Here is a 144,179-nt window from a genome sequence, read left to right as displayed (position 1 = left end):
GAGGGCAGTGTTTCCTTGGGAGCATCGCAGCTGCAGGGAAATCCAGCTGCAGATAACCCAGAGGTGAGGAGAGGTGGAGGTACTTTATGTTTATGCTAGGAACCATTTGACTTCATTAAAGGTGGCAGCTAATTTAGGAACTGAAAGGAGGCAAAGTGCAATTTTGGTCACAAAAAAAATCATCCCAGTAGTACCCACAGCTGAACAGTTGTGACATGGATGTTATGAACAGAACAGCAGTGGACAACCTCAGCTTCTTGGCTGCCTTTGGACGAGCACTCCAGGGCTGCTATCCTGGCATTTTAACAGAAGAGAGCTTCCCTGTCTTTGAGCCATTCCCAAGCTGCAGTTCCTGTCCGAAACTCAGAGTCTGATCTGAGAGCCTAGCTGGCCACAGAGGGAGAGGTGGGAGAAGACTAAGGACGGGTCCCTTCATTACTGCTTTGCTGCAGCTGGGATAGCTTTGAACTTTTGCCCAAAGGTTTGCCCTCCTGAGGTTTTCAATCTGTTTTTCCAGAAAAAACGAAGTCACTAATTAGCTTTTATCCATGTCCTTTCTCAGAGCATCTCTAACTGTATTTTCCATATCTGCAAGTTCATGGATCGTAGGAGCTGCTTCCTGGCTGCTCCTGTGAGTGTGAGCAGCTCAACTGCTCTAGGAGATCCACGGTATTCCCACTGCCTCCAAACAGACTTCCAGTTGTAGTAACAAACACACACTGCAAGAGTTACTACATTCATCTATCAGGACATGTGAGATGAATGCCTGTGCAATCTTTGCATATCTAATTGCTCTGCAAAGGTCACCTTGGTTGCTGCAGAGAGAGCTTCTCTCCTGTGACAGATCCTTTTTTAATGGGTTGTTTACACACTGGAGTCAGTGACTAATGTGCATTTCTCAAAGAGTTCCTATGCTCTGCCCTGGATGCCCCTTGGCGGGGTGGAGCAGGACATTTAAAAGATGTTTTCTCACACGGGTAAGGCAGGGGGATGTGGATAAACTCTGACTGACTCACCTCAAACTAAGTGAATCCAGGTGCTGTTCTTCATGCCCAGTCTTGGCTGTCTGAGGGAGAAGAGCAGGAAGCACTGGAGGATCTTACCATCTTGTCTCTAACTCCCCTGGAGCTACCAATGGGCTGATGTGCACAGAGGCAAGAGGGCTGAGCCTGCTGCAGTGCACCCAGGTCTCAGAGCTGACAAAATGTGGAAAGATGCCTTGCTAACACTGCTATTGAGAGACCTGCCAAAATTGGGGTGACCTAATTGTGGCCTTCCAGGGGAAGGGAGCCTGCAAGAAAGATGGAGAGACACTAGTTCCAGGTATCAGGAAAATTAATCCACAAACACCAGAGGTTTATGTCCAAAAAGAAGACAGAGGAGTCCTGTTACTTTATTCGCATAAAGGGAGAGGCCATGGGGCATTCCCCTGGGGTCTCTCAAATTGTTAGAGGAGACAGCCTGCTTTTTATCCTAATTTCCCGGCTGCATTTCCCTCTCTCTTTCTCCATTGGCTGAGGTACTTGAGAAGTACAGGCTTCCCAAATTGCCTAAAACAGACCCCCTTCTAATGTAAACCCCTCTTTTTTCTTTTCCTATGGAATTTATGGTTCTTCCCGTTGCTTCTTTCATCTCTCAGGATCTCTCTATACCTATCAGCAGACCCACAGTTAGTTTGTAAAGACAAATCTATCTCTTTCCTTTCACAGGGTCTGGAGTGACAGGACAAGGGGAATGGTTTCAAAATGTCAGAGTAGGTTTAGATTGGATATTAAGAGGAAATTCTTCCTTGTGAGGGTGATGAGTCACCAGAACATGTTGCTCAGAAAAGTTGTGGATATCCCATCCCTGGAAGTGTTCAAGGCCAGGTTAGATGGGGGTCTAAGCAACCTGGACTAGTGGAAGGTATCCCTGCCTATAGCAGGGGGTTGAAACAAGATGATCTTATATGTCACTTCCAACCCAACCCATTCTATGATTCTGTGATCCTGTGATATACCACAGACCATAGTACCAATGGGTTTTTGATTTGAGGTAGAAGATATAAAGAGATACTCTTCATCTTCTATAAAGAGAAAGCCCACAAGCCATGAGAAGCCCATGCTTGGGAGTCTGGGTTTCCACCTGTGCAAATCTTGAGTCAGTCCTCATGGCTGATATTGTGGTGCTCTACATCTTATCATGGGAATGTCAAAAGTCAGAAACTAGAAATAAGAAAACTCCAACCGATCTATTGCTTCTTCCTCCCACACAGACTCCAAACTACTTCTTCTGATTTTATAAATTGCCCTGTTCCCAAGTCCAGATCCAGAAGACTGTGAGAGCTTTGCAGATGCTTTTGGTTCACTTCTGTCTACCATAGCTACTGACAAGTTTCTTCACATTTGCAAAGCTAAAAGTATTATCCATTTCCAAAACCTTCTTTCAACAGATGGACCCAGAGACTACACCTATATGAATAAATTATGCCCAGTGATTCCCTTGAGTCAGTCTTGCCCACATCCATAATTCATATAAACTTTGGTCCAAAACAAGAGCCCAGCACAGAAAGTGCTTTTGGGAATGGTTCCTGGATTATCCTAGCTTCTAAACTGGAAAACATTTGGGAGATCCCTAGCTGGCAAAGACATGAGAATCATGCTGACAACTTCCCCGTATAAGTAGTTGTGTTTCTGTGCCTGGGAGCCAGCCCAGGCACTGAGGAGTTTAGTGGAAGGGATGCAGCCATAAAGTCCCTGGCAGTTACAAGTCGTGGATCATAACTCATCCTCACTTCTCCAGCATGGGAATCCACAGAGGACAACCCAAAACACCAGGAGTGTAATACTACACTTAGACCCATCTCCTCCTGCTGAAGTGAATGCTCTTACTGCTACAATCAAGTCATTATCAGACACAAAACAGCCTCACAGGTGATTAGAAAAAAAGCTATGTGCATGGCCCTCTGAGTGCTACACAAACTCCCCCTACCAGTATTCAAATGTCAGCCAGTGTCAATAGCTGTGAATGATGCTTCCATTAAATACTTCCATGGGATTTGCCCTCCTAGACCTGTGTTTGCTGGTTTATTCATCTACTGCAGAACAACAGGAGAGCTCTGCAAGGGATATTTACTTATTTCAGGAAATAAAAAAAAGTCATCTCCAGAGCCAGCTGTATTTTTAGTAATTTTACAAGGTTTAAGAGCCTGTCCAAGAGCAGCTCTGTTCTTAAAAAGTGTAAAGCAGACAACTGCTGAAAACCAGGACCCAGAAATGCCCCAGGCCGAATTTGGGAACTGCCCAGAATTTAGCTAAACTACCACTGGTTGCATTTGAAAATCCAGACCTTAATCTTTTGTTGTCATAACAGAAAGTCAAGATTAGGTATTTAGCATTCAGATGTAGGTACAAAAATGCTGCTAGCGAGGATTTTCTTGTTATTTTCTAAGTCCGTGAGAGATCTTTCTCTCTCACAGAAGAGGTAGCAGGGAATGTAAACAACCAAGCCACCTGCAACCTTGGAAAGTCTTGTTTATGGTATAGTAGAAAAATATTTTGACAATGGATGTTTTAGGATTTTGGCCAACCACCCCCAAGGGGTGGCTGGTCCTTTGTCCAATTAGACTATGAAGAAAAAAGTCTATAAAAGAGTTTGTAAAATAATTAAATAAATCAATCTTGCTGCACAATTCCTGCCTGCTGGATCTTCTCTCCTCCTCCTCCCTATGGCTGCGGGACACGGTGATATACCGTAGGAACCAGGCCTGTGGTAATATTTGGTGCTGCCCAACATGATCTGCACTCTCTGACGTGTCCTGCTGCTGCGAGCCAAGCCGAATTTCTCTAGAGGTACGCTATTCCCCTTCCCCCCCAGGACCGGGAGGTCCAACGTGACTGAGAAATGGCGAGCAGCGGCTCACAAACTGACGCTGTGGTACTGGTCTGGAAAGGTGTGTTTAGCATATTGCGCACCTCCATTTCTGAAAACTCAGTTTGGGAATTATTAGACTGGGCTACTTTAAAAGGGATTTCCATGGACAGAGAAACTGCCCTGGATTTTGCCTTATGGCAGGAACTTGGCTGTGCTGTCCGACACGAGCTCCCGACTGGGGACCCAGCAGCGTTAGAATTATACAAAACCTGGCGTTCGTTATTTATTCTGCTGACAGACCTTGACTGTGATAGCAGAGCTGGATCGCCTATTTTGGTGATGAGTGATGGAGGAATGTCCGGGGGGGTCCCCACTGACTGGGCTTCTGGGGCAAATGATGGTGGATTCGGAAAACCCCCCCCGGCTCCACAGGCAGAGCCTGCGCCAGCTCACCCTGCACAATCGCAGGACTCCGCAGCCCCCAGAGACCCCGCGCCGCCAGAGGCAGGGGGGTCAGGGCAGCGGGAGGGCGCACAGCCTGCCTTACCACTCAGCTCGGCGGTGGCCACTGCTTATCCAGGGCCGCAAATTAGCGGCTTAGCCAACTGGACCCCCAGAGCGGCTCCTAGCTCCGTTGCGTATGCACCTGGATCTAACTTCTTAGCCAGCATAGCACTGGGCATGCCTGCCCCGAGACTGCCTGGCTGTGGTCCGCTGCCCTCCTTGGCGCTGGACTGTTCTGCACAGTCACAGAACCGAGCCATCGACCTTTTAATAGAGCATCTGCTTTTGCTGACAGAGTTACCGAACCTATCCCGAAGGATGGAGGACCTGCTCAGCCTGCTAGAGCAGCAGATGCCCGAGGCACCCTGCCGTGCGGGGCGCACCGAGCCTGCGCTGCCCACACTGCCAGCACCACTCGCGCCGGCCGCGGGAGACGCGGCTCCGAGCCAGGAAACGGTGTGGCCAGCAGAGAAATCAGAAGCAGCCCTGCCGTGGGAAAACCCACGGCTGCGGAGACACGGCCAGAGACAGCGGTGCTGGGCACGGCCGGGGAGCGCGAAACGGCCGCGGGGGCAGCAGCGCCGAATGCGGCCGGGGAGAGCAAAACAGCAGCGGAAGCGGTGACCGCGCTGAACGTGGCTGCTGTGCAAGAGACAAGCACGGCGCCGAGCGCAGCCGTAGCCCCAGAGACAGCAGCTGCAGCTCCAGTACCGGTTCGGTCGGGACTGGCCGAGGTGGCCTCCTGTAAAAAAACTGCTGTTCAAACTGCAGCGCAGGCAACTGCAATCTGTGCTGTCTGTTCTGCCTCTAGCGAACTTAGCCAAAGTGCCCCTCTCCGTCCATCTCTGTTCACTCCCAGCGTCTCTGAGTTGCCTTTGCCTGATGACTCGTCATCGGGAAGTGAGGCAGATGAGGTTCTGGCCCCAGGTCGTCAGGCGGCTGTAGCCGCGCGGCAAAGGAAAAGGCTGTGCCGGTCTCGCCCCTGGACCTTTCAGGACTGCACGGTAACAGTGCGTCCGACGCATTACAGTCACTTCTTTGAGTCAGTTAAGATGCGAGCATTGGAGGAGGGTGACTGGAGGTAATTGGAAACCCTTGGAATGCCAAATAGATCTGAGGATTCTGGGGGTAACTGGGGAGCTGTTACACTCCATCCGCAGGCTGTGCCAGAACTTCAGGATGGTAGTGCTTCCCCAAAAGGGGAGATCCAAGCTTTCCCAGTGTATAAGGCTCTCCCAGATTCAGGGGAGCATGACAAGCATGAGGTAATTGCTTGGAAAGTTGCCCAGGACCTCCAATCCAAGGTGGCACAATATGGGCTAGGTTCTGCTGAGGTTATGCAGATAATAAGGGTGATAAATACAGATTTGCTTTCTCCATTTGATATCAGATACTTAGGTCAAATTCTATTTCAACCTGTACAATTTACAGTTTTTGAGAAAACCTGGAGAAAGCTGGCCAAGAAGGCTGCATTAGGGAATATGCAGCTCCCTGCTGCCGATCCTAGACGGACAGCAGGAATGGATGCTTTGATGGGGACTGGTCCCTTCTCTGATCCCAGTCTACAGGGTAACTTGTCCTCTAGCGTCCTGCAGCAAGCTCAACAGGTCAGCATGGCTGCCCTGTTGAAAACCATAGAGTTGTCAGCACCCAGAAAGCGATATACTGAAATAGTTCAAGGGAAATCAGAGTCATTCCTCTCCTTTGTAGAGAAAGTTGCTGCTTCTCTCGAGAAGCAGGTTGAGGATGATGGGTTAAGACAGTTGTTGTTAAGGCAGTTAGTGAGAGATAATGCAAACGAGGAGTGCAGAAAAATCATAGATGCCTTACCAGGGGATCCTGAGGTAACAGACATGGTCGAAGCCTGCGCTAAGGTGGGATCTGGGAGCCAGAAAAGGTCTGCTCTGGCTGCGTTCCTGCAGCCTGTTCACACATCTTCTGGTCGTGAACCAAAGCAACCAAAACAGGTGAAGAAACAGAAGCAGCCTAAGCTGAGACAAAAAGAGAACACACCGATCCCCCAGTGCAAAAGGTGTGGCAGGCCAGGGCATTGCACGGGTTACTGTAGATCCCAGACTCATGCCGATGGTCAGCCGTTGCCGGGAAACTTCCGCCGGGGTGCAAGGAGGGGGAATTGCTCTCCGATGCAGTCGCTCCCCCAGAGAGTGGCACAGGTACAGGCACAGGCCTACCCAGCCACCCTAGAGATGGCACCCAGGGATCAGACGGGTTTGATGTCCACACCGCAGCCGCAGTCATCTTAGACTCTAGCAGTATTTATAAGGTTCCCTTGGATGCAAATGGACCCTTAGCCCAGGGATCCAGTGCAATGCTGGTGGGAAAACCTGACATTACCCATCAAGGAATCTTAGTGCACTCAGGAGTTATTGATGCTGACTTTAAAGGTCACAATTGCGCTATGGTCTCCACGCAAAACCCCCCTGTAACTATTCCTGAAAAGACCTGCCTTGCTAAATTAGTGCCTTTTAAGTCTTGTGTCCCCAGGATAGAGCAAACTCACAAAGATAACGGCAGTGGATCTACGGGACTTCTGCAGGCCTTCTGGACTGCAGACATCTCTGACCAAAGGCCACAGATGACATGTACTCTGGTCCTGCCGAACGCCCGTCCACCCCGGACTCAGCTTTGAGGTTTGATTGATATGGGTGCTGATGTAACTGTTACCTCCTTCTCTGCATGGCCTCCTTCATGGCCTTTACCCCCAGTGGGATTGGCCATCGCAGGATTAGGAGGGACCACACAGAGCTATTTAAGCGAACGGCCTGTGATGGTGAGGGGCACACAGCTACAATTAGGCCTTATGTTGCTACCACTTCCCATAACCTTTGGGGACGGGATGTGTTGGCAGCTTGGGGCGTATGGATTGGGACAAATTTTTAGCAGGGGTCACTGTGCGTAAGGGCGCACAGTATCCTACACTGCCCTTGAGGTGGTTGATTAACACACCAATCCGAGTCAGACTCTGCTCAGTTAGTTGAATTAAGGGCTGTTACCATGGCTTTCAACAATTCTCACAGGAACCTTTGAATTTGGTTACTGACTCTGCTTATGTAGCAATTATCACCCAACGCTTAGATTGTTCACTTCTGAAGGAAGTGCGGCTCTGTTTTCACTGTTGCAAACCTTGTGGTCTGCAATTCAGGCTCGAGTGCATCCATATTACATTCTGCACATTCGAAGCCACACCAATTTACCAGGGTTTCTACCAGAAGGCAATACCAGGGCTGACATGCTGGCCAACCCTGCGTGGGTAGGGCCTCAGCCTGACAAAATTGCACAAGCCAAGGCATCGCACGGTTTCTTCCATCAAAGTGCACATACCCTGCAGAAGCAGTTCCATTTAACGCCAACCAAGGCGTGTGACATTGTCAGCGCTTGCGCTGACTGTCACGGACTCGCTGTGCCTTTGCCAGCGGGTGTAAACCCCAGAGGGCTAAAAGCCTTGCAGATTTGGCAAACGGATGTAACGCACATCCCTGAATTTGGTCGGCTGAAATATGTGCACGTGTCTATTGACACTTTCTTCTCGGCTATGTGGGCTACTGCTCACACTGGAGAGAAGGGCCGTGATGTCATCGCCCATTGGAAATTGGCTTTCTCAGTCCTGGGTGTGCCAGCTTCTGTGAAAACTGATAATGGTCCTGCCTACGCCTCGGAGAAGATGCAGCAGTTTTTACACCTATGGGGTGTAGACCATACCTTTGGTATCCCACATTCTCCTACTGGCCAAGCCATTGTCGAACGCGCTCATGGTACCTTGAAGTGTGTTTTGGACAAACAGAAAAGGGGAATGCATGGAGAAACCCCACAGAGCCAACTAGCAAAAGCTTTGTATACAATTAATCACCTTACAGTACCACAAAATTCAAATAATCCTGTTATTCTGAATCATTTTCTCTCATTGCAGACTGCAGGTGAGACACAACTGCCCCGGGCAAAAGTCTGGGTACGGAATTTACTCACTAACCAGTGGGAAGGCCCGCATGAGCTTATGGTTTGGGGTTGTGGGTATGCTTGCGTTTCCACAGATACTGGGGTACGGTGGATACCTTCAAAATGCGTTCGCCCTGACCTATGGCACCAGAGGCAGAACAGGCAACCTCCAAATGATGACCAGAACGCCAGCCATCCAAATGGCGACCAGAATGTAGATCATCAGCCTAATGACTCTTCTGATGATGACCAGGATGTCAACCATCAGGCAGATGGTCCTTCTACAAGCAGAGACTGGGATGGTCCTTCCACAAGCAGAGACTGAACTTTAAATTTCTTGTCATGGAGTCAGATAGTTAAAGCCTTAAGGACATATTTAGAATTAATAACTGATGTAGATTTTTATTTAGGATTAATAGTAGAGTTGTTATCTTATAAAACAAAAAGGGGGAATTGTAGGTACAAAATGCTGCTAGTGAGGATTTTCTTGTTATTTTCTAAGTCCGTGAGAGATCCTTCTCTCTCACAGAAGAGGTAGCAGGGAATGTAAACAACCAAGCCACCTGCAACCTTGAAAAGTCTTGTTTATGGTATAGTAGAAAATATTTTGACAATGGATGTTTTAGGATTTTGGCCAACCACCCCCAAGGGGTGGCTGGTCCTTTGTCCAATTAGACTATGAAGAAAAAAGTCTATAAAGAGTTTGTAAAATAATTAAATAAATCAATCTTGCTGCACAATTCCTGCCTGCTGGATCTTCTCTCCTCCTCCTCCTCCCTATGGCTGCGGGACACGGTGATATACCGTAGGAACCAGGCCTGTGGTAATATTCAGATTCTCACATCTGAAAAAAAGCAGCTGTCTCCAGAATATCAGTAACTTCCAGCTCTAAACTCTCCTAAGGATTTCTATTTCAGATGTGCTTCTCCAATGCTGCTCAGGTAGCACTTAAGTACAATTTAATCTTTCTCTGGAAGTCTGTCTTTGAATGGGTAAATGTATATTTACCCTTTATGAACAATAATCTGGGTCTGACAGGAGTATTAAAGGCTTGCAGGGATGTTGATAATTCCCAACAATTTTAACAGAAATGTATACTACCAGCAAGATTTTTCAGTATTTATTTCTGGGCAGTTTTAGTTCTGCTTTTCTCAAGTCAGACTGAAATACAGTTTCTAATTCTTTCTCCTTGAGATTTTTAGTGAACTGAGCTTGAACTCATCTTACATTTTTGTTGATCCTGTGTAATCTTTGTAGAAATCCTGCTACTCTTCCCATTAAATTCAGATCATCAGCCCACAAGTTTCTTTAACACAGATTTGAACTTTTCCCCTTACACATCCATCTGAAATCAGAAAAGTCTGGTTCATATTCTGTTTCATTAATTGCATGGCAAAAGGCTTATGAACTGTTGAAAATGGATTAAAACATGAACACATTCCTTGTAATCACATTATATCTTGAGACAGACTTCAACAATCATTTCTTAATGAGAAGCAAAAGGGAAGAGGAAAATATTGTCTGGCAAGTTATGAAACAGTAAACGCCCTGCTCTGTAATCAAGCTGGAAAAAGAAGAACCTACTTCATGTGAGGAACATTTCCACCAACGTAGTTGGTCCTATATTAGTCCATTATTAAGGAAAAATGTATGTGCACATACACATATAGCAGGCCAGTTTGATAATGTATTTTTAAAAAGAGAATAAAAAGAAAACTAAAAGAAGAAAATAAACATAGATCTAAAGATCTTGCCTGAATTGTTTCCATCCTGGCAGAGCACTGCTGATGGGATGTCCACACAAGGCTCGTGCTCTGTGGAATGGACCAGTGACATGAACCTGTCCAAGCAAGCCCCATCACTGGTTGCTCAGTTATTCAACAACTGAAAATAAAATAAGGAATTATTACCTAGTTTGAACTTGAACCAAACACAGAGTATTCTAATCCAGAAAATCAGCCAGCAGAGACAAAAAAAAAATGGATACAAAAGTCAACCAGCTTTAGTTACTGGACTTGCAGAACTCTTTTCTACTTACATCCCCTCTGACTCAATTCCCTGCAGTGCAGATGCCTTCCCAAACTTTACCTACTAATCAGATCAATTCCACTATCAATTTTATGCTGGACCCTGGTGGAAAACAAGCAAAAAAAAAGCCAACAGGATGCTGAGTTGCATCAACAAGGACATGACCAGCAGAGATAAAGAAACCAATGTCCCACTCAGCGCTTGTCAGGCCATGCCTGGAGTACCATGTCCAGTTTTGGTTCCCACTACACAAAAATGATATGGACAGTCTGGAGAGGGTCCAGAGCAGGGCACAAAGATATTCAAAGGGCTGGGAATCTGCTATATGAGGAAAAGCTGAGAGAAATGGATTTCCACAGCCCTGAGAGAAAAATGCTTAGGGGAGACCTTAGGACCATATTCCAGTGCTTAAAGGATGGTTTCAAAGAAGATGGAGGCTCCCTTTTCAGAAGGAGTCGCATGGAAAAGATGAAGGGCAATGAGGACAAGTTGCATGTATGGATATTCTGATTAGACACGAGAGGAAACTTTTACACAGTTAGATCAATCAGCAATTGGAGTTATGTCCCCAGGGAAGTGGTGAATTCATCAACATTGGAGAAGTATAAGATTCACCAGGACAGGGGGCTGGGCCATCTTGTCTTGGCCATGCTTTTACCAAGAAAGGCTGGACCAGATGATCTTTGACACACACCGGTCACAGTCATCGCTTGTGATATCAAACAACAATAATTTTAATGTACAAGGCTTCTTTTTCTGCACAGAGTATTTTAGATCAGCATTCCCACTCTGTTCCATGGGTTTGCATTGCTGTCAGTAAACCCTGAACATGGCCAGCATGTGCCAGATATCTGTGGAAGAGCTTGCATAATATTTGTTTCCATTTTCTAGGTACTTCTGTTCTGAGCTCTGCCTAGTGCCAGCAGGGTTTGCAGAATTAAGCCCAGGGGATCTATGAACACAGAATTGCACATGCTTTTATAAAAATTAAGTTTCATAACAGGCTTAGGCAGTAGGTAACACCAATCTGAATTATGGATGGATACCAGTATTTGTCAGAAGGATGATGCTGGCATCATCTTCAAAAGCACTTTTTCAGCTGTATTGGTTTCTGTACTCTTTTGAACTTTTTTTTTTTGCCAAATATGAATCTCTTCTTTTTACACTGAATAAATAGTTATTTATACCGCTTTTATATTCAGTGCGGTTGCCATGAGCTTTCTAGAGTTCAGATCATCAAAACATGCACTGATGAAAAAGTATTTGCTTCCTCCAGGCTACTTTTATGTAATTTTTCTCTACAGCATCTGTCTCAGTCTGTCAAATGGCTTTAATGTGGAGCAGCAGCTTTAGCAATTCCTGTAGGGATCAGAGTGGGAACAAGTTGGGGGCTTAGAGGATCCCTCAGAGTGGGGGGAGTGGGCAGGGAACACCACACACAGCAGGGCCCTAAAGGGAAGAGAAAGTTTGGGGACTAGAAAAGGAGCAAGAGGTAGGAGATGAAATGAAAGAAAAGAAGAAGAAATGTGAAGTACTCAAAAAATTGGGAAAGGAGAAAGTTCTGAGAGGGCTTGGCCAGAGCAGGTGGGAGCAGGAAGGGATCTGGAAGGCAAAGGGAAACAAGCCCTCACCCACCATGACCCAATCCCACAGAAACATGAAGGGAGATGCTCCAGCCCCCCATTTTCAGCCACCTTCCCACTGTCCCATCAGCCTGTCCCACCAGCTGAAGAGATACGCACCCTTAACACTGCCTAGTTGTCCTCCTCCGTGTCAGTCAGAACATTTGGACTTGGAAAAGCCAACAGGTCCTTGGGCTATTAAGCAGCCCCACTGAAGAAACAGCAGCAGTCACACCATGTAACTTGTTCCGAAGCTGGCAGGGCAATGGGATCAAAGGAAGTACTCATAGTTTGAAGAATCATAGTTTGGGCTGGAAGGGACTTTTAAAGGCCGTCTGGCCCAACCCCAACATCAGATGTAGCATTCCAGATACTGATTCAGTTACTCTGCATGGGAAAATCCCTTGCCTCAGCCTTCTAGCCACACCACATGGTCACTGGCCATGGCAAGTCCACATTGTTGACTTGACACCCAGCTTGCCACCCTCCCAAGCCCTCTTGTCACAAGCACTGTCCCCAAGCCTGTCCTTCACAAAAACATTGCATTTGCCATTTTTGTATCAGACATGAGCTCTGAGGACACCTGATCCCTCTAACTATTATCCATCCCGACAGCTGATAATTCCAAGAGCTAAACCACAACTGCCAGGCCATGTGCAATCTAAACCCAAAGTGTCGCATAATTTAATGGACCTAAGGCCATAGTGCTGTCACTCGTGATTTCCTTTTGTTATCATGTTTTTGTCACACTTTCCCCATCCCCAGACATGTCTGGTGTGTCACCAAAGGTGGTTTCTCTCACTGAGCATTTGTTAGCAGCCAGCTGGTGTCCCAATGACAATGAGTGGTGGATTTGGAGAGCATAAGGAAAGGAAAGCATCTGATCTACCATGGATGGGTTATAACGTTTGTTAAATTGCTTTTCCAAACTGTTGAAGCCTTCAAATGAAATCTTCGTTTTAATAACTTGAGTGAAACAACTTTTGGGAGATCTAGATTCTAAAACGGACTCTGAAAAACATATTAAGTCAAGGTGAAAATGCTCTGTTATGGCACAGGGTTGTTACAAGAGAATGCAACTGAACTATCTTGAACTTTGTCTTCTCACTCACATGCATATTTTCAGTTTCATCTCCTTACTGGAAAATCTTACACTCGCTTGATTTTTAAGTATTTTGTTTTATTTTAGAATACTTCTTTTTAAATTTAAACACCACACAGAGTCTGATGGTAATTCAGCATACACAGTTGTATTTTATTTTTAGTATCATGGCAGATAATTTCTAAAACAGGGATTCTGAAAAGCTTTTCCTCATCATCTATAATGTTTTTTGGTAGTAAGCCTGCATAACACAGTATAAAAACATTCCCTTTTTGGGAAAGTACTCTATGTCTTATGAAATATTTTTGCATAATAACATGGGTACAGATTAATTTCAACAAGTAAAGCTGCAAGTATCACCACTTGTAATTCTAAATAGTGAATACAAAGCTCCAAGAAATTGATGCATAAATCCTGCATGAAAATTATCTAGAATCTTCTTTTATAGTGATATTGCCTTTTCTTTGGCAGTGTATTAGAGGTACTTGATTTTTTTAAACCGTTTTGTAAGATCTATGCATTGCTGGTACTGGTTAAGAAAACCTTGGTTTTTGCTCAGTTATGGGTACATAATAAAGGAAAAATACAAAGTAGATGAACTGACATCAAAATATTGAAAATACTACAGTGATCTTTTTGAGAACTGGATCAAAATTTTTGAGAAAAGGACAGGGTCTAAAGCACATTACAATCTTACCCCTGTTAAATGCCCACAAAATAAAAGGAGTCTGTAGCAGAGTGGACCAGAGCAAATTATTCCACCTCCCAGTATCTTTCAAGATAATTAGATTGGTTCTTCACAAAAGGCCAGATGGCCTTTACAAAAGGGGCCCATGCAGACCTTTTCATGGAAAGTAGTTAAGTCCTTGAGTCCTAACATTCTTTCTTGAAAATACCCAGATATCCAAAGGGGTTGTGTATAAATCTCTCTTTAGTCAGAAGTCTACTTTAGATATCTGAAGCCTTCTCACCAAACCGCAGGATATATATGTATACAGAAATTAAATAGAACAATTAGATTAATGAAAATGCAAAAATGTCGTCGTTTTAAATTTTAATTTCAGTTGCTTGGCCCACCAGACTTGCAGATCTTGAGGTTTTCAGGGAAGAGGCTAAAAGCTGGAGATGAGTATGGCCTGATATGACAACCACTGAAAACAGTGACAAGAGACCTTGCACTTGAGATTCCATGGAATTCTAAGCCTTTTATCTCAAAAAGAAAGAAGTAGGACCAGAAAAGACTGCAGGGAAGAGCAAAGAACAACAGGGATAATAATCACAGCTGCTGGATGGCTTTCATCAAAAGCAGTAAGTAAACAGGGAGTCCTGTCTGGAGGAGAGAAGACTCAAGGCCTTTGTATTGATAGATCGAGGAAAAGCCACACTACGTGATGGGAAGTTTAATCACCAACCTGACTGGACAATAGAGGAGGATATTTTATGAAGTAGCATTTTAATCAAGATGGACATAATGAAGTATCCCATGGTTGTGGCACACTTAAAATATTCTCTAAGCAGATATGGCAACACAAAATGTGACCTGGGACTAGTGTCCAACTGGAGGAACTTCTGGGCAGGGCCGCTTGTTTCTTTCAAGATTCCAATTCTCTCTGCCAAAATTTTTGAAGTACGTTAAGAATATTTTACCTTAATATCTGAGGGACTGCAAAGTTTTGGTCCTTGTCGACAAACAGCAGCAACTTGACATAAAGTGGTTGATCAGTTTGAGGGGGTAAGGAAAAAATCTGCAGCAGAAATCACAAATGAAGGTTTTTGTCCCAAGTCCCAGGTCTTCTGAAAATCTTCTTCTTGAAGTTGTCACTCATGTTACATACAATTTCCGTGGTCATTAGGAAGACAGCATGTGCTGCACATCATCTGCTACCTGATGGAGGCTGAAATCTCGTTTTTGAACAGGCTCAAGCAGAATGTCCCAGCCAGATGATAGATCCCGGTGTGCCTGATGCATCAACTCCACAAAACCTCTCAACAGAGTTAGGCAAAATTGCACCAGATGGGAATATCTCCATTAACTCACTGTCATCAACACCACTGCAGCTCTCTCTGCCAGCTGACCTTTGCATTTAGGAGTGTATTTTCTACCAGACACCCAGATCAAACAATAGAAGATGTGCAACACTTCTGCTAAAATGCCATGAAGGGATGAACTGGAAAAGCACATCAAGGAAATAGATACTTAGAAGCCAAAAAATAACAGCCACACCAGGCTGTCCAAGCTGGGTACCTGATAATGGGCTGGAAATCTGGGTGAAAGAGCCCTTAAAGTGAGATACCAAGAGAATTTTCTGCATTGGATGTGCTTCTCTTGTCCCAGCCATGACCCCCCCAATGACATTCAAGCATCTCCTGTCAAAGCCAGACAGAAGGAGTTCTAAGGCCCTGATACTGACAACATTTTGCCTTTTCACAGAACATTTTCATACAAGGAATGAATATCAGTGTCAAGGTTAAAGGGTTAGGAAGAAGAGGCACGGGACTAAACAAAAATACCTGGGCGATCAGTGTAACTAAGGTAGGATTCCTTTCCAGAAGGAAAAACTGCAAGACATCACTTTCAAGTAGCACTTCACCAGCTCAAAGTGCAAATGTACCTTCAAGGACTTGGACACCTTTCAAGGCAATTTTGCCTTCACAAGGAAGCACCCACAGAGAGAACCTGCACAGAAGTTTCCACCCATGGAGAGCTCCCCTGGCAGAAATTGTCAGAGGCAGGGAGTTCGCATTTTCTGAGCCCCCACTGACATCTAACCCTCCTTGAAACAGGAAGAAATCTAGAGAGTGACCTTGATGGAGATGGTATATTATAAAAACCCTAAGAAATATTAACCAAGAAGAATGAGGAACTCTCATTTAATCACTGTGTAGAAACATGCATTTAGAGAAAGGAAATAAATATGTGAGAGAGACAAGGAAAGTTAAGGCATAATTGAGGATTTCTAGCATAAACATAATCACTGGGATATTATCCTTGATTGGCTTCAGCAATTTATATCTGCCCACACCCGAGTAAACTGGAAGTTAAATGATCTCCCACTCATCTTGAAACACAGTTTTTTGAAAAAGAACCATCATGGATAAAGGAAAGGGAACATCTGTCTTCCCATCTTACCGCAGCAGAGACCACCTTTGCTATGGATAAACCTTCCAATAAAATGAAAAGAGAGATCTTTGCTTTTTTGGTACTTACCAGACTGAGGAACCCTACTCCAACTGTCCCTGCAGTGGCCAGGATCATCTGACCCTTTATCCTCCATTGTTCTTAAAGGGGGCTGGGGTGGGGAGGTTTAAAATGTAAAGAGGAACAGGGAATTACCTTGATTGTTTGGACATACTGGATTAGAGAGCGAGGAACAGAGAAGAAAAAGAAGCCTCACAAATACTCTTTTCATTTCTTAAAACGGTGATATTTATTTGTTAAGATAATTAATTTCAAATAATGAATAACGTAATAGTTAACTTTGAAAAACTCCATCAAAATTAAATTAAACAATGAGCCTGTCCTTTCTGATCATGCTCATTAAGACTCAGCAGCTATGAAAAAAGGCATGGGCTACTATAAAATCATTATTTGTTTCCATCCACTTGCACAAACATTATAAATAAGACTTTCCTTATAAAAATCACATGAGATGGTTGTGGCACATTTTGTAAAATGCAACTAGAAAAAGACAAGATACTATTAATAAATAATACATTCAATAACAAAGCAATTTTTGCTATTGAGAGACATTTAGACATTTTGGGGTACAGTCACCATGAAACCATCTGAAAAAGGGACATTCTTCAAAGAAGCACTGCACAGTACTTGAAAAATGAACAAATTCTACAGACATAATCATAGAAAATACATTATTGCAGGGCAAAGAAAGAGATTCCCTTAGTCCTTGTGTTGGCTGACAGCAAACATTTGCTACATTGGAGAGTGAATTAGATCGAAGCCCTAATCACAAGACTCGGAACAATATCACGCTTTGGGATGTTTAACACACTCCACACAAGTACCTTTGCTCCTGAGCATGCCAAAAAACCAATGATTTGAGATGTTCACCTAAGTGCTCCTGTCATTTGGACGTGATATCCAGCCTGTAAAGCTTACACATATCAGATATGAGACAATAAGTATTACACGCTGGGCACTGGAGGTAAAACAAATCCATGGTATTATGCAATCTCAGAGGCATAATTGTTTGCTTATCTACTTTAAAATCACCTCAAGACATTGAACTACCACATTACCATCACATTTTTTCAATAAACTGGGCAAGAGAAGAAGGAACGCAAATGAAAGTACTAGAATTTACCAGCTAACACTGACATCCCACATCACGCGGCTCCTTTGGGAATATTGTGTGAGTGAGCAAAAATGGCAACTGTGCTCAGTCCCTAAAGAGCCAGGAGAAACCTTGTGTCTGTCCTGCCAGGGCTTTGCATACCAGCATTCCTGTAAACCACAGACTGATCCCAAATCACCTTGTTTTATCCAAACACTGAGCTCCTTCCCAACACCTGTTTAAGTTCTGGTAGCACCACTGATCCAAGCGGCACTTCCTTGAGTACTGCACCAGGAGGCCTTGCCCCTTCTCACAGCCAGGGTCAGCTACAAAGCAGGAGGTCTGAGATGTACAGATGGTAGGTCAGGGAATGTGACAGCTGGGACCTTGCAACTACCGGGCAAAGCAAACAGAAGCTTTCAAGCAGTGCTTCCTGGGCTGATTGCCTTCAGATAACATATTTTGTTCTCAAAGTAAAACACCAGGGAGTTGGGAGAACCCCAGTGATATGCCCTGGTGCCCTGGCTGGGCAGATATTCAGGATGGCTACAACTCCAACAACAAATGTTGGTGCCTTGTGAAATCACTGACTTCTTGTAAATACCTCAGTGAGGTAAATGCAAAATTAACAGTTTTGAAAAACCTTTGCCCAGCCCATTTCTGTTCTGTCAAGCACAAAGCTTCCCCAAGTTGTGGCTGGGCCTACAAGAAATAGAAGGGAATTCACAAAGTTTTAGTTTGCACTTCAGCTTCTAGCCATAAGCTAGAATGTACCAAACCACAGTCATCTCCTGGCACAGGGACAGACATGCAGGATGTGGGCAGGATGCAGGATGTGGGCAGGAAACACGTGGCGTGGCATGACCAGTGAGCCTGACTGATCTCCCAGTCAGTGTAGCCCCACAAGCCCACACCTGGGAACTAATCGGATGTGCTGGAAATGCAAACAGATTGTCCGTTACAGTGCTGGAAAGAAGCAGATTTAACTTTAGGAACAGAGCAGTTTGTTTATTACCATCATAATGGTAAGGGCCACATTACCATGTCCGAATCTGAGAAGGAAAAATAGTTAAAAGGGGATGTGGTTCACTGCAAAACCTGCTAGAAATATCTTCTTTCCATTTCTCTTCCCTTCTCTTTTCAGTATTTTTACACTACAGAGCTCATACTAATAATCCATCTCAGGGACACGACATTCAAATAAAAACACATGCATGTTTTGACATTCATCATCATCCACATGCTACATTTCACAGTTCATTATCAGAGCAATGTACCACTCTAGAAAAACATCACAGCGAGGCACCCTGGTGTCTTTGTTTGTCTGCTTTTCTCTGGAGCTTTCGAAATAGCCAGAGTGTGAAACAGCATTAACACAGGTTAAAGCCAGGTGTCTGGTATGTGTAAGAAACAGAAAAGTTTAGAAGTCCTTGTAACTTCCATGAGGCATAAAATGAAAATAAAAAATACTTGTATTTATGCTGAATGTTTTTATTATTTGAGGTTAGGATTAGGGTTAGCTTTAACTTCCACTTTGCAGAAGCTTCAGAGATTCATCGCATTGCCCAGACTGATAGTACTGGACACATCTGTCCATCCATTCCAGCCTGGAGACTGGCTCTATGTTAAATGGTGGGACAGTTACCCTTGCAAACTAAGTGGAGAGGACCATTCGAAGTCCTGACTACCCTCACTGAAGCCAGAGTTGCTGGCAGGGAACCCTGAATTCACTGTTCCAAAGTTAAGAGACCTCTGCTCCTGAAAAAACTGGAAAACAGAGACTGATACAAATCAGGATGATGTGATTTAAATTGTTCTTTTGTGCCTGTTATATGCACAGTTGGTAACCATGGTTCAGATTTGGTTCCAAAATTTGCATGTGGTTTTAGTTCAAAATGTATCCAAAAGCTCTTCATGAGAACAACTTGTCAGGGTGGTATTGAATATGTGAAAATGAAGTCTGGTATGTTTTGCCTCTAGATAAAGATAGGGCCTGTGACCATGGGGCAGTTATTCCAAACATAATATTTGATCACAGTAAGGATTATTGAACATATTGAAAAGCAAATTTCAGATGCAATTTCAGCCTTACAAGAAGAAGTCAATGATTTGTCTGGTATAGTTTTACAAAACAGAATGCCTCTCAATTTCCTACTAGCTGCAAAATCATTACCACTAGTCATTGTTCTTATGTAGATGAGAGTGAAAGAATTATTAAGGATTTGGTTGAAATTTGAAAGCAAACTCAAATTCTACATCAGGTAGCTTTCAAAAGGCCCACTGAATTTTGAATATATGTTTGACACCATCACCTCATGGTTATCAAACTGGGCCTGGATAAAATGAACTGTTCATACCACTAGTATCTGTAGTTATTATTTAAATAATAGTTGGCTGTATGATAAAGTGGTGTGGTTAAATATGGAGTAGAGACTAGACAAGGTAGAGTCTTGTTAGTCTCTAAAAAGGGGGGGAAATGATGCCAAATTGATTTTTGCCTTTTTCCTTTTATATATATTCTCTCTATTCTTTACACATATATTTGTAGCTCTGCAGCCTATTATTGTATTCTAGCTAGTTTCCCCAGTACTTTTCCCTGCCTTGATAGGCAGAAAGACAAAATAAATTCCAAGGCCCCTATCCTATCTTGGTTCTCCCTAGGAACCAAAGTTGAGACTAGCTCTTCGAGACATATTTTTATAAACAAAGTTTAGTTTCTGTCTGAAGGTGGGGGGGAGGCAGGATTCAGAAAGAGTTGAACCGGGGGAAATCGTCTCACCCCTTATGTCTCTAATTGGTGATTTTTGTCAATTATGCTAACGTGCTAAACTTATAAAACTGTATTCACCCTTGGGGGGGGGGGGGGGGATTTTGTGGACATTTTCCATGTCTGCCCCTAGAGGCCTCCAAGAAAGACCAGCCTTTGTATTACCTCCTACACTAATATTATCTTGAAAGTGTATTGTTTTATTTCTAGGTTTTTTAAGGCATCAATAGCACCACGGCAGCTACAGGCCCTTATTAAGGAGAAAACTTCTTGTTTCTAACTGAAGTTGAAAGCTATTTCAGATAATTAATTTCTATTTTATTGACACCTGATTGACTATGCGTGCACTAAGATATTCCAAAGATTCAAAATGTCACTGTGTTCAATTTAGGATAAAACCCAAAGACACTTTACAGCCAGACTGGGGTTTATGAAAGCCAGAAAATCTTTCTGTTTTTAAAGAGAATGATAATTTGTAGAGATTTCATTGCTGAAAACGTAAGTACAGTTATGAAAAGATAATATTGTGCACAACACAGAAAAAAAAGCGTAAGACCAACTTTTTTAAGAAAACCAGCATTTTACCAAGAAAACCAGAGATTAGAATTATGCCTTAGATAAAAATTGTCATTAAAAAAAAGAGAAGAAAGAAGGATTTCTTCCCTGCAAACACTATCAGAAAAGAAGAATTGCAGTTGATAAGCAGGGGGAAAAGATCATCCCATTCCATCAGTAAAGTCTAACAGAATTATTTGACAATGAGTGGAAACACTTGCAGACATCAGATCCATCAAGAACAATAAATTACTTCAGGATATCTAATTCTCAGTTACAGCCAGTGAATGGTGAAGCTTCCTAGTGTAGAAAAATCCTTTTTTCGTTTTTACTTGGCTCATACAGCACACTTGACAGATCAAGCAGCTCAGGGATCACTTCCATGAAACAAGGATATGACATAGATCATTATTTGATTCCAATCTGACACCTTAGTGTGGCAGAAGTTTGAAATGCAGTGAGGTATTTGCCTTACAAAAGCAAGTAACAGACAGCATAAACTGCTCAAGGTCTATACTTGTGGGGAAAAAAGAATCAGTAGATTACAGAATAGGAACCTTTGACTAAGTATCATAACCTGGCAGTGCTTTAAAATAATTTAAAATTTTCATAGGATGAATTCCCTCAGGTTTGAGAACAATCAACTGGTTAAAATCCAGGCAATTCTATTGATTTGATTGAGTCAGAACAGTGAAAGAGAGCAGACAAATTGGTTTATAAATTGAGGGGTGTGGCAGAGAGGAGAAAACCTTATTTTCTCATAAAAAATGCACAGCTTTTCCCTTTCCTGCAATCCAGGTGCACCCTGAAGGTAATGCTCCTATTGCAGTTCCTAAGAATGGGGGAGGATTTTATCACAAAAGTATAAATTCACTCAGATAAAAAGGGTAGTTCATTTGCTTGCTTTCACTGTTCAAAACAGATAACCTTAATAAAATTTCTGGGGTTTTTTTCACTTTACTTTCCAAGCATGAGTTAATTAATTCTCACAACATCTGAGCTGAAAGTAATCTCCATTCACCTAACAGAGTAATCACCACAGAAAGAAACACTTCAAAACTCTGGGATTAGTAGTAGTGGAAATAGGAGAGCCTTCATCTAATTATGAGTTAATAGAGTAATTACTACTAGGAAGATGTAAAATGCTGCATACAAATACTGATAAACCTTAAGTGGTTTTTGTCTCTCTGTTAACTTTTTATGTTTAGAGCAAGAGGAAAGTTCAATGTAGTGCAGAGAAAATTTTAATCAACTTGTGAACACAGCAAGTTTCACCCCAGTTCAAAAAGAATTGAGGGAAAGAGAAGCAAAAGAATAAAGATTGAACATCTATTAATAACTTCAGGTTCCAAGCATTTAAACCTATGCTTCCATCCCTTTACCTTTACCAGAGATACTGTGTCATTTTGTGCTTTTATCTCCTTTCTAATATCTGTCTACTTCTTTGGCCACCACTACTAAATGGCAGCACATAAATGGTCACAGAGTTCAGAAGAGCTGAACCTCCATCCTGAGCTTGTTTTTTTCTTTTTTTGACTACATTTCGAGTATAACTTTTTTTTTTAGTCTGTGGACACCACATGGGATAATCTAGAATTGAAAATCTTGCAGAAGTATGGACTTGAATGCAAAGCTAGAAGTGCAGAATAATTTGGAAACCTGGGGAAATTCACAGATCTCTTAACATGGTTTCTTTAGTTATTAGTGCATTTTAGGAGAAAAAAAATAGGGGATATTTTTCACATGTAAAATTTTTGAATTGTTTTCCTCTAAATGATTTGAAAGTAATTCTTCAAGATATTAACCAGCATCTAAGCAATAAACTTCAGACTATTTTGTTTATATTTATATAACTGTGTGCTATCTATTTTTAAGGGAGTCTCCAGAGACTTCTGAAAAGACTAAGAGCTCTGATTGACTCTTTGTTCCATTTTCAATGCAAGGTGACATGCATGAACAAGAAAAAAAAAATCTTCTGTTTCTGCCTTTGCATGGAACAATTCTTGGAAATGCTTATGGAGTGGGAGTTTCAAGAGCACTGAGAGCTGACCTAATCCAATATTGCCTCAGTGGGGATTTCATTACTGATAGAAATAAGACCACAGCAGGTTTTTTTAAGTCCTTGCACTCTGCAGCATCAGGCAGTCACCTTCCAGTGACCTCCTCCTGTATGCAAGTCTCAGAGAAGATGGCTTTTGGATACTCAGATAGAATTATTTTTATGCATATGTTTTGTAACAGGCCAAACCATGCAGTGTGACCAAATGATAATACACTAAAGGACATGATTTCCAGGCACTTCCATGCTCCTTGCAGTTTTCAGTACAAAGTCCAGGCCTTTAAAACCAGTCAACACATGATCGATCCGTAGGATCAGAGTCCTTGAAGGGCCCTCACAGAACGAAGAAGTATCACTCAGCAGGCAGAGCTATGGCTAAAATATCTTTTTTTTCCTGTTAGTGCAGCACACTCTGTATCATCTGCCCAAACTCTACAGCTCAAGAGGCAGCAGTCAACTCACATGCTCAAAGGAGTCCTGCCAGACTACTCCAAACAAGCATTTTCCTGAAAACTGGACATCTTCTGGCAGTTTTACTCTGCATATGATGGGTACCCAAAAAGAAAACTTGCATTCCTGAAGAAGGAGTGTTTATTTCCAGGATATGGAGGGCTTATTAAAAAAAAAGAAAAAAAAAAAGCCAAGCATTTCCTATAAAAACCCATGCACAGAAGAAAAAAAAGTTGTAATTATGGCACTTTTGCAGAACACCAAAATATCTGTTGGAGACACCTGAGTAGACGCTTGAATTGGGGTCTCAGTACTCCAGATTATGCAGTTTTAATCAAAATTGCTTTTCCTCCATGCATTTATTTTCAGTGAAAAATTTTCATTTACTACCGAGATAATCACACAATAACAAAGCTTCTGCAGAAGGAAGATTCCTTAAGCTGTTGGTAAGAATTTAGCTTGAAATGTATTAAGCTTCTGTAATTGTTTCCTTCCAATAAACAGAAAATGATGCAACTCATCTCTGCTATGGGTCCCATCTGAGAGAAACAATTAATTGAATATACAATTAGAAATCAGCAGGAACTGTCCAAAAGGTACTTTAGTGTTTTACTGAACACCATCTTACTCATAAATCCAGAGAACTAGTGGTGCTGCTTTCTTAAACTCACTCTGGAGTCACTCACAGGAGTTAAATCCAGGATAAAAGGGGAAAAAAAAGGGTTTAACTTGGAAGGTGAAGACATCAAGTAATAGTAAATTCCACATGGTCGGAGTGCTAAAGGTTCCCTTGCCTTAGAAGGTCCCAGACAGGATAAATATTCAGCTCAGCAGAAAGCTGATCCCCTCCACAGCAGAGGGAGTACCCAGACAGTAATTTAAGATGCAGCTTTAATAGGCCTTTCTGAGACTTGCCAGGCATTTCAAGTGCTGCTAGAAGCAGGCTGGTGTCCTAAGGGATGAGCGGCCATAATTTCCAGTAAGCCCAGCACTTCTGACTGTGAAGCAGGACAGGGCTTACCATGCCATGGGTAATTATTTGGGATTATGAGCTGGTCATGAAGCTGCATCCCCTGGTCCTGAGCCCAGTCAGGGTGGCATCGGTAGGCACTGGGCAAAGCCACAGCAGTGGCCACAAGGACCAATCAGCCGTTTCCACCAGGGAAAAAGCTCCAGCTCCTGCTCTGTCCTGCACAGCTGGGCCTCACAACCACAGCTGGAGTGTCTTCACAGTCCTGCAGAGAACTCAGAATGGCCAGAAGAAGCCTGAATCTGGCAGTGCCTCTCTTCTGGTTGTACAGAACCTACCCAAGCATTTTCAATTAGCAACATATTTCCACCACCCCCCCACCGCCCCACCCCACACAACAGCTGAAAAGCAGAGCAAGATTCATTCTAAAGCACATGCATTAAGCTGAAGAGGCAGAATACACCAGAGCTCAACCTGCTGCAATAAAAACTGATGAAAATGAATAATTAGAAAGGGATAAGTAGATGTTTAAGTTCTCACTGCTGCCAAAAAAAATGTCAGCCAGGGAGAATACATTAAGCCTCCTGTTGGCTCTTTGCATTCCACTTAGGGAAATGTGTTTGTTTATACTTAACAAAAAGAATTCTGAGTATTTTATTAGTTTTTCTGTTCAGAAACTAGAAAAAAGTCAAACATATGATAGATTCCAAGAGATAAAATATGGGAATTCAAGGAAACAGATATTATTTTACAATTGCCTTGAAAAACACATCCTTCTTCCATCCTCTTTCTCTTCTCCAGTGAGGGAATTACCAACACCTGGTTGAAGTAGTATTTTTTATTTTGAGCTATTTTGAACTCTTGGTGGGTATGTCAACACTTTAAAAGAAAAGCTGGTTCAAATAACAAAATATATTAGCTACCTTATGGCTGGATTTTTAAAAATCACACTTCTATCCCCAAGGGGAGTGGTCATCTGGAAGGATAGGGAAGAGAGATCCTTTAGGATGATGGTTTGGGGCACAAATACAAGTCCACGTTAAGAGGAGGTCACTGCACACCAGGACAGGTACAGTACCCAGAACACCTCTCAAACAGCCATGGAGATGGGGAGTAGGCATTTCTGGACAAAGCCTGATGAATTTTGCTTACTTGGAAGTATCAGCTAATGGAAACCTCACCATATGATTTCCTAAAGGAGGCCATGATTCAAGATAGCAGCTGGTTAGTCTGTTTTATATCTGTGTTTTGAGAGGAATGGCAGGAAAAAACAGCTTGTCCTTCCTATCACCTGGACTTCTTCCAATACTTACTGATCTATTAAGCTGAAGAAGAGTCAGAGAGGCAGCAAAAGGTGAGATTGCTATAATCTCCTTCATTATCCTCACTTCTAGATCAAAAGGTCCCTTACTCCTTAATCACAGGTATGGATGAGCCCGATATTAAGTTAGTATTCATGAAGCTGTTTCCAGGAATGGTTTTCCGTAACTACCACATTTCAGGACACTGAGTTTCAAAAAGCAGGTGCTTTGCTTAGTTTCAGCTCTTAGTTTCAGACGTGGTAACTCAGCTGCCTAGATAGCAACATGATTTTGAGAAAACTAACAAAAAGATGAAAGTTAGTCAAGTTGAAAAAACAGCCAATATTTCTATATTCTGTAAAACTTCAGTTGTAACAGAGGCTTAGACCTTTGATTTTAGTAGCTGCCTCACACCAAACCAGTTATCTTCATTCCAGCAAAAAGATAAAAATACAACATTCATGAGCAAGAGTTCTTAGCACTATAACAAGGTCTGTGACAAAATTAGAGGTATTTTTATTCTCACGAGCACATCTCCCACTCCCTTCTCTAGGATTTTGCTTTGCTGGTTTGTGTTTTGCTTGTCTGATTTAGAAAGAGCTCCAGAGGCTTTCCAATCAACAAGGAGGGAAAGGTTTACATAGTTCTATCACAAGTTCAAAAATTGGTCTTGATTTCCTCAAAAGGATTGTATCAAGAGTGATTTCAATGCATACCTTTCTTGTAAAGGTATTTAATTTATTCTACTTACAAACACGGGACAATGATTCCTATGCAGGCAGGGCAATATTCCAGCACTTCTGTCCCTTGTCAGCTCTATGATAAAATTAATAACTATGAGTATTAACAAATCATTTGGCCAGCCTGAACCAGTTTTTATTGAAGATGAACTGCAGCAGCTTTCAACCTGGCAGATTTGTGCAGTTTTAGCTATACTATCAGGGAAATTCAGGGACTGGCAGTGGAAATAGAGGTGCTACAGGAGAGAATTTCACTAACAAATATTAAGATTTCAAAAGACTTCACTGAAAATAGAGCAACACAAGCAATGACCTCCCTCCTGAAGGTGGATACATTCTCAGGCCCTTCCATGCAATGCCGTATTTCATATCAGTGATCCTACACATGAATTGCCCTCCTCCAAGACATCCAGAAGGGAAGCACCACACTCCACATGGATGGAGTGTCTTCACTCCAACATTTTTGTCAGGTAACAGCCACTCTTACATTCTCAGTTGTTGCGGTGGTTGTGGCCGCCACCAGACCAGCTGGGGAGCCGCAAGGCCCGAGATCAGCTGAGGTTCAATGGTGGGCCAGCTCCGAGGTGTAGCATCTTCCACAAGTGACTATATTTAGTTGGCCCATTGGCCCTCCCCTTTTTCTTTGAATATGTATTTCCCTCCATTAATATGTATGTTATCTAGAAGGTTCTGTGTACCCTGACACCCCATTGGTTCTCTATCCTTTGCCTCTCCCCCCTCCTTCCTCATTGGTCCCTTTATCGTCAGTCTGCACCCTCCCCGCACCCTGGCCCTTACTGGATTGGACTTTGTTGCTTTGTCCACCCCTTGTACCTCCCCTTATATTATAGTGGAACCCTCTGCCTTCAAGGTCTTTCACTTCTGGACCCTCCCTGGAATAAATTGTTGGAATTCTATGCGAGAGACCCCTCCTGCTCCATTATTTCCGATCAGCAGTTCTGAGACTGCTAGTGTGTGTGTGCCTCCACCGCACCGGTGGTTGAGAGTGCTTGCGCGAATGCCCTCGTGGTCTCGCCTGTGTGCCCCTGACAGGGATTGGCGACTCTGGGAGAGCTGGATCCTAATGTGGGACGTTCGGGGAAGATGCAGCGTTCTTGCCAGCGACACCAAAGCGCGACTGCATCGCCCAGCTGCTTGGTTTTGTCTTTTTGACTGCTCTTGCCACAAAAGACTTGCAGTGCTCTCCTGCATCCCTTTTTACCTGCTGGGCAAAAGGCCGATTGCTGGCCAGTGTTTCCATGGACTGACAAGTCAGCCAAAACAGATTTTGCATTTCAAAAGCAGCATTTATTTTTGTTTCTCTCCTTTTCTCAACTGCCAGTCTTCTGGAAGCTATAAAAAATTATTTACCCTTGAAGCCATTACTTCCTCATCAAATGTGGTTTCCTTTGTACAATGCAGTTATACTCACTGTATGGAAATGTGAACAGAGCCAGAACTATAAATTTCTCCAATGTCAGCCACACATCACACACAGCCTGGGTCTCTCCTGCCCCCATAATTCCTGGGAAGCCATCTCCTAGCAAACATCAGGACTGCAGACACCAGAAGGGACTCACGAAGGCCTCAGGTTCAGTCTTACAGAGAGAGGTGGGGAATACAACACCTCCAGATATCCAGGGCACTGATATGAAACACTGGACAGAGTTTTCCTACAAAAATATTTGTTTTCCCCTTGTTCTTCTAATCCAGTTATTTTCCCCACACATGGAACAAATAATTTCCAAGGGGTTGGAGAGCTGTAAGAGAGGTTCAGAAGTTAATCCTAAGTACTGGTAAAAATACCAAAAGATGACCAGCAAACAGGCAGTTCCCCCCTTCTCTCCTTGTTCCCTCTTGCCCTCAAGGCAATGCTGGCATCCTGCTGAAGTGCCATTTTAGCACATCATAGTCCAACTGTTGTTTTCACAGATAATGCAATCTATAAAGCACTAAACAGCGCAAACCTGATGCACCCAATAAAAACCATACCAGCACCTCTTCGTCTCCAAGAAAGGCAGCTCAGTCAAATTCTGCCATAACACGCATCAAGGAAAATATTTTACTTTCAAATCTTTTGCCACTGAGTCCCCACATCATAGGTAACGCACTAATGAAATGGAATGAATTATCAAGTGATGTTCCATCAGTGTGCTGACTGTACTTTTAACAAAAACATGAACAAAGATAACATGGGCTATGAGGTACATTCAGATTTTATCAGAACAGTAACTAGAGCACTCCAAAATCTCCACATTACCCTTTAGCATTGCCCTGTAATCCTATGAAACAGTGTCCACTTTATGCTTGGAATACCCATATTCCAAAGGAAAATTTTTATTATGAAACATAAGTTTAAAAAGAAAAACATGACTATTTTTTCCCCAGTGTCCTACACAGACAGTTGAATTATTCATATTTAAAGAAGAGCCATGGATTTTGCTTCTTAAAAAAATTAATTGTATCTATAGAACTTGCAGCTGGTAGTCTACAAGGAGAGACCTTATCAACACATGAGAAGACACATCCCCGAAAATACTAGAACTTTAGAGCTAGAATAGCGCAGGAAGTTGTTGTGGAAAGCTGATGACAGTTTTGTTGTTCCAACACCTTGACTAGATTTTCAGTAATAAGATAATAAGAAAGAGAACACTGATCTGGATTTTTCAAGTTAATGGCGGTAATACCTTGCAGCTGAAATTGCACCACAGACTGAGCTGGGATTCTCCTCTTGTCCTCCAGTGCTAAACCAAAGCAAGCAAACAAAAAGATTTCTCATTTCCACGGTGAGAGGACCATCTGCTGACCAAGTAATAACCCAAAATAAAACAGTCCTTCAGGCATGTGCACACTGACGGAATTCACCACTGCAAGCAGAGATGCCTTACATAAGGCATGCCCTTCTAATTTTTCCTTTTTCTTGCTGGCTGTGCAGCTTTTCAGTGCTCCCAAAGGCTGTTTTATTTCCCAGACTCTCTTTAAGCAGAGACAATCTCACATGAGAAGTGCAAGTCTTTAAGGCTAACATTACAATCCAAGCAGAAGAGTAAGTCATATGCAGAGAAACCATTTTTGAAGCTTTGACTAATTTTAAATGACACATTCATTTCTGCAACTTTCCTGCTATAAGCACATGAAGAACCTCATTCTGCATGCCACTGAACCCCTCAAATACCCTCAACAATCCATGAACATCTGGAGTCCGAATGAATGCAGAATTAATCCCTAAGGCTGGACAGCAAAACAGGTCAGGAACCATCCCTGCTTTGAAAGTCACTGTGGAAATCTTGCAGCGGGCACTGAAATCAGGCTGCACTTCACTAGTGGTTTTGTAACATGTTTTCTTTTCAGACCAGTTTGCCTTAACCAGCTCTTGCCCACACTACAGCACCGGTATAGCTGTAAGTACAATGACCTGAACTATCCCAATAAAACCTACAACACATAGGTCTATCCATCCCCAGTAGCAAGGCATTCCTATGACATTCTAACCAGATTCTTAGCACCTTCACTCTCCCAAGAGTCTTCAGAGGGGCTGATGGTACTCAGCTCCTTGGGCTTTTAAGCCCTTCCTTTTCCTTCCACTGCTGGGGGCAGGGAGGGGGAGGGGGTGTGGATAAAACAAACCAACAAACAAAAAACGAATAGAAGGAAAAGAAACAAAGAGTCAATGACACACACATGCTGTCCTACACACACACACACACACACACACAAACAGAGGAAAAAAGCAAGGGAAAAGTAAAGTTCTACAGGGTGCTGATCTGGAATGAAATGGAATTTGGAACAGGTAGTCATATTTGGCACTGTCAGCAAAAGCTTGTGAGTGGCCCGGTGATTCTCTGAGCCTTAATGCCCTTTTACACTTGTCACTTAAAAACGTCCCCAGAAAGTTCAGCTGTGCTGCTTCTGACGTGTTTTCCCACTGCTGCTGAATGGACTTGATTGAGAGATACATTTCGTTCCCTCCCAATTCCATTAAGCACTAAACAATAAGGACATATTCCATTTGGCGTTCAAGTAGCATCTTTATGGTCCATGCAGATCCCTTTAAAAACAACCAACATAAAACAGAACTCTCTGTTGGAGAGCACGGAAATTAAAAACTATTGGATCTCCCAAATCAACTCCTATGATCCTCAGGCTGAAGGCTGGATTAGAGGGTCCTCACATGGTTCTAGCTGCATTCTCAGTACACCACTTTTATGAAGAAACCAAAGTTGTAGAAATTCCTCTGGCATGGCATGGAATCCAGAGTCAGGCAGGACATTGTCATAGTAATGATGGCTGATAAACTTCCCATGCAGGTCCACTGAGAACGGCCAGAAGCCGTAAATTGTTACTTCCTCACACAGCCCAAGGGCAGCACTGACCAGGAAAAGTCCTGTGGAAAGGCGTTTGGCATGAATACCTTTGCTCTTCCAGAACTTGCCGATGTCCCGCAGGAAGTTGGGGTTGGCAAAAAGGACTGCCTGCTTGGCACCAAAATCCTCCAGGGTGTAGTAGACGCGGAGGGAGGGTCCTGTCCCTGTTTTCATGGAGAAGGCTGGCATGTAGATGTAGCTGTGGTTATAGACCTTCACACTGTCCACAAAGGCTTTTCGGGACCACAGCAGATTCTGGAACCTGGAAAATCACAAGGAAAAATGAGTTGGTCACACACAGGTTTTCCCAGATGTTTTACAATCCACCTAAGGGCGGCTCTTCATATGCGTATTTACAATTCACTGCACACCTTTTCTGAGCCCAGAGAAAGTCCACACAAACTTCTGGCTCTCTGACACTGCCTCTCTTTTGAAAACAGGCACCTGAATAGACAGTTGAAAACTATCTGGTATCCTGCTAACTCCAAAACTTTTCTGATTTCATCTTTCTAAAAAAACCCAAATCAACACTGACAATATTCCATAACACTCAATCCTTTTTAGCAATATTTTTCATTTGTCCAAAAACCAACTTAGATTTTTCAGGTACGGGAATCTGTAAAAGAAATATTCAAATCTGTGTTCTTAAAGGCAGACTGAAATAAGACCCCAAATTAGATTAAGAGGGCAAGGTATATGTACAGATTATTTCTCTGATATGAAAACAGCATATTACAATTTATTTGTCAATAGTTATTTGCTAATGAATGTTTTATTCCTGATGTTTGACTGACAAACTACTCCATAAGCAGCATCCTGGACTATAAACTTTCCTGGCCATATGTTTCCTCCCCACATTTATCACTTGACAATATCCAAAACCTTCGGAGAGTGCAAAGCTTAGTACCCAAAAAACAACTTCTGCACAAGCCTCACACACTCCTTTCATTGCAGCTGGGCTTCTCCCCTGCATGTGATCCCTAATTTTTTCCTCAGCTCCCAAATGCCCATCTTGCCTTTGTTGCTGCCTCCTGTCCCTTTTTCCTGCAGCCAAGGCAGATGTGTCATGACTAATTCCCTAGTCACACACCAGAAGAGTCAGAAGAAGAAAGTTAAGTCAGCAGCACTGGATTTTTTTTTCCTTTCTCTTGTGCAAGCAGAAATAGGTATAATAATATGTTTTTAAATGGTTATAAAGAGATCCGTTTTATGTATAAACCTCTTTGAAACTAACAAGAATTACACAAACTGGTTTAAATAGAATGCCAGATGACCTCAAGAATCATCAAAGAAAATTTCAGCTGAAATGACTGAAAACAAAAAAATCCGAACAGCTTCAACAGCATTGAAATGTCTCATAATATATGCCATGTCTTTTTGAAGTCTTTGTTTTGGCAAAAAAAAACCCAGAAATATTCTTGATAAATTGAAAGGTTTTGTTGACATTTTTAATATGCAATGTTTGGTCTCCTCATTTGCTGCAAGGTTCTTGCAAAACTTCCTGCACGTGGTATTAGAATGGAGCTGGTTTGAAAACTGAAGTCTGTCTGGGTCTTCATGGCTTCTTTGCTCTGCAGATCTGCTCCTACTGCATGGTGCTATTTGCTAATGGAGACAGAGCCACTGGCTTCCAAACAAGACATCAATTCAACCCCCACCTACAAAACAAAAACCAATTATTTCATAACTTATTGCATTTGGCATTCTTTCCTGTAGAAACAGCCAAGACACAGCTGAATGTAGAAGGCCAGCCAAGACCAAGGAGCCTGGCAGAAATTCATTGTCTGCCTGTATCTCTTCATGTGGGCCTCTCCTTCCATCACTATCAGACCTATGACTGTTCCCCAAAATAAGCTTTACCATCCTCTCTTCTCAAGGAGTAGCAGGACAACCTGCAGATTATCAGATACAGGAGCTGGCTCTATCCTAACAAGCTTATTCTGTTTCCATCAGGACACTGTCACTGAGGGGGTAAAAACAAATTAAAAAGAAATCTCAAGCTTAATACTTTCAATATTCACCTAAGTGCTCAGACCCCCAGTACCCAAACATTGTTCTAATATCCCTAATCACTTTTGAATGGTCCTAAGACCAACAGCAGGCTTTCAGTCCCCATAATTTGGGCCATTCACTGGGCATTGTAGGCTCAAACTTCCTTCCACATTAAAGGGGTGTTGAACAAATGGCTTTATGTTGTAGGGTCTTTGCACCTTGGCTGAGGAAAGGCCAGAGACACATTCACTGTCACTCCTGAGTACTATGTCCTTTCCCACTTAGAACTAGTCCACAAATTTTACTTCAGAGGGCAAATAGTTGTGGTTATTCTCAACCTGCACTTTCCAGCAAATTTACCATTCTTAGAAAAAACCCATGCAGCTCAGGGTGAACACACTAAAATTCCTCAGAGGGCCAGAGACTGTCTCTGAATATTCATTTGCTATCATTGCCACAACATGTTTGCAATTCTTCTGGATAAATCTCCCCAAATAGGCAATAAAGTAACAAGAAGTGAACAGCAGACCCATGAGAGCGGTGCATGGGAGGGACTCCATGCAGGAGGGACAGCTGCATTTGTCACCCTACTGCTAACTGTCCTTCAGGAACATCATCACCTCCTGGAAACCCATGCCTCATTCCACTGATCTGGATGGCAGTGCTGGTAGGCATCCTGCCCAGTTCAGCAGACGGACATTATACACGTGGCCAGGAACCCATGGAGAAACATAAAACATGCTGATTATGGCTGGGCTGATGGTCTAACAGCCAAAAAGCTGCTGCCCATCTTGAGCACCTCATGAGGGGACATATTAGAAACAAATGAAAATTTCTGTTCCCTATTTGTAAAAATGGGAGCACTCTCCAGCATTCTGACACTTTATAGGCTGGATAGAAGCTGAGAAATCTGGGGACAAATGCTGTGCATAAGCAAGTTTCTAGAGATGGTGCTGGAAGCTCAAGTGTGTTTTCCTTTAACTCCCAATCCAGACAGGGAGTCCTGCAGGCTTTGAAGGTACCATATTGTTGGGGCCCTCCCCCCTGCCATGTAGTCCTGGGAGAGGGGCCCTGGGGCGTGAGACACGAGGTTTCCCTGCCCCTGGTTAGCCTCGTTCCCCATTGGTTGTTTTGTGTTCCCCTGCGTGGGCAAGGACCCTCGGGTCCCGTGACTGAGCAGTTCCTTGGCAGACCTCCGGACATGTGGCTGGAGAAATAAACATCTCTCTGAAACATTTATCAAGAATCGGTCCATATATATTTCTTTCCACAGGCCTCGTTGTCTGATACATCGCGTTGCAGTATCTGCACTGTAACACCATACCACACCCATCCCAGCAGGCAGCATGAAGGCTACTCCATGCTTGACAGAGAGACCAGGAAGGCTTTTCCCCTCAAGCTTTGTAGTCCCCACAATGCACGACAATGTTTGTCTCCTGCTTGTCCTGGCATAGATACCGCCAGCCTGGTGCAGCCCTTGCATCCACATGGACACAAATGCTTTCACTTGTGCCAGTTCTCACCCAGGATGAGGAACTGCTGCTTCCTGGTTAGTGCTGGCATCTACTGAGCTTTCAGTCCTTTCAGTGGCACAGCCCAGAAACTATGCAGCTCCACCACACACACAGAGAGCTTCCAAAGAAACGCACCAAATGACCTAGCCCTTTGCACAAGAGTGCATCTCGGGCAATGTTATCTCCCCAACGCAGCTTGGAGCAAGAAACAGCTGAATTGCTTGCAGGGTCCTCCCCTGACCTTCTGCAGCCAAGCTCACACAAATGTGTGGTGGGTTGCTAGCACTGGGATAAAACTGGAGCTGGAATCTTCCAAGCCCTGAGCGGTTGCTGCCTGCACGAAGGGGCTGCCCTCCCCCACCCTTCCCCCCCTCTCTCCCCCCCCCCTCCCCCCCGACACTGGCCAGACAAGTCAGGACCTGTCCCTGCCATGTGCTCTGAATTCCCTTTGTTCTAAGCGCGGGTAAAATTGAAAGTAACTCAGACTCCACCGAAACAGAGTCCAATTGGCTGGTTATCCCGGGTCCACCCCTAGTTCTTCCCTTTCCCTTCCCCCGAATAAAAAACGAGCCGAGCGGGCTCCGCCCCCTCTTGGTTGGCTCTCCTTCGGTTGGCCGCTGCTTCTGTCTCTTTCTCGGGAAGGGAGGAATAAGACGAACAGGACTGAAGCACAAGCTAGAGCTGTATTTCTGCCTCTTTGCTTCTGCTCTTGATAGTAGCTTTGCAGCTATCACTTGCCGCGTTTTGGAGCTACTGAAGTGCCAGATCGCCCGTGCAGTCTCTCTAGGCAGCTCGGGGCTTTCTAAAGCACTGAACTATGAGCCTGGCCGGCTAAGTGTGCTGTGAGAATATCTACACTGAGCACCACCTGGAGACTCCATGAGTAGCTTGGGAATTTGCAGTGATGTGTTCCAGCAGCTCCATGGCAGCTCCACAGCCCAGAGAGGCACGAGTGACTGAACCCTGGTGAAAACAGATCACAGCAGGTCCAGCCCAGACACTTTTATTTCCACTGCACTCATCAGTGGACAGTGAACAACTCAAATTATCAGCAGCACATTTTTCTGTTAGGTTCCTAGGAAAGATCAACTTAAAACCAGCAACTTTCAGCAGCATATGGAGGCAGAGCTGCACAGATACCAGAGAAATAATTTCCTTGCTACCGGCTGGAGAATTCCCTCAAATGCTCTGCTCCACTTTTCCAGAGAGAAAGATTCATCCAAGAGAAAACTGCCATGGCACATTGTCATGACAGAACAAAGACTTAAGAGCATTAAGTGTTTTGGGTTTTGTTTTTAATCTGTTTTTAATGCTCTTATTGATGTTCTTTAGCAGATATTCAGGGACAGGGCTTCTCTCTGGTACTGAGAGACAGTTCTCAGTAACCACAAGGAATTTGCTGCAGTGACATTGAGCTAACCCTCTTGTGGATAATTATGGCAGCATTCTCTTGCATCTTGGTTTCTCTTTGATCTCCCCAGAGAGTCACTATCTCATGCGTGTGACAATATCCCATGCACTGACTCTGTTGGCATCTGCAAAGTCACAAGTTCAGCATTCTGGATTAATTGGGAGTTGACTTACCAGAGAGGAAAAATAAAATAATGAGAGGAACAGCTAAAATGCCAAAGAAATAGTGTATTATTTTAAAATTACGATAGATAGACCTCAAGGGAATAGAGCAGAAGGTGTAAAGACTTATGTTTGTCATGTCCCTATGACAAACAATAAGCTCACAAAAATTATTTAGATAATTTGATGTCAGTATTAGCCAAGAATGATTTAGCAATTTGTTGAAGCTGTTGGACTCTGCTTACAGCTGGGGTCATAACCAGTCAGCTTGCAAACATACATCTGAGCCTCCTCTGCTGTGACAGAGGGGTTGTATTGCGCTCATTTCTCAGAGTGCTTTTCAAACAGCAATGCCCTCCTCAGTGACCTGTGCTCTCACTCATATCAGGCTCTTCTTGATCTGCCCCTCTGGGGCTTATGCAGACAATCTTACTGACACACAGACTGTGTCTCAACAAACTGTTTCCATATGCTCATTCCCCATGTGGGCACTTCTGGCATGCATTAGGTGCAAGGTAAACTTTCTACTTGTCTACACAGGGAGCCAGAATTGAGGACTTATAGCACTATAAATGGACCCCCTTTCTTATTTTATCCCAGCTTTCCCAACTACACAAGCCACTGCTTACTCACCTTATGGACAGCTACCTGACTTAAGAATCAATTATAATCCCATTAAAGTCAGTGGCACAGCCAACTCTGATTCCCAGTGCTCTGTCTAACCTCATTTCAAACACCTTCAGCAGGAGGGATTCTCCCCAGTTCTCACTGTGGATCCCTCGACAGGCACCATGGTCACCCAGCTGAGAGGTCGTGGCATGGGTGAGGTGATGCTATTACAGTATTTTCTTTCTGCTTTGCCCTTCTTCCTTGCTGGCTCTTTATGGACCAGATCCTCGGTCCTCCCAGGGAGTGACTGACTCCCAGACTCACTCCAGCTCATCCCTTCTGTTCATCCTTCAGCCTGCTGACACCCCACACTGCTGCTTCTTAGGGACAGGGGCTTCCAACCTCAAACAGCCTGTTCTTCTCTGTCCTCTCTGATACCAATAATTAAAGACAAATTTGCCTCATTCTCCTTTTTATAAACCTTTTGAATGGTGTTTTCCAATGCAGGGATTCTGGGTACTTCCACCATCATCTCTCAATACCCAAAAGAAGGAAAAAACACTCTTTCCAGTGACTTTCTGGGCCAATCTGTTTCTTAATGACACACTGTCCTTAGCACATGACCTTCAGAATAATTTGATGCATTCAGAAAGTCCAGTTACACATGGGCAGAAAGAAGTTTTAATCCCCATGAAGAGGTAGACTCCTTTTCTGACTGAATTAAGTATTAATTAGAGCTTTTTTGAAACTTCCACCCATTACTGCTCTTACTCTGTGGCCCTGGAAATACTATATATAGTGCGAAGGGAAAGCTGACAGTTTTTCAGTAGAACATAGAGCTATCCTGTACAGCAAAGCAATGAAACATTAAAATCGGTGTTCACTGGTATTTTGGGACTGTGTGTGATCTTTATTCTGCCAACTCAAATTAGAATGTGCTTTTAATAGCTACTCTTTCCAAAACCAGCAGATCTAAACATCAATTCTTTCTGTTATCTGACAGCTTGGATCTTAGCTTTCAGAAGATGAGCTGCTCATCTTAGTTTGACGCTTCGAAAATTGTGGCTGCTGTAGTCACACACAAGTGGAAATAATATTAAAGGATAGGCAGAACAGCATGGATGCAAATTACTTGTATTGTTAAAATGGCTGCCTGGTATTTCTAAGTCTTCTGAATAGTTCCAAACTCTTACAGCTGGAAGTCAGCAGGGTGGGAAAGTAGGAGAAGCAATGAAATCAGCTAGGAAAAACCCAAAACAACACAAAGTCTAATATCTTTGGCATTTGATTTCACTGGACTGCATGGACAGAGAGAGCTGAGAAGAAACATAACCAGAACACACATGTCCTCAGGTTTTAATGGAAAAAGAATCACAGCAAAGCCCGGACAGAGACTTTAGGAGATTTACCTTGGATTAAGATGGTATCCCTAACACTGTCTGCTGTGTCTTTGGGACAGCAACCGAACAGGAACAGAACAGAGAAGCATCTCCTGCACACCTGGATCTTTCACTCAAATACATTCCAGACACAGGTCCCTGTGGATCACTGCCCACAGAAGCACTGCAGAAACACAAGGCTAATAAAATTATGCCTTCCTGATTGTGCTGGCCTCCTGTGCTTTGTAACCCAAGTGTAAAACCTACCAAATGATTGCAGTTATTGAAAGACCTATTCATAGCTGAGAACAGTTTTGCTGAGTCTTGAGTTTTCTCTTTATTGTCATGACATCCTTCACACATTAATAATTTGCAAATATCAGTGAAGGTGACATTCAACTGCATCCTCTCTTCAGCCTCTTAGAGCTCTCTCTCAAAAAAAAACAAACCTGGAAAGAGAGAGGAAAACAGCAATGTTTGAATGTGTATTCTTTTAAAAGGTGCTCTGTGCTACAAAAAATACAGACTGACTGAAATTATTTAAAACAGTAAATGCTTCAACAGGGATTATGGCAAGAACTGTAACTAGGACGGGCTCTCTTTTAAGTATATAAGCACCCTTTTTAAACTTTAGTACATGAATCATTGGTGTTCTCTGAGATCAACACAGCTGCAGCACAGATCCCTATTAAACACTGTCAACTAAAAGCTTGGTAAGAAAATCAGATGTTCAGAGCACATAGGAATATGTGGTGAATATAAAATATTTAAAATCAGGTAAAATAAATTCACATAACTCTAAAATACATAAAAGAAGATCTCTCTATTTTTTTCTGTAAGCTGTTTCCACTGGGCAACCTGACCTGCATTCCTAAGGGAACAAGCACTGCAATTGATCAAGGTACTAGTGGCCACCTGAGTATAAACAGAGGAGGTGACAAATTGCTCTGGATCCAAACATGAGGTTCAAATGATAGAAAAAAGAGAGAAACAAACAGCAGTTCAACAGCCAAGGAAGTTTCTTCCAGTCCTTGGCACATAAAATCTCAGGCCATTAGTAAAATTCCTGGAAATAAGCCAGGAGGATCCGAACAAGCCCAAGGACTGCAGCTGTAGATCTTCAGAACAAAAATACTTTCCTTCCATCTAATATCAATTTACAGCAATCTCAGTCCTGTTCAGTCATGCCTGGAAGCATTAGATGCTCCCTAAGGCTTCCAGCAGGGTCCAAGGTGTGTTGATTGCTGCACACTGGGTCTTTGAAAGTCTTCCTTCCCTTCTGCAACTCACACACAGACCCCTGAGGAAGACTAAGAACAAAACCAGTATATTTTCAACTGCACATCCAGTATTTTCAGCTCAGATTTCCTGATACAGGTGTAGTTTGTCAATGCAGTAACCCCAGTGAATCTTACTTCCAAATATTTGCCTAATCTGTTATCCTCTGCATCCTCCTAACCAATTATTTTACCAATACTTTCCCTCTTACTTCATGATTGCCTCAATCCCTTTGTCAAGAGCCTCTTAAAAATTCAAGCATACTCTGCCTACTGGATATCCACATGCACCTCATCAAAGAACCTCCAAAGTTTTACAAGAGCACATACATTTTCCAGGTGTTCACTAATATTATCTTCTACTAGAGTCTCCACCAAATCAGCTGGAAGAGATGTCAGGCTTACAGATACACTTGAGCTATTTTTAATTTGGACTATTTTTAAACACTGATCCCATTTCTAACACCCTCCAGTCTTCAAGTACCAAGGCAGTTTCAGTGAGGAAGTACACACACTACTCTTCTTTCATGGGTGAGCCCAGTTCTGCCTATAAATTCACATCCATCCTGGATCTATACCATAAATTCACTTATAATTATCTCAGTCTCAGTCTGATGAGCCTCCCCATGGGCACAGGGGATGATCTCAGTGTCTTCCACAGTGAACAAAGATGCAAATAATTCATACAGCCTCCCTTTTATAGCCTGTTTTTTAAGCTGGCCATCAACTAACCACACACACACAGCAGGTGGGGGTGGGTGTTTTCTGCTTCTTTTTGGCTTATGCAGTTGCTGGAAAGAGGTTGTAGCACTACGCTTTCATTCCTCGGATTAGTTGTTCTTGGAAACTTTTTCTACCTGCCACATAGATAAAATATTTAATCAGCCAGAGCTTATTATAGATTCAATTTCCTTTGGAAACAGCTCCAGCTTTTGGTAGGATGTTTCCCTGTTTCCATTAATCTCCTTTTTCTCTGTCCTTTAGTAATGTCAACTTCCTGTTACCTTTTCTTAAGGCTTGACAGATACTCCTGGCACTTTGTCCAGTATAATACCCTTAGGAGAGTCCATTATGTTGGGTAGATCATCCAGATGAATTTTCTAAGATGCTTCTTGGTGTTTAAGGCTGAGAATGCTGCTTGAACTGCTTTTCAACACAGTCAAACTGCCAAGGTTTCCCCTCAATTCTTAGTACTGCCTGTACTCAATTTAAATTGCTATAGCTGCAACACTCTTGACCAAAATAATAGAATAGAATCAAAGTACAGATAGCTGAAATATGCTGGAGCTTTTTCTAATATCTCCAACTATTTTGATATCTGTGCAAGTTCTAGTTCCTACACCTTTTTTCCCCTCACTACCTTCAATTAAAGGAGACACAATGTAAAAGAAGTAAAAAGCAACCTTTTTTTTTTAAGGTAGCAGGAAAGAAGTGCTATCTGCTAGGACAAAGGGATACTTTTGAAAGCCATTGAGTACTTTAGAGCCCTCTATGCACTGGCTGAGGAAAGTGGAGCAGAACATTCAATTTCCTGTTTTGCGTAGTTTCCAAATGCCAGTGAAGATTCAGTGGCAGAGATATTTATATTATTTAGGAGCAACTTGATAATTGTGGTTGGTGGTTTTCCCCTATCACACATCTAAAGATGCTATGGCTCCTTTTTTTATATAATATGCCACAACTCAGATGTGGCCCCCCCCCTTCTCACAATCTGAAATACCATGCCAAATACCTTTCTCCCTTTTGCTCCCTATCTCAGGGAATGGTCAATCCCAATGAATTGTCAGAACTGGATGGAGCTTGACTGCAGAAGACAGCATTGGCACTTCTTTCAGATCCAGGCAGCACAATAATAAGCTCCTTTAATGTTCAGGGTATTCTGAATTACAGTAGAAATTCTATCAAAAAACTTCTGACAATCACATTAGTACTAAATAAGTTCCACATGCTTATGTGATTACAATAAACACCAAAGATACAAACACAGACTAAGCCATTATTTTAAAGTATTACAGAGTAATCAAACAGGAACAAAAGCTACCATTAGTGCCTTGACTCCCCAAAGCATCAGTAACATATTACCTAAAAAAATTTAGATGTGGACCTAAAATCCAGGCTGAGGCTATTTTTGAGGGAGGAGGGAGGTGTGGTCTGGGGTCTACAGCACAACTCATAGGAAAAGAGAATGCTTTAAGGGCATCCATTAGAGAAGGCCAAGGTATTTTTCAGATGAGTCCAAATTGCAGGTTTGAAAGTAGCTATAAATGTCGAGTCCATCAGCAGCTCCAAAGAACCTGAGGCTGGCCATGAATTACTGGAACAGTCACAGCCATAAACACCCCCTTGAGGAATCAGTCACACAACCAGAAGACTTCCAAATACTGGAAGGACCATTCAGGGATGATGCCTGACAGACCTTTACATCCCCAGCAGCTCAGCACACATATTCCTAAAGCAGCAACTCAAACAGCACAAGTGGTGAAATCCAGCTCCATGTTTTTACAGACAGGGGCCAGGATAATTTGTCCGGTGATGTGCAACATTGGGAAGCTCTTGCTGAGGTTTTTATCCACATGCTTTACCCAGATAATGATTTGTAAAACAAATATAGTTTTTAACAAGAGACATATCTTTATCTGAATTTGTCTCAGGGCCAGAATTTCCCTTCCTTAATCTGCTACTCCAGCAAGCCACAAAGCACAGTGCTGCTCTGCTTCACCAAGCTAGGCAGTAACCTTACACACTCCAGTAGATCCAGCACTTTGCTTGGAATACCAAGTCCTTTTTAGACTGGTCTTACTTGTTCTAAAAATCAGACCATTTTTTCTACTTTCCCCCACAACTACATTTTTATGTTAAAAATGACCAACCTAAGAAGTGCTGTCAAATGTGACGAATCCTTTATTTTGAATATACTTTGACACAGAGTAGAAATACGATCATAAAGATCCTGTCTTGAGTCTTTAAATTGACACAGTTCCCCTGGTATCAGTGGATGTACACCAACTTTCATCAAATTAGGATATACCTCAGTCTTGGTGATATCATATGCCAGATACTTAAAGTTTCAGGGACCACCGGCACACTGCATTATTCAAGAAGTATGCTGTGAACATACAACTAAAGACAATGACATCATCTGGATGCATAAGGCTATGGAGATGATTCATTCAGCATAATCATTTGTATTCCTGAACCAGGTTTAATGTACCAGGAAAAATGAGGGATAGCAGCAACTGTGCTGTGCTGGAGCATGAAGTGAGAAAAATAAACGGAGCACTAATGCTCTGACAAAAACAGTTTTGTGTGTTGTGTTCCAGAAGCCATTCCCAGTTCCATTTCCAGCTTAATGGGCCTAGGAGCATGCAGTGAAAAGTGAAACAATTTGCATGAGGGCATGCTAGGGTGCCTAAGGAAAGCCAGTCAGTGGAAGCACTTCAGCCAGTACATGCCATCTCATTCCTAGCTTGTTTTTCCCAACGCCACCTCTGCATTCCCAAGTGCTGGAGCACCAGGTACACTGGAGGCAGATGATGACCTAGCTCAGCTGCATAAACCAACCTCCCCAGGTCCCTTGGGTAAGCCCAGCAGCTGGATCTTTTTCAGCACAATCTAACTCCAATTGTTTGGGAACAGCTCGTTTTCATGTAGCAACACTTAGATTTCCCCAATAGTCAGAGAGCAAAGGATCACCTGGGTTTAGGGTTTCTGCTAGGGCTGGGTTAGGGACAGGTGGATGCCACAAGGGAACCCAAGGAAGAACAGAGAGGATGCAAAAGGCTGCTTGGAAATCCTGCAGTGTCAGCATTGTAAGAGATGCTGACTTCAGAAGGCTCTTTACAACCTTCCAGCAGCCCTGAAATGCTTCGTAACATCCTGTAACTACCTACTACAAAGCCTGGGATAAAGAATCAAATGCTAGACTGTCAGATGCTGAAAAAACAAACATAAAGTGAGCGGAAGAAATTAGGGATATCACCAGTGTCCTCTTGCCTCTAAACTATGATGATATTTGCTATATAAAAAGCTCACAGATGATCTTAAGCAGCCATCTGTGGCTATACTGCAAAATCTATGAGTAGATTCACAATTCACACTCTTGACATGGAGAAAAATTCTTGCTCAGCCCAGATGCAGAGAAAATTTTTCTTTCAAAGTCAGATGTATAGACAACTGAGCACAGCCACACCATCTTCTAAAGGGTCTAAACCTTGTTCTAAAAATTCTTCCTGAGAGAACAGCAAGAATTTGTGCAAGTTCCCATTTTCAGGACAACGGTTTTGTACAGACTTCCTGTATAACAGCTGGGGACACAGTGCTGTGATACTGTTGAGAAACGGATTGTCCCCTTTCCATTCAAAAGGACCTTGAAGCCAGCAGAAGAGCTGGATTCCCAGTTGCTCCAGATACTGCCTGCAGGAAAAAAGCCAGGGTGAGGCCACTGCAGGCTGGAGACAGGGCAGAGCAGGGCTGTATCTAGCTGTCAGCTCAGGGAGGAAGGACCCAAGGAAGGACAGTAACTCAGTGCCTCGCTTTGAAGGATCACAGTAACATATTCCTCACACTCACAGGAGGGGAGGGAGTATTGTATAATACTTTTTACAGCACAATCTGTGCACTGTCCAGAGTTTTTTCACTTTATTTTTACATTTACACTGACTATAGTGCTATAGGCTTTCACATGCTTTCAACTTCCATTATGTGTACAAGCTCCCACTTAAAATATCCTGCTTGTCATCCTTCTGAATTGCATTTCCTTTGGGGAAGCTCCCACAAGATTCAAGTAGCCACCTTCTGATTTACAGTCCTGATTTGGAAAAAAAGCCCTCAACTTTCTTCTGCAACATTCTAACACTTGAGAGCATGTTTAATTTTCAGATATAAATGTGATAAATTAGCAGCCCATTCCCTCCACATAAAAACTTCATTAAAAAAAAAAAAATCATTGCCATGTTTGAAAACAAAATATGATAAAGAATAAAAATCTAGGATCACAACATTCAAACCCACATTTTAAAAAGTTATGTTACCAGTTCAAGATTTCTAAATATACAGCAATATTTTAAATAAAGCTCCCAAATAACTTAAAAACCAATTTGCAAGAAAAAACTCCCTATTTGCATTTCTTTAGCATTATCCCTGAGCATTCACAGCTAAGCCATAACTTAACAAGAAATCCAGTACATAAGAATAGCTTATTACAACCATAATGGAAGAAGTTACTTCCTCATTTTCCTTCCACAAATCCTCATATTTCAGTGCCATAAAACTTCTAAGCATCTGCACTGCTGTTCGTGTGTTTGATGAAGGATTAGTGACTGTCATTAGTGAAGTACACATTAGCTAAAAAATCAATGAAAGCAGAAGAGAGAATTTTGCTAAAGGTTTTTTACCTAGGAAAATTCTACCTGTGACCATGTCTTGGGGTGACTTTATGATGTGTATTCCCTATCGCTGCTCTATGCCCAGAAATTAATTTTGTACCTTTCTGTGCCTTTAAACTGAGCCTGAGAGGGGGGAGAGGAAAAAAAACCGAGCAGACTTCTCAAAGCAGTTGTTCAAGGACACAGAGATACAGACTCCTCTGCTTCTAACAGCAGCAAGAGGGAAGGAAGCACCCTGCTTGCTCTCCAGCCAGTTTTCCAGCTCCTTTTTTCTCCAGAGAGAGACAGAGAGTTGAACTTTGTTTTTTCTGTTTTTTTCCCTTCCTCTTTTTTGGACTGTTTCAACATCAGAATACATCAGGAGAATTTTTTATCAAGGCTGTAGCGGGTTGAGTTTGAAACCAGGCAGAAACACCAATTAAGTGTAGTGGTTTTGGTTCAAAATATTCATTACTTACTTATTTTCCTTCTGTGAGATAAGAATTAGGAGAAAAGCAAAGCAGGCACAAACCTTAAACAGTTGCAGTACAATGAAAGAGCTTTATTAAGTAAAGAGAAAATAACAAAACAAAATTAAAGCAAATCCCCCCCCCCCCCCCCAACAGCACTTCTCTCCTTTTACCCAGCTCACACACGGGATAACAGAACATGGGATGTTAGTCAGTGTTCCAGTTCTTGAAAAGTCTCTCTCTTATGCTTAAGGAAAAAAGGGTTTTCCTTCAGTTGCACGTGGTTCCCAAACTGCTACCAACAGCAGATCCGCCCGGAAACAAACAATCTGCTGTGTGTAGAACATCTCTCCCATGAAAAATCTCACAGTTCCTTCACACTGCAAAACATGGGCCATCACATGGGTTATTAATCTTCTTAAGGAAAAGTTCTTTTGGCCTGCACACAAAGGCTTTTCTTCGCCACAAGTCTCTAACAGCCTCTTACTACTTCTATATAGCCTGGCATAGGTACTCTTCACAATCTTCACAGGCCACACGAGGATTCTCCATCCCCCCATGTTCTTCAAATGGATTAAAGAGACAAACAGTTTGTGATATTACAGTTTCTTACCACGGCATGCAAGCAGGTTTCTTTTAAGCTGCGCGCCAGAATCGCGGCACCGCCCTCTTTTCTCCCGTTGCCATGTTCAGCTTCGTCTCACATGATTCACTTCTCTTTCTCTCTGACTCTGAAGCCACCATGTTGAAGAGTGTTCTTGTTCAGGCTTTACGGTGGGGAAAGCCTCGCTCCCTTTGTGCTGCTGGCTGCATGGTGTCTTCTTCAGTTCAGCACGAAGTGTGCTGGCTGCAGACAGGAGGCTCTGCCAGCTCTCGTTGACTCCACCGGCTCCGCATGGAGAGGAGAGGGACCCACCTGTCCCCAGAAGCCACGCTGGATGGGTTTAGCTGTGGCAGTCCATGGCTGATTTTAGCTGCCTGCGGCTCTGGGACAGTCCCCCCGCAGCGACCCAGGGTCCGTGCCGCGGCGTTGGGAAAGGGGGTAAGGGGCAGTGGCCCCGGCCCAGCCTGGCGGGGCCGGGAGGCTCAGAGCTCCCCCACCTTCTAGCAGGCGAGCTCCGACAAAAAGGGGAAGTCCCGCCTTTCTGTGCGGTTTAAATATGTAAATTCTGAGAAGCGTAATTGGTCTTAAAGACTGTCCATCAACTCAGGGTCAACCCAATACATAGGCTCTGGAGGTGGGCCCACCACGACCCAGCTCCAAGGAGGGGGAGAGAGACTACAGAAGGACTCTGAAATTTTCCCAGGTTTCTCTCCACAGCGACAAGTTTTATTATTTAGCATTATTATCCTTTTCCTGTGTGTTTGTTAAATAAATAGTTTTTATCTCTTTCACTTTCCTCCGAGGAAAATTTCTTTTTTCCTGAAACTGGTGGGGGAGGTATGGTTGTAACCTGCCTTCTGTCAGGGGATATTTTTCCTCTAAATTTGTCCAAACCGGCACAAATAATTAGTGGCACCCGAATGCGGTGGCTCAAAGGAAAGTGAAAAAACCTGTACTAATTACATTTTGGTTTGCATTTAATTACTTTGTGTTGGGGTAAAGTCACCATGTTGGTTGAGTTCATAATGTCTCTCTGGCTTGATGTACTAATACCTTTCTGGGCCCTAGGCCTCTTTGCCTATCCACAACTTGCTCCAATCTTGTCCCTGGTACGTAACTTTTGCCAAGCAGGGGCACAAATCCGGATTTCTATTTTGCTGTGCTCGGTGATAATGATTTATAAGAAGTTAACAGAGGTACAGGCAGTTGTTCAAAGTGTGTATGATATGTGGTTCCTCCATCCTAATCCCAGTCCTAGTTTCAGTAGCCTGTTTTGGGAATTTTTTAGTAATTGCAACCAGTTTGTTAGAGGTAGAGGAGACGGGGTTTCCCAGCCTTTCATTTCCCTCTCCTTTGAGAATGTTCAGTTTCCCCTGGATGTTAAAGAGACCACCCTCCTGGTATTTAATCTGGTAAGCTTCCTCTATGTGGTTTGCAGCTTGTTTAGAATAAGAGCTCAGATTTCCAGGGTGAGCCAGATGTGGAAAATCCTAAATGGTGTGGGGAATGGGAGGATATGGGCCAAACCCTGAGGAAATTCTCTGACGCAATAGCTTGGAATTTCCCCCCTGAACAAATTCAGAACCCATCTGAGGTGGGGAAATATCTGAAAGAGAAATACAATGACAAGTCTAATGAGAAAAAGCTCATTGCAATATGTTGGGCCTTGGCATATGCCTATCACACACTGCTAGGTACTGTAGAGCAGCAGAGGTAGAGCAAAGGTAGAGGGGCAGGAAGATAAATCAGCAGACACCCCAGTCACTCAGGCTGCAGCCAAACCAGATGGAGAGCCTAAGCCATTGACAGTGGCTCCTGTCACAAGGAAAAAGCACACAACCAAAACTGATTGCCCAGTGAAAGATGATGGTGATGCAGGGGAAGGAACCTCAAAGCCATCAACTGACTCAGGCACAGAGACCATTACTGAGTCCGTGTCCATAAGGGACCTTCGTAGCCTAAGAAAGGACTATACCCAATGGTTTGATGAATCCGTAAGTTGGATGGTGTGTATTTGGGATGCTGCAGGTGATGATGTAATGGTGGATGGTGCTGAAGCGAGGCATTTGGGATCCTTGTCACATGATCCAGCTATCGACCAAGCGATAATAAGGAGGGCTGAGTCTGACAGTCTCTGGACACAGGTCTTGAGTGGCCTGAGGGATAGATATCTGTGCAGAGATGATCTCTATATGCAGCAAACCCACTGGAAGAGCATAGAACAAGGGATCCAGTGCCTGAGAGAGCTAGTGGTGGTAGAGGTTGTCTTCACAGATGACCCAGGATTGAGGAGTCCAGACCAGGTCAGAGTTATTCCATATATGTGGCGAAAACTCATACAACTTGGGCCACAAGAATACGCTTCTGCTTTAGCAATGATGAAACTGGATTACGGTGTGAATGAGACCGTGCAGGATGTGGCGACAAAGCTCCAAGCATATGCAGATTCTGTGCATGGCCCAACACATGCAAGAATCGCAGCTGTGGAAAAACGTGTACAGAAATTGGAAGATAAAATGGAGAAGAATCACCAGGAACCTAAGAAGGAGATCAGAGAGGGCCGCCTTCAAATCTTGGCAGTACAGATCAGAAATTCTGCTACCAAATGCAGACGTTCCCCAGAGAAAGAGAGAAGGTACATCCCATGAAAGTGAGTTGTGGTATTTCCTGTATTACAGTGGGGAAAACATGAGGAGGTAGCAGGCACAACCCACTCCTGCTCTGGCAGCATGAGTGCGTGAATTGAAGGAGCGCAAGTCTCAGAAAGGAAGTTCTACCAAAAAGGAAGTAGCTCCAATTGCCCATAGCCAAACTGCCGGAAATGATGGAAAAGACAATGACACTTCTGATCCCCTTGAAGGAACCTCTAAGATGTATCCCCAGGGAAAGAAGCATAACCAGGATTAGAGGGGCCCTGCCTCTAGCCAGGTAGAGGCCAGGGAAAACCGTGTTTTTTGGACTGTGTGGGTTTGTTGGCCTGGTGTAGGTACAAAAATGCTGTTAGTGAGGATCTTCTTGTTATTTTTCTAAGTCCGTGAGAGACTTTTCTCTCTCACAGAAGAGGTAGCAGGGAATGTAAACAACCAAGCCACCTGCAACCTTGGAAAGTCTTGTTTATGGTATAGTAGAAAATATTTTGACAATGGATGTTTTAGGATTTTGGCCAATCACCCCCAAGGGGTGGCTGGTCCTTTGTCCAATTAGACTATGAAGAAAAAAAGTCTATAAAAGAGTTTGTAAAATAATTAAATAAATCAATCTTGCTGCACAATTCCTGCCTGCTGGATCTTCTCTCCTCCTCCTCCCTATGGCTGCGGGACACGGTGATATACCGTAGGAACCAGGCCTGCGGTAATAGCCTGGTACATCAGAACCACAAAAATATGATGCCTTGGTTGACACTGGTGCGCAGTGTACAATAATCCCATCGCAGCATGGGGGGGTAGAATCTGTTTCTATTGCTATTCTATTCATATTGTTATTCTATTTGACCCTGGTGGAAGCTGAGGTGAGCCTGACTGGAACTGAGTGGAAGAAACATCTCATTGTGACTGGTCCAGAGGCCCCGTGCATTTTGGGCATAGACTTCCTCCAAAGCGGGTATTTCAGAGACCCAAAGGGACTCAAGTGGGCTTTTGGAATAGCTGCTGTGGAGACAGAGGGCATTAAGCAATTGAACACCTTGCCTGGACTATCAGAGAATCCATCTGCAGTCGGCCTTCTGAAGGTGGAAGAGCAAAGAGTACCAATTGCTACCTCGACAGTGCATCGCCGACAGTACCGGACAACTCGAGAGCTGTGATTCCTATCCACAAGATGATCCGTGAGCTGGAGAGCCAAGGGGTGATCAGCAAGACCCACTCACCCTTCAACAGCCCCATCTGGCCTGTGTGCAAATCGGAAGGAGAACGGAGATTGACTGTGGGCTATTGTGGCTTGAATGAAGTGACTCCACCATTGAGCGCTGCTGTACCAGACATGTTGGAGCTCCAGTGCGAGCTGGAGTCCAAAGCAGCGAAGTGGTATGCCACTATTGACATTGCCAATGCATTTTTCTCCATTCCTCTGGCAGCAGAGTGCAGGCCTCAGTTTGCCTTCACCTGGAGGGGAGTACAGTACACCTGGAATCGACTGCCCCAGGGGTGGAAGCACAGTCCCACCATTTGCCATGGACTGATCCAGACTGCACTAGAAAAGGGTGAAGCTCCAGAACATCTGCAGTACATTGATGACACCATTGTGTGGGGGAATACCGCAGCAGAAATGTTTGAGAAAGGAGAGAAAATCATCCAGATTCTCCTGGAAGCGATCAAGCAGGCCAAGTGAGCGAAGCCAGGAATTGGCTACAGAAGTAAGTAAAATCTCTCCAATCTATTTTTCCATCTTCATCTATTCTCAAAGTTCCTTGAAACTGTTATTTAATAGCTACTAAAATAAGATGCAGAGATCCAGGTCCTACTTTTTATTCATTCTGGGGCAATTTTTCTGCCATGAGAGCCACATGATTCTCTGCCCTGTTGAATTGCACTGTATATCCTGACAGCTTGGTTTGCCCCATCCTGCTTTATCTTTCAACAGTACCATTTGTTCTTTCTCAGCACAATGATGGCTTTTGGCAGGTTTCTGTTTCCTCTTCCAGAAACAGACCAGCTATTGTGGAAAAAGGATGAAACCAAGATGAAGAATTCCAGTGGATCATCTTTAACCTACTAAATTGCTCCTCGTATCTTGAAAACCACTGTCCTTTCACTGTTTACTCTTTCAAATCAGGAATTTAAAAAGCATCATTGCCAGCAGGAAAAAAAACCAAAAAAAAACAAAAAAGGAGACAGGGAGTAGAAATTAAGTATTAGGGTGGCACGTTTATAATTTATCTAATTAATTCTGTAGAAGTTCTTGCCTTTGATACATTCCAGACTGGATGGCAGAAAACTGCTTAAAAAACTGATTAAAACAAACTTCTTCAAAAAGAGAGTGGCTGAACTTAATAGGAGAGTGGTCTGTGGCATTTGCTATGATACCCAAATAAACCAGCCAGAACCAATTTCAATCATTCAAGTTTTCACCAAAAACTACATCCCAGAGAGGGATCTTATCATGTTCTGCAATAAAAAAAACACTTGCTGACCTGAGATCTGACTGACACACTTTTTTGTGTGTTTATACTTGGACCTATTTTATATTTGCTTCTGGACTTTCAGTTATCACCATTGCAGACCATTTAGAAAAGGTAAAAATCAACTAATTTTTTTAATTGAAAAAAATACTATCCTGAGAAGAACTTGTAAACTGCTTTTGAAAATACGAAAAATGTGAATTTTATTTTTCAATGAATTAATTACTCTTCTGAAAAATGTACCCCAAAACTCAAAACACCTTTAAAGGTAGATTTTGCTGTATTAATACTGTGGCTGGGGGAAATCACATGCACATCTGTGACGATCAGTATATTAACAGGGAATGTTAATGAGCAAACAGTCCTGGTAACCCTTTAACTGCTGAACCCAGATGGAAGCCCACCCATGCTGGCTCTGTGACAGGGCACACACAGCCTCTCAAGTATGTTGTATTTTCAGTGAGACCGAGTGAAAAAACACTGCATAAATCCCATGTCTCATCATCTCAGCTGGAGATCCAAAAAAGCTCTGATGTGAGCAAGGGAAAACAGCCAGAAGCAGCTGTTAAAATGCAAGTAGGAATAAACAGCTCAGAGATGGAAACATGAAAAACTCCAACATATTCTAGAAACAGATGCCATCAAAGAAGAGACTTCTTTCAAACAAAAGGGTCTGATCCCACTTCAACAGAGCCCCAAAAGAAATTCCTGTTGACTTCAGCATACAGGAACACACAGCACAAATCAAATAGGATAAGAATTGTCTGGAAGTCAAGCTGTTATTTGATGAAAGAGGACTTAAAATCCACCTGCATCATTGTCATAGCAAAAAACTCACTGGGATGAAGTTATCTAAATCTAACGAAGATTAATTCAATATCATCCTGATATAGATCCCAGATGCATTTTTGAGATTATATATATCACCTTAGCATGAGAGATTGCATTTATCCTTGTAAATTCAAGGGATGACAGATGGGTCTATCAGGCACCAGCAGTGCACCCTGAACATATTATGACAAGTAATCTGCTTGAGAACAAGGAATAATTCCTTCCCTAATGCCAGGATCTTACACTGAACGTGCTGCTTAGACAATAAAATTATTGATAACAAAGCGAAGTCTGCTTTGTTTCTCCAAGTGCAAACACTGACCACATCCAAATCCTTGTGCTGTGCCTGAAGTGCTGAGGCTGCACTTCCTGTTGAAAAATGGTGGTCATTGGATGTGGTTACACCACCCGATTTGGGACTAGGGAAGTGTGTGGCACAGGAACAATGGATGGAACTCACTGCCTGGGCAACGCTGCTGATGTCATGTCTGACTCCAGTGGAGCCACTCCAGGACTTCCCTCAATTAGGGCACAATTACCCCACAAGCAGCATTTTAAAACATGCACTCTCAGGGGAAGGAGTAAAGGAAAGGAAGAAGGACTTTCTTCAAGCCTTTTGGAGTCAACAACAGTCCACCAGCCTCAGCTAAACGCTGTGCAAGAAACAAGCCACAATCCCTGAAGGGTGACCACTCAAAAAACTTGCTTGGCCTTTAAATGCTGAGGCCCATAAATAAATAAATAATGAAAGGACATGTGTGGAGATGTCTATTATGCAGGAAGCAACTGGATGATGAAAACAATTTCCCCACAGTGCAGGGAAAACACTGCAGCTGCATTTGTGGATAAAAACAAAGTTACATCAGCACAACTTGAAAGTCTGCTTATATAGCACAAGTACAGGTGGCCAAAGACAATGTATAAGTGTCTGACCATTCTTAACTCCCCAAGGCAATGCCTTGCCTAGCACATGGCCCAGCCTTTTGTCTTTTCATAGTTAACACATTTCTTGAGCTGTTTAACTTCCCTTGCTCTGCAAAAGAAAAAAAGGAAAATTGCACTGTGCAAAATCATCTTTACCTTGGAGTACTTTGAGAAAGTTGTGAAACGAGGTGGCTGCATGGACTTACATCAGCCAGTAGATGCCACCTATTTAAACTGCTTATCATGCCTTTGTTGCAAAGCTGGGATTGCAAGAAAATAAGACAAACAAAAGGCAGAGACAAAAAAGATGAAAAGGTTATATAGATCACCCAGGAACAGGCTGAGGCCAAAGCCATGGAAGGATGCTTTGAGAGGTGCAGCCTAAAAACAAGGGAGCAAATTCCCAATAAAACATTTAAAGACAATTATGTGGAAAGAAATGTTTAAAGCTAACAATGTGCAAGCCACAAGCGAGTCACAGATTGAGTTCAGTTTATGAGAGGGTGAGAAAGACAAAGGTGACCTAAGGTGACACAGGTTTATATAGAAATATAAACACCTTTCAAAAATCTCTCCACTGCCTTCTGCAGGCTATGATTCTAGCCTAAAGGAACAGGGTTTTCATGCTTTGCTAACATCTGTTAGCAAAATCTTTTCTCTCTTCTTAATGAACATTAATCTAGACCTCAGAGACCACCATTGTCCCTACCAGCCACCTGCTGACCCAATGTGTCACAGTCAGCTCCATCATCCACCTTCTATTTCCTTACTTCCAGGATGCCAGGGCCACTCAGCTGAAAGCTTCATTAAGAAAAAGATGTGCTGGTGCCTATCTTTCTATAAAATTTTTCATGGTGAATTATGACATTCCTTGTTTTCTAGTTTTATCACTACTACCATGCTCAATAAGAGTATTTGAAATGGTTGGTATGGTATGGCCCCAATACAGGCTCTGCAAGGAAAAGTTTACAGTTTAGGAAGGAAAACAAAGCAAACTGATAAACACTGCTGAGACACCAAATAATATCAAAGAAGCATATCTCACACACTATAACTGAAGCCGCACAGAATATGAGGCTCAGGTATTTTTATGCTTTTTTATGACCCAGCAAAAACAAAAGCCAAGGGAGTGGCTACACTCTAAACCCTCTAAAATACTGCAACTACAGAGACATGTGAAAAACCACATTTTTAGGAGGCTTTGCAAAGAACTTTTCATACCAGAACTTCTCCAACAGGTCAGGTGTGCAGCAGGACAGTTTTAGCCCAGGTGTGGATCTGCTGTGTTTGTGTATGTGCTGTGATAATGTGGTTTAATGATTACAGATGGGGACCTGGCCCAGCCTGTGTTTTTACACATTCTCTACTCCCATTAGTCTCTTGGAAATTGCTGCATGGATGGCCAGAAGAAAAAAGACAGATGAGGAGGAAGGAAATGTATGTCTTGTTATGGGATGTGCTCAGCTCCTCAGAGGAGGGGCCAAAGGAAATTCATGCAGGGAATGAAGCCTCTTGAGGAAAGGTGGCATGTTCAAACACTGCTCGTGGAAAAGATTAACCAGGAAGAGGTCATGAGGGACTGACAGGTCATCACCAAAGACAAGGACAAGGCAACTGGAATGGCAAACAAAAGGAGCAACAGAGCTTGCAGGCTCATTGCATTGTTGTTAAATGATTTAAAGGCCAGAAACATGAAAGAAAAAAAAATCAGTCTGTTTCTTATATGCAATGAGTGGGTGTCTTGGTTTGAAAGACAGGTGTCTGCTAAGGAAGGCAGAAGCCTCCCTTGGAATGGCAGATGCAACCCCCTTCCCTCCGAGTTATTATAATTTTGAAATCAAGGGGGCTTTTAGGCAAAGATGTGGGAAATAGGAATAACAGTTCTTTACTATATATATATATATGTATATAACCAGTCAAACAAAACAACAACAACTATGGCAGTAACAGCACACACAAACCCAGTCCCACCCTTCTCGGCTGTCGGGCCCTTTCCCCTCGGGTGCAGTTCCGCTCACAGCCGGCAGGGGCGCTGGCGGCTCCCGGTGAGCAGGGCAGGTGCGATGGTTCCTCCGCGGCTGCAGGGGGCGCTCCGGAGCGAGCTCGGGGAGCACGCGGCAATGGCGGCCTGGGATCCCGGGAAGGGATGGGACAAAGGCTTCACAAACCCCTGGGCAGCCGATCCCGGTGTCCGGCCGGACCCTCGGGAACAGCAAGCTGGAACAGCAGGGACAAGCACAAATCCCGGATGGCAGACGAGATGTATCCAAAGGGGGAACCCCCAGAGGTCTGGGCAGGCAGGGCGAGCACGGCTACAACGTAGCGAAGGCTCGAAGCATCGGCGGCGCAGGACGGCCACAGCCCGTCTCCGAGCGGGGCAGGGAAAGCAGGCGTGGGATCCCAGTGTTTTCTCCAGCAGAAAGAAAAGCGGCCGTAGAAAAACAGCTTCCTCTCTCTCTGGACGCGGAGACCGAACTGCCCCCACCCCCAGGCAAAACAAAAAGAGCAGCCAGGTCCTTTGTTTTCCTGAAGTATTCACCCATTTGTTTCCCTAGCAACATGTATAGGGGAAAATTCCTTTAACAGAAAAAACCCTAGGACTAAACTAAAACCCCAACAGTGGTACTCACTGCCATTTAAACACACTTTGTCATCCCGCATCCATGCTGTTCTCCACGGAACCACATGGTTCCTACTAAGAGCTGAGTTTAGCAAGGAGTAAAAATGTCCTTTGGAAGAAGACCCTGAAGTCCCTTTGCCACATCAGTGAGAGCAGCTACAGCTGCAAGTGCAGAGTGTCTGACTGACCTGCCTCCCTCATGCTGGAGGGAAATCAAACAAACAAAAACTTGAGAGAATCTCCCATCTGGTCAGTCCTACAGAGCTTTCCTGAACAGTTTTAATGGCACAGTAACAATTTATCATCTCTTTGATCCAGACACTATGTCTCCACACCCCAAAACATCTCAATACCTTCATTGTGACTGCAAGGGTTTCCCCTCATCAAAGGCCAGGCAGGCTCAGGACATCCTCTATCATTAGGCTGATGAGGACAACATCTTTGTAGCTAGGCTGATGAGGACACACTGATTTTTGGTGGTTTGGTAGAGGTTTCAGGTTTTGATGAGTGAACAGCAGTGAATCCACACAGGCTGCTCCCATTTCCCATTTCAAATCTTCTGGATTTATCTGCAGAGGGCTGAAACTCACACCTGCATCCATGCTCAAACAGATGCTGGGGCTTGTGGAGGTTTAAAATTCTGGAACATCTATCACAGAGGAAAGTTCTGGGGAAGAAAAAGCAACCCTAGCCATTACCTCAGATACCTAATTCTGCGAGACTTGGATTTATAAATACATAAATGAATACTCTGATTTAATTTCTCACATTTCATTCCCTGACAAATGGGAGTCGCAACCATGACAGCAAGAGCATTTATTTTGCTTATGAGAACACTAGCAAAGTAACAATTAAACTGAGGCATCTTAGTAATATGCTTCCTTCCCCACAAACCTCTCCAAAGGACCTTTGTCAATTGACTTATAGCATAAAGTAAAACCTCATAATGTTTCCTGATAAATTATTTTGTAGCAAGTTGTGTTGGTTTTTCACAGCCTGGTTTTTGGTAGTGGGATGGGCAACAGAGGTGGCTTCTGTGAGAAGCTTCCACCATGTCTGGCAGAGCCAATCCCTGATAGCTCTGAAGATGGACATGCTGCTGGCCAGAGATGGGCCAGTTAGAGATGGCGGTAACGCCTCTGTGATAAGATATTTAAAGAAAATCAAAACAAAGTGGGCACAGTTTTTACTAGCCAGAGAAGAGGAGGAGGTGAGAACATGTGAGGGAAACAACTGGGGACACCAAAGTCAGTGAAGAAGGAGGGGGAGGAGGTGCTCCAGGCACCAGAGCTGACTTTCCTCTGCAGGCCGTGGTGATGACCATGGTGAAGCAGCTGTGCCCCTGCAGCCCTTGGGGATCCACGGGGGATGCAGAGATCCACCTGCAGCCCTTGGGGGAGGTGCCCATGCCAGAGCTGGTGGATGCCTGGAGGAGGCTGTGATCCAGTGGGAGACCCGGTGGAGAGAGGGGGCCCTGCTCCCAGGCTGGAGCAGCCTGTCCTTGGAGGACAGCACCCCATGAAGAGTGACCCATGCCACAGCGTAAGGAAATAAGCTTTAATCATCTTTGGGATTTCAAATCTGTCTTGGGGTGATTTTATGACAATACCGTATTTCCCTATCGTCTGCTTTATGCCCAAAAATGGGTCCTGCAGCTTTAAGCTGGGTCTGAGGAAAACAGGGTGGGGAGGAAGCCGGGTGAATTCTTCAGCGTGGTTTGTGTTCAAGGACTCACACAGTCCCCCATATTGCTTGGCTCTGCTTGCAGCGGGAGAGAGATTTTTTTCCCTGTTTCTAGACAGCTTGTGGGCTGAGGCAAAAAGTTTTCCCAGGACTACATACTGGTATACCAAAATCCTCCAGTAACTTCTTCTGGAACTATTTGGACTAGCTGTGATCTGAGAACAAGATCATTGGACCCTGTGGACCAGTCAGGAGGCTGCGGGAACACCACATCCCAGCCCCAGACCTTGGGAGCGGCTGAGCCAGCTAGAGAGGGGACTCTAAATCCACCAGCTTTCTCCACAGAGAGGAGGTTTATTATCTGACATTATTCTTCTGGGGTTTTTTTCCTGTGCCCTGCGGGCACTTTGTTTGTTAAATAATTTTTTTTTTTCACTTTCCTCCAAGAAATTCCTTCTGCATCGGTGGAGGAGAGGGAGTGCTGAGACCTACCTTCTGTGGAAGAGATGTCCCTTCCAGGGCATTTCCCCCTAAGCTTGTCTCAACTTGAGACAAAAACACAGCTTTCACTCTCAGATCTCTTGAGCACACATTTATAGAACTTCTTTCATTTAATTTGTACTGAGACCAAGGAGAAGTGAGTGCAGAACAGCATGTAAAGTCCAAGCAGTTCTAATGCTTTCACCTTCATCACTGAAATGTTGCTTTTATGCAGTATTTCTTTCCTGGAGGTAGATTTACGCCAGAAGCAAGGTAGACACACCATCCCTTTCTTTGTGACTCTGCTAAATGTACCAGACTTCTTACTCTGGCCTAGGGTTGGGGGAAGAAAGGGCTGCTTGTAACAGAGAAGGAAATAATCAAAGACCTTGAGCCCTGTTTCAATCCTGGAACACACTGAATCATGTGTTTGCCCCAGCTTATCAGGGCAATAAAAAAAAATTACATTTTCTTTCTTGTGAATGAGAGAAAATTTTTGGTTATCTGGGGAGAAAACTCTTGATATTGAAAACAGCTTTTTCTGATCTGTTTTTATCTGGCATGGCTGTTGTATAATTCAGGGATCAACTTCCCCCTTTTGCTGATTTAAAAAAAGCTTTACTGTAAGCTCTCCCTCTCATTCCATTCCAGGGAACTGTTAGAAAGATCATCTAAACTTTTGCAGTGCTGAGGCAAACAGGCTGATGCCACTTCACTGAAAAACTTATCCTGTCTGTGGAACATTCAAAATTGTGGACTATAATGTTCCCTTCAGATATCACAGCGTGGCCGAATCCATCTGTCCTTCTATCACTCTCTGAACAACTTGAAATTCCCTGCACATGTGCATTTTTTTCCCACAAATCACTGCTGATTTCTCACTTTTAAATGCACTTCAGGGGTGATTCTTTTTAAAATCCACAGGTTATGATATTAAGAGACACTGGTGCTGGCAGATGTGACTGTCAGCTCCACAGAACAATCCTCCCAGGTTTGATGTGTGACTGCAAGGACAAGACAGAAGGATGCCTCTTTGATAGGGGTTGCAATTCACAGTGGAAAGCTAAACAGAGACTGTTGGAGGGATTTTCAGAATTGCTAGAGGCTCTGACTCACATTCATTGTGATGATTTAAAATGTAATGACCTGTTTTCCCAAGTGTTTGTTCTCACCTCCTGCTAGGGGTTACTACCTCCAAGGAAAATCGGGAAAATGAAACTTGTGAAAGCTGGTTCAACCCCAAGCTCTGCAACTTTGCTAAAGCCACTCTTGCAGATGAATTGAGCTATGGAACATGCACCAAACTCCACAAATTCCATCTCAAATCAGTAGCAAACAGCTATGAATGAGGCACTTAAATCCATGTACAGCATTGGGTAAATAAATACACACGTAAGGCATAAGGCCCTTGTGTGTCTATGGAAAGGGGCCAGAAATTCAAAGTTTTCCTGAAGAATAATCATTCTGAGAGATTTTACCAACTGGTGTAAAAATGCTTTTTCTGAGGAAATTATTGATCACCCCTAAATTAGTTGATTATCTTTTAATCAGAATTTTTTTAAACATCAAAAGTTAAAGATGTAAAACTACTCATTAGCTCAATTTTAAATTGTTAGAACAGTAAATAAACAGGAAAAAGTATTTTCTTATTTCAGAGCAGAACTGAATGGAGATTAGGATCTCCTAATGTCCTACAGGGAGGATATAAATTCCTGTTTAACTTCTGCTAGAACAGGGTGAAACAGTAGGTAGGCACTGCTGCCACACGTGAGCTGTCTGACTGTCCAGCTCAGCCATCAGCTCTTGTGCTTCAGATGTTTGCTCTGTCTGAGCCTACGATTGCCAGGTGCTACTTCCAGTTCTCAGTGCTCAGCAAAAAGATTTGTATTTTTACCCTCACATTTTGACCAGGTAAAACTGTTCTCACTAACAGCAAAGCTGTGAAACTGCACCCATGCTGGATATTTACATCCAAGGTAAAGGAGCTTTTCCTCATACTCAAACTGCTCCAAATGTCTCCTGGCAAAAGCAAAATGAAGCAGCAGTAAATTATAAATGGGGTAACAGAGTCTTTTTTTTATAATACGCTGCTGCTGCCAAACACGTTACTGACTGGCTGATTCCTAGAAAAAGGAATGTTAGTGTTTTGGTGGCCAAAAGCTGGTTTATGGGTAGTCAGCATAATGTCAGGATGCAAAATAAGAGGAGCCTTCCCTGCTATGCACCACAAAAATATCCAATCACATTCTCTAGAGAAACCACATGAATTTAAAGGCATAGGCATTGGAAAATACATAGGAACTGAGAGTGAGAGGCTTTTGGAAACATTAAGGTTTCTATCAAGGTTAGTCATTGCCAGAAGGGCTGTCTTAGTCATTCTGTAGTTCATCAGTGAATAAAAACAACAAGAAATTACAATTTCAGCTAATAACTAGTAGCTTCTGGTTCCTAATAAGTTGAGTTTTCCTACAAAAAAACCCCAAATTCTGTTTTTAATTACATAATTGCAAATCCAGAGTAACTGGTTTGGGAGATAGAACACTACAATGAAAATAAAAGGTTACTAAGAGTTTGATTCAGAGTTTTTCTGCTTGCTGACCTTAACTGATGGGAATTAGGCTACATTTTTCATGGGTCCTTCCGTCCAGAATGTTTAGATGCATATATAGTTATCAAAGAAGTGCAATACAGCAGCTGCAAACATTGTTCACCAGGTAAAGCAGCTTGTCCTGTCTTTGAAAGACTGAAGAGGATTGGTTTTGGAGGAGGGCTAAAACAGTTCAAACTACTCCTTTTAATACATTTGGCCAAAACAACAAATAATGCTGGAGTGTAGGGTTTTTGTAATAAAAATTTTCCCAGGGACTAGGGAAAAACACTTATTTTTCTGAAAAATATTCAAAAATTATTGACCTGAGTTTTTAAGAAGTACAGACTTGTTTATGTAATAAATTTCTGTAATAATTTGTATTTGTCTATGTTTGACTGTGGACAGCTGGAAAGCAGACACAAGTGCAAATAATTTAAATGGTAAAGAAATGGGGAATCTGTCTCTAATTAAGGGTTGTGGTAAGAAATGGGCTTATGAATTACTAATTTAAATAACCAGCCTTAGTTCAGTCCTACCTCCATCACTAATGAAGGGTATAGTTAAAAATACAAGTACCTCACAACTGACCTAAATCTGGTCCTCTGGAAGTGCTGCACACACCTCAGTTTTGAGGAAAGGCTAAGGCAGCTCCCAACACTAACACTCATCGACTCAAAACAAAGCCTATTGTTTATAGGGCACTCTGCCCCATTCAGGCACATGGGATATCATTAAGTTCCGTTGGAGAAGCACAAAGGCACAAACATAAGCTTTGGCAGTTGTGAGAAAGAGAGCAATTGCAGGAACTGTAGCTGTTCAGATGGTGAGAATTAGTGTAGCTCCCTTGGCTTCCCTAGAATTATATGGATATAATACACCAGGTGAGGATGTTATTCATTATCTGTAACTCCAGCTGTGCCTGCATGGCTAATCCAGCCAGATCTTTGAGTCAAGGCTTATATGGCAGGAAGCATGCTGCATGATACAATATGATATATGATATGTTATATGATATGATATGATGTATGATATAATATAATATAATATATCAAGAAGAGACTCATAGATAGTTTCTGCATCAACCATGACTCAGAGCTAAGTGAATATGGCAGAGCAAATAAACCAGGACCAGAGTTCTTAGGAGGGCTCCTAAGTGATCCTAAGCCCACTCAGTGATCCATGTGCACATCAAAAAGTCATTGAAATTATTTAATTGTTGAAATGACCTGTGTTATACCATTTGTAAGCAGTTTGTTATAAGCACTGAACATTGCATATTCAAGCTGTTCTCATTCAAAGTCGACAGCTGCTGCAAGATGGGAGATAGTTGATTCATTCCTACCTTATATACAGTTCACTTAATGAATTCTTTATTCAGCCACCCCTTTTCTCCCCTCTCCTTAATTTGCTCTAGAATTCAGGGCAAATTTACAGCAAATATTTTAAAAAGAAATCTTCCTATCTATTGTGAGCAAGTGTACAAAGAGAGGGAAAATCTAGGTTTGTACCAATTTTTCTCACCAAGTGAAACAATATGCACAGAAAACCACTGACAACATATTCCTGACTCTATTAGTGAGCCACCCTCATGAAAGCCATCCCTTCATCACGTCCTAGGATGTCTTCTTTCTTGAGGCTGCTGTTGTCAGAGCTGCCTGAACAGTTTGCACTCACTGATCATAGTCTATGCAGGCAACCCCTCTGTCACTTTGCATGGCTCAAAACTTCTGGCAAACTGCACTACAAGAAGTGGCAAAGACCCTTATGAGCAATTCACAGATGAGTCTTTGCCAAGAGGCTGCAGAAGCATGCTCATGGCTGGTCTATCTGCAACACAGAGGGACCATGTGCCTTCCTGAGGGCGTACATTACCCCCACATCAGTCCCATACATTATCCTTGCCAACTACCCTGCAGCACTGACATAGTTTGGCTTCCCTCCACACAGATCTGGTGTTAAATCTTCAGTGAGAAAAGGGGAAAACACAACGAAAGAAAGGGGAGAAGTAGATCTGGGGTTTAAATCTTATCTGCCAACACTGCCCCCCTGCCCCCCCGCTCTTCCTGCACCTTGTCTCTGCCTGTCAGTCCACCCCATTCCTCCCTGGTTTCAGCAGCAGCAATTTTCACTTTGTTGGGCTGGGAAGGAGAGTCTCTTGGCTACTCAGACTGTGTTTGCTGCTGGACCAGCAATCCCCCATCTCCTCCACTGAAAGTGAGACTGGACAGAAGGTTTCCAAAGGCTGCATTCAGCCCCCGTGCACACCCCCAGCTAGAAAATGTTACTTTACACTGAAAGCCAGAATAAATGGTTGAATAAAGCATAGAATAGAAAATGGGAATTAGATTACCTCATATCCCAGTTCAACTTAGGAACTTTACCCTGTTTACAAAGGCAAAAGCAGTCTCCCTTCAGTTCTAAGCAAATGTTACGCGAGTTCTAACCAAGGTCATCAGGAACTCCACCCCTACTCTAAAAACCACCCCCCTTCTTTGCTAGTAACATTACAACCAATTTCTCAAACAAATTATCTAAAGCAAAAAATCTTTCCTGACATCTGAAAGTTAGCACACAACATAAACCTTGCTTCCCAGTTTCTGCCCTGACCACTGGAATGTTGCTGCCACTATGAACACTGAGTGTCCTTCAGGAAATGAGAAGTCTTTCTGAATAGTGCAAGACAAGCAAAATTCATACAGAAAATTCTGAGTCAGGGCTTCAGCTCTCCTACCTCTGTTATCTAAACATTGCCAGCAGATCCTCAGTAGAGCCACCTGAAGACAACAAAACACAATTTGGAAGCTGTCAAGCATGAATTCCCTTCATGTGAAGAAGGAATCAGTCCCTTAAAAGGCACTTCACTCTATAGGACAGAATTTTCCTTTGCAACTGGTAAGCACACACAGGGAAAAAAAACCCCATTGATATCTCACACCCACTTTATTCCAAGTAAGTAAATAATTTAAAGTAATTAATCACCACCACTCTTAATTTATGATTCTTTTTCCTTGGGATTCCAGGACTGTTGCTAATGGTGATTATTTAAGGCTTCATGTCACAGAGACATATTTTCATGCAAGGTTGCAAAGGGCAAAAGAAGAGGAAGGGCAAACAGTACTGCAGAACTTAGCTGACCCAGCAACATGCAGGAACACTGACAAAAATAAAAAGAGGATGTTGAAGGTCCTTCTCCGCTGTGGCTCCTCAGTGATTGTGGAAAATAAACAGAGACACATCCCTGATGCACATCACTGGCTCGTAGGAAAGCAGGATACTCAGGGTCCTGCCACTGTGCCAGAGGAAAATTTCTTGGACAGTAAGTTTGTCACTTGATGTGCACCTCTGCATCTGAGGAAGAAGCATCAGAGATGAGAACCAAACCCTACAATATCCTGACAGTGTGTGAACAGCAATTAGCAACTCTCTGGACAGAAACAGATTTCCTGGCAGGTCTCATTAATCTCTTTATGCAGATTTAATACTCATGAAAGAAACTGTGTGAGCAGCCAAGAACATTAAGTGTTCTTCACATGAGGCACCTCAGCAAACACTTATGATCAAAGACTGGGCAAAGAACCAGGGATATGCTGCTCTGGACTTCAATGACTCACTGCTGGACTGTGACGGCTCCCTCGTGTTTCTGTTATCCTGTCTGAAAATGAGGGACAGGGGTATTTTGTCCACCTTCCTAAATGCTTCACCTCTGCACCAGAATGTAAACAGCAGCTTGACTTAAACTTACAAAAAACGCACCTTCTAAAGTGGGAGGGAGATCAATTCTTTTAAATCACGCCCCATAAACAAACCTTTTGGTCCCCGCTCTCCATTACAGAACCAGCAGTCAGAAGCCTTTCCCCAAGGCCGACTCAAACCTTGCCGCGCGCTGTCAAACATGCCTTCCTCCCAAAAGCTCCACAGCTTTTCTGAAGATTCCTTCCTGCCTGACACAGAAGGATGAGATTCAGTCATCATTCCCTAGGAGGATGATTGGAACAAGGTGGGAGTGGACTCCAGCTAAGAGACAACCCGTGAAGGAGCTGCAGTTCTGAACTGCCTCTAGTTTTCCTTAGTGGTATCCAGGCCCCTTCATGCCAATATGAACACCTGGATTTAGTGTTGTTCTACTTCCAAGTACTCGCTGATCCATGCCTGGATCCCACAGGTGGATGACGTGAGGACAGAGTGCAACTAGGACTCCTGGGATATCCATCTGTTTGGCACATACCTGCTAAAGCTCCAGCTGGGCAACCCCAGAGTAAACTGAGCTTACCTGATCCTTTTAAGGTGGATGGGAAGAGCCTGAGCAGATGATGGGCTGCCCATCTCCTTGAATGAGCCATTTAGAGAACAATGAGCTTTGCTGGCTAACACAGCTGTGCTTTACATTCACGAAAGCACTTGGATCTGTACATGCAGCATGATCATATTCTGATCAGCACAGAAGGTCCACCTTTGATTCAGATTTACAAGGCTTTCCTCTGGCTATTCATCCTTCCTATCTTCCACAAATAACAGAAGCCTACAACAAACCTGGCACTGATGCTAGGTCTTCACTGTATTTAACTGACAACCTCTGATATATATATATATATATATATATATATATATATATATATATATATATATGAGTAGATTTGTATCTTCTGTTACAAAGCCCAGGTCTCACAAAATTGATCACTGCAACTGCTATAAGAGAATGGTGTGTTTGGTTGCAGGGCTTTTTGTTTGTTTGTTTGTTTGTTTTATAAATCAATTGCTTTCTTAAAAAATAAAGCTTGCTTACTGTTTTCTTGCCGTGACTACTGCTCAACAAGCCCACTGTCAGGATTCAAATCTGGCTACTTCTTGGATTGCCTTCCTCCCCAAACATTAGTCTGGCATAACCATAATGGAAGGTAGGACGAACTGGCCAGAAATATCTGAAAAGCAACTCTTTACCATATCAAAGAGCAAGCTTAATTAGTCTAAGGAATCTAAGAATCACACCCTTTTACCTTGAAGAGTGTAAATAGATCTTTCAGTTACAGAGCTGACCTTTATATAAAGAAAACGGAGTAATGTTTCATCATTTTATCCTGATTACTCTATTTTGTCTTTTATTCTTTTTGAAAGCCTTTACAATTGTCATTGGGAGTGAGTAGAAAAGTGCTACGGGTATGTCTACAGACCAGACTTCAAGTTTTTTCTAAATATCTCTGAAGGAATACATGGGCTGCCAGGACTAGGTGGCCTTGCTTGAGCAGAGGCTGATCCCTCACAACTTAGGCCATTCCATGATTCTGTGAATCCTCCTCAAGCTCAGCTTTAAAAAAGATTTCAACCCAAAACCGCCAAGGTTATAGCTGCTTTCATTGTGTATTTGCAGCACTGCCAAGACTTGGGTAAAGTCACCTTAGCAATGCAAATCTCCAGAGAGTAAGAAGAATTTTACAAATTACATGCTTAAATGTGGGGGTTTAAAAGTCTACCCAGTGTTTAGCCAGTCTCTGTCTGGAATGGGGTTGGAAAAGGTAACATTAGATGACTCCCTCTTAGTTGGATAGTCAATACAACCATCTGGTATAAATCTACATTACTGATTTACAGCACTTCCTTACTGCGTAGTAAGAGCAGAGACTGAAATTGGTAAGAGTCAGATCAGAATGAGGAAGGAAATCTTGACTGAAGTTTTAAATGAGCCACAATCTTTTAAACCACAGGATGAACTTTTGCCATGGAAACAGTGACAGGTTCAGCTCTCTATTCTACACTGTGCTTCATATCAGTGTTACTCAATGCCAACCTGCTGCATGAAACAGGCAGGGCACTGAAAAATTCAGCTAAGAGTATTCTGAGTACAAATTCACCACTGCTACTCATTAGAAACATTGCTCTGGGCATAAACCCAGGCAGAAAGACACTGTCTTGTTTAGAAGTAAGGCCTGTCAAAAGTAGCAGGAGTAATAATTACCACACAAGAATCAACACCCTCCCACAATGTAATAAAATAAGTTTGGAGATGTAATACTACATGTATTTTTAGAGAATCATAGAATGATTTCGGTTGGAAGACACCTTAAAGATCATCTGTTTCCAACCCCACTGCAATGGGCAGGAACATCTTCCACTAGACCAGGCTGTCATTTTGCACATTGTTTGCTATGCTTGTAGAAAAAGCAAAAAAGGTAGGAAAGTCACAGTGGAACATTCCAGTCTGAAAAATTAATTTCTTTTTCCTTCTAAAGTACAAAGAATCCATACTCTTTCAGGCAAGCCAGCTATAGGGGCTGGCACAAATGAAGTTAAAAACAATAGTAAGATTTCCTGTACAAAAATTTCAGAAAGCAGCTAAAATTTCTTATTCTAAGACACTTGAGAAATCTCTTGTGTATTGTTTCAAAACTCATGTGAAACAGACACTTAATTTTAGTGCGCAATTTGACTTAAAGAATCGAACTTTAAGGGTCTGATTTTAGCACCCTTCCTGCCTCAGTGAGAAGTGCACAAGTGATGCAAATGCATAGACAGCTGCCAAAATCAGCAATGCCAAATCTTACAACTGTATGTTCGCATACTCAAGGGAGAGTGTTAAAATTACTCTATTGGAGATCTTTTTTACTCCCACTTTACAGGTCCATCTTTTATTAGCTGGTAATAACACAGTTCAACATTACAAGCTGTCTACACACTGTTGTATTCTAATTTTTCAAATTTTAACTTATGGAAGCCTGATCTTATTTTATGATTATTCCCCAGATATTCAGGCTTTAATTAATGCAAATAAATGCCCTGAAAACTTTAAGTCTCACAGGGATGACAAAACTGACAGGAGGTAGAGCTCAAATCAACATGCCATCCCTTGATATGTCCCTGTGTGCTGATGGAATTCAGGAGAAGGCTTTGTGGTTCTTAGTCAGAAAACAAAACAGAAATTGAAAGAACAGTCTTCCTTGTTTACAAATAACCACAACAGCCTCTCACATTCCATCCTAAAATGCAGACACCTCTGCTGTGTGTTTTCTCCATTTACATTTGGGAGAACTGAAACCACACCAGGAGCACCACAGACAGCAAGACTTCTTTCTTCACTAAACTGTCTTCCCTGTCACCACCATCCACCTTTTGAGGTCCTCTTACCCTCTTGCAGAGGAATTCCTGCTATTAAGCTCTCTGGTGGAAGATGTGGATGAACTGATGCCCCTTTAGGCCACCTGTTACATGTTTGTTTGAATTCCTCTAATCCCTCTTCACCACAAAATCCCACCTGAGGCCCAGGGAAACCATTAGAGGAACACCCTGCAATCACAACTCACTGTCTTGGCTGCTGTGAGACCAGCTTCAGAAATTCAACTAACTCAGAAGAGAAAAAACAAAGATTTCTGGTAAAAAATTCCAAAACTTGTCTTTTTCTCCCTGATGTGTCATTTTGAAATGCTGGCTTCCATAAATATTCTACCCATTTTGCATATACACAACTACCTAATTGTTTATTCAGCTGGCATACAAGTGAAACAGAGACATCTCTACAATAAAATCAGAACATTTCCTCCAAAGACCTCTTAATGAACAGTAATGAGCCTCTGGGTAGAGCTGCTCAACACTTTCTTCTCCCACTTGCCTGCCTCTAGGTTTAAAACCACTTTCTAGAGTGGTCAGAACTAAGCTGTTCACAAGGCTTCTTATGGAACATAAATCAATCAGGATCAGCAACTCACAACTTTCTGAGACAGACTTGGAAATTTGGCTTTCATACCTTGCACACCTTGGCTTTGAAAATAGGTTTTAATCCCTGACAATACTTTTCCCTCAATGATGATGCCATTTAACTTCTTTGTTACCTCCTAGGAAGGGCCTTCTGAGTATGGAGATACTTCTCCCATGTTTAATCATTTTCCACTCTCTTTCTGTGGACTAAACCAAGTCAGAATAACTGATTCCTTCTGCCCTTGATTTCTCCCACCCCCTCACCCCTCTTTTAATACAGACAGAATCATAGAATCATTAAGGTTTTAAAAGACCTCTCAGATAATCAAGTTCAGCCATCAACCACCACCATTTTCACCATTAAACCAGGTCCTCAAGTGCCATATCCATAGATTTTGTTCACACTTTCAGGGATGGTGACTCCCCATGGCTATTCTGTTCCAATGCTTTATAACTCTTTCAGTGAAAAAAAAACTTTCCTAGTATCTAATCTAAACCTCTCCTAAGGCACTACTTTGCTTTTTATACAATCTCCTAAGAACATCTGGAAAAAAGTCCCAAAAATTCTTCCTTAGTGGTTCTGATATCGTTCTGGCTATTTATTTATAAACTCCTGATAAACTTTTCTCAAGATTCATCTACCTTCTGGTTTACCTAAAAAACCCTTAAGTTTGTGAAGTACTACAGTGATTTACACAGGAGAGTAGGTTCCCCTAAAGGACTCCACACAGGCATTTCTCTCTCCATTCATCCTTTCCTTCAGCATCTATTCCAAGTGCTACTGATTCAGCCTTCTCAGGCGGTTATCTCATTCTCAGCAATCCCCAGTTGTTTAATGAGAAAACTGACCCTAATTAACGCTTCTGCCTCTGACATCTGTGCTTTAACCTAAAGCTTTTGGCCTGCTATCTATAAGGATAATTTCTACACCCGTGTGCCCCATCTCCTGAATTTGCAGGTTTTCTTTAAGTTTATGGGATCACATAGCTGCAGATGCTGCAAACCGTGAAAGTTATTTAGAGACAGGAACAAAAGAAAAAGTGGGAATGTCACTGTCTCGGTTTTGAAAGACAGGTGTCTGCTAAGGAAGGCAGAAGCCCCCCTTGAAGTGGCAGATATAACCCCTTTTCCCTCTAAGTTATTATAATTTTGAAATCAAGGGCCTTTAGGCAAAGATGTGGGAAATAGGAATAACAGTTCTTTACTATATATATATATATATAGTATATATGTATATAACCAGTCATATATATATATAATATATATATATATGTATATAACCAGTCAAACAAAACAACAACAACTATGACAGTAACAGCACACACAAACCCAGTCCCAGCCTTCTCGGCTGTCGGGCCCTTTTCCCCTCGGGTGCAGTTCCGCTCGCAGCCGGCAGGGGCGCTGGCGGCTCCCGGTGAGCAGGGCAGGTGCGATGGTTCCCCCGCGGCTGCAGGGGGCGCTCCGGAGCGAGCTCGGGAAACACGCGGCAATGGCGGCCTGGGATCCCGGGAAGGGATGGAACAAAGGCTTCACAAACCCCTGGGCAGCCGATCCCGGACTCTCAGGAACAGCAGGCTGGAACAGCAGGCTGGAACAGCAGGCTGGAACGGCAGGCTGGAACAGCAGGCTAGAGCAGCAGGCTAGAGCTGCAGGGACGAACACAAATCCCGGGTGGCAGGCGAGATGTATCCAGATGGGAGAACCCCACGGATGCCCAGGCAGGCAGGGCGAGCAGGGCTACAGCGTAGCGAAAACTCAAAGCAGCAGCAGTGGGGCAGGGCAGCCACAGCTCGGCCTCCAGCAGGGCAGGAAAAGCGGCTTTTGGGGTCCCGGCGTTGTTTCCAGCAGGAAGAAAAGAATGGCCAAAAAGAAAGAAGCAGCAGCTCCTTTCTCTGCAGCTTCTCTCTCCGGACGCTCAGAGCGAACTGCCCCCACACCCAGGTGTAGACAAAGGAGTAGCCAGGCCCGCCCCACTCCCCTTTTTGTCTTTCTTAAGTACAGCTATTTGTCCCCTAGCAACATGCATATGGGAGAAAATTCCTTTAGCAGGAAAAAAACCTAAAACTAAACTAAAACCCCAACAGTCACAATCTGGCAGACTACAGAGAAGTAGCAGTATTCTGTGTTCTCATTATCTGCAGTCCTTCAGATTGCAGAATGCCTTGTATCTTCATTAAAAAAAAAAAAAAAAAAAAAAAAATTATATACACGTTTGCTTTCCAGTCAGTATCTGAAAATATCCAAGAGGTGCAATACTGGTAAAAAAATCTAGGTTAACGTCAAAGACTGTAAAGAAAGACTGGTTACTTAAACATGGATTAGCCACTTAAAAATCTTTGGAGATGTTACTCTGAAAAAAAACTTGGATTGTCCATACAAGACACTAAAGTATTCCAATGACTTTGAAGATATTAGTCACATACTTAAATATAAGGCACTTGATTACGCTATTCCACATATTGATAGTAGGATTTAGAAGCTCTCATATCAAGTCCTACTGCAGGAATATAAGGATGAAAAAAAATCACCTTAATTAAAAGCATTATTTTCTCAAGGACATATATAGTTTTCCCATTTCACAGACCTAATAATGGAAAATCAGACAGCTGGTTGTCTCTCTGTTTGGTAGTGCTGGCAGACTCTTGGATACAGTGGTCTGAAGAAGACACCAGGAGGTAGGAGAGGGGGGAGGAATGAAAAGCAACAGTCTTCCTGCCATAGCTTGCCAAGAAAATGAAAATGTGTGAGACAATGTTTTAATGAATATCCCCACAGATGAGCAAGCATTGGTGATTTTGTTAAGGCAAAGATTTTGCAATTAAAGTGTCATTCACAATGGAGATAACGATGATTATCATCAAAATCCCAGACAAGAGACTTACAAATGCATGTGTAGAGTAATGCATCCTATTCCTCTCCAATCCTACAATAAACACACAGTAGAATTGAAATTTGAGGATATTTCAATCACAAATCCAAATGGATTATTTTAATCCTGATATCCTCTATCTCTGCTTTATGAAAGCTACTAATAAAACATTTGTTTTTGCTTAAGAAAAAGCATCAAACCATGATTTCATGAGATCTCATTTATAATTTCCCATTTCATCCCCACATCAATTTGTCCTTTAAATGACTGTAACATGGAGAATTCTGTAGGTTCTCTGGGAAGTTCTTCCTAACATCTAACAATTGCTTTTGCTGATGAGCTAACATCCCTAAATGTACCCTCAGAAAACTCTTACTGCTCTCCTCAGCCTTTCCTTCTCCCTTCTTTTCTCCTACCAGATTAAACAACTTTTCCTCCAAGTTCCCATTTCCCTAACCCAAAATGTCACCCCATTATTTTTCATCTCAGCAACAGCACCTGACCTTTTCTTTGGAGCCAATGGTGCATTTTGAGACACCTCTAAACCCAACAGTACTTTCCTTAGGGCTGAGGGTTCCTGGATCTTTTTCCTCCTGCTCATTGCTGTATCTTGTGGTTAAGAGGGGGTGGATAAGAGAGTAAAAGCCATTTATTTAAATGGAGTCAAAACATGGCTATAATAGCAACAAACTGTTCCAATCAGAGCAGGACTTTTTTCCAACTCGACATATTTCTGTTTGTCAGCTAAGAAAATACAAAAGCAAACCAGAAATTCTGGATTTTTTCTTTCCTGGCCCTGCCTTTGGTCTGGTGGTAGCACTGGGCTAGTCCCCTCCATCCCCATGTTTCGCTTCCTTTTCTGTTTAAACAAGGACAAAAATAGATGTTGCTCACAAAGAGAAACTAAGGCATCACTTATAAATGTAAAGGTTTTTAAAGAAACTTTGTATTAGAGGAGGGAAAAAATTGATTACCAACAAATGGGGTTTCAAGCAACCTCCGTATCACAGTCTTGCCTCTTAAGAAGTACTTCCCAGAAATATTATCCCCTTGCTGTTGGCACAGAAGTTCAGAGACTCTTGCAGAAGAACATAAAATGTGAATTAAAAGAATTATTCTTATAACTTTGGACTTCTTCTCAGTGAAATAGTCTGAGATATATTTAGACACCAGGAATGAAAAAAGAACCTCTATATGAAGTATTTAAAATCTGGTGACTAATTGACTTTACAGGGAAAGATCTTCTCATCATCTGACTTGAGCACAAAGGACAAGATAAGCATGAAAGGTTTTCCTTCAAGAACATATTTTGTGGGTAGGTTTCTATCTTTCTTTTTCTGCTCTTTTGCAATTACCAAATATTAATGTAACTACCCAGGAAAAGAAGATGTAGTTTTTACATGGAGACACAGTAAAGAGGAATTCTCACAAACCATTTTCATGAGCGTAAACAACAGGCATAATACTGTACATTTGTTGAATCAAAGATGAAGGAAGCTTTTATCAAATTAAATTACTGCTTCTTTTTATTCTTAATGGTCTAAGTCAGTTGGATTCAGAGATGTCTTCAGGACTGAATCCAGGCAAGATTATTAATTGCCTCTAAAATGCAGGGACACCGGAAAGCAAATTTAATCCCACTCAAAATCCCTGGGAACCTAATAAACAGCAGCAATATTTAACTGGCATTTCCAAGCTGAGAGGCAGAATCACTGCATTTGTTAGTCTTTAGTCTAATTCCTTCATCATGCTTTCGTTCAAGACACTGGATGCAGCAAACCTTGTCAAATATCACAGGGATCAAAAAGGTGAATTAATTTACTGAAAGAAAAATGTTCCCATTCAGTGACGGAAGTTCATATTTCCACACAGGCCAGAAATACACAGCTCATGGATAAAATACTCACCAGTAAACATCAGCTGGTCTAAAACTCCCTGAATGCTGGGAAACATCTGTTCGGAGTATTTTATCCTTGTCATTGATGATATAAGTGTGCATAGGTTAGACAGATAAGCAGACATGGCACTAGAAAGGAATACTGCTGCAAACAGCATCTGTTTGCAGATTTAATTAGAAGTTTAGACAAATTATTATTGTATGACATTTGCAAGAGTTGGTGAAGATAAGAAATTAATAAAATTTGCTTTTCCTAAACAGCCCAGATCCAGTGACTTTAGAAACAGATAATAATCCACATCCAGAAACTCTTTTGTATTTTTTTGTTAAAAATCTTATGTCATTGGTCAAAAATCATCACTGCCTCCTAAGCATTTTTATGTCCACTGACTCGTCCCTCTCCACAGCTGTAGAAAACTGTTCAGAATACAGAAACAACCTCTGTAAGTGACATAACCTTGTTGATTTTTCCTAGAGTCTTAAGAATTACTGTAGGCACATCACAGGTCTTGCTACCACACTGCCTCTTTCCTAGAAGGGACTTACAGCAGCTACTCATGGAAAGAAAATAAAATCCAGGACAACCTAAAATAAAAAAAGTGGTTCCATGCAGACAAAGCGAAGCTGAGTAGGATGGTAGGGGAAAGGACTGAAAACATCAAAGATGTGGGATTGCGGTCCCAGAACAATACTCAGGGCTAGAGGGTGGGAGAGGTCACCCTGGCCCCAGGAGCAGCTTTATGCAACATTTCAATCCCAACTGCAACCTCAACACCGGCTTTGGCAGACAAGTTAAGTTTTGAATGCAAAGTGGAAAAAGGAGTCACACAGGAGTGAAGGACTATGAGTTCCAATATTAACTGAAAAGAGATGCCTGTGAAAAACTTTAGACAAAAAAAGAAGCTGGGACAGTCATCACACATCCTCTTAGACAGGAAGATTTCTACCACAGTACATCTATTGTCAGTTCTCCTGTATTATACCAATTGAAGTTAGGGTAGGACATTCAAAGGGCAGGAGATTCAAACCAAAATCAGAACAGAGCAAAATATTTCACGAGTGAAAACTGTACTACCAGTCACATTTCCTGTTGAAAACAGAGTAGGAACTTGATCTCTACGTTTTGCAAAAAGCAATGTTTAGAAGTAATTTTTAAAGTCAATGTACTCCTAGATTAAGACAGTGACTCTTCCATCCTAAGGTGCTAAATTGAGAGGGAAATGGTATCTCTGCAATAATTACTGACAACAATTTGATTTTCTAAAGGCACTTATTCTGGTTTTAGACCACATAGGAAATTGCTTCCACATCCCGGGTATGAAAACTTTGCCCTACTCAACATGCGTCACCATAAATTATCTGGTAAGGGTAAATCTTTTAGAAACCATTAATAGTGTTGCAGGACCAATTCACTAAACCTGCCATAAGACACTTGAGAGATAATTGAGATGCCAAGCCTCATCAATATCAATATACTTCAAGTAAGGACAAGAGGAGAGGAAAAGAATGACAATGAATAATTCCATTATGTGATGCTACATAACTCAAAGCATAGGAACAGATACATCAGTCACAAATCTGAATGTCTTTGAATTTCATGAAAGTCTGGACGTATAAGCAACCTTAATTCCTTAAAAAGCTTCTTTCCATAGGAGTGGTGATAGAGTTGTAGTCTTTTTTTTCTGTTTTAACTTTCAAGATATAACCTTTTTTTCCCCATGCTAACTTAACATGCAGGAGATAAAATAATGACTTTGGGCAACACACAGGAAACACCAGTCAATTATTTAACAAAATTTTAAAAATTAATACATTTCTTCCTAACCAGGCAGAGGAAGCAAAGCCTTAAAGGAGGCTTCTGCCAATTTTCAGTGCTATGAATTTGTTACATGTCATTCTCAGTTACTGGTTGTGTATCTCCCCCTAATCAATACACATGCACATACGCTCTACAATACTCTCTCATCTAAGGTCTTGCATCACAGTTACTGTCCACTCCCTTTGAAAACTGACATTAATCACAATACTGTTTTCTTCCTCTCTTTTTTCTTATTTCCCACTGCCCTCCACTCCTCCTTGTGATATCCACCCCTCACAAAGTAGCACCTCACTCTCTCCATCTGCTTCTTCAACCATGTCCTCATTCTATCCTTCCGATCTTGCTCCACAGTCTCTCCAGTGTAGCTCCACAGTCTCCTTGAAGCATCACTAAAACTCCTTTCCTTTTATGTTCAAAAATAGTAACTACAGTCAGCTTTCTACTGCAGGCCTTGATGGAGGGGAGGGTGCAAACCAAATATGCCTGAGTTAAATAATCCTCTGCCTTGAAAACTGTAAAACCCTCTGCAAGCTTTGTGTTTCACACTGCTCCACTTCATTTTCTCCCAAATGCCATGGCCAAACTGATCTTTCCTTGATGGGATGTTCTGGCCATTTCATTGCACTTCATAAATCAGTTAGCCATCTACAAACCACAGGATTTTCAGATTCCCTGTCTTCAGGTCCACTGCCCTGTGTAACTCCCTGATTTTGCCTGGCACTTGGTGCCATACCCTGCCAATGGGAGTTTGCTTTGATCTCATCCCACAAGCATTGCTGTGCCTTCTCTTACTCAGACACTCTCTGCTTGCAATCAGCTCTTGAAGCTCATTATTACTCCATTTCCTTCTTGCTCGCCCTCTCTGTTCTACTCTGTCAAAGACTGTAATCTCTTCCCCACACAAAACTAGAGAACCCTTCAATTCCTGAAAGAGGAAAAATACTACATTTAAATACCCTCAAACATCCATTTCCAAGCCAGTGCCTTTCTTCTTTTTAAAACACCTGGCTTTCTACCATGTATTTAATTTCTCTGCTTTGCTTCCTTTCACAATCCATCACCTCCCAGTACTCACATTATACATTTCTTTATGCCTGATAATTTCCTGCTCATCCCCTTGGTTTATATTTTTTCTCTTGTGTTTTCCAGTGAACATGGCAGGTTACTACCAGACCTTGTTTTGTCTGAGAACAAGCTACCTAATTCCAGATGATAAACAAAGAACATAGCAATTAAAATTCAGGAAGACAAAATCAGAGAGATAGCACTGACATTTCTTTCCCTACTCCCTCTTCCCCACTCTCATCAGTGACTGACATTTGGAGAATTTTAACCAACTCTAATAAACAACACAATTTGTCCCAGTTTCCTAAGAAAGTGAAGCTTGTATGATCACACCCTGCCAAGCAGTCCTAACCCCTTTCACACTCTGTAAGTCTGTATCAAACAAATAATGCAAAGACAGTGAGAACCCAGAGGTTATCTCTGCTGAAACAAAGAGAAACCCAAATTAGCATCTTCATTAACTGTGGGATGCAGCAGTCAGCTGGCCTGACCAGCAGAGTAGGATGGGGCACCCATCAGTACATACTTCCCTTACCTTCCCTGCTTATACTGAAAGGATCAGAGGTTTAGTCTTTAATTATTTCACCTAACACCAAACCATTGCCTATTTCACCTTTTCCAGACCCCCTTCCAGGATCAGATTATTAAGAACACAACTCTGATGCACTGACTTTATAACACAGATGAAGCATTTTTCTTTTTGTCTATCCCTAACCAGAAAAGGAAAAATATACTCTCTACCTTTTCTGAATTATACTGGGATTTGCAGTCACCAGTTGGGTTTTGGATCCAACGTCCTTGCTGTATTCAATGGACAGAGGAGGAAGGTTGCACCTGCACACAAAGACAGTCAAGGTTTTAAATGACATTCAGGACTGACAGGCTTCAGAAGATGTAAAAATGTTGTATTACTGGCCCAGGCTACAATTGTTCCCTACTGCACCGCACCTATAAGCATTTTTGTACCAGACTGTGGGGAAATAGAGAAATAAAACCTTTTGCAGAGATGAGATCTGTGTAGCTGCTAAGCAGAAACAAAGGCATATACTTGACATTTCTGACAGGCTGAAAGGCTGTGGAAGAGGCTGTTACTATCTATAGAAAAACTGTCTTTTAAAATTCAAACTCTTAAAGTTCTGGTTTTCACTCTGTTTTGTCTTGTTTACCAGTATCAGGCTCCAGATTCATACTACCATTCTGTGGTATTACAAGCATTATAACTGGCATTTTTAATATTACACTGTGGGGTACCATCATCTTGTAGAATTTACCAAGAAAACACAGAGAAAAAACAATTAAGTGGCTTCTTAAATATGTGTGTGTCAGTTCTGCTCACAATCTTGTTCTGGTGGGCAGGGGGATAATGGAATAAAGCCAAAGCAATTGAACAAATTTACTTTGGGAAGCAGAGAATCAAGACTCAAAAAAAACAGAGCTAGAGGGAAACATCCACACTGAACAGTCCTAAAAGCTCCCTTGTAAAGACCTAAGAGAAGGAGGAAGGTGCAGGAGATAAAGATACATTCAAACAGTATCCAAGCCTATGCACTGCCCCAAAAATTAGTCAGGAGAAATCTACTCAATACATAAAAATTACACTAAAAACTGGTTTCCAAACATTTTTTTAGTTCAGATTTCTCCTTTAAAACAAAGACATGAACAGTATTTGGAATGCTTAAAAGGCACAAATGAAACCGTGATTCTCAGAAACAAGCAGAACTTGGAATTTTTTTCAGAGAAAGGCTTTTTTAGTTGTTTATTTTGTTGGGGTTTGGGGTTTTCTCTCTGCAGTTTTTGTTAACTCAAAAACCCCCAAACAAACAAAACAACAACAACAAAAAACCCCAACCAAAACCACAGCGGTGCTATATCAGCATCTATCTGCATATAAATACCAGCTCTCAAAAGCTTAAATTCTCATAATCAAGAAATGCCAAGGAAAAGGACAGCAATGTCCAACCTACATGGAACATAGATGAATGCAATCACATTCACCAAGAAACACAAAATTTCCAGGAACATTTTCTCCTTTTCATGACTGTATTTGTTAAGATGTGTACAATGTATTGAGATTTCAGTCAAGAAACAGCTTCTAGTTTGCTCTACCACAATTTAGGAGAAGCTAGAAAATTTCAAAAGAAGACAGAAAAAAATAATCAAAATAAGAGGTTTCAGAAGCTGCAATCATTTAAAAAAAAGAAAAAAGAAAAAAAAAGAGTAAGGCTACGAGCATAAGGAAATTTTAATTCTCAGACATAAAAATGATAAAATTTTAATGAGAAAGAGTTTCTTAAAATAAAGTAAATAAAATAAAAGTAAAACAAATGTTTGTGAAGAAAGATTCATAGGTGATTTGCCTTAGGGTAGAGAGGTGGCTTAAATACCTCTGGCAGGTCACAATTTAATGCTCTCTGCTTTGAATAAACACAAGTTCATAGGGCAAGCTTTTAAAAAACCTTTTTTGGTTGAAGTTTATTTAAAAGCACTCTGAAGGACTAAGATCTCACCCTGGTTTTTTATCATCTCAGCATCTAAATAATGAAAATTCTTTCATAAGCCAGTCACAGATGCATTATTTAAAGACATCTAATTCCTTTCATCAGTAAGTCTGATTCCCACCTTACTGTGCAGGAAACATTAAGAAATAGCCTGAGTATCCAGAGGAAACTGCAGGAAATCATTTGCTAGACCTTCCCAATTATTTTCTTGGATAGGTCAGCAGAGTGCTGAGTGTTGTGCAGGTGAGGAATACACTAAAGCACAAGACTCATACCAAGAAACTTTATTTTTAAAATTCTCTCACTGTTCTATCTGGTACTGAGAAGTAACTACATGAAAAATAGTTTTAAACATGGCTTAGGACTACTACCTAACACTTTTCTCTTAAAATAAGCATTAGCATGTGGGGAGGGGGAAATAATTTTTTTCTTAGAAATAAGAATTACAAACTTGAAAATCAGAAGAAGAGCCCATTATAAACACAATACCTAAAACATGCAGACCATGTGCATCTTTCTCATTGCAGATGCAGCTTGCTATGCCTTAGGGGCTGAAAACTGCTGCTCTTTTCATCTCTTTGTTGGAACAACTGTGTTTGTAGAAGATACTCAGCAACCAGATGAGTTTAAACTCATTAAATAACCTGAGCAATTACAACATATGACTGCAGCCATCTTCTCTCATATGACAAAGCTTATGGAAATACACATAAGTGAAATCAAAACTCATGTGAAGGGAATTAAAAAACAAGGGCAAAACCTGGCAGGACATTTCATACTGCAGAAATACTTTGAAGATTTTACACAAATTTCTTTTCCAAAAAAATGAAAAATGTCATGGAAGTCACATTGTGCTCTTTCTCTCTTAGCTTTCAGATTATAGAAATGAGATTTCAAAAAAATCAACTAAATTCTGTTTTTTCACCCACTGTAAAAATATTTTCTCTCAGCAGTGTATTAATTTCTAACCCAAAAGAACTGAAACATTTTCCATAAATATGATTTCATATCACTAATACAACAGAGCCTGCAGACAGTGACTGGGATTTTGCAGGATTCTCCCTATCACTTATTCCTAAATCAAAACAAACTCTGTACATATAATGGTGCTTTACCCTCCCTACAGAGAGATGGGTTTTTATGATCAAGCTAAAATAACTGCTGTTTTCTTGTTTTGTTTTTAAACTTGTTGTTTTTGTAACTTTTGCTCCTACAGCATTTCAATTTCTAGAAAATATAACCATGGCATATACACTGCAGTTTCTTGTATTTAGTCGATGGAACACCTAAGGAGTTATGCAGTAATGGCAATCAGAGTGCTGCCCTCTCCCCCTGTGCTTTACATCTTCTCTTCTGTAAATGCTCCAAGTATATGTTTCCCTTTGCCGTTAATGTGTTTTATTTCTTTGCTTTAGCAGGCATTTAATAATGAAGGCATTTTTGGTCTTTGAGATGCAAACCAGAAATTACAGTCATGGTTTAGAGCAAATTTGTATGGTTTTATAATGAGCCATCAGGATCTAATAAGGAGACTTATAGTGGGTGTTCATTATACATCCCTCTGAAACCCAAAGACGTTCCCATTCTCATCTCTTTTGGAGCATTCCTCCAGTTTCTCCCCCACAATGTCTCTTTTGTTCATGTTTATCAGGGAGGAACTAATTTCTGGCTTTCTTCCTTAAGGATCGCAGACCTAGGAAGTGCCAAATTTAATCACGAAAGCAGTAGCTGGTTCGACATCTCTCCTGACAGGTTCTTCTAAATCAAGGAAGGCTGGAGGGAAAGGAAATGTCAAGAATCCCAAAAACCTCACATCAAGGGAAGAGGTTTGGCCTTTCCTCAGACAGTCAGCCACAGTTCAGTCTTGAGGGAAGAAAAACACAGGAAGATTTTAGCTTGTACCAACTCAAGCCTTGCCCCATAAATCAGCCCCTACTCATGAGTTCCATGGGTTGCACAGATGGCATTTTGTTTCAGAGGACAGAGCAAGAGCAGGATGAAGCACTCTGGCTATCACTGCATAAATTATGAGAAAAGCAGCTCCTCAGTACCTCCCTGAGACACTGCACAAGTTGTCATAACTTTACTGACCAGCAAATTGTCCCCACACACATACCCCTTTGTAGAACCAAGCCAAAACTCCTTTTTTTGCCTCTCCTCACACTTTGACCCAAATTGCTTGTGAAAAGGATCCTGCAAAGGCAGGGCAACAAGGCAAAATATCATTGATTAATCCCAAATGAACAGCTTTGAAAAGTCTGAGGCTTAGCAGCAGGAAGGGGGGACAATGTGTCGTTAGGTTTCTGTCTTACCGCATGACAAAATCTGCTTGATCTATTTGTTTTCCGCAGCCACTCTTTTTCAGGATCCCACCGTTTCCCACCACGGAGCATTTCTTCAGTGGCAGCTGGAAGGGAGTAGCCTAGCAACACAAAACAAGGACCAGTTTTACAGAGGAGAACACAAACATCTTTGTAGCAGCCACTCCTGGAGAACCCAGGGAGCTGTTAGGGCTCAATGACAAAAAGAAAAAGGCGAATTAGGAGTGAAGAAAAAAAAAAGGTACAGAAATTAGCTGGTAAGAGCATGTAGAACAGGTCTGATCCCCACTCCCAAAACCAGGACACAATAAACGTGATACAGAAGATGGTTTTCTGCAAAACCAAAACTGCCTGAAGTCCTGATGCAGACACTGACCAAAGTCAGGCAGTTCGCAAGCCTTCCAGGCAAGCTGCAAGACAGGGGGGAAACAAGACAACCAGGAAAACAGGAAAAAAATAATCCATGAAAGGGAACTTCCTGAGCTGATATACAAAAGACACCTCTGGGGAAGAAAGGAAGGGAGGAACAGGGAATGCTGTGATGACAGAAGTGCACTGGGAATCTGGAGTCACCCTGGCTCTCTGGATGGTTGTGTTGCTGGGACAGGTCAATCCAAAGCCTTAGGCAAAGACATTTGGAGCTTGACAGCAGCTCCTTAAACAGCCAGTTGCCCAGACACATAACAAATTAATATTAGTATAAATTAAAATTAAAAAGGGAGCATTTTTAGCTGAGGAGCTCTTGTAGCTGCTTAACCGGGCATGAAAGTGCAAGGTCAAATGGTCACGGGATCCTGTGCACCAAACACAGTAAAATATTAGATCTGTACAGTCCTCATTCCAGAGGATCTCAAAACTGTGGATGGGACATGTTCCTGTCAGCCTCAAGCCTTTTGTGAGCTTGGGGCAGTCATTAAAGCAGCACACAGCACTTCAGAGCAGAGCAGCATATGAAAAAAAAGGTGGTGAAGAGACGTGAATTTAAAGCAGTGTGATTTAGAATGTGATTTGTCTACAATGCAAGAGTTAAAACTCTCCTCAAGCAAAAGAACTGCGCAGGGAATTTTATTTATCAAACTTGTCAAAGCCTGACTTTGCAACAGAGACAGGAGTTACTGCACAGGCCTCGGAGAATAAAGAAGCCACGGAGAGAGAATGCAGCATCACAGAACAATTCTCTCTGGGTGGCCTCACTTGCATGTACAGAGCAACATCTGACATTGCATCATATATTCACCAGGCACTGCAACACAGGACATGGTCCAGAAAACAGACCCAGTATTACAGCACAGACTCTGCATTTTTAGAACTTATTCCTGCCGTCTTATCTCTCTTGTTAGATTTACTTGCTTTGTCTACTTTTCGCTGCAAACTAGACTCTGTTCAGCTTGTATAAAGTCACAACCTGCTTTTTAGTGAAAATACTAACTCTGGATTCAAATATGCTTGTGTAGAAAAGTAAATTTTAGTGTCCTGAGACCCAGCCATTTTTAGAAATATACTAAGAGCACAGCAGAGCAATACTGAGTATGCAGCTGCATTCTTGTCCTGCATCTGCCTTCTCAAGAACATTATTTAATTTACAGTTATTGAACCAGGAGCATATCTTGAGATTCAAAGGACATCTCATCTCTGAGGTGACCCTGATCAAATGAGAGCTCACATTCTCTGTAATGGGGTGGGGGTGGGAAGCAGAGGAAATGTAGACTTGGTATGTTCTATAAGTAACAGTACCTTTCTTATTCAAGATACATGAAAGCTCCTTTCATGACAGCTGGTTATACAAGGGCTGTGCCAAACCACAAAGGCAGCAGATATTAACTCTTGCTTTTAAGAGTAGTGGGCACTGTCACATAAATTCTGTGCCTTTAGACCCCCCAACAGACATTTAGCCAAATAGACGTTTAGTAGTTACGAAATGCTTCCAAATTCTGTGAGCTGCAAACAGCCTTTAATATTGCTTGAGATGACTTGCTGTCCCTTAAGGGAAGCTAATTTCCTGTTCTGCTCAGAGATGATAATATCAGTTCTTGTTTGCATACATACTTTGGTTTCCAAAATCTGGTGAAGTTTTGAAACTCTTGTCCTTCTGTTATCCCGAACACTGGCTTGCTACCTTGGTGTGTACAGAAAATTCCCACACCAAGGTGAGGTATTTCTATTTTTTATTCTAGTTTGTGCAAAGTAGGGAGCATGGTGGGAACCCATGAATTGTGTAAATATACACAAATTCTACATTTTAACAAACAAAGGCATCAACACACATTGGTTCCAAATTACACTCATTTTTAATTAATCAAACCCTTATTTGCTACTTATATCTCTTGCTTATCATTCTAATTTTTCTTCACCATACTCACTGCTCAGTCCTGTTGACTTCACTCCTGGTGGCTCTTATCCAAAAGAGCCTATTCATCTCAAATAGCACTCTCTTTCCCTTAAAACAAAGGATTATCCAAGCCTGTAAATTTCTAAAAGTTTCACAATGCAACTACTTAATCAAACCTGCCAAGCTATAGCTACTGATTAACAGCAAAATAATTCCCAAGTTTCATTCACATCTTGGACTACGTATCACTTCAGAGAACCTAAGGAGCAAAACAACAAGATCAGGGCTGATGAGGTGATGTGAAGGAGCCAAAGGAAAGTAGAAAGGGCAGATTATATCATGGTTGTCCCTCTGCCTAATCTGTGAAGATCCACTCACTCTATGGACACAGGAGGAAAACCAGGCTGAACACAGTTGTCTGTGGAAAGCCACCATGCCCACAGACACTTTTGTCTCCCCCAGAAAAGTACTGAAAATTCAGGACATGACACAGACATCAGAGTCTACAGACCACCCTTTAGCTTAAAATGGTCAACGGTCTATTTTCCAGAAGACCAAACTTATAAACTTTCCACAGACATTAAGCAAAAGACATCATTCCAGTGCCATTACCAGCATGCAGGGAGTTGCAAAGTCCAAAGGATTAACTGTCTCTGTTGTTTGGTGGCTTTCAGGTGCTTTGAGCTTAATGAAGAGCAATTGCTGAAACCTACATTTGTTAACCTGCACATGACTTCTCTTCAGACGTTCAATCACAAATCTGTGTTATTGCTGTGATTGCAGGGACATTCCAGGAACTCTTTGTCCAAACAAACACAAACTGACCTGTCACACAAAACTTACACAAGTCCTAGACTCAAGTGTTGCCCATAAGCAACTATGAAACATATGGCTCCTTTTTCTCTGTCTACAAAATCTTCTAATGCTTTCCGATTTTACCTTCCACATCACAACACTTTGCTAGGCAAATTTTCAGTTCATAGTTGACAGCGTGTAGATGCTCACATTAAAGGGACCCAGCTGTCATTTATGCTAAATGGTCCCAAAAAGCTCAGCTGTTTTTCTCCTTAGAATTCTAAGCTAGCCGAACAAATGCTGGCTTTAGGCAGCATAGTTGTAACAAAAGCATTTCCACTAATATTAGCTTCCTGAAACTCTGTTATTTTCATTTGCAACACATATGTTATTTTCTTCATTCATAAAATTTTTATGAATGGCCAGTGTCTTGTGAGTGGACTGGAAAAAAACAGCCTCAGTTTATTTAGTCTGATAGAGAAAATATACAAAAAAATATCACCAACTTATCTCCATTATTAAGCAATAATTACCATATAATTTACAAATACTTTAAAATAGTAACACCCTTCATATTGGAAATAAGCAGGATGAATTCCCTTTAAACATAAGTCAAGTAATTTAAAAAGAATTGCATAAGGCATTTTTTTAAAAGGCATCTCCCAACAAAACCAAAGACAGGAAGGCCCCATTGTCTCATTTTCCCTTTTGTAAACAATGAACCTCTACTGACAATCAGTGAAGGTGTTCTAGCTCATATTCATGTGAACAAAAGAAGAACCTGCACATCCCCCTGCAAATTCAATGACAAGCACACAGAGCAATAGATTAAAGACTCACAATTGAATACGGGACTAATTTAACAAAGCATCTCTCAAGCAATTCACTGATTAATTTCATCATTCATCTAAGTAGAAATAAATCATTGTCATCCATTGAAAGAACATTACACAGTACTAACAAAAAATAATTTTAGATAATGCTACTCTAAATCACTTTTATTTCATTGTTAGGTTGTTAATGCACTAATTTTTTGCCCACTCACTGCTGAAGACTTTAATCAGAAACCAAGTTCTTACTGGAAAAACAGGAAAAATTACTGTATTCAGCCTCTGATTTAATGCTGAAGATATAAAAATAATTGAAAACACTGAGAACATTAATTAGAATAATTTCTCTTTTAAATTAACATTTTGAATTTGAAAGAGATGCTGTGGTTTTGCTGTTCCTTTTGAGAAGGTGGCATCCTGAGGAGAAGTGTGGAGTTCTACTGAATTTCCTAAGGAGCCAGCAAAACCCTGAGAGTTCATGGTGGTTTTTCACACTGTCAGACACTGCAGGGTGGCACAAGCTGCTTCTTCATTGTTTACAAATTATGTTCGGTCTGATGCATCCATCTATTCTACAGAACTATCAAGACATGACAGCTTAACGACAAAAACCCACCAATGTCAGGGAAGGCATATTCCCCATAGGGGAATGTGTGGGGTGGCTGTGGTTCTTTCCATTTCACTCACTTCTCTCCAGCCAAATTCCAATCATCCCTACCCAGGCGTAGGAGTCCAGAGCAAGGAGTGACTAGTGACAGCAAGGTAACAGGCACAGAATCACAGAATGGTTTGGGTTGGGAGGGACCTTAGAGATCATCTTGTTACAACACCTCTGGGCAGGGACACCTTCCACTAGACCAGGTTGTTCAGAGCCCCATCCAAACCTACCTGGCCTTGAACACTTCCAGGGATGGGGCATCCACAACTTCTCTGGGCAACTTGTTCCCCTACCTAACCACCCTCACAGAAATAAATCTCAAATTCCACATATCTACACTAAACCCACTCTCTCTCACTGGAACAGGTGGGGCTCTGATTAAAATGTGATTATTACAAGAAGAAATGGTCACAGTGACTATGAAAGGAGATAAGGAAGAGAGCCTACATTGGACCTCCAGCTACCTTCTTCAGTTTATTTTGTCACTACCAACAAGTACATGTTGAAACCTGAAGCTCACTGATGGTACAGAAGAAAAGTTGTCCAGGTGGGATTAGCTCCTCTGTAGGTCCACATAACTCAGTCATGACAGTGGTGTCTTTATTCAGCCCTGAAGTAGGATTCAACGTTCGAGCTTATGCAAACTTTGTGCTCTTCACAAACATGTACTTTAGGCAGTGTTGTTTTTCATGAGATTAGAACCTCAGAAACTATTTACACGGGGACACAGGGCTGCAAAAGACCACTTGAAAGACTGAATGCATTGCTGTGCTGCTGCAGGAAAAGCTCTGCTATCCAAAAAGACCCATGAACTGCAGAGCAGCCACACACCAAAGAGAGAACACTTTTGAAGCATTATTCACATAAACCATGGAGTAGCACCGACTAAGCTGGCAGTCACTTTTAGTTCCAGCTGTACTTTAAGTAGGAACTTCAAAATGGTGTGATCTTTAATAGCTTTCTACCCAGCATGATGTCACTGCAAGGGAGCACTTGCTTGGAATTAAAAAAACATTTCAAATTGCTGATGTGGCATTTAATTCAATAGAGTCAGCTTCCATACAGCCAAGACAGCACAGTGTGGGGATTACGGAAAAAATAATAATAAAAAAAGCACATTTGTAGATTGGAACAGACTATATCATAGACAGTATTTTAAACAATGAATGCTCTGGCAATGTCAAGGGAATTCACCTTGACAAGACAAAAAGAATAAATGGGTGAGAAATTCCAAAGATCTGCAAGATCTGGATCCAAACTTTATGGCCTGCAATGCATTAAGACTCCAAATTTTGTATTAAAAATTATAAAAAGAAAGTATCATTTGGTGATATTGTGGGGGTGGGGAGGGTGTCTCTTATTCTGGGAGATGTTACAGTTTCCAACATTTCCACAGTTGGGAAGCCTCAAGAAGAACTTATGCTGCCTCCTAAATAACTGCATTTAAATGTTCTGTGGAGTCACCCAGTCCCATGTAAATGGTGGAAAATGGAAAAATAATGTATGAATTCCTTGAGGAACAGCATGACCAGAATCCATAAACAACTGCCTCTGTTGGCTTCCCTCACCACCTTTTCATACTCTTGAGTGACTCCTTTGATTTTTTTCTTTTTAAATCCTATGTGATAAGGCTAAACCTCAAGACATAGGACAAATCACTAAACTCATCCAACATCCACAGGAACACTCAGCAAATCCTTCCTTTTGCCTGATCTCCTGACAACACCAGACGCCATGAGGCTCAGAGGACACCACCATCCTTTGTGTGGGATTGTCAGCCCTGCTCTGCTTTGCCAGCACCTTCAGAGGCAGGTACACAACAGCCTTCCTCTTACATTTCAGCTGATTTAGGTTAAATGCTGGCACAGTCCAGTATTTACACAGCCTCCCAGATCACTGGCACTAGATGGCAGAAAGACACGTAGGAACAGCAGGTATTCCAGCACTTATCTCCCTGTTTCTTAATCTGCTTCAAGTGTGAGCAGAAGAAAAAAGCCATGTATCAACCTGTAAACACCAAGGTTGCGTTAATAAAATGCTCTAAGCTTAAGCCAAAAAAAGTGCACCAAAACCTCTTCAAGTTTTGACTGTGTGTTTCATGGAAACAAGGATGAACACAAGTCATCACTTCTGGGAAGAAAACTACTTTTTTGATGTCATGCAAATGTATTAAACAACATGAGTAGTTATCTTATGATAGTTCAACGAGTTTTTCTGCAGGTCTGAGAAAATGCAGTATAAACTTCAAGGCAGTTAATCTCCTGCCTTGCGGTGCACAGTATCCTCGTTGAGGAAGTTATTCTCTGTAGGCAGACACTAACTCTCATGCACAAAAGCCTTTGTTAAAGTAAATAACTGTTACATTCCAGGTAGAGAAATGAAGACAAAAACAAATAATATAACTGCCAAGTGACAAAGTCCTCCAACTCTGCCTGTACTTTCTCCCTCAGTGATTTCAAGATGCACAGTTTAAGTAGCAAGCAGAAACCAAAAGAGAATAGGGAAAATTGCAGGATATCTGCTTACATATATCTGGTGTAGGAATAAGTAAAGAATGTTGAATTTTTCTCTTGTGGCAGTGTGGGACAACACACAGACAGCAAGGAAGATATCTGGAAATTTTGCAAGACCATTGTTCAGTAAGGGGTACTGTTGGAAAAGTTCGGGGACTTCGGCGGGGAGAGAAATTGCAGAACAACCAATACGATTTATAAAAGCAAGCTCCGTTTATTTGCAATCCAGAAGCACTTATATAGTATATCAGCTTGTTAACTCTTTATTGGCTTAAACCTATCAAAGCGCATTTCTGCTTCTACATAATTAGACTACATTGGCAAGCTTCTACAGTTATGTTATGATTAAAGAACTCAGAGTTCACCCTCCCTTCTCCTAGTCAGTACATCTTATCTGCACAGCTGCACCTCTTCAAAACTCCCTTTTTGTTCTCAGGCCAATTCTCACACGGGTGCTTTCTCATGCAGGCAGTTTCTCACACTAGCTTTTGCTTGCAGGCCTTTTGCTTGTACGGTTCCTTTATTGATCCATAATTCTATCAATGATCCATGCCCCTGATCCTCTAACCATTCTTCAACAGGGTACTGTTTACTTTTCCCAGTTTTACAAAAGGTTTATCGACAATTTCATGTTCCTCAAAATCTTATTAGCAAGACACAGTATATGCAATAAATAAGGTTAGTTTCAGCTCATAAAAAATAAAAAGGGCTTTCAATCCTACTTGAAGAAAAGGACAATAACACTTACAGAAAGGAATGGATCTCTGAATTCCTGATCCCCCTGATATGAATAAGCAGCTACAACAAAGGTAATTAATCAACTTATATAGGCATCAAAATACAGATTTAGGTATCATCAGAGGTATCAAAGTAGCAACACACCTCCATTTTGACAGTATATTAGACAATGAACCTCAACAAGGAAAAGATCCTCTCATCAACAAGTAATCCTTGCCTTTCCTTTGCCTCTATATAGTTCAGATGAATCACTGACATCTTTTGAGATTCACTAGTTCAAAAGACACCAAAGACAAGTAGCAAGGATTGAGCTGTCCAGGAAATTTGCAATTAGAGTTTAAGCAGAGTTTAAACACTGAGATTGGTTTCTCAGCAGCATGGAAACACTGCTTATGTTTTTTAATACTTGCACATTTCCATTTTTTTCTCCTCTATTAGTGAGAAAAATGAAGCCTCTTAAGAAAGTTTCACTTACCTTACAGATAAGGAGGCAAAACATAACTATTTTAAGACAAATTTCAGACTTCAAAAATTCCAAATTTTACAACACATATGGAGATTATTTACCAATGTATCAATCTGCATCTTACAACTTTAGTCTATCCTTCATGCAGAAAACTATATGGCACATGATATGGCTCATGTAACTAACAAGACATGAAAAGCTGACAAGTAAGACTTGAAAAGCAGGTAACAACACACAAAGAAAACAACACAAAGAATTTCAAAGACTACACATTAAGCAGTGGTACAGGTTTACATTTAGAACACTTTCTTCAGGGCAGTCTTCCTGAAGAGAAGTAGAGCCACGGTTAAAAGCTCTTGCTGGAAAGTCAAAAAGGTCAGCAGCATCAAAGATTTATGTATAATGAGTGACTACCAAAGTGTTTAAAAAGCCATGTTTACCAAATAAGGAAGCAATTAGAGGGAAGTGCAGTGCCATGTAATGTCATGTCTAAAAGTTATGAAAACAGAAGTTTAGAAGGCCAAGGAGGTTGAGAGGAATAACTACTGCAATTACAGAACCAATGAAGTTTCCATTAGCTATTTATTTTTTCTGGTAATGAAAACAAACTTTAAATGTATTTTCACGTAGAGGCATGAGAATAATTCATTAATAACTTGTCAAAACTGATTTGAATAAACAACAGTCACTTCTACATCAATAATAAAACACTTAGCAACATAAGATTAAAATGGAGAAAGTGTCATTTCGTTATATAAGGGTGTAGCTTCCCTAAAAAGTAATCAGAAAGTGTCATTTGTTGCAAGCTTACGTGAAGCCTTGTCCAGAGGAGAACAACAGAATTGGGGAAGGGTCAGGAGCACAAGTCTTGTGAGGAACAGCTGAGGGAGCTGGGGGTGTTTAGCCTGGAGAAAAGGAGGCTCAGGGAAGACCTTATCACTCTCTACAAGTGCCTGAAAAGAGGTTGCAGCCAGGCGGGGGTTGGGCTCTTCTCCCAAGTAATAAGCAACAGGACAAGAGGAAGTGGCCTCAAGCTGTTCCAGGGGAGGTTCAGGTTGGACATCAGGATGAATTTCTTCACTGAAAGGTTTGTCAGGCACTAGAATGGGTTGCCGAGGCAGGTGGTGGAATCACCATCCTGAGAAGCGTTCAAAAAACACGTGGATGTGGCACTCAGTACTCTGGTCTAGTTGACAAGGTGGAGATCATTCAAAGACTGGAATCGATGATGCTGGAGGTCTTTTCCAACCTAAATGATTCTGTGATTCTGTGAAAGTTCTTTTGGGGCTCACTCCTCTACTGAGTGTGCAGCCAAACAGGGAGGCCAGGCCTCAGGGACCCAACCCAACCTAAGACCAAGATAGCACAATTATGCATTAGAATCTGGAAACTAATTTCACACCAAGGCCTTTCCTTACTGACTCGGTGCTTCCTTTGCTTTTAGCATCATAGAATTCACATAACCCAGCCCACCTCCTGCTCCAGCCAGGGCCACCTGGTCACTATATGCTGTTTCTTACATGTAAGGACCCTGGACAGCTCTGGGATCCACTTTGCCCCCCCCCCGGCTTTCCCCGCCATCCTCTGCAAGGTGTACTTACATTCCCTGACGGAAGAGGCTAAAGCAAATGATGTGCCACCCTCTGTTCGAGGTTGCAATTTGGAGAAGACAATGACAAGTTTCAATAAACTGCAATTCTCTTCTGCCACTAAACAAACAACCAGGGAAATAAAATTTCAGGAAGAGTTTCTCCACGGAAAGGTGGGTTAAGCATTGGAATGGACTGTCCAGGGAAGTGGTGGAGTCATCATCCCTGGAGGTGTTCAAGAAATGACTGGAAGTAGCACTCAGTGCTTTGCTTTAATTGACAAGGTGGTGATTGGTCAAAGATTGGACTCGATGATCTTGGAAGTCTTTTCCAAACTTAATGATTCTATGGTTCTGTGAAATCACAGTAGCTGCTAGGACATCATATTATTTTGTTATTTTAAGATAACAAAATCAGACCCAGCAAATAGGTTTTGAGCTTCCTATCAAGTAAAACAAATTTTATTTTTCACTTAAAGCAATTCCCAAACCAAATGCAAATCCAGGGCAAACTAATGAACATCCAGAGCAGCAGGAAGCTATTAACAGAATGGTAATGCACTGGATTGAATACTCCCTCAGTAATAAGCACAACATAACAGAAAGCTACTTGAATCTAGAGCCTTTCCCTCCACTTCATTTTTGGGGCCTACTTCAGGCCCAGTTTAAAGGCTAGACTGAGGAGGGATGGTTTCCTAACAGCAAATATTTGAGCCTTGTGACCTGGAAGAGGATGGGGTAAAAGAGCAAACGACTTGAAGTGTACCAGCAGGGAATATCCAAGTCCCCAGTAGGGATGAGAGGTTGTTAAAAAGGCTATGCTGAATCCACTCCCAGTACTTGCTAACATATAACACTAACATTAAAACATGATGACTGCAGCTTCCATGCAGCATTTCCAAAGACATATCCTTGCCAGACTTGTTTCTCTGGCTGAGAAAATTACTCCATTCTGCCTCTTGTACTCACTCTGCTGCTTTAGTTTTCATCCCTTTACCAAGATATGTCATACAAGAATTGTCATGATCTTTCACCTTTTGAAAACTGAGTTGTCTGATTTTGATATTCCTCAAACTTAAGCTTCTAAATTTTCCTTTAGCTTTCTTTATTCACATGAGGAATCTCATGGAAAAAGACAGCACAGATTGGTTGTTGGCTTTTGATAAGAGATATATAAAATAGAATGGTCTGGGCTGGAAGAGACTTTAAAGGTCATCTTGTTTCAGCATCTTTCAATAGACCATGAGGTTCACTCTGAGGTTGCTCAGAGCCCCATCCAACCTGGCTTTGAACACTTCCAGGGATGAGGCATCCACAGCGTCTCTGGGCAACCTCTGCCAGTGCCTTCCCACCCTCAAAGGGAAGAATTTCTTCCTAATATCCAACGTAAACCTACTCTCTGTCAGTTTGAAGCCATTCCCTCCTGCCCTGCCACTACATTTAACTGTGTCCTCTGGTTTCATCTTCCCACAGTATCTCTAATTTTTTTTTTGAGCTCTCTAAGTCAATTAAAGAGAAATATTCAAGTGTTGTTGCTCTCCACTCATGTCTAAATAGCCTTTAAAGAGCAGACAAAAATGATTGCAAAATGACTTTTTGAATGTTGTACAATATATTCCTTCTCAATTGTGTCCAGCCAAAAATGTCACACTTAGAGAAAATGCTTTTTCCCCATGGCATATAATCTCTTATAATATGACCTGTAATTAGAAAGCCAGATTAGGTTCTTTTCTCTTTCTTGTATCACTAGGTAAAGAGTCTACACAAGTGAACCACCTAGACCTTCCATTTTTGTATTGCTCCTCTCACAATGCCATTCATGACACCTGGAAACAGTAGATATTAGACCATCCCACTCCTAACAACCAAGTTAGCAACGATATCATGCCCTTTTTTCCCAGTAAATATGATTGTAGCAACTCTAGAATACGCAGAGAACAAGTAGATTAAACAGATTCCTTTTAACAGCATCCCTGTTGTAATCTTACTTACATTTGCATACCCTTCAACATAGCTCTGTTCTCTTTTCACCACAAACAAGTGTGACTCTGTCTTGGACTGCCAGAGCCTATATATGCTCTTCTTTTTCACTCAGCTTCTCCTTTTTGTCAGCAAAGCAATGGCATTTTTGGGTGTTTTATTTCAGAGTTAAATCCCAAAGAGAAACCTTACCAGAACTACTGAGTATCATTGAGCTGTTGTATGAAAGTCTTGGAGGCCTGTGAAGTTTGTAATCTTTCATAAATCAAATCAATATTCAACTGAAAAGTTTATGGATATTAATAAATTAATGGCCTGCTGTTGCAGTGGGGATTGCTGCAACAAGCATGTATCAAACCAGGAGTCCCGTGGAAAGGAAGTATATGTGGACAGATTCGTGGTAGATGTTTCAGAGATCTTTATTTCTCCAGCCACATGGCCGGGGCTCTGCCAAGGAACTGTTACAGTCACGGGACCCGAGGGTCCTTGGCCACCCCGGGGAACACAAACCAACCAATCGGGAATGAAGCTGACCAGGGGCAGGGAAACCCCGTGTCTCCCCCCAGGGCCCATCTCCCAGGGCTCCATGGCAGGGGAGGAGACCCCAACAGCCTGCATTTTTCATTCATGAAATAGTTTAGTGGAAAAGCTTCCACTTAAACAGTGAGAATTTTCACCAAGGTTTCATTAAGCCTGAAGGGGACACTTGTAGATACAACTGGCAGACTTTACACTACAAATATTCCAGTGAAGAGGAGGCTGTTTTACAACACTCTGCTAAAGATAAATTAGCAATGATTCTACATCAGAATTCAAAGTGGGCAAGACTTTCACAACGAGTTTGGCAAAGTGGTGGGTCACTACACTGTTTTGTTTAAATCACTTCTCCCACTCCTACTTAAAATTCAGACATCCAAATTCACTACATGAGAGAAATGCAAGAACTCCACTGAACTTGCAGTAATTCATATGTAACAGGACTCCACACAGAGCTCCTTCCACTACAGAACAAGCACAAACCCACGTGCTTCAGAGCAGGAGCTCTACTCTGTCAGGTCAGTCAGGGATGGAGATTAAACACTCCCTCAGGCCTCTCAAGCCTCAGGCACTATGAATGCCACTCATCCCAGGGAGTGACCTAGGGAATAGCTCCACACAGTTTGGTATATTGGGTGAGCAAAAGGTGAAAAAATCCCCTTTCCAAGAGGATTGCATAGGAGGATGCAAGATTTCAGGCAGCCAGCTCTCAGTACTTGTCCATTTCTCCCTGCTGCCACACACAAGAACATATTCTAAAAGCACACAGGCAGACAGACCAAAAAAAAAATGGTTTTAGCTGAGGCCTGGAGAACAGGTTGATATGAAGGATGGACCTCTAAGGCAAAAGCTCACACTGTAGTCAGATAAACCCCGCACTGTAATTCCTAACATGAAGCATGTGTACATATGAAGAAATATCAAGCCCTAACATGAAGAGTTTTCAACAGAGATTTCCTTGACAGATACAGTATTTTCAGTTACTTTCAAAGTGCTGAATGATGTAATTGTATATTCATATGTATCACACACACATATCTACAAAGACAGATTATAGCAACAAAAATGCAATTATAGACCATAGAGTCTGAGAATAAGCAATAGACAGAGAAAAGTACAAACTCCATAAATGAATGAAAAAAATATTGCCATGATTTTGTAATAAATATATGAGAAGAGTAAGTGCTCAGTGCTGACCCAGCAGATGAGGTAATAGCCTACACAGCTGATTGGACACCCCTGAATTTATTTTCTCTAATCGCTGTTGTAAGTTATATCCATTTTCACAGCCGCAGAGGTGCCTCAAAGAACCTAAAGCACAAGAGTAAAGCTCAGCCACTCAATTAACAGCCCGAGCAGCTGTGGGGATAGAAATTAAAATTATTTTCTCCATAAAAATCTGTAATTTCTACAGTGAATTTTAAATTTGAGATATTCTATGTATGAATTTTAAATTGAGGATAATTTAGGCTAGCATTTCTCAGCATTCTGATTGCAATCAGGATGTGTGTGTCATGTTTAATTTCTGTTTCGATTGTTCATGGGTTTCCAAGATTTGGCTTGGGATCTGATCTCCCAGCAGCCTTTCCATGGCACTTCAAGCACAGAATTCCAAACCCCAGAGAACCTACAGGCTGCAACACAGCCTCTACTGCAGCTGCTTTATTTTCTGTTCCTTCCCTCAAATGAAGGTTTCTCTCCTCCATCCAAATGAAACTACTGCAAGTCCCAAAAGAGTGGGAAGAATATCAAAGTACAGCATAAATTGCTTTTAACACACCACCAAAGTAAAAAACAATTTTCACTCAGCTCATCATTTTTAAAAGACAGCTTTTTTTCTCCCTCGAATAAGTAGCTAGACATACACTGAAGGCAAAACACAAAGACATGACTATCAAAAGACAAATTTTAAAGTAAAACCTGTGTTTTTTAAATTTACTCTTTCTGACAAGAATTTGGAGTGCACTGCCAGTAAGTGGTAGTTAGGCGTATATTAGTGAAAGGAAAAAGACTCTGAAAGCATAATTTCAGAGAAAATACTTTTTGAAAGACCATGTATTCTGGTGGAAAGGCTACTCATCAGAGCCAAATGCATACCTTTCATACTTTTGCAAGTTGTACTGTATTTAGCTTCTCTGAAAGTACAACAGGGTATTAACATATTTGCCAGAACATGGAAGAAATTTCTTACATTTACAGGGAAAATGGCTATGAAGTCACTGACTTGGATTGCTGCCAAATAAGGAATGCTGCACAACTTATTTCTTCTGTATTTACTCAAGTTTTAAGGAGATTTCAAAAATGAACCACACCTGACCCACTAATGAGATATTTAACAAAGTCATTTTATATGGTTTCCAAAACCCTGATCTGTAGAGCATTAAAATAACATCAAATTAACTTGAAAATTCCACAGACAAATGTCATCACAACTTGCTAATTCATAATGGAACCAGGGTATTTTTGTGATCTTAAAAGATCAAAACAGCACACAGAAACAAATAGAGAGAGCAAAAGACAAACATAATCACAGAATCATTTAGGATGGAAAAGACCTCCACGGTCATCAAGTGCAACCTTTGAGCCATCACCACCTTGTCAACTAAACCAGGGCACTGAGAGCCACATTCAGTTGTTTCTTGAACACATCCAGGGGTAGTGACTCCACCACACTCTTTACCATCTGAGGTCCTCTTTCATCACTAAATTTTACTGGATAAAACAAGAAGCAGCTGTGGCTTAGATCACGCAAATACAGAATGTACCCAAACCTCATACAGGCATTTAAAACGTCAAAGAATTGTGCACTTTTCCTTCAGACATGGCAAACCAAACATAAAATGTGTATCATATAAGTTAATTCCACTGGAGTTCTGCTCTAGGTTACAGATTCACAGCCTGGCTGAAGTAAGAAAGACCCACAGTGCGTCATCTGGTCCCACCTTCCTGCTCAAGCAGGCCCGTGCGAGAGCAGAGCACAGGATTGTGTCCAGATGGTTCTGGGATATCACCGGTGAGGGAGACTCCACACCCTCTCTGGACAATCTTGGTCACTACACAGGGAAGAAGTCCCTCCTTATATTCAGGTAGAACTTCCTGGGAATCAGTTCCTGCCCATTCCTCTTCCCATTGCTGTGCTCCATGGAGCAGAGCCTGGTCCATGCTCTGAGCAGACACTGACAGAATGTCCCCTTTTAGCATCTCCTCTCAAGGATGAACAGCCCCAGTTCCCTCAGCCTTTCTTCATCAGAGAGATGCACCAGTTCTAAATTATATTTGTTGCCCTTCAGGACCTCCATGTCTCCCCTGTCCAGAGAAGCCCAGACACAGCACTCCAGGGTGATCCTCACCAGGGCTGAGCAGAGGGGCAGCATCACCTCCCTGACCTGCTGGCATTGCTCTTCCCAATGCACCCCAGGACACCACTGGCTTTCTTGTCCTCCAGGGCACTGCTGGGTCATGGATAGCCTGTTGTTCACCAGGTCCTTCTCTGCAGAGCTGCTTTCCAGCTGGTTAGCCCTCAGCCTGTGCTGGTGCTGGGGTTGTTCCTCCCCAAGTGCAGGACCCTGCATGTGCCGTTGTTGAACTTTAGACAGTTGTTCTCTGCCCATCCCTCCAGCCTGTCAAGGTCCTTCTGTAGGGCTCAGGATCAGCCACTCCTCCCAGCTTTCTATCACCAGTGAACTTGCTAAGTAAGCAAACTCAGATTCTGCTAATCCCTCAGGTAACTGCTTGCTACCCCAACCACAGAAGAGAAGTGAAACCGTCTTGTGGGATCTGCAGAGAAGGAATGCCCTGCAAGAGCCAAGCGTACCTTGCTTTTATAAAAAAATACTACCTTTCCTGACAAGGTTTGTTTTATCTGTGTTTTAAACCTTCAAAGCCACAACAAAGCTATCAGAATAACATGATAACATTATTACACTGTGAGAGAAAAAAGCCATCTAGACAACAAGAGAATAGGCAGCAGCAAAGCAACTGCAGCTCCTACCTGACACCAGTGATGAGCAAATAACTTTACAGTTGAAAAATTGACCATGAAAATGTGTAATTCTTTTCTAGAACACTTTGAATTTCACTCCAGGTGTGCAGACTACTCTGGTATTGGACTAATGGAGTAGTACTTCCATGGAAGGGGGCTGCCTCATCTTTATGCAGGATTCAAATGCCCACAGCAGGATAAAGCAGAGATGCCAAAAGCGTTACACTGTGGGAAGCAGGTGAAAAATGGGATTCGTGTTCCTCGCCTGCATCCCTGCAATGACTCTCTGTCTCTGAGGTCTGTGCTAAGCTGCATGGACTCCACACAACATGACAGCAGAAAGCATTAGTGGGAAGTCAATTGATCCCTAGCTGTGATTAAAAGGCCAACTAGAAAAAGATACTAATAAAGATTGAAGAATAGCAGCAGTAGGTAGGGAGGCCTGGGGGCTACCTAGGAGAGAACACAGAGACAAAAATGTGGTGAGAAAAGCAGGATAAAGAACTGAAGCAGCAGACCAGGGAGCTCTCATCATTCTCCATCACAGAAGGGGACACTGATCCAAAGGGATATTGTGGGTAGCAGATGTCTTTGACAAAAGCCAGCACAAAAGTACACTGGAATGAGAGAGTTTTGAAAAAATACTGATTTCCTGTCACCCTCTTACCTGTAACAGGATTAACCACAAATGCACCTTTAGCAGAAAATACTTGCTAGTTCACCTTACTTCTATATTACCAAAATACCTGTTGCTATCAACAAAAGGTATATTTACTGTTGTTTTACAATTGTTCCCACTGTCAGTCAGATACCAGCTCAAAGTTCAGCTCAGGCATGTAAAGATCCTGTCCCAACTGACAGGCCAGAGTTCTGCTCTTACAGATTTAAAGACAAAGTGTCTATTATGAGAACTTCTGAAATCAAGACCTCTGTGAGGTCTCTTGGCAAATCAGGTCTGATTTTGATCTGTCCTGTATATTGTCATCTCCATGGAGAAGGAAGGGTAACAAGAGTCACATAAAACTTTTGCCCTGAACAAATGTATGACAAAAACCCAATTATGCTGGTGACACTATTTAGGAGCAGGGCAACTTACAGCCCAACCAGCTTTTCTGTAGCTGGAGATGCTCTGAAGGAATGAAAATGTAGCTCATCAGTGGGAAGATAAAACTAAGTGGGATGTGAAAGAAGCAGCTCTGCTGAATAAAAAAGGTAGCATTTTTGCAAGCTCACAGTTCTGTAAATATCTGGGTGTTAAATGACTTGACAGAGCTATGCTCACAGACAGCCTGTTACACCAGATCACCTTCACTGCAGCTCCCCTCAGAACCACCAAACCAGAGTGGGTACCAGCCATCACATAAAGGTCCCTCCCAGGTCAAGTTGGCCTTTCAGGTCACCTTACCCTGGGCAAATATTACCCTCAACTAGAGCTGGGAGAGAGAATCAAGTGCAGTGTTCCATAAAGCAGAGGCCCAGCAGAACTCACAGGAAGGGGAAAGAAAAGAGAAAAGACAGCAGGGGCATAGTTATTAACATGCATTTTACAAACCAAATCAGTGTGAAAATCAAGTTTACATGGTTAGCAAGAGTAATATTGCATGGAGGTAACTGGCATATCAAACTTTGGAGTGCAGAAAAAATAGAAAGAAGGGCCAAAAGCTTGTATTTAAAAGAATAAAACTAGGTATCACATCTTGCATGGCTAATTATTGTGAATGAGGAGTTCCTTGCAGGATCAAAATGCTAATAATGAAGCAAGCAGGAAGGATTTAATTTACATTGGAGTAGAACCACGCTGAACACTTTTTAACTTTGCCTCTACATTTTTCATCTCTGATGAACAAAGACCCTTTGAAAGCACAAAAAAGCAAGTTTCTGGTCTACTTGGAAGTGTTATTTATTTTGTAAGCTTCACATAACAGCAGGTTTCAGAAAAGTACTCAGCCTTACAAGCACTCAGTGGGAGCAGATATCAAACTTTAGAGAGAAACCAACATTGCTAATTATCACTATATAGGTTTTCTCTACAAATTCCTTATCTCTCAGATCATCTATTCTCAAACAAACAGATATTCAATTTGAAATTCCTAAAACATAGGGACTACTTTGGCACCATGACAACAATTTGGTGTAAATGCATACCTGAACGTGGTACTATCTGATTGTCCCTCAACAAAATGTTGCAGAAAATAACACAGAGTCAGAGAATAGCCTGGGTTGGAAAGGACCTTAAAAATTCTCAAGTTCCAACCCTACTGCCATGGGCAGGGACACTGTCCACTAGACCTGGTTGCTCAGAGCCTCATCCTTAAACAGTTACAGGGATGGGATATGCAGAACTACGCTGGTTTAGTACCTTGCCACCCTCATGGTAAAGAATTTCTTCCTAATATCTAATCTAAACCTACTCTCTGTCAGTTTGAAGCCATTCCCTCTTGTCCTGTCACTCTAGGCCCTTGGAGACAGTTTCTCTCCGTCTTTCCTGTAGGCTCCCTTTTGGTACTGGAAGACCACAATTAGGTCACCCCAAAGCCTTCTGTTCTCCAGGCTGAGCAATCCCACTTCTCCCAGCCTTTCCTCATATCAGAGCTGCTCCATCCTTGTAATTAACTTTAGTGTTTCTCCTCTGGACTCGCTCCAACAGGTCCATGTCCTTGCCATGAAGGAATCCTCCTTCAGTCAGACTAGACAAAGGTAACTCATTCACTACATGAAAACAATGGCTAATAAAGTCTGAGAAACTGGGGAAAAGAAAAAAAAAGTAATTATTTGTTATCCAACAAGCAACAATAGCAAAATTATGAGTCCTTAGCAGAATTGCACTCAGCAAAAGGGTACTGTTGGCTAAATCCTGGCCATGCTGAAGTCAGCTGGAACACTTCTGTTGACTCGGAAGTAACCAGGCTTCACTTCCCCTATTTTACCACATACTTTGATACTCATTTCGTCACCACAAGTTCTTTCTATATTCATATACAGGCCTGAGTATCACAGGAGGTCTCTAGATCTCTTTTTTTTTTTTTTTGTGAAGGAAAAGGAATAGTGGTTCAGCATCTCTATCTGTTTACTGTGTGGGGGAAAAGAGATCTTGCAGTATTTCTTCCCCACAAACTCTACCTGAAGAAACCCTCATTTTAATTTTCTCCAGAGATCTCCAAGCATAGATTTAGGTGTGGAGTAACATCATACATTGAATTTAAATGACTATAAAGTGCCTAAGGGAACTGTTATAAAGAGCATCATACTCATCCAAGAATTACTTCTCTTTGGCTTTCTCATTTTGACTGGCATAATACTGGATCGCAGAACAGATCTGTGTAGCCTTTGCATTTATTGTCTTCTTTCACCTAAACTATCTGCTATTGAGCCCAGTCCCAACACTTAAATTTGCAGCATTGCTCCACAGTACCAAGCTACACTGTGCATAGAATAATCAGCAACACTAAATACAAGCTTGTTCAAACAGAAAGGTGACATTAAGCTCTGCTTTGGAGTATTTGATATTGATGTGTTGTACCATTCCAAAGGATAAATCTGAGAATACATTTCTGAAGGCACCACACAGTTAATTGGCACATATTTTCCTTAAAGACAATTAGAAAAACAAAAACATTCAGAAGTTTAAAAAAACCCAACTATTTGATTAAAAGACTTGTGGTTGTTCGGCCTAGAGAAAAAGACTGTGGGGAGACTTGATAGCAGTCATATGTGAAAAAGATAAGGAAAAAACATCTCTTAACTTATAGCCAGGGGATAATTTCAAGTTAGATGTCAGGAAATATATCCATATATCCTGTGCATAAGGGCAGCAACTTACTAGATTGGACAGCCTAATGGGTTGTGGAGTTTCCATTACTGGAAGCTGTAAAAAATTATTAGATAAATATTTCTGAAAAACCTGAAAGATGATAGATTTAGGTTAGATGTTAAAAAGAAATTCTTTACTATGAGCATGGTGAGATGCTGGAACAGGATACTCAGAGAAGCTGTGGATGCCCCATCCCCAGCAGTGTTCAAGGCCAGGCTAGATGGGGCTCTGAACAACCAGGTGTAATGGAAGGTGTCCCTGCCCATGGGGCATGAGATGATCTCTAAGGTCCCTTCCAACCCAAACCATTCTATGATGCTGGTAGAGCTGTCAGCCATGGGACAGAGGCAAGAGGGCAGTGACCTCTGAGCAACCCCTCCAGACAACGACTTGACACAGGTTTCACTATGATTCCACCAGAATGAACTGATGGTGCTTTGTGTTTTGGTGTAGCACTGCCTCATTGTCGTGGTTTGACACTGGCCAAATGCCTGGCAGTCACGAAAGCCGTTCACTCACCCTCCCCTGCCACAGCTGGGCAGAGGAGAGAAAAAAAATAATGAAGGGTTAATAAGTTGAGATAAGGATTAGGAGAAAATACTCCAAGGGCAAAACAGGCTCAGCTTAAAGGTACAAAGTGAATTTATTACTAAAAAAATGAGGGGAGGATAACAAGAAGTAAAATAAGCCCTTAAAAACACCTTTTCTTCCCCCAACCCCTCCCTCCTTCCCACTGACAGCACAGGGAGACAGGGCATGGGGGTTTGGTCAGTTTGTCACCCAAGATCTTCTTCCGCTGCTCAGGGAGAGGAGTCCTTCCCCTGCTGCACCATGGGGTCCCTTCCCACAGGAGACAGTTCTCAATGAATTTCTCCAGCATGGTTCCAATCTCACGAGCAGCAGTCCTCCAAAACTGCTGCAATGTGAGTCTCTCCCACAGGCACACAGTCCTCCCAAAACTGCTGGGGCACGGGTCACTCTTCCACAGGGTGCAGTCCTCCAAGGACAGGCTGCTCCAGCCTGGGAGCAGGGCCCCCTCTCTCCACCGGGTCTCCCACTGGATCACAGCCTCCTCCAGGCATCCACCAGCTCTGGCATGGGCACCTCCCCCAAGGGCTGCAGGTGGATCTCTGAATCCCCCGTGGATCCCCATGGGCTGCAGGGGCACAGCTGCTTCACCATGGTCATCACCACGGCCTGCAGAGGCATCTCAGCTCCGGTGCCTGGAGCACCTCCTCCCCCTCCTTCACTGACTTTGGTGTCCCCAGTTGTTTCCCTCACATGTTCTCACCTCCTCCTCTTCTCTGGCTAGTAAAAACTGTGCCCACTTTGTTTTGATTTTCTTCTTAAATATCTTATCACAGAGGTGTTACCGCCATCTCTAACTGGCCCATCCCTAGCCAGCAGCATGTCCATCTTCAGAGCCAACAGGGATTGGCTCTGCCAGACATGGTGGAAACTTCCAGCAGCTTCTCACAGAAGCCACCTCTGTTGCCCACCCTGCTACCAAAAACCAGGCCATGCAAAACCAATGCAACCATGAATCCCCCTGTGAAGGTGCAAGCCTGACCTTGTAGAACTAAATCATAAATAGTGCTTTACCCCTGGATTATGTGGTGTGATTGAATGCATTTCTTCATGCACCCTTATGAGTGCAAAGGGAACAGTGTGAAAACGGGTGCTGATTTGGCTTTGCTATAGCAGAAGCCCTTTTTTTCTTGTAGCTGGTGCTTCTTGTGCAAGCTTTAGAGAGGTGAGGGTTGGCCTCTTCTCCCAGGAGGACAAGAGGAAATGTCCTCAAGCTATGTCAGGAAAGGTTCAGGTTGGACATCAGGAATTTCTTCACTGAAAGGGTTGTTAAGCATTGGAACAGGCTGCCCAGGTGTGAGAGACTGAAATATTATAGTTTATGACTTAAACATTTTCTTAAAGGACTTTTAAAACTGTATTACAAAAGCTGCAGAGAAGACCAACACACCCTGAATGGGGCCCTGACTGAGGCCTTACATGGCTCGATAATGGAGGTAAGATAAAGTAACACTCAGGGCTGGGGACATACACAAAGCACAAGCTTAACACCTCAGGAGTGGAGATCACGGCCCCAGGGCTATCAGCTGCCAGGCTCTCAAACACCCTTGCACCAAAGGATGGGGGGAGAGAAGCTTTGGGTGTGTGTTGGAAAAGCCTGTGGTCAGAGGCGCAGTGACTACGCATCCTCAACTGTGCAGAGGAGCCCAGCTGTGGGACCCCTTCACCCGGGGAGAAGCTGCCATCCACATGAAGGACAGAGGGAATGATATGGCCCGTCAAAGGCCCTCCCAAAGGGGTCCCCAGACCCTACACCAGAGATGATGCAACAGACCCTCAGTGTTGCAAGGGACAGTGTCAAGCCAGCCCCTGCAAGGGAGACGCATGGGCATTCCCACCTGGCCCAAAGCATATATTAATCCACGGGATTCTGCACTCTTTGGTGTGTGGCATCATGGCCACGGCGGCGACGGGGGACCCTCACCATCAGCAGACCAGATGGAGGGGAGCAACGAGATGTCATTGGGACCCTCGGACGGGTGAGATGCTTCCACCTAACCCCCGTCACTCTCTCCCTGTCCCCCCACCCACATTTGTTTTTCTATTTTTCTTTCTTTTCTCTTTCTCTTTGCGTCTTTTACTATTAAATAAAATATATCAAATTTTTGGCACCAACATCTAATCTCATTTGGTTTTAATCTCATTTTTGGGTATATTTTGAACCTTCAAAGTTCTTCTCGGTTTATGCAGAGACTTGGTTTTCTTTGCTCTTCTGGGTTTAAACCCGATTGCAACACCAGGGAAGGTGTGGAGTCACCATCCCTGGAAGTGTTCAAGAAAGGGCTGGACATGGCAGTCAGTGCTATGGTTTAGTTGACAAGGTAGTCGTTGGTCAAAAATAGGACTTGATGATCATCTTTTCCAACCTAAATGATTCTGTGATACTCCCAGTCACCACATGTGGTCGTTGACCATTCCCAGCATATATTTGTGGCTAGCTAGGTTGTATTTTTAACTAGATAGAACAAAATCAATGAGATGGTGCAGAAAAGGTGAGTGAGGAGGTCTCTCCAGAGAGCTGCCTGCCCATGCACATCATCTACAGCTGCACTAATGTTAGAATCACCAGGATCACCTGCACCACACGGACTTCTTCCCTTTGGCCACTGTAGGAATCTCTCATTACCATGGACTTAATATGGCTGCAAACACTTTGGTCACATCCCATAAAACCGTAAGTAAGGAGCTGTTATACACAAGAAATTGGTCTACCAGCATTCCATAGCACATTTATCCCTATCTGACTGGCTCACTAAATGTCCCCATCAGCACAAGGCAGCATTACCCTTGTATTACAGCAATATGCATGTGCTTAAACTGTTCTGTGAATCTAGACCTTGTCTTAAAACAAACCTCCTGCCGTGTCAGAGAATCAAGGCATCCAAATACATCTGCATTATTTGGGAGTGCCTAAAAAACTATTTCAGGTCTCAGAGCTAACATTTGGGATAGAATTTGGGTGATTTCCTCCAGAAAAAATGATCATCCGGATGCAGTGTCTTTCATCCAGACCTTCTGAAACTGGAGACCATTAGTCCAGTATGCTTTATGCCGAGGAAAATACAGCCATTGGAGACTGCTTCCATGAGGCAACATTAAAACAGCTCTACTGCAGCCACCAAACTGGCATGCAGAATCTCAAACCTCTGCACTAGCCCCACTCACAGGACTTTATAACTAATTTTCAGCTTACAGATCAAGGGCTCACCTGGGAAAGTGTGCAATTGCGCTAGCAATAATGGACCCTACAGGAAAATATCCTGCGAATGCATCCAGCAGTCTCCCTGGGACTGATGGACTGGACTAAAGTCAGTGAGCCTAAGCCATGGTCTTGGACTCAAGTATTCCTCCTTCAAACCATCTGCAAAGCCAGGTATGTTTTTATGAAAATTGCTCTTCTCCACAACATATCCAGACTGGCACTGCCAACTGCCCCTAGCCCCAAATGCCCATGGTTGGCAGAAATCTCTAAGTCAGTCTTTGAAAAAGAAATTATAGAAGAAGAAGGGGGGGGGGAAGACATGACCTCTGCACCAAAAAACTATTTCTTTCTTGGGATTCACAGTTATATTACACAAGTCCAAATTCACTAGGCCATTAAATGTTGTATGTTGGCTCAGTTTATGCCAGTACTTTCAGTTTCCTTGCCTTTGCCTGCCTCTACAGACTAACCCTTTGGCCACCACATTCCAAAGTCACCTCAGCAGATTTAATTGCCAAATTTCTCCTTAAAGACTCTAAAAGAGTATAAGCTTTGTAGATCAAGAAGGAGAAAGCAGCCTGGATTCTTGGTCTGAGCAACCTGCACATCTAGGATTTATCCAGTGCATCCTGATGGAAGAAAACCAGTACTGTGGTATTTTCCCTATGTCCAAAATGTCACTTGGAAGCCAATACTTGCTGCTGCATGGGAATCATTCAGGTGATAAAAGTAGTTCCAGAAGAGAGCCACAGCCCTTCCCCTCCACATCATATGAGGTCGTAGGGACTCTAAATAAACCATGCCTGGCCACATTAAGTCAATTTCTGAACTGTAATACAGCAGAGCTCTCATTACATGTAAAGCTGGGTTTACACTTCCCCCTGAGCAAGAAGACATAAAGGATCTCTTGAAAGTCACTATATAATCTTCCCACAAGATTTGTAACTTTGCTACCCCTTCTTAATAGTTTCAGTGGTGGCATAACCTTCTCTGACTTTCTCCAAGCCTGCAGACTCCACTAAGCCACACTTCCATCTGTATTTAGGAATTCGTGGGTGAAGGGGGGGGGGGGGGGGGGGGGGGGGCGGGCCTGCATCTCTGCTACACATAAAATACCTTCTGAACATAATCTGGTGTCCTGCCACATTCCAGTAAAATTTACATGAGCCGTATCAAGAAACCAAATAACAATACAAAAAATAGAAGTATGTAGTAGTCCATAAATTCCTACTCATTCTCCTGCCGGGTGGTAAGAGCTGGGCACAAAATGGACCCAAACCTAAGGCTCAAATAAGCCAGTACTGGTATTGTGCCTATTTTAAGAAGTATCTCATCAAAAAAGCCAACTATTGCAGAGAGAAAATTAATGTAATGCGCTCTGATCACTGAATAATTCAAATACATAGTCACATATATAGCAAAACATCTTTAAACTTAACAAGATGAATTTTAATAACAAAATTCATAAATAAAATGAAAGGCCAGCAGGTGGACAGCATATAAAGGAAAGAGCTTTCTCAAGAAGCAAAGGTTTCACTGCACCTGTAGATGGAAGTCTTGGTATATAAATGAGTTCACTGCCAGAAAAACCTCTGCATGGAGAAACAATCTCCTTTGAGTATCTTATCGGTTATATAAAACTACAATAAAACAAACAAAGCAAACCTAACTGTATTGCCTTTGGGCAGACTAGAACCTACCGCTCTTTCTATTTTTACACCCCCAGCCAGGCAGCTCATATATGCCCTGAAGTCACTTACAGCCATCACAAGTCTGGCGCCCCTGTATCTTCTCATCTGTGCCCACTTCCTTTAATTATTCTTTTGCTTGCAACTGTTCCTGCTTCTAAAGCAGTAAGTTTATGTTGCCATAAATCAGATGAACATTGACTAAAAAGCCCATAAAATTTCCAGGGCCTCTCTGTCCCTCTTTGCTTGCGCTTCCCCAATTCCTCTTTGAGATCAGACTTTTTGCTTTGTACTTTGCAATCCCACAGCATAACATTTGTAGTTGTGACCTGTAGGTACTGTAAAAATGATACTTCAGGGAGAGCATTTCAGTTGTGCAGCCAATGAGTAGAAACATGAGCTCTTGTATTACCAAAGAAAGAGAGTAATGGATGCTCAGTCACTTTGGATTTGAAACACAAAAGTTGAGTCAGGGCAGCTGATCCTCTCTCTGCCTGTGGGCCAAACTGACACTTTGCAGCCAGATCCAGTCCTTCCCTTTCTCTCTGTTACATTTGGAAAGGTCAGCAGCATTTATTTATGTGTTTGCACCGACTGAGACAAAGCCCATTTGGCATGTGCATTATTGCAGATAAAATGCACAAAAATCAGGCTCACCCAAGACAGCCTGGCTGAGCTGCTTGGCTGGAGACATTCAGCAAGTCCAGGGTGACCAAAGCCCACATCAACAGGGGACAGAAAGCAACTGGGACAGAAAGCAACTCCTTGCTCTGTCTCGACTCACTTCAACAAGGGCATGTTGCCCATCCTTTAGTTAATTACTTCAAACTAAACACATTCCAGCTCAAGTTTTTCAGCATAAATTTGATTTTCACCATCGTGTATGTTTGCATCTTTCCTCTACAGAGCAGTTTCAGAAAGACTGTGGCTTTTGCTTAACTGACCAGCCAGAATAAAGGATGCTCTATTATAGCTTTCCTGACAGGCCACACAAACTGGTCCCATTACACAGTTCTTAACCGGTCAGGATGGAATCATAGTGAAAGTAGGGGTTTCTCTTAACTAAATATTAAGCCACATTTTAGTTTTGATCACTCTGATGCCAATGGCTAGGGATTATCCAGGACTGAAGGGAAGACTCATGCTCCAAAAGAGCACAGTTTGTCAGGTCTCTACAGATAGTATTTAATCTCCTAGTTTATGAAAAGCACTGCATAACACAATTTCTCAAATAATAAAAGAATTATTAGTTTCTTTCCCAAAACACAGGTTTTATTTCACAATATTTAAATACCTCTTCACCTTTTAGTGTACAGTGTTTTCCACATTTCCAATAACGAATGTTTATCACATTTTCATTTTGAGTCAATATACGTAGCCCAATAAAGAACAGAGTTTTCATATTAAAGTAGGCATGGGGAGCAGGAAAAAAATTAAGGAAGACCAAAAGGGAAAGCACCAAGGAATTCCCCCAAATCCTAACTAAATATAACTCAAAGGCAGACAGGGAGGTACTATTCAGACAGCAGACTTAATGGAAATAGAAAGAAAAGCTGCTTAATAGAATGCCTGTAGACCTAAAATTTACATCTATATCCAAGACATCAAGAAAAAATATCACATATTACAGCCAATATTTCACTGTATTTCTCCAAGCAGTTATTAATTACAGAGAATTACTGAGAAGAGAATACACTGCTAGCAAAAAAATTAACAGAGCACTTCCAAAACCAACAGGGTCTAAAATCAGTCCAACAAAACAGAGTGTGTGCCCTAAGCAAGGTACCATTTTCCCCTTAAAGGGGTTCACTTTCTTTACACAGCTCTAGCTTCACATTCCACCCTGGATCTGCACAGCAGCTGGCTCCTATCTAATCCTTTCTAGAATCTTCTGCTCTTACACCTCACCTTTTGCTGGAACCAAAGTGCCATTCTCTTCCTCAGGGTGTTTCTCCTTTTATTCTCAACATGCAATAAGGGGAAAAGCCTGCAGACTCTATACCAAACTCCCTTTCCCAATCTGATTTTTTTTTTTCCCTGAAATAATTACAAATTATTCTACTTGCTGCAGGCTATAACTGTAAGAGCAGGGAATTTGCTTTGAAACAGCACCAGCAGATGGACACAAAATCTCTGGCTAAATGAAAAATGATGTGAGCAACCAAGAAAAACCAAATAAGCTCCCAAAATTTAATAGGGACCCTGAATGAAAAGCACAAATCACACATCATAATCATAAAATAATTCACTGTTACCCAATACACCATTCAGAAAATCCAGAAAGTGTCAGAGAATGTCTCCATTTTACATTTACAATTAGAGCAACATTTTCTCTGCCTTTATAATAATGGCAGGAATTTAAACTTTAAACAAATATTTATATTATGTACGTATTTTGGAAAATATCATCTTTCTCCTGATCACAAAGTATGCAGAAAGAGATGTCACATTTCCCAGGTTTTTTTTGTGGCTGGCAGTTCTTTGCTTTGGATTTCTCCAACACCATTCATGATGACTATTCATGAGAAGCTCAGTGCAAGCAGCCACTCTTGTAACTGACAGCTTCTGCAAGTGAAACTTTACAAGGGATTTGAGCAGCTAAGGAATCATCAGGGACAGCAGTCCTGGACACTCACCAACACACAGCTCTGTGTTCTGTTTAATAAAGGTCCACAATGGTAACAAGGTACATTTACAAGCTACCCATGACCATTAGTGCCCAGTCTGGCTTCTCCTGATTGCTGAGTATTGACCAGTTTCTCCACAGGAGGGGAAAGATGGTGCAGTCAGTGCAATATCTCATTTCTGCTTCCAAAAATTTTAATTCCTGAAATCAAGGGGTAAAATGACACAGAGGGGTAGACTAAGAGGAGCCACTTCCAGCAGCTGGAATTACTGGTTCATGCAAAACTCTGCAACATCAAATTTTGTTCTCATAAACTGAAATGGAGCATTGAATGACTATTTCCACATAAAAGCTTTTCTCTTTTGCACATTTCTCCCTTGGTGGGTCAAAAACTTGAAAAAATAAAAGGAGTAACGTAATCACTCAAAGTGTGAGGAAAAAAGAGGAAGCAACAGAGCTGATAAAAAAAACAGCAGCTGAAGTATTACATTCAAAAAGACAGTAAAATGAAATGTCGTAACACCACCAAAACCTTTTAAGCTTTTCAGTTCAAAGCAAAACTGAAAAACGAATTAACTGATACTAAATTTATATTTTCATGAAATAGCATTTTTAGTGGAAAAGCACACTGTCAGAAAATGCTGACTCAGCTGTAAGAATTTTATCTACAGATTGCTCAGAAGAAAATATTTCATTCAGAAATAAATGACATTTTACATAGTAATTTTGGACATATTTATTTCTGTATTACATGAAATACAGCAAGTTCCCTATTTAGTTTTGACTTACATTATCCTATAAGTTAGTCACTGGTTCAGGACTGAGAAGTCTTCTGCAATCACCAAATTGCTCAAGCCCAGCAGACTGATGTGGATGGAGACATTTTTATTTATTCCAGAGGAAATATTTTTTTGATTATATCAACATAACTGTGGTCTTTTACATTCCTGTGACGCGATGCAAGTGGGGGGTGCAGAAAGAACATTGTGTCCATCCCAATCACGTCCTTACCAGAGCAGCTCCGGGGGGTGCCATGCAAACGCACTGGGACACACTCTGACACACCGTAGTAGGTGGATACTCGCTGCCACTCACACACACACACAGTCGGACAGCTCCTGCAGTGTCGCCGGGGACAAAGAGGCGGGAGGGGTCCTTTGTATGGAGTTCTGAGGGGTTTACTGGGGTCCCTGCTCGAAGGGATCCAGGGACAAAGAACACAGAACACTGAGGGGTCCGGGTTTTATCCAGATTGGCACCGGGGGTGGACATAACATCAGAGACCAATGTTCTAGGGGCCAAGGGGTGGGTGGAGAGGACATGGGGTGACAGGACAGTGACCACTGCGGAAGGTGAGAGGTGGAACAAGGGAACCAGGAGACATTGGGGTATCAAGAAAAGGAGAACTATCTAGAACATGGACTTAAAAAGGGTGAAAGGGGGTGGTCTTAGACCTCTGAGCCTGCCCACCAGTGGACCTCCACTGTTTTGGAGTCCTGAGGCTCCCTGGCCAATCCTATGGTGGCCTCAACCACTGCAACACTCCTGTTCCATCCCCTGGGCATTTCAGAGTATTAACCATATTTTGTGAGTTGTTTTAAGCTTCTGTATACTTTTGAAAGGAATATTCATCTTCAGAAAAATCGCTTGCAAGCAAGCTAATAATAGACACCATTCTTCAAAGCAGGAGCCTGAAAAATTTAGGCAAGTACGTTTCTTGAAACAAAGACAGAAGTAAAAAAATACATTTAAAAATTTACTGCAAATAAATCCTCCTTATTTTTTAAGCCTACCAGGATTTTTTCTGATAAAGGCCTACAAAATTCCTCTGGGCAAAATGCATAGGAGTACCACATCAGATTAGAGGCAGTGGTACTTGCAAGGAAAGAAGGAGCAGTAGTGAATAGCATTGTCGGAAACAAACTGCCCATCAATTCGTTAAAGGGATAGCATTCCTGGGCTGGAACATCCTAGGGCTGGAACATGATGAAAATTCCTCTTTTCCATCACCAACCCTACAGTAGCATCTGCCCACCCCCTTCGCAGCCTGCTTGGCAAGCCTAAGGGACGCTGAAGGCACAGCGCCTTAGCTCATGTTGTCCCCCCGAAATTTCTCTCTTCAGGACTTCCCAGATCTTTACTCTTGATCTGGCCAACTGATAAACTTTAAGGACAGGTGTTAGGATCCTGGGATCCAGTGGAGTTGCAAAGACTATGACTTCTCTCTAACATCTCTGAAGGAGCCCATCCAGCATGCTGCTCTTTGCTGTGAGAGGAGGTAGAACACCACCATGGCCAAGCAGAGTGCTAGATTTAATCCAAAAAACCCCACATCTGAAATCCCAAATCCATCACAAAACAGTGATGTCCCTCTGCCAGCCCAAGTGGGGCTTTCCTGAAACCTTGGAGAGGACACACACACTTTGAGCACCTGTTGCCAGTATCTTTGTGGTACAAAGTTCACAGCTCTGCCAAGGATTCCAGTTTTCTCCAATAAACACTACAATATTGTAGCAACAAATCACACTAATCATCATAAACAAGACTTACAGCCACTGCTCTGCAACACATCATAAACTGTCTATCTGTCTCCAGAAATTCACTCCAGTCAGGAAGCCCCTTTCCAGCTGTACTGCAGGAAAAACCCACTTGCCAGGCAGGTTTCAGCATCTATTTTTTTGCTGAGCTTGCTTGGACACAGCAGCTAGGAGCAGCCTGAGGGAGGCAGAGGTCCATTATCCAGTTCATGGCAACAGGGACAAGTGACAAGACAGAGGACCTGGCATCCTGAACAAGACACAGCTGTAACAGAGCTTCTCTGGATCATGTCAACAGAGACAGGTGCTGCTTCCATCTCCTCTGCCCCACACTGCAGCTTCCCCTCACTTCTTCTCCATTAAAAGAAACTCTCTCAAAGTAATAACTCTGGTTTTGAGATCTAAAAACTACTTTTAAAAAAACCCCTAAAACTTCTTTGATGTTCTATTTGCAGGATGAAGTTAACAAGTAAGAACTCTGCTACTCATTTAACTGAAACAGCAACAAATAAGAAGCCCTGTGTGAATGATTCAACACTGACTGGGAGGCTGAATAAATCCTTATACCTTGAATTTGACAGATCAAAGTAGCAGGTAAATCAATTAATACAGCCAGATGTTTGGCTTTCTTTAAGTATGTAGCCACTTAAAATATTTGTATTCAACATACAAAATTCAATATAACAAACTCACTATTTAGTATCAGTTCCTGTATTAATTAAAAATACAAGAAGCAGCCTAGACTAGTGTTACATATTGCCAGCACGCAAAAACCCTGCACTTAAGCCAAAGCACCTTTGATGGACATTAATAACCAACCACTTCCAACATTCAAAAACACAGGAAGAATCAACAAAGTCAAGCTGTTGGCTTCTCTTATTGGGTCTCATTGTTTGCCATCAAAGAACTTTATTAACCTGGAAGTAACTTGGGACACCTTCACACAAAGCACTGTCCCACAGATCCGAACTGAAACAGTTGTGGGTGACGGATCAGGCTTACAGTGACTTTGATCCCCAACTGAAATGCGGAAATCACCCTCTTAAAATAGCCAGAACCAAGCATTTTAAAAATCAAGACGTGACCCAATTTCATCCCTTGTGTACATCCCAAAAACAGCCAGGGAAGTATTAACATCTATACAAACAAAATTTTCAGAACATGGAAGTAAAAAAGCAGATGCTTGTTTGGTATTGAAAAATGAAGATACAATTTCTTGATGACCCTTCAGCCTATTTATACTCATTTGTATCATGTTACCATTTAGATTTTAATACTTAAAATGAAAAGAAAACATGGTTACTCACCTGTGGGAAGAGAGAGTAAGTTGCATTGTCAATTGTGACAGAATATAAAAATTCCCCATCAAACCAGAGGTTCTTTCCCATGGGAGAATTAATCTTCGTCATAGCAAAGAGCTGCCCAGGGTCACAGCATTCTTCCAGCAGCTTCCTAGAGAAGGGAGCAAAAGAGAAAGCAGTATTAATTGGAACCTTGTCACACCTTTGTTAATCATCACCCCTCATATCCGTGTTCCTGCCACTCTCAGGTGCTCCAAAGCCACCCTTCCCAGCCAGCAGATGAACCATGGGACAGCTTTCATTTCAGAAAATCTTAGAATAGAGAGAAAAAAAAAATCTAAATTTTCATTCAGACTGACACAGAAACAAAACCAAGATTCAGCAAAAGAAACTTCACCCTATACAGCCCATTTTAATGGGCAAAATCTGGTCTCCAACACATACAGATATCAGAGAAGCTCATTTGAAAATTAGATCCAAGGTACATAAACATTCAGTATCAAACCTTATTTATGAAGAGCAGGCCTCCTAAAACCCCACAGTTACATAATTTACGTATGGAAATTTTGGCACCTCTCTTCAGTTACTGAATGTCCTTGTGCTACATTCCCAGCAGTATTAGTGCCTGCTTCCTAACTGAAGGCCAGTTTGAGTCATACCAGTATGATGGATATATATAGAGAGAGTGAATATACTTGTTAGTGTCCCTGCTGAAACTCCGTATCTTCTTACTCCTTCATTTCCCAAAAATACTACTCAGCCTTAGTAGAAATTGGAGGGCTTATGAGGTGATTGAAGGTTATCCCGAAAATTCTGTACCACAGCAAACTCAGCAATTAATATCCTAAAATATAGAATGATGAAAAGCTCTAAAGGTCCAGAATATCCTATCTTTCCAAAGCCTGCATAGCACTAGGAAGGGTGACATTCATGTATGTAAAACACACATTGCAGAATTCTGCCCTTACAGTGTAATATTATGTTATTATATACATTCCTCATATATTTTAAAGGTAATCCCAAAAAGACTGGAACCATTTCCAGTAGCTGCACAGGAGCTGTCAGCAGAAAAACATCAATTATTAGTGACTACTAAAATGCTTGGTATAGCTGTTCTCCTCTACAAAAGAGATTTCATCCAGAACCATAAAGTCATTCAGAGAAATTTAAATTTCAGCATTTTTTGAAGTTTTGCTGCTACTTTTCGTCTCTAAAAATAGGTATTTGAAAAAAACCATTTTTTTCCCTATCAAAAATTGATTTTGCTGTAACTTCATAATTCTCTGCAAATGTGTCAGTATTATTTTTCAGACACACTTCAACTGAAGTAACAATAAGTTCCCAGCAACAGCTTCCTAAGAATGTGGTAGAGTCCACAAGGCTGGAGATTTTCAAGACACAACAGGACAAGGTGCTGCATATTCTCATCTAGGTTCCATTCCCGCAAAAGGTTGGAATATGTGATCATCTGAGGCCCCTTCCCACCTTGGTAGGTATGTAATTATGTAATTGGCCATTGCAGAGCTGGTTTATCTCCCTCTGAGCAGGACACAGCAATGTGCCAGCCAGATCAGCAATTCCCATTTCAAGAACACCAATGGCTTTATTTACAACCATCAAGGAAAGGCTTCACATCAGCCTTCTGCTGATGCCCAAATAAAGCCTTCATCACAGAACTGTGAAAAACAAATTACAGGAAATTTGAAATCTCTCACCTTTGTGAAACAGTGTAAGACAGGCATGGAATACTGTTCCAAATACAAGATTTGAAAGTGGAGATTTTTCTGGCTGTCAACAAACCAGTTTGCAGGTTTTGTAAAATTATTTCTCTTTCTCAAGCAGAAAGAAAATAATTCTGCATATTTTTCTATCCGCACAGCAACTCTTTCAAAAAACATAAGTTAATCAAAGATCAGCTGGAGCCATTTGTTACAAAACTGTATATAACAAAATTCAAAATTTCCAGTGAAATTCTGCAACTCACACCTCCTCTCGAAGTTTGGTCTGAGCAAGAAGCACAAAAAAACCCCCAAATAACGTAGTGGACAATTATCTAGGGAGTGTTTTATATTAATGAATCTTTTCTTAGCCAGGGTAGACTAAAGAGCTAAGGAACATACCTTTGTACAACTCCCTCCCTATTTATTAGATGAGCTATATATCTCTATTCTTTCCCATCCCCAAAACCACATTCTTCCAGTTCCTGCTGAACCCTTCATTAATAAACCTATTATGAAAAGCAGTAGGGGTCTCCTGGAAGGGCCACAAATAGGCAAGCCACTAGTTCAAATATGAAGCTGTGTGTATGAACACAAAAATCTTGTGTACTCGTGTGTGCTTTCTGTCAGAAAAGAATAATTAGAAGTCTCTCTTTCTGATCCAAATCCCAAAGTTACAAAGCACGAAAAGCTTAATAGGAAAATGTTTATTTAAAAGCAGAATGGATTCAAAGACAAACCTATAGCAGGATACTTTGCAGGATCAGGGAGACTGAATTGTTTGCTGAGCTTGATTAAAATGCACAGTAGAAATGTTATGATAGAATTTGCAGAACTGCAGCAGCTTTTGGCCAGGAAACTCAGTTCACTGCAAGCGTTCCTTCACTCACAGGACATAAACAATATGCTTTTGATTCAAAGTTCTCTCCAATTCCAAGAAGACCTGTATGCAAGAGGACTTAATATTGGGATTGAAAAGGCACTGGGGGCCCTCAGATCCAAGAGCACTTAGGGGACAAACCCCTACTTGTGAAAGACACAGGAGAAATGTTCCTTGGAGAATGTCACTTCAAGCCCCTCAGATTTCAGTTGGAATTGGGCACCAGGCAGGTCACTAAGCAAAAGGCAGCCTCAGCACTGAGATCTTAACCTGAATCCATCCTCAAAGCCTTCATAAAACTTCCAAACTACTTATTCTTCATCTTAAGTTAACAAGCTTTGCAGTCTGATTTCAGTTTGCAGACAGTTAATGCTTAATCACACCCAGGTTTGACTCAAGTCCCAGTCAGTAATGACTCAGGAGCTATTCTGAACATCCCAAATGCAGCAAATATAATATCTAAAAGAAAAAATGGACAATTCCATGGTATGGGTTGTCAGCCAGGAGGTCATAGCTCTTTAGCTGTCTCCTCTGCAGTTGGGGGTTCCTGCCTCCCCAGCACAGCACCATTTCTCCAGCTGCTTTGGGATGCTGTCCTACATGGAGCACGTAAGCACTACCAGCACTGTGCAAGGCAGGGGGAGCAAAATTCTTCATCTCAGCTTTTTCCTTTTAAATCCATGCAAACGAGATGTACTACATTAATGTGAAAAAGAACAGACTGATGGGGAGCCACTTGTCAGGCAGCAGCAGCAAGAGGAAGGAACCTTCACAAAGCTTCTCCAGGGAAGTGGTGGAGTCACCATGCCTGGAAATGTTCAAAAAACAAGGATGATCCAGAGCACATGGATGGGGAGAGGACAGGAGAGACTACAGCCTGATGCTGCTCCTGCAGGTCCCAGCAAATGCCAGCAGACCTCTCACTGAACAAGGGCATTGATTCAACCATTGCTCAAAAATGGTAACATGAGACTTATTATTTCATTACAGTATGGCTTTAATGGAGCATTAAAATACTGACTGAGGCTCACATTCAAGTTTGAGATAAAAATAATTTGTGAAATGAATTGCTTTAGTCAGATTCTGCTCAGCTACCTGGATTTAGGTGGCATCATGCTAATCTTGATCAGGTGACTGCAAAATGGAGCCAGGATCTGACAGCACAGCTGGACATAAACTTTCCCTTTACAAGGCAGTTCCCATTCACCTCAACTTCCCTTGTTTTGCTTTGGGATCAAATGAATCTGAAGGCCCAGAAAAAAATAGTACCTGGCTTTGGAGTTTCAGTTGGTATCAAGACAAAACCATCAGGTCGTCACTCACAACCAGGGTTTTGTGGAGCTGCTGGAATCCAGAGCACAGGTGGTCACTTGGGTTCACTAGGGAAGATTTGCACAGCTCCATTTCACTGCAATTTATTAATTGCTTCCATCTACATACCCCCCAGTAGAGGCAGGAGGACCTACCAAGAGCCTCGTGGAGTCCTCAACTAAATCAATACCTATTTCCCAGCATGTGCAACCCCTATTGGAAATACTTCAGGGATTAGTATCAATAGTGGCTCTGAAACACATCTGGCTTGACCACCTCTAACAGTCTCAAAATTTAATCCTGAAATTCTCCTCATTATGTCTTTGGTGTAATGTTTCCATAAGAATAACACATCCCCAAGTTTTTGAAAGAAGTTTTGGTGGCAGGGGAAAAACCAAAATCACTGCTTAATAAAATACTGTCTTTAATAAATTTGCACCCTCTTCAGAGTCTGATCTTTTGGCACTTCAGGTTTTGGCTGATTTTTAAAATATTTTTCCTTCCTCCTTTAAGAGATCCTTAAGGGAGGCTGCTGAAATTTCAGCCTCCCCTCTGATGAGCAAAAAGGCTGAAATTTCCTGAATTTCTTGCTATGAACAAAGCTTTTTACTCTTTCCATAATTCCTGTGGCTATTATATCTTTTTCAAGACCCACCCCTAAATATTTCATTCTAAATAAAGCCTGGAAATATTATTTCTAGGGTAGCCACCCCCTGCCATCTACAGGGGCAAACTGACCTCTCATTACTCACGCATCCCATGCCATCCAAGAACAGACAAAAAATCTAGGCCCATCTCTCAGAGTAGGCAGCAGCCAATGCCTGCAGCTGTAATAGAGCTCTCTCAAACAGCCACATAATGGCTCTACTCATGGCCATTTTTTTCTCCAAGCTAGCAGTCTGGGAATTTTATGGCCCTACAGAATGCTACAAAGCCATTCAATAATAGTAAAATTACTGGTTCTACTACAATCAGTGAGCTTCAAGCTACAGTTGGCATTTGGCTTCTGAATATTCTGTGAAAACATTGTTGGGTTTGGTCACACACATTGAATTTCTCTTTCCTAAAAAGCTCAATCTAATACTTGTAACTGGGGATTAGCTTGAAAAATGTACTGAGACTTTGAGGTTTTCATGGTGTTTAAAGCACCTTACTACTCCAGGCATACCACCCCACTCAAGATGAAATTGAAAATTATCCGCAGCACAACTGTTTGCAAATATGATCTTAAAAATGTCTTCCTAAGAAAGATCACCTGGACAAGTACCAAATGAATAAGAAAATGGCCAATGCAAATGCTCTTGATATCCACAAAAGCATACCAAATTGGGTTTTTGGGACAGCAGTCATGGTTGAAGCTCTAGCTAAAATTAAGACCTTTGCCAAATACAACAACTAAATCAAGATTACATTGCTGTGCACAGGTTTACTTCTGAAAATACTCAGCTACCTAAGCTTGAAGAATAGGTCTAAATGCAATGAAAAAGAAATATGAAAAGAGTGGATATCACAGAGCAGAACAGAGATAATCTGATTTACTCCCCAGGCAAGGTCTCTACAATATGGTAAGATTTAACGAAGACTAATAAAGTCATGACTGTTCTCCTCCTCACATTTATTATTATATTGTTTCTTGATATGAAACTTTCAGCCTATTTCAATGCCCCCTGCAGTAATCTCTGGTGTCTGGACTTTAGAAGGATCATGTAATATTTCCCCAACTTCCTCAAGAGAGGAAAGCTATCAGGACAATAAAAAGGTTGCAGATAGTAAATCATGCCTGGCACTGCAACCTGCATGAAAGGAAAGAGATTGCACTGCAGAGACCACAGAATAAGGACAATTCATGCATACCATCTTCATTAGCTTAGCAATAGAGCTGCTGTGACTTTTTAAAGTAAGAAATTAAACTATAAATTAACGATAATTTGCTACAAATTGCCAAATTAATAGCTGCAGAGGAAGCTATGAAATCAAGCACTTGCACCTTTTCTGCATCATCAGTATCTTTTAGAACTTTTTTCCAGGCTTTTTTGAGGTGCCTAAAAGGGAAACAAAGTATTTTATTTAAACCGAGAATATAGTTTTCACTCCTTACTCTTATTTATCCAGATAATATTTGGGTTTTCATTACCTATTTTAAAATCACTGATCTGGTGCCACCCACACAGTAGAATTCACAGTTCTGTTTCCCAGACTACAAAAGAAAGATAAAACTGTTTTTGCATCCTGTGGGATGATATGGTTACCCTATCCTTGCTGCCTTGGCCTTGAATGAACAAACCCTGCTGCCTTCTAGAAGATAAAATCTGAGCTGTGAATCATTGCAGCACCTCATCCTAATCTCTGATTTTGTTTAACTCTTTTTTTTTTTTTTTTAATATACAAGTGATACGTTTTTCTTCCAGACACATTCAAAGTGTCATCGAAAATGGGGTTTGATTTTGATTGTACCTACAGATTGGAGAAATACCTATTTAGATTGGAGAAATACAGATGAGGCCAAAATTTGCCAGGACTACCTTTTTGATGGAACAATGTTTGTGAACTAGAAGAAACCAAGATATAAAGCTGAGAGAATTGGGATTTTTCAGCCTGGAGAAGAGAAGGCTTTGGGGTGATCTAATTGGGGCCTTCTGGTGCCTGAAGGGAGCCTACAGGAATGATGAAGAGAGACTATTTCCAAGGGCCTGGAGTGACAGGACAAGGAGGAATGGCTTCAAATTGATGGAGAGTAGGTTTAGATTAGGTATTAGGAAGAAATTCCTCCGTGTGAGGGTGGTGAGGCCCTGGCACAGGTTGTCCAGAGAAGCTGTGGCTGCCCCATCCCTGGAAGTGGTCAAGGCCAGGTTGGATAGGGCTCTGAGCAACCTGATGTAGTGGAAGGTGTCCCTGCTTATGCCAGGGGAGTATAATGAGATGATCTTTAAGGTTTGTTCCAACCCAGGCTATTCTATAATTCTGTAACTGAGTGAATAAAAGTCTAGCAGATCACCTGACAAGCTTTTAGTTTACATTTCCTCCTGCCAGTTCTTTTACTTAAATATGGAGGAGTTTTGATCTGAAAAGCTATTGAAACACAGAATTGTTCACTTCCTTTCAGAGAAAAGACATTTTGATTTATGCAAACTTGCTTCAAATTCCTATGCACAAAGCCTGTTTGCAAGCTTTGAAACACAAATTTTAAGGTATGAATTATAGAGTATGAATTCTAGGACTTGGTCAGATTAAGTTTTTCTAAGACTCTCATATCAGATATATAAAAGAGCTGTATCATAAGGAAACCACCACAAATTGTGACTAGCAATAGCAAAGATATCCAAATTAGTTATGCAGTAAAATCTACTGGAATGCAGGATGTCTCTGAGCTGTCTGTATTGTTCCCAACCACATCAAGGAGAGACAGCAGCAGTGATTTGACATCTCACCTGGGAACTGCAATGAACAGCCATATTTCCTGGAGAAGTGAGGAATCTGAGCACGAGCTCGAATTATGGTTTCTGGGTGGCAGCCAGAAACCTCACACAATGTTGAAATCCACTGGAACTGGTCCTTTGTTTTGTTAGTGCCACCACCACCAGCCCCTAAATACAACTGTGTCGGAGAAGACACAGGGTTCATCTCATTTACAGTATTTGAAATGCAAATTGAGATCACTCCAAGCCTTCCTCATAGAGACCACACCTTTTAGGGTGTTTAGTCATCAGACTAAACACTTACTTCCTCTCTAATGGCCATAAAGGAACAACTGCCTTAGATAAAGAGATCTACATTTGATAGCTTTATTCCAGTCCATGAAGCCAGGCCTGCTGCTCCAGATCCTAGGAAGTCAATGGAGGTTTTTGCAGCAAAGGTGAGCTGTGAGAAAGGGACTGTAGCTCTTCTGCCTGTCTACAGCATCCCATGGAAGGATACTGTTTGCCAGCCGCCCCATCCGACGGTTTAACATCTCTGCTCACACATCCTTCACAGTGTCAGAAAGATGAACTGGCACAGCTGCACTGACCGGTGGTTTTGTCACAGAATTCAGAGGCAAAGGGGAGCGGGTCAGGGGACAAGATTAATTGCTTCAAGTGCTATCCTTTTTTTTTTTAATCTTATAAACCTGGCAGGGGGAGAGCAGTTTTCACAGATATGAAGTGAAATTTATGAATGGCTGTCTTGCAAAATAGCAGAACCCTCAACTGAGACACAAAGTTACACTTAATGAAGTGCTGCTGCAGGAGGGACAAATTAGTTGTTCCCACCACTTCCCTCCTTCCTGCCAATGAAATTGCTGCTTGCTTTGTGCCACCACAAGCACAGAGAAATATTTGGTTCCAACAAGGGCACAGAGTGGCTGTTTTCTCTCAGGAGAAAGAGATTCACTAAAAATCAGTTGAGCAGCTCTAATCTTACATTTGAGCTTGCACTATCTAGAGTGTTGATAGGTCCCACTTGGGTCTAAGCAGTCAATTATCACACCACAGTGACTTCTTCACCTGCTTCTGCAACCCAGATAAAAGCCCTCTAAGTAGTGCTCCTTGCAAAGTGCCCCTATGCTCCAATCCAAAAAAGTCCATAGAGTGCTTTTCACTAATTTGATCAATTCAGTCATGCCCCTTGATAGAAGGTGACCTAGACAGAAAGAAAAAAAAAATTCCTTCATTACACAGATTTTCTAAAAGCAGAGACAACAGAAATGAAGAGAAAAGGAATACTCTTGCACTGGTCACTCCAAGTGGTTTTTGATGCAAAAACTGTAGGTGACCAGGCCGCCATTGACTATACATATGACAGAGGCAAGAATATGTAAAAGTATCACAGGAAAAGGCATGAAAACCCAATATATTTTCAAAGTCATATGAAGGTGCACATCTGGAGGAAAGTTTTAACCCATCAAAGATGGATAAATAAATCTGAAGGAATAGACTGAAGGAAGCCCGGTTTTGAAGAGAAACTTGTTCCTCTCATTTCTCAGAAACTGCTTCCCACATCTCATAACTATCAATTGTTTAGGAGGTGAAATGAGTTTTGCCTGGTTGGGAAGTATCCATCTGATGTCTGCCAGCCAGCAGGATGAGCTGATCAGCCAAACAGGAGGCCAAACAAAATAGGAAGTCTTGGGCTTGACCTCTCTCTTTCATCCAGTTTTTCATTAAACTGGTAGGAACTCATTACTTTTCAGACTTCTATTATTCTGCATAATTTGGATAAAATTTGCCAGTGAGAAAAATTTCTTAAAGTGAGTGGATTGTGATTAAGATTCCAGTTATATCACATTTCCTACTGACTGAAAAGGGGAAAAGAATCCAATAAATGCCGAATAATGCCTTTCTTTAGCTTCCTTGAAATGGACATTGACAAAACAGTGTGCTCTTTGTTGCTTCTGTACACCCAGAATTATACACTCGTTAAACTGTAATAGTCTGATTTTGGATGAAGGCCAGGATTTAATGCATCACCAAGGACTGACACTGGACTTGACTTACAGCCCTAGATGCTGCAACCACCAACATCACTTCTGTGAACAGCTGATCATCAGTTGGCCAAGGATCCAGAGATATTTCTGAACTGAGTTCAGTGGTCCTTCTGTGTGCTGACAGATTGCTTCTAACAGATGAACAAGAATGGAAAAATTACCACAGATTAAAATAGAGCCATTTATCTGAAACCCATCTTGAACTTGCAATTCCCCTGTTTACAGGTAAAAGCTTAATTTTTGAGATTTTGCTAATGTGTTTTAAATCTTGCCCAAGTGCTAGGTGCTATAAAATCAGCTTTATTGACGGAAACACTCTGCTAAAGGCCCTAAGTAGATTAAAATACAGACATATCCAAATTGGAACCTCTTTTTATGAGAAACTCCAATTCCAAGTCTTTCTAAGTCTCTTTTGGTGAAGCCACAGAAAAAAAGTAAAATGGCAGTCATCTTGCACTCATACTGAACTCCATCACAGTTGAACTCTTTTGCCTCTTTACAGACTTACTGAAATAAGATTGAAATGAGTCTGTTCTTACTGGGAAGATCAGCTGAGACACTTTCACAAGTCACCTCCAGACACCTGTTCCAGGAACAAGAGGCCATATACCCTGTTTGTCTTCACACCTTTCTCTCCTGTAGGCCGAGTGAAACCCAAAAATCAAGTTTATTGATGATCACAAGCACTCTGTTATGATAAAACAAAAGCAAATGCTGGACTACACAATTTCTTTTTGCTACTCTCCTGCTTTCATTCCTAGTGGCTGAGTGACAGCTGTGTGTTGTATTAATGGAATTGAGATGGTCAAAGCTCCATTTTGCACGCAGGAAAGTGATTTTCTTTTTTTTTTTTTTTCCTTTCTGAACATATCTCAGTAACAAACCTTGCCTTACTCCCATTAGCACTACATTAGAAAGGACAAAATGCTGATGGAGAAGTAATCTTTTGCCATTTGGTCTCAACAGTGCTGCCAACCTACTAAAAACTCTCTGTAAAATGCCTCTTGTGATTACTTAAAGCATTTTCAAACCTCCTCTCTGTCCAATGCTCGCTACGGCAAACAAACCTCAGGAGTCTCTAACAGGAGGTGGGGAGGAGTCCAGGAGATATTTTCTGACTTTCCTCCCACATCATCTCATTTCTGAGTCACTCTGCTCCTTCACTGGCAACCTCACCTGCGCCAAGTCCCTTTGGACAGAGTCACAGCACCAATCCACTGCTCACCACAACTATCCATTTGGATTCCAGGGTGTATAAAACACTGGGAATTTCCTGGGTCAGACTTAAGCAGTGGGGATCTAAGCACTCCTTGTTTCATCTAAACATGTAATCCGCATTTCTATTACTTAACAGCTGCTTCCAAAGGACAGGCAGAGGCTTATCATCTGAGCTATTCCAGACCCTAAAAAGAGCTGGCAGGACTTCTCCCAACCCACTAGAAAGAATTTTCCAGTGTGATCAAGGAACATAAACTTGGCTTTTCACTACAAATATTCACATGGCGCTGGAAGCAGAGTTTCCAAAACTCACACTTCCAAAGCTCCCAGAAGTTCAAAGGCACCACTACAGCTTGTCAGGGCTCTGGAATAGTCCTTATACATTATATAATCCAAACAGCTTCAGCCATCAAGGTCATCACATATTTACAACTTTTAAGCCATTGCACACTCTTTTGCCTCTATCATTAAGCAAATGATATTTGGCAGCACTCACTACAAACAGGTAGCTTCACAACACACCACAATGGTTTAGTGGTTCTGGGGTGGGGGGAGGTTTCCTGCACAGGCACAGAAGAAGAAGCAGAAGTAGAAAACAGAGAGCTGGCAGTGAAAAAGAAGAGGTGAGCAGGAGACAGGAAGCACGTTCAAGTCTATCCTAATCTAAGCAGTTTGCTGTGCTATGCCCTGTGCTGCTGGGAATAAACCAGGAACGCACAAACCCCATTATCCAGAGCAATGAAACAGCTTCCTAGGGAATAAACATGATTTATGTACTAAGCTCTTATAGGCCTGAAATCCTGGCAGAAAATGTAATTTATCCAACTTCCCCCTCTGCCCAATCCAGCGGCATTTAACAAGCTAACACTCCATGTGATATTAGAATTCCTAGAAGCCCATCAAACACAAACCACAGAGATTACTACATGCTATGACTCCTACCCATCTTTGCCAAGATGTTTTCTTCTCCATCCACCTCTCCTGCCTCTGCCATCTGTCGGACCCACCCCCAGCTATACGATCACATCTCCCCTGCACAGGCATGAGTGGGTGGGTCTGGGAAACCCTGGGCTTCCAAGTGCTGCAGAACAGCTACAGGAAATGTTCCAGGCAGAAATCAAGTCTGAAATTTTACTTTCCCCTTCTCTTTCTGACTGAGTTTCCCATCCTTTATAGATTTCTTTATTCCGAGAGAACCCAGTTACAGGATCCATTAGAGTAAAAGTAGTAAACAGGAGACCTGTTGCTGTTTAGGGAGCTGCCTGGCATACTACAACAAAGCAAAACATGCCACCTTGAAATGCCTGCAATATATATACTTCAACACTATGAAATTCTAAATAAAAGCCAAGCCTGAAGAGTTTGACATATACAGCAACATGTATCACAGGAAACTATTTTGGGTTGAAGTACTGTCAAATTCCTAAGTTTAATTAGCTGCTGTGCTTCAGTTTTCACAGACTACCGATAATCCAAAGAAATCTAAATATTAAAAAATACTTGAGCTAGGTTCTGAAAAGATCTGAGGGAGGAATTTATAAACCAGCAGTTTCAAACAAGACATAAAACTCACAGCCATGCGTCTCTCAGGCTAGTGTATCCAACCGAGTTCACTTTTACCCAGGAGTCCACATTCTCAATTCCAGAAGAGTGAGGCATAGTGCTGGGAATAAAAGCCTCTTTTAAAAGACTCAAGGAAATCCCTGCATCGCAAACTCTGGGTCCACTAGTAGATTTATCTGTCTCCCCCTGACACCCATAGGAAGAGCAACACAGAGCGATGCAAGCAACCTGGGAGATTTCTGGAGTGTGTCGGGGATAATTTTTGGTACAGGTATTGGTAGGTAAGGTTACAGCTGGATCTACTATTCACTAACAAGAAAGCACTGATTGGGGATATATAATCAATAAAACCACTGGCCCATGAAACACTGCATTCAGGATCCTGAGGGGAGTGAGGAAGGAAGGTGGCAGATTCTCTAGTTTATTGATTGAGCTTGAACTCATCAGTTTAGACTGGAAGTAACGCATAATAATTTAGGAACATTGTGGAAACTGCATGTTGGAAACAAGAATCTCACAGTCCCTGGCCCCAAGAGATGGCTGCCAAGGACATTCTCTCTTTCTGACCTCTTTGTCCCCAGTTTCTTGGGACAGCACTGGACTTACTCCACAATGAACCGAGTCTGTGGTTTTCCTTCCTGCTACTGAGTAAAAATAAAAAATGTGCCCTATGAGGCAAATAAATGTCAGTCTCTTGACCTGCACGAGAAGACTTCCACATTCACACCTACAGGATGTGTACTATACAAAAGTTAACTCAACATATCTTTTTCTTTGACTGAGCCTTTCATTACATTCAGAGCTCCCAGGCCTGATACAGCTGATTTGAAAGCATCCACTAATTGGGCAGTCCAACTGCCACCTTCTTAGGTCTCAAATTCATCTCGAAAACTCACCTTGCAGCTCAAGAATGCATGATAAGTTACAGAGCTCTACTGGATCATGGTCAGTTGGTCTGTGCTACTCATTTCAAGAAACTAAAGCAGTGAATTATGTAGAAAAAAGGATAGTTTAGAAGCAACAACCAAACAATTTTAGAGAGCAATAATTCCATTTCCACAGTAATTAAACTGTTTACTACAGAGTTGGAGATGAGCTATTTAGTTTTCAACAGCATGGTGACATTTTCTTTTCTGGTACAATGTCACAATCTAAAAATAAACCAGATAAAAAAGCAAATTAGTATAAAGAGTATATGAGCTGAAGGGGAAACACATTTTATAAAGTGATTAAGGAGCAATCTAAGAATAAGACATATATTTAAGAATTAACCATTCCAAGAACACCTGCACTTCCTAAATTAAGCTAATGAAGGTTAAAAAGGAATCGATTATTTATGTAAGCACCAAGAACATGAAAGGTTGTTATAAGTAACAGCAGTTATTTGGAATTGGGTGTTAAACTAAGTTAGTGAAGACTAAATGAAGTCTCAAAATGCTAAGAACCTGAGACACTGATTTATTTGGGAGATCATACTACCACTACTACATTTATTGCATGACTTTCTCTGCAGCATTTGGTGCCAGGGCTTGACAGAGATAGGAAACTAAACTAAAAGGACCTGATGTAGTAATTAGTCCTGCTAAAGACATTTCTGTGTTTTCATGCACTGAAATAAAAGTCCATTGTCAGTTGATTTATACTGCACATCTCTCACAAATTTCCTGCAGGTGCCCACATTCCTACAACCATTGGGAAGTAGGCATATTTGGGGCAGAAGCTACCTGATGGAAATGCTGCAGAAGAGAGAAAAAGACAACACCTAAGACCCAAAATTTCACTGCTTTGCACTCTGCCTCCTGCACAGCAAGATCACTCTGGAGAAGATGCTGGCATTTGACAACCAGAGCATAGAAGCTCCATGTCTGCCCCCACAAATCCCTCACCTTCCCAGAGCTGTTCCAAAGCTTGGAACCAAAACTAGGCCAGGTGCATGTGGCCAAGGAGTTCTGAAGTAGCTGAATATCACCAGAACAGTGCAGCTTGGAGTTCTAAGTACACATTATGTATGCATCCATTTAATGCCAACAATGTGTATGATCCTACTAGAACATACAGTGAGAAGTCATCTCATCGGAAATGCTATGGATGGCATCCAGACAGAACAAAGCATGCCTTTAATGGGTTTATCTTTGGTTTAATGGGTTTGTCTCACCCTAAAACCACAGTAACCAACCCCAGTTTGAGATACGAGAAGTCAAAGAATTGCCTGCTGTAATTCATCATCCCTCAGCTTGAGCTGCTGGGGCCCCAAAGGGCAATCTAACCCTCAGCAAACAAAATTCACTAGATGTCAAGCCTGTGGACTGTCTAGTTGGCAAAATGCAATCAGAGGATGAAAAAAACAGAGCAACAAATGTTGTTTTCCTGTCTTTTTGCTAACCATATGGACATTTTCCCTACCACAGCTCTTAAGTAGGACAGGTACCAGAGATAGCTGCAGTGAGTGGGCTGTACTCCACATATTTCATCACTCCACTTCCAAATCTCATTACTTCAACAATCATCTCAAGAGCAAAATGGTTCTTCTATCCTGTGGCATGAAAATGCCATCTCCTATTTATGGTTTCATGGCCTCTCTTATACCTCTGGCCATTGAAACTGGACCCTCAATTCACTCAAGTGATCTGTTTCCATCTGAAACTTGAGCTTCTTCTCTGAGATCATAATTTACCTCACGCTGTTTTAATTAATTGTTACTTCCTTGGGTTATCTTGCTTAACCAACTGAGCTGTCCTTAAGCTGTCCACTTCACTGAATGGTTTACCCTTAATTGATTGCCTTTCTGATTAAGCCATATACTTGTTCTCAAATTTCCTATGCTCTTTCTCTGCTATTCTGCTTCACATAAATGTGTATTTTATTCTCTGCTTTTAATGTTTCTTCTTCTTCAGTGCCCCTGCTGCTGGAAGCTCCTTGTCTCCATTGTGTTAAGCCCTGGCAATCTTCCACCTCCCTTACAATCTCCCAAGGCTTCTCCATCTCACCACCTTCCCTCCTGCACACCAAGAGCATTTTCTTTCCTTCTGGAGTACTCCATTCTGCAATCCCTTCCTTTCAGCCAACAAGAGGGTTCTGACACTTCTCCCAAGAGAAAACTCAGTTTTTAAGTAAGAATAAGAATATATGAAGGAAGGCACCCTATTCCTGAGAGCAGCCAGCAACCAGGACAAGACTAAATTATGTCAGAGCTGTGCCCCCTGCCCTGTCCAAGCTGGACACTGGGGCAGCACCTGCTGCCTCTCACTCCACAGTCCTGTTGCCGGGGACGACATAAGTTCAGGGATCTGGGACACAACCAGAGCCTAATTTGCACCACTATTGATAGAACATATTACTCTTTGAAGTGGGAAGAGTTGCTGGTGACAGCTGAGGTGGTTCTGGAAACGATCCAAAGCATTACGGCAATCCTCTTCTAAAACACCAGGGCACAAGTTATTCTGGAGCTGGCGTGCCTATGATGTCACCTTAAATTCCCAAGGGACAGTAGGCACAGCCACCACCTTCAGGCAGGGAGGGATGTGAGGAAAAGGAGGCAAGAAATCCCAAGAGTGCCTCCCCATTCCTCTTTTCAGAGGAGGTGTATCAGCTTGCTCAGGGAAAGCATAAGCCCAAAGGATCCACAGTGCTTTCCACCGTGAATTAACTTTCTAAAGGTTTATGGTCTTTTACAGTATCAACATTTAAAAGCTGCTGCTAAAAAGAGCAAGCAAAAATCCTAAACATCCGTCAAGAAATTAAACCAAGATATCTACTCAGTATTAGGATAAAAATAAAAATGCACTAAATAAATCATTCAACCTACTTAGTCCTAAAATGAGGCATCTTAAGACAGGAATATTGCCTGAAAGTTGGTTTAAAAATACTTTTAAAATCATGTTTATGTGCTCAATGACTTGTCCAGTGTGTTTTGGGAGATCTTCCTTTGTGATAGATTCAGACCATTCACTTTAGACCCAAAAAGGTGATGATGAAATGACAATGCCTGGCTATTTCTTCCTTAAACTTGTTTAAAGCTAGTCTGTTCTTAGCAGTTATCCAGGTGTTTGAGAAATACCTGTACACTGGCAGCAATTCATGAGTGTAAACAAATTACTTCTCGGGACTTTAGGGTTTCTTTTTAATTTCTCTAAGGCAAAACAAGTTATTGATCTTAAATGGAAAGGAGTAACATTCTCACCAGACAGACTGCAGAGCCACACGAGACACCACCTGAAACCAAATGACTAAGCCAAAAGTTCTTTAGGAAAGAACTGATTAAGCTCTAAAATGCTGAGCAAGCTCGTATTCATCTAGATTGACCCCTGATTTCAAGTGACAGCACACTGCACATGTTCTCCTGGTGATGCCACAAAGAAGAGAGCCCACACCCCACTGGAACCCCAGCAGCCCAATTCCCTCTACACCAGCAGAGGGAACTTTGCTTTTCTCCATGATGCAGATCTGCTGTTCCTCAGCAGATGAGAAAACAGAATTTGTACTAAACTTGTAAAACCAACATTTTCCTACAGATTAGGTGGGGAAAAACAACAAACTCAACCTTCTTAGTACAAGACTTACAGTACCAATGGCCTGTTAGACAAGTGAAGTACAAAATTGTTTGGGGGTTTTTTAAATGAAAGAAAGCATCAAAGACCCAAGGCAAAAATAAACATGTTCTCAGATGCTGGACCCATTAGCATTTATTGAACTACACTAAATAAGTGTTTTTCCCTTGTTCTGTTGTCTAAACAGAACTATCAAAACACATGATTTCTCTAATGATAGGTTAGCTTTTGTGTTGTTCCCATTTTTTGATCAGAAAGCTCAAACTGCACACTCTGACATTCCCTTCTGGATATACTTAAAGGCAATGGCTTAAACAGGATAGAAAGAATCAATATCTCACGTGCACTTTTACTGCTTCATCCAACCGGGCATGCATAAACCTGGAGATGTTCAGCATTTGTCCATAAGGCTCAGCAAGTGTGTTTGTGCTAGATGCTTGCTGACTGCCAAGACAAAATGTTCAATAATACAACCTATGAAGGAATGCCCAGATTGGTTTTGTTTCTCCTATTCCCTTCACTGTTGCAGTTTCCTTAGTTAAAAAATGCATCTAATTATAGGCTGATATGTAATTCTCACTATAGCAATCCCTAGCACTTAAAAACCATGAGTCAGGCCCCCAAAATGATGACTAAGCACAGAAATTAGGCATCTGAATAACAACAACCCACACTGGATTTTTACTTGCCTTTTGAGAGCCAAGCCACCATTCACATTTACAAGCACTTCCCTTTAGGTATGAGGACTGAAATATTCTTTTTCATTTCTATCCCATGAAGGGAAGACTGTCACAAATTCACTTGATTGCAAAGAGCTGGCACACCTATTACAAGGGTGGGCATCCTCCAAGTCATATTAAGTGCCCCTAGCCTCAAAATATGTAGTTCAGCATCCTTTCCTGCTTTGCTCTGAGAGAGGAGTAAGCATCACCAAGCCAGGTGAAATTTTGCAGGTGGACATCCCCTGGCCTGCTGAGTCTCAGAGCTCTAGAACCTGAAAACAGTTGGAATCCTGGTCCTTGGCAAAAGGTGTCCTCATACTCCTGAATTAAGACCATCATAGTGATAAATGTTAAACTGCTCTCCACATAACTGAGGAATAGTGGTGGATATATAAAGTTTCTGAGAACTTACAGGTGAATTATCTACTTTACAGACATATGTAGACAGACCAAAGTTTCTCAACCCATTTCTTAATTATATCATAAAAATTACAGAGGTCTAAAAGCAAATAAAAATTAAATACAGCATATATTAATCTCAAAATTATTTTTCAAATTGATCTTTAAGCAAGCTGTAGACAGAGAGTTCACTTCATCATTCCCATTCTCATCTGATCCAACAGCATTCCTCTGCTCCTGCCTCATGAACATTGCATCTCCTTTCTATCCCATATTACGGCTACACCCCATATGGATTTATTATCATGCTTTTTACATTGCCACTAAGTAGTAAATGGCACAGCACAGGAGACTGCAAAGAGTCTGAACCTCACTCAGACAAATAAGAAGGTAATGTTCCTTGAGTGGATGGCAGTAAATCACCCACAGTGAGCAAGGATAATCTAAAGACTACATTCCAATTAGGAATGTCTGCTGCAGCACCTGCTACTGTTGTCTAGTGACAGAACTCACAGATGGAGCAGAAGTAGAGAATCTGAATTTCACCAGTAACTGACAATTCATTCTTTTTACTCTAAGTAACTGTGAGTTACTATCCAGGAACAGGGATTCATATCTCCAGTGAATGCTACATATGGAATAAAGAGCTCTTCTATTCCCTTTGAAACAGATAAATGCTTCAATGGAAGTCATGGAAAGAAGAAGAAAAAAAACTAAAACAAAAGCATTGCACACTTCACAAGTAGTAAGCTGGTACCTCCAGGTTCTAGCAGCAGCAAGAGCCAGTATCCACCAAACCTTCAGCACGAGTATTGGATCACTCCTCCAGGGAACATTCCCATATCTTGTCACTTGCCCAGGTATTCCTTCACATTAAAAACTGCACTAACAGATGGAAAACCCACCCCATTAATAAAAATTCCTAATCTGCATAGCTGGGATCTCACTACAAACATTCTTGGTAAGGAAAATCTTTCAGAGCACAGAATGTCTCTCTGCAACCTTATGGCACTGTAAAAATAGTAATTTCTGGACAGTGATAATTATTCACAGAATTCCCAACCGACTCCAGTGGTGACCTAGACCTGAAGTTCAGTTATAAGAGATAACCAGGTCATGCACGTAGTTTCATTAATTCCCTTTATAACTCTGCTTCCTTTGTTGTATAGATGTACATGGGGAACCAAAATCCAGTGTCCCCTGGCAGTTAAAAGTAGAAGGATTGAACCCTAGATGAGTAACCTGATAGTCTTCATCCCAATTACCATTAGGCCTAAATCTTACTGACTCACTGAGAAAGGCAGGCATCAATCAGAGAGCTTAGGGCTCAGCATCACCCCCTCACTGCACATTTCCAGCTTTTTGAACTGGTTTCCTCAACCCTTTTGGTACTTCTGAGTACTACCTACAGCAGTAGGTCCCTCATCACCCTGCCCTGGGACACACCACACTGCAGGACCAACAGCATCAATAGAACAAGGGAACCATGAAACATTGAGCCAGATGAAATAGAATTCCCAGAACTGACATTTGGCCAAGATGGACCACACAGAAAAATATCAAAATATTTTCACTGGGGAAAAAAAAAAAAGTTTTGTTTGTCTTCCATCTCTGACAGGAAATACAAAGCTGTTATTTCTCTATTACAGCAATGGCCACTCCTGGCATTCCAGAAATATGCAGAGCAAGTTTTTCTCACAAGAAAGCAAGGAAAATAGCTGATGATCTGTTTTACCAGTGCTCCTCAAAATATAGGATAACTATATAGCAACTGGTAAATTAAACCTGATGGTGCTTCCTCAGAGCAGAGGCAACCTGATAAATAAAACCTTTATCTTGCTAATACATGAAGGCAAAGTCTGCAGTTTACCTGGAAAGCCTGATAGCCAATTATTGGAACATCAAGGATGCAAAACAACAGATGCCCTGAGCATCAGTGGGAGTTGCAAGACTCTGGAGAAGGTGATTGTTAGTTCAGATGGGGAAGGAGATAAAGGAGTGAATTTCACACAAGTCTTTGTATCACTGCTGTGAATGATAATTGGATAATTATAAAAGGAGTCACTCAAATAATCTGGGGCTCCCCTCAAAGCTGAGGAGGGCCTCAGGCATCTTAAGAATGGGAATAGGCTGAAGAAGAGGTGGAGGGGAAAAAAGAAGGAAAAAATATAAACACAATGGTTGTTCAGGAAATATTCAAGATGCTCTCAGCAAACGTGGAAGACAAAAAAAGTTAAGCATTTCTATTCAGCTGTTCCTCACTGTAGCCACATCTCCATTTGAAAAGAGAATCTCTAAACCAAGAAATTCAGGAGGGCATTTTCCAGCAAATGGAACAGGAGAAGTCAAAATTAAAGTCTGTTGATTTAATGCAGTAAGAACAAAAACCCCACACCATTCTGTTAGCCATAAAATATTGCATAACAATCTAATTTCACAACTTTCACCTTTATCTTGAATGGAACAATGGGAAAGTGACCTCCAGAATCCTGGTGAAAGCCAGGATTTAGTTCTCCACAATATAATTCACCTTGTTAAAAATTTTAAATACCACTAAGGTCAAGGCAACAGGCACAGCTTCTTCATGAAGCTCAGAGCTTCTGTAGCAATTACTTTACAGAAAAAACGTTTTGCCAGGGTCCAGGGACTTATCAGAGCCTTGTCCCACCCCACCTGCTGTTTTTCTAATCAGATTAAAATCCAAGACCTGGGAGAAGAATCTTTGGTCTGTACGTAAAAATTGTGGCATGACAAAACCTGAATCTAGTTTCTAGATTCTGAAATCACTGAGGTTTACAAACACTACTTAGCTTGGATTAATGTGCTTCAGCCTGAATTTAACTGCATGCAGCTATGTTAAAATGATTTAGCATTAGGAGCAATTTCCTTGCATTTTGAGAACTCCAGGAAGCATACAGAAAAAGATTAATGTATATCCAGGGATTAAAAATTTAAGTATTTTTTGGTGCTCAGAAAACTGGAACAACAGAAGGCTGCAGTTCAAACAGCTTCCTCATTTCAGTGAGGTTCATCCACACTGGGGAAAGACAAATTCTAAAGGGAAAAAGACAATTCATTTTCCATGCATTTACCTACTAGGAACTAGCTTCAAAATAGGAATTTTCGTATATGTCATTGAACATATGTCAAATGGGAGCAGCACTCTTGGCTGCTCTGAAGATGAAAATTACAGCTAGAGGAATAAATCACTCGTTGCTACATTGTATGGATGATTCAGTGCCCATTCCATCCACTACACAGCAAACAAAGGGAAAACATAGATGGGAAAATACATACATCCAGCAGTGTCTAGGTATGTACATACCAGACTTTTGGGGCCCCAGCTGGATAACCTAAATTTCAACGAAGTCTCTGTTCCTCCTGTTCCCCAGTGCCTGGCTGTGGGCCTTCGACTGCTCCCAGCTAACAAGAAAAGAGCCTCAGGGAGCTGGCTACTCCTCCCATAAATACTGGCAGACTGGGGTTTTTACAAATCCAAAGGAAGGCAGCAATCCAACACTTTGCAAGATACTACAGATCTCAACAGTCTGTTTCATTAGGATTGCGAATCAAAGTCTGTAAGAAAATGCTACTTAGGGTCAAGGATGAGACCCAGAGCTGGAACTCAGGAATTTAAATCAATTCCTATCTTGCCCGCACAGCTCTCATCTGCAAAGACGCTGTGAGCTAACTCAGATAACTAATTCTCATTGTTTTCATGTCATTCAGGTATCCACCCTTGAAGATACGGAGCCAAACCTCTCTACAGCTTGCTTTCTTCATCACAACTTCCAAATAATAACATGGAGTAAGAACATTTCTTTCCTCTCACCTTTAACCTGCTCTTCAAAATTGTACTTCTTCACCAAAACAACTTTTCATCTCAGCTGGAAACCACAAATTACAAATACTCCATTTATCATCAACGAAGCAAATACAACAGCAACAACAACAAAATCAAGTAAAGTGTTGATGAAAACAAAGCCAGGCAGTAGCAACACCTACTCAGGACAGAAAAATGGACTGGATTTGGCTCATGTTGGCATACCCGTTAGTTTCAGGGCAGGGCTTCTTGGGCCACAGAGGCAGAACTAACCTAATCCAGCATCTCCCAGGTCGACTCCTAACTCCATCCTTCACATGTATCTAATGAAAGCAGGAATAATACTGTGTCTGATGAAGCCGTTTAAGAAGGGCCAAACTCTTATCTAAAGTCAACCAGAGCAATAATCTCAGATTTGCCTTGAAATAGCACAGTGAAGATCCCAACACTCATGTAATTTGCAGTGCTGACATAAAAAGAGAAGGAAAAAAAAAAGCCATCTGAACTAAGGAAAACCTTGCTGACTTGGCAATAGCATCTGTCTTACCCAGCCAGGGAAGTGACCTGGAATTCTAGTTCTGTGTTAATGCAATCCAGAATGAAAAATTATGTGCACAGGGGGATGCTCCTCGTGTGACTGCACTCCACACACAGACAGGAACAACTGGCAAAGAGCAGCTGACAGAGGAAGTTACAGTGGAGAAAGCCCCTCTGGCACACTGGGAACAGAACAGGTTTTTCACAAGGCACACAAAGCCAACAGTAGGCGAGGCTTCACAGTCTTTTCACATTCACACTGCAAACACCAGAGTCTGGATATTCTGTCCAGTTCAGCCACTGACCCTGCTGTGTGGTATCAGGGCAGTAGATTCTCTGCTCTGTCCATGGAAAATGGACAAGAGGACAAATCTGATGGAAAGGAGTGGAGAAGCCACCAGCCAAGGTGAGCATAGCCAGTTTGGCCATGTCAGAGGGGACATCACTGGAGAGCAAAGACAAGTTGTAGCAGATGCTCTGGAATGGAGTCAGGTCATGAACAGTGAGTTTACAGCGGACATCTGCCACCAGTTTAATCAAGTCACCACCAGAATAATCCCTGGTGACCTTTCAGCATCACACAAAACTGCAGCACCAGAAGCAAGAACAGAAACAAGATTTAGCAGAAGCTACATCTCAAGGGAAGCCTTTCTGTTGCCTTGCAGGGATTGCCCCATCCCTTCCTGAAGAACCTTTAAGACACTAATCATCATCCGACCCCTTCAGTGGGACTCCTGACAGGCCAAAACCTGCTGCCCCCCACAAGCATATTCACTCCCTAGAGGAGTTCCACCCTCTACAAACAAATGAAAGAAGTGTCATATAAACACACAGTGCTTGGGATTTGTGGTTGTATGGAGCTTGTAAGGCAGATTAAAAGATCCAGTTCTGCCTTTAATGAATTGCAGTATTTTAAATAGAACCATCCTAAAGGTATTACTGTATGTAATTTACTTTAGCAAATAACAGACAATTAAAAACATTTTTGCCTAAATAATCTCAGCAGCACGAGGCCCTAAAACAATCTGTAAAAACAGTTAGGACTCAATAACATTAACCACCTCAGAGCATGACAAGCCATTTTATTGTAGGCAGATTAGACACATCCATCATTAGAGCAACTAACGGCTATCTTACTCCTATTTTGAGCACTTTGCACTTCAAAATCAAGCAGATTAACCATCTGACAGAATATTGAGCATTTGTCAGACAGGAGATGCTTTCACAGTTTGACTACCCTGAACCACTAGTGTCTTGAAATTTAAAGGAATCCATGGCTATTTAAACAGGTATTTATATTTGAAAATCAGTTCTGGAAATCCTCATTCAAACACAAAACCCCCATCGAATCATTCCACAAGAACCAGGCCAGTCTGGGTTCTTGCATAAGCAAGGGTTTACAGGGGTCCGATCTTTCCATAAGGTTTCTGGCTGTACAGAGAGCAGAAGGAAGCAGCAGTGGAGATTGAGGAGCTACCAGCACTTGGTTGCCAGGGTTCAACCCAAACTACCCCAGATTACCCAGATGGTTTTGTTGACCTTGCTAAGTCACCTAGTGAAGTTGTCCTTGATCCAGGTACAGAAGGCAAAGAGGGGATAGCCCTTCTGAGGTTTGAAAAGTATGATTTCATCGAGTTAATTACCCAACATCTACTTCAGCAACAGAGTCTAGTGGGTTTATAGGAGAAAGTTCCAAACCTATCAGGTGTTTGCTCTGTGTAGCAAGAACCTGGCTATACAATACCAAAAATGCCACTGCATTACACAAAGCAGTACTATGAATATTTGCATATGGATTTTTAGCACAGATGAATTCCAATTTATGCTTCAAACTGAGTAAAATCAAAACTGTTTGTTAACAGAATGTGGCAGGAGGGCTAGGGAGAACAGCAATTAACACTCTTCTTAAATAATATTTTATTAATAATACATTAAAGCACACTTAATATTAGACTATTATGGAAAGCCATATTACTTGAAAGTTCACACGCAGGTTTTCTGTAAAGCTTTATCCCTCCTTTCGCATTCAAACAGAGACTGACATTCACTGGAATCTTCCAGCAGAAAGTGAAATTTGGAGTTTTTACAGCAAGCTTGCTTAGGGACAGCAGGACCAGAGCAAAGAGTTTCTGTTAGCCTCAAATATACAGCAGCTTGCCTGACTGACATGGGCTTCAAAATCTTCTATCGTGAAGAGAAGCAAATTTAAGCAGCAAAAACAGACTTCTACATCACAACTGCTGGAATAATATAGTTTACTAGACTCACTACATATCTCCAGCATACAATTTATTTTAAAAACTTTTTGAAGCAGATTGATTCAAAGCTCATTGTATTTAGTGCTGCACCAACTCATCAAGAGACATAGACAAGAAACAACAGCTCCTTTTATTGCATGAGACTCTCTTCAATAGCATTTCTGAGATAATCACTATGCTTAGAGAGTAGAAAAACATATGGGCAAGTGGAATAGCTGATAAGCCACACAGGGTTTTTGTTACTAAACCATGTGGTGGAAATGGTCTAAAAACTGTTTTGTAAACTGAAACTGCAGCAGCACTACCAATCTTTAAACATTTGGTTTACAAACATGACAACTAATAGACCAGACTCTTTCAGACGTAACCTGTGGGGTAATTTTTTAAAAAGCTGGATTCATCTACCCCCAAAAATGGGCATCTATGGTACACAGGATCAAGATCAATTAATACTCAAGAAGATCAACATAGCTTCTAGTGTTAGTTAAGTGCTTTAGGAGAGGGATCCTGCATCTGTACCTTATTGCTGGTTCTGTGTTAAAGGAAGGACTTCTTCCAGGCCTGCCTAATGAGATAATATTAACACACACCTGCTTATCACCTATCATTTCTCAGATTTCCTGCAGGCTTTGGGGGCTACTGGAAGAATGTGCCTTTCAAGAACTGTAAAGTTTCTGTTATCCCAGCAGACAAGATATTAAGTGATCACATGAGCTCCAGTTCATGACAAAGGCGAATACATTCAAAAAATACTGAAGAATTTCAAACAAAACTGTACGCCACTTAAAACCAAACAAAATTATTTTTTAAAGGGCAAATAAGTCCCTTGAATTTTGGATCCGATTCATTTTACTAAAGAGGGTGTTTTTTGGAGGCAATTTGATTACCACTCACTCTGATCTTTAATTTGCTACTTGGAGGACAGGGAGAAAAAAAAAGCCAGCTTCCCTCTGGGAAGGGGAGGGAAATTTGCTTCTCTCCCAATTCCCTGTATTTTACCCAAACATGTGAGAAATTTTTGAGGGGATGCAAATTTCCTTTTTAAAGCGGAGTGATTTAAAAAAATCCTTCCCGCCGGAGGGACCCTGTCTGTTCTCCAACGCTCTCAGCTGTGGCAGCCTGGCTGCAACATCCCTCCTCTCCTGAGCAGCTGGGCAAGGTGAAATGGGCGCTAGGGATTATCGCCATTTCCCAGCCACGTCAAAAGCAAAGATAAGAGAAAAGGTGCCTTTTCACGTGGCTTCTATAATAAACCGCATAGAGTCAAGGACCAGCGCGGAGCTTTCCAAGTGCTGCTCAGAGCGGGTATGTTGACACGAATGCACATCCACGCAAACCTTCCCTTGCGCATCCCGGGAAGCTCCACAAGCTGGGCTTTCTCCTGGCAGCAAGCTGGCAGTCCCCAGCACCGAGGGAAGCCGGGCTGGCAGCCCTGGGGTTTGTTAGAAGCCATAGGGGCTGCCGCTGCCACTGATACAGGGGAAGCGAGAAGATCCCATTGTGCGGGCAACCGCCGCAATCCCCGGAAACCTCATCCCCCTTGGAAACGTATCCCTGCGAGGATAAGCCTCCATCCCCCGCGCCGAGCCCCTTCTACTCCCCACAGCGAACGGAGCCACCCCAAAAAAAGTTTTGCTGGGCAGAAAGGGCCCTGCCTGCCTGCCGCCCGCTGGGAAAAAACAAAGGGTCGGGGAAGAAAGAATAGCTTGGGAGCTCGGCGGGGTGGGGTGGGCTCCGGGCCCCGGATTCGCGTGGCTGCCCGTTCCCGGATGCCCGTCCCCACTGCCCTTGGGCCGCGCACGGCGGTACCTGAACAGGGCGACCGCAGTCTGGTTCCTCTTCCACGCCTTGCCCTGCTGCAGCAGCACCCCCTGCACTATTTCCTTCTCGTCGGGCAGCCGGTACACGGGGAACACGTAGAGCCAGCAGAGGACGAAGACGCCCAAGGCGCTGGCGCCCACGGGCAGGCGGGTGCGCGGCCACTTCCACACCAGCCCCGCCATCCTCCTCCTGTTTCCGCAGCGCCGCCGCGGCGCCGGGCCGCGCTCCGGCATCAGGCCCGCGCCATGCGGCGCCCGCGGGCGGCGAGCCCGGCTCAGCACTGCTCAGCCCCGCCGCCGCCCGCCGCCATCGCCGCCCAGCAGGCCTCGGGTAGCGGGGCTGCTGCTGCCGCTGCGCCGCGGCTCGCTCCTCTGTCGGCGGCGGTGGCGGCTACCGCCCTTCCTCACAGTCATTTGGTCCCTCGCGTTCCCCGCCAGATGATGCTCCGCTGCTCCCCGCCCTCCCTCCGCCTCCTGCCGAGTCCCTCGCTCGCTGCCTCGCTGAGGACCGACCCGGTAAATTTCGACCCCGCCCCGGCCGCGAGGTGCTCCGGCCCCGCAGCCCGGCCCGAGGCCGCCGGGGGAGGGAGGGAGCGGAGACCCCAGCTGCTGCGGCGCTCCGCTCCGGCGCCACGCCCACTCCCCCCTCACCGCGGACACCGAACGGAGCGGAGCGCAGAGAGGAAGAGAGGGAGGGAAGTCCCGCTACGGGCGTCGCCGCCGGCACCCATCGACCCACCCTCCCTCTCGGTGCCTGGCTCTCTTCCCCGGCAGAGGTCGCACCGGTCTTGCCCGACGGTGTCGGCGACGCTGACCCGCTCCGTCCCGTCCTCCCTCCCCGCACCTTGAGTCCCCGCGGGCCGCCCCGAGCGCTCCGTATCTACCCCGGATTCAAGCCAGGAGCCCCGGGGCGGGATCACCGCGCCCGCCCAGTCAAAGTGCACCCCGCACAAAGTACATCCTGCAAAAAGTACACAGAAAAATCTGTGGTATAAGATACTTTTGGGAGAATGTAGCAAACCGGGGGCACGGGAAACGCAAAAGCAGATCATGCCACTGCCAGCAGTACTGATTCTAAAGCAGCAGCTCTTACGAGGAGCGGCTGAGGGCACTTGTTCTGTTCAGCCTGGAGGAGTTTGACGGGAGACCTCACGGCTGTTCTGCAGCTTCCTTGTGAGGGGAAGCAGACGGGCAAACACTGATCTCATCTCCTTGGTGACTACTGAAAAGACTTGAGGGAATGACATGAAGCTGTGTCAGGGGAGGTTTAGGTTGGATATTAGGAAAAGTTTTTTCACCCAGATGGTGGTGGGCACTGTAACAGGCTCCCCAGGGAAGTGCTTATGGGTACCAACCCTAACAAAGTTCAAGAAGCATTTGGACAACACTCTCAGGCACACGGTGGGATTCTTGAGGTTGCCCTTTGCAGGAGCAGGAGTTGGATTTTTGATGATCCTTTGGGTTTCTTTTAATTCAGGATATTCTATGATTTTCTGTGCACACTAGTGTGGTTGGGTCTTTGAAAAGAATACGCTGAGGGTTATATCCCCGGGTGGAATGGGGGTGGTTGATGGGTGTTCCAGCCCTCTGGGGTTGTTGCTGCAGTGCTCAGAGTGAGGGAGAGTTGGTAGAGAAGGCACCCACAAACCAAGGAGCAGCAGTATCAACCTTGCACACCTATTGCAATTCCCAGCTCAGCCTTCCTATTGGGAATCCATCTGCACACCAGGATGAGGGTGCCACATGCAAAGCCCTCAGCCCTCCTAAATCACCAGTGTCATCATTTCATGTCAACAGAGTGACTCCAGCAGTAGAAAGCACTTCTTTGTGATAATCAGGTAGGCTGAAACATGGGAGACATGTTCAGGTCCTCTCAGTATCTCAGAGGCAGATCCTAGTTTCAGAGCCCGGTCTCTATTCCCTGGCATAAAAGGCAGATTCAGCTCAGGCTGATACCATCCATTTGTGTTCAGCATCTCCAGACATACCTTTCAGACCCACTGAAAAACACTGCAGACTACCACATAACCTTAGGAAGAGTTTCGTATAAGTTAGTAGCCAGCTGCTTTCCAGACCTTCAGCACATGGAGACTTGGCTACTTTGGGGCAACTTTCAGGGTTGAGTGGTAATTAAGGGATTGGGTGAAGGAAGGAAATCAAGAAGAAAGTTTGACACAATTAGTTCAGTATCACCTGGCCATAAGGTAGCAATAAAATAACTATAAATACTAGCTGGGTGTTTCAACAGTGTTTTCAGCTAGAGCTCTGTCTCGGTTTTGAAAGACAGGTGTCTGCTAAGGAAGGCAGAAGCCCCCCTTGAAGTGGCAGATATAACCCCTTTTCCCTCTAAGTTATTATATTTGAAATCAAGGGCCTTTAGGCAAAGATGTGGGAAATAGGAATAACAGTTCTTTACTATACATATATATATATATATATATATATATATATATGTATACAATCAGTCAAACAAAACAACAACAACTATGGCAGTAACAGCACACACAAACCCAGTCCCAGCCTTCTCGGCTGTCGGGCCCTTTCCCCTCGGGTGCAGTTCCGCTCGCAGCCGGCAGGGGCGCTGGCGGCTCCCGGTGAGCAGGGCAGGTGCGATGGTTCCCCCGCGGCTGCAGGGGGCGCTCCGGAGCGAGCTCGGGAAACACGCGGCAATGGCGGCCTGGGATCCCGGGAAGGGAAGGAACAAAGGCTTCACAAACCCCTGGGCAGCCGATCCCGGACTCTCAGGAACAGCAGGCTGGAACAGCAGGCTGGAACGGTAGGCTAGAGCGGCAGGCTAGAGCGGCAGGCTGGAGCAGCAGGGACGAACGCAAATCCCGGGTGGCAGGCGAGATTTATCCAGATGGGAGAACCCCACGGATGCCCAGGCAGGCAGGGCGAGCAGGGCTACAGTGTAGCGAAAGCTCGAAGCAGCAGCGGAGCGGGGCAGCCACAGCTCGGCCTCCAGCAGGGCAGGGAAAGCGGCTTTTGGGGTCCCGGCGTTGTTTCCAGCAGGAAGAAAAGAATGGCCAAAAAGAAAGAAGCAGCAGCTCCTTTCTCTGCAGCTTCTCTCTCCGGACGCTCAGAGCGAACTGCCCCCACACCCAGGTGTAGACAAAAGGAGTAGCCAGGCCCGCCCCACTCCCCTTTTTGTCTTTCTTAAGTACAGCTATTTGTCCCCTAGCAACATGCATATGGGAGAAAATTCCTTTAACAGGAAAAAAAACTAAGACTAAACTAAAACTCCAACAAGATCCCAACACATACTTAGTTCTCAGTAAAAAATAAACTTGGAAATCTCAATGGACTTTCAGTGCTTTGAGAGAAGGAAAAACATTCTCTCTCACAGTGTGTCGCTGTTTAGAAATATACACTGACAAACAGAACATTAACTTAATGATGTCTAATGAACATAAAAATGCCAGAAACATGTAATTGCATAAGAAATATTCTTTTCATTCATATTTGATATGCTAGAGTGTCTGGAGTGTTATAGCTGTTTTCTCTAGACAAAAATGGGAAAAGAAACTGAGCAAGGCACTTTGGTTAACCTCTAGAAAAAAACAAATTAGAGCGAGATAAATATTTTTATTTTGGTGAGGAAACTATTTATCAACAGCAGAATAAACAAAAATCTGTTCCGTCACATCTATTAAAAACAAACAGAACCATTCAGTCTCTGGAGACTAATTCAAAACATAGTCAGCTAGGGCCATTAAAATTAAAACAAAAAAAAGTGATTGAAATGTACAGAGCTGTATCCCAAATTAGATCCTGACTCTTTGTTCACCTTTGGTTGAGAAGAGAGACAAACTAGAGGCTCTGTATTGCTTTGGAAATGAGAAAGAGGAAAAGAACAAGAGAAAGTAGGACTGACTTATTCTTTCAATATCCAAACTGCTTGCAATGAACTAAGTTAAAGTACACCCAATACACACAAGATTTTGGGATATCTTTTATTTGTGATCCTGTGAGACATCCCTAAGCCTTTCCTCCCTTGTTTTCTAAATCTATTTCAGCATGAAGCTCCCAGGCTGTTCATTGATTTCAGAGCCATCCATGGTCTGTCTGGTGCCATGGCAGTAACTCCATCACCGTATCCTGCCTGCCGCCCTCAAGGAGCCGCATGGATCAAGACAGACATGAGGCGGAGCTTGTTATGTTGCCACTGACTTGCCATGGAGAACTGAAAATGCCTGGCCTAGTTCTGCTCTTGCACAGGTGGGAATTACAGACACACCAGGACGAACTCAAAGCCAGGTCTATTACTCTGGAGTCAAATCTGTTTCTAGGCAGCATTATCAGTCACTGTCCTTTCCCTCTGTCAGTGAGCCCTGAAGAGCAGCACACCACTGCTTTCTGCTGGGAATAACAGCTGCAGGTGGAGAATAAGCAGGAGGTAAATAAAAAAAACCTGCCAAAAATGAGTCTTGCTTACAAACAAACAGCCTGAAGTAGTTCAGTGATACTTTGCAATTGTTGAGAAGATGTAGAGATATCGTGAGCAACAATCCATATCATTAAATCGAAGCAGAAAAATTATATTCAGGCATGAGTCTACTCTGTTGAACTCCATTTTAGTGAGAATCGATGGTGAGTTTAACTTCACCTCCATTACTTGGTTCCAAGTAAGATCCCAGCCAGAGGGCCAGGTAGCCTGGGCAGGGTCTGCCCACCGCAAAAAAAAAAAAAAAATTGTTCCTGCGAGGTGCCTTTAAAAAGCAGCGCAGAGAAAAGCAACGAGTGACAGCATGGAATAGAATGCCTTTTAAATTCTCAAGTGAAACAGCATGACTATTCACGGATCAGCGTTGTTGCTGTGATTTTCCCAGTTTCCCTCCAAAATGCACCAGCAGGGCCCCCTCCGTTCCCTGTTGCATTCCCCCCCTGCCCCTGCGGGTGGAGCTGACATTCTGCTCAGCAAACACCTTTCCCAAGCGATAGAATCCAGGTTTTCTTCTTTCCCTTGCTCACAAGCCCAAAACACAAGGGAAGATTAGAATTACATCCTTCAAAATATCCAGATTTTGCCTCCTTTCATTTGGAGTATCATGTACTCCTACAGGCACTGAATTCCTTCTGTTGACACAGTTCTAAAAACTGGCATCTGAATCTCCCTCTGAAAGAGCAGCACAAACACTGTAAACTCCATTAATGGATGCACAGTTGCCCCGTTGGAAAATTCCCATTATGCCTCTCCCTATCAGAACTTACTCTGCACCTGTGTTGAAAGCACCCACAAATGTGTATTCTCATTGATAAAGCATTTTAAGCCCCTAATTTGACAGTTTTATATAATCCTATTGTGTTGGGGTCTCCTCCCCTGCCGTGTAGCCCTGGCAGAGGGGCCCTGAGGGGACGCACGGGGTTTCCCTGCCCCTGCTCAGCCTCGTTCCCATTGGTTGGTTTGTGTTTCCCTGCGCGGGCAGAAGGACCCTCGGTCCGGTGACTGGAACAGTTCCTGGGCAGAGCCCTGGCCATGCGGCTGGAGAAATAAATATCTCTCTGAAACAGCTATCCAGAATCTGTCTGTCCATATATATTTCCTTTCCACGGGCCTCCTGGTTTGGTATATGTATGTTGCAGTATCCCCACTGCAACACTATTGGAGGGGAGAATTGTAACTATAATATCAAATTAATTCCTGCAAAGTCATGGTGTCCAAAAACTAATCAGTTTTTACCTGGCTTGTACCAGTTATCCTCTGAAAAATTATTACCAGTTTTGCCACGTTTTTCCCCTCAGCTATCATGCTCTAATGGTATCATTACTGTGACAACATCTACAGTCATCCTTCCAGCTGCAGACAGGCATCAGAATGCACAAGAAGGAAGCATAAAATGGGGGAAAATGATTTACTGATGAAAGAGGGAGCTCATTGTTTAAAACAGAGAACCTCTTTTACTAGCAGTGTTGAAAGGACTTTCAAAACATCTTTTTATGCAAACAGTGATGTTGGCTGGTAAAAAGGTGGAACAAGAATGAGTGAAAACATACAGGAGTAAGTGATAAGGAACGTA

At 42.4% G+C, this 144,179-nt stretch overlaps 1 protein-coding gene across 1 annotated transcript; it reads right to left on the bottom strand.

The window, feature by feature from the left end:
• Positions 1–30,215: 30,215 nt before the first annotated feature.
• On the bottom strand, positions 30,216–138,396 carry ST8SIA1 (ST8 alpha-N-acetyl-neuraminide alpha-2,8-sialyltransferase 1; the record flags this gene model as incomplete). The annotated part of the gene is made up of 5 exons (XM_082280115.1): positions 30,216–30,822; positions 75,659–75,751; positions 79,728–79,837; positions 111,912–112,056; positions 138,152–138,396. 5 exons carry the CDS (start codon positions 138,394–138,396, stop codon positions 30,336–30,338), a joined length of 1,080 nt encoding a protein of 359 aa, XP_082136241.1. The 3' UTR covers positions 30,216–30,335.
• Between the last annotated feature and the right edge of the window lie 5,783 nt (positions 138,397–144,179).

The sequence above is a fragment of the Coloeus monedula genome (assembly GCF_965178545.1).
Source record: "Coloeus monedula genome assembly, chromosome: 4".
In the NCBI taxonomy this organism is placed as follows: domain Eukaryota; kingdom Metazoa; phylum Chordata; class Aves; order Passeriformes; family Corvidae; genus Coloeus; species Coloeus monedula.
This window is presented reverse-complemented; position numbering and strand designations above follow the sequence as displayed.